The sequence below is a fragment of the Fusarium sambucinum genome, chromosome I (assembly GCF_050947815.1).
Source record: "Fusarium sambucinum isolate potato_lamoka chromosome I, whole genome shotgun sequence".
NCBI lineage: Eukaryota > Fungi > Ascomycota > Sordariomycetes > Hypocreales > Nectriaceae > Fusarium > Fusarium sambucinum.
In genome coordinates, this window is record NC_139294.1 from 4,782,035 (window position 1) to 4,898,551 (window position 116,517).

The window sequence follows — 116,517 nt, forward strand, 5'->3', positions numbered from 1 at the left end:
TAGTAGTACATACATCGCACAACTGCGCGGATCAACGGCACTGCAGCTGGACTTGGCCGAAGCGTCGTCGTCAGCTGTTAATGTCCAACGCTCGCACGGCTATACGGAAAGTGGGAGAAAATGCATGAAAAGACAAGGGTCGAATCCAACCATTCTATGAGCTGGATTATCCATTTGTTTTTGGGAAACTCAATTATTGATCTGCCAGGTACCGCGCTTTTATTCGATGGCGCTGATGATCACTTCTTGGCAGTCTCATCTGAGTTTACGAACCACTTTACCACTGTACAAATCTCGTATCTTGGCAGGTAAGAGGTAGGTACCTGTACGGAGATGTATAAACTAAGAATGATTCTATGCGCTAGAATACATGCCAAATGTGTGTATGATGTGCATTTCTCTCTCTTACCAGGTATACCAACAAGCAGACGTCCGGCGATAACCAGGGAGAAAGGAGCAAGCTTTACAGAGTAACGACGGGCACGATACCCTTTGCTTCCGATCGTGCTTCTGGGCCCATACGAAACAATTAGCACAAGGCTTCGTAAGCCCCAAACGACCAGACCATCTATACCTGGTCAGCCAGTCTAGTCAGTACCCGCCCATTTATTTAGCTGCTAAGATACTGCAAGTACAGTCAAGTATTTGATGGTGATGAGGAACAGAGACAGAAAACGGCTGTCAGCAATGCGCAGGCCCTTCTCTAATGTTTTGTGTCTTGCTTCGGTCGGTTAAGGCAAAGGGGATTTCTCTCTTTCAACCATGCACCCTTTTTTTTCCAGTGCAGGGCAAAGACCAAGTCAAGTACAGCTAAGCCAAGGCAAGGCAAGGGTCAACAACTTGACAAGACATCCGCCTTGGCGCTATTAACTGCTGCCCTACTAACAGACACAGCACCAGCTACTAAGGTACCCGTACCCGTACCAGTACTGGCTGGTACTGACTTACTGACAAGTTGGTAATAGTCGTCGTCCAACAAGGAAAGTCCCGACTCACAGCTTGCGTGGCCCCCCCGTGCCGTTTCTTCCACTTCGACCATCCATTTCTGATTTCTCCTGTCAATCTATACCTTCTAATCAACCAATTGCTCATCCTCATTCGTTTTCTGTTGCATTCCTCACCCTTGTCCTTTTTTATATTCTCCAGAATTCCCCTCATTGTACTTGTCCAAGTCTCCACCTCCCACGTCCTGTCTTTGATACTGTACTGTCTGTACCCTGCGTTTTGCGTTCATTGCGCAACCATTCTTTCATTAGTGCCACTGGACTGGAACTCACTTAACTGGGAAGCGCTCCTGCATCACACGTCGCTTGACCCAATACCCTACAATTCTTCTTTTTGCATCATACATATCTCACTTGGAATTGCAGAACAATACGACATTCTTTCTTATTGTATTTCTTTATACTGGCTGGCTGGCAGGCCTCGCGCCCATTCACCCTATGGAGGAGGGTGGCGTTACCCCGTTGCAACGCCATTCCTAAACTCATCTCTCTCTGGCTTTCAACTGCTCATCCTTGGTGGCTGCAATGAAGTCGTGGCTCTGGGGCGCTTCACTGGTTTCGACATGGGGCCTCGTGTACGCTCAAACTGTCCAGTGGAGCATTGAAGGTCGCCATCCTCAACCACATCTGGCCCGCCGTACCAAAACAACATACGAGGAAGTCATCAGCAATGACAGATCCGAAGGAGGCTACTTTACGGAAGTTACAGTCGGAAGTCCGCCCCAAAAAATCACCCTCCAGCTCGATACTGGGAGTAGCGATGTCTGGGTCCCTTGGAATTGCGCAGACGTATGTACAGACAAGGACGATAGGAAAGGCGGATGTCCTCTTGGAAGTTGTAAGATCATGCACTGCTAGTGTTGGACTTTCCCTATTACTAACTAACAATTCTTACCAGTTGACCCTGACAAATCCAAGTCCTTCAAGCATGTTGCACCCGGCATGTTCGGCATCACCTTTGTGGATGACAGCTACGTCAAGGGCGATTATTTCGAAGATCACTTTGAACTGGACGGTGCAGTTATCAATAACTTGACTATGGGATTGGCCGTAAAGACAAACATCTCATACGGACTCATCGGTGTTGGATACGCCAAGAATGAGGCCTCAGGTAGCACCACAGATGTCATCTATCCCAACCTTCCTGTCGCAATGTACGAAGCAGGCTATGTCAACACAATCGCCTACAGCGTTTGGCTCAACGATTTGGATGCTAAAGCTGGGACGGTTCTCTTTGGAGGCGTAGACACAGCAAAGTATGTCGGCGACATGCATCGAATCGACATTCAACCGCTGGATGGCCATTACTATCACTTTGTAGTGGCACTGACTTCGCTAGTCGCCACCAGCTCCAGCGGGAGTGATATCCTTACCTCAGAATGTTTCCCAATCAAAGCAGTCCTCGACTCTGGAACCACACTGAGCTATCTACCCCACGACTTGGCGACTGAGATTTGGAAAGAGGTCGGTGCTGTTTGGTCACCATACTATGGAATTGCTGTTCTTCCCTGCGCTTACGGTAGGAACGACGGGAATTTCACCTTTGGCTTTGCTGGCCCTGATGGCCCTGTTATCAGTGTAGGAATGGATGAGCTTGTTCTCACCATGACCAGCGATAGGTCCAACATGCCTGTTTTCGAGTCGGGCCCCTACAAGGGCCATACAATGTGCTCTTTTGGCATACAGAACGATACCAGCGACCTTTACCTACTTGGAAACACTTTTCTTCGATCTGCCTACGTTGTGTATGATCTTGTCAACAATGAGGTTGGAATTGCTGCCACCGACTTCAACTCTACGGCAACCAAACGAGTTGCGTTCAAAAGCTATGGAGCAAGCATCCCATCCGCAACGACAGTGCCAAATCAGCACAAAGCGACCGAGAACCCTTCTGTTTCAGGCCATAATTTCACTGCTGCGGATGGGTTCCAGGAGTCAGACTGGGATTCGGATGACGAGGATAACGCAGCATCATCTCTGACACCCTCTGGAACGCCCTTGGTGATGGCTGTCGCCACAATGGGCTTTGTACTTTTAGGTGGAGGGATCCTCCACACTTTCTGACGATGATGTCCTAGGAGTTTTGGCAGCATAGCATAGAGAGATGTCTCTTTTTAGAGGCCATGGATTCATGACGCTGGCGTTATTCAAGGGTTTGTTGATGTGGGCATGAGCTGATTTTGGCGTTTAACGGCGGGATAGAGTCGTGGGTTATGAGGACAAAAGGGCGCAACGGGTGATGGGACGAATACCGCACATGATACCACTATAAGAATGGCATAAATGAGCCTGAATGATATTCACCACTTGGAAATACCAATTGTAACAGAGTTTATTGGAAACGTCAAGTCCTGCTGTTAGAAATAGAAGTTTTAAAGCCAACTGCTGTGCTGCCAGCTTTAGGCTCACCCAAAATTACAGGGAGGTGTAGAACCGTTTTTGGCGGGAATCAAGCGCTGAGCGAATCAGAGGCGTAGACGCACGTGGCACAGCGCCTCCATCCTGTTAATCCCGACTCTAGTTAGAGAAAAAAAAGTTTCTAATGGGCCGTCCTTCATTGGCAACCCTCTCCTCAACTTCTTCACTGAAGTCCAAGTTTGCACAATGAGGGCAACAAGGGCTGCCAGATGGCTCAATAGCCGTCTGATACTGGGCGCCCAGCAGTCAAGCTGCGGTAGCCATTCTTTTACTATATCTGCTGCTGCCCCCGCCTGGGAGAGCCGACGAGCTTTTAGCCAGACCAAGCGTGTCTGCAATGCTGCGCAAGAAGCGTGAGTTCAATTGAAACCCCATTTAATTGTGAAACACCTCACTCATACCGTTGACTAGTCTCAAGAAAGCCCAAGAAGATGCTGCCAGTCTGACGCCTGAATATGTCGCTGCAAACATGTCCACCGAGGAGGCCAAGCGTCTATCTCGAGTGCGCAACATTGGTATTGCTGTATGATCATGACACCCCACCAACTCTTCACATCTGCTAATAAGTACCTAATAGGCACATATCGACAGCGGAAAGACAACCGTCAGTGAACGAGTCCTGTTCTATACCGGCCGAATCAACTCGATCCACGAGGTTCGAGGTAAAGACTCTGTCGGCGCTAAGATGGACTCTATGGAACTCGAAAGGGAAAAAGGCATCACCATCCAGTCTGCGGCTACGTTCGCTGACTGGAAGAAAACGGAAAACGGCAAAGAGGAAACCTACCACTTCAACCTGATTGATACACCTGGTCACATTGATTTCACTATCGAAGTCGAGCGAGCTCTCCGAGTCCTCGACGGTGCTGTCATGATCCTGTGCGCTGTTTCTGGCGTCCAGTCTCAGACTATCACCGTCGATCGTCAAATGAAACGTTACAATGTCCCCCGACTCTCCTTCGTCAACAAGATGGACCGAATGGGTGCCAATCCCTGGAAGGCCGTCGAGCAGATCAACACCAAGCTCAAGATTCCCGCCGCCGCTATTCAGATTCCTATTGGTGCCGAAGATGAGTTCCTGGGCGTTGTCGACTTGATCAACATGCAGGCTATGTACTTTGAAGGTCCCCGTGGTACCAAGGTTCGCGTCACCGATCAGATTCCTGGCCCGCTCCAGGAGTTTGCCAAGGAGAAGCGCCAGGCCTTGATTGAAAAGCTCGCCGATGTCGATGACGAAATTGCCGAATTGTTCCTTGAAGAGCAGGAACCTTCCAATGCTCAGATCAAGGCTGCTATCCGCCGCGCTACTATTGCTCGAACTTTCACTCCTGTCATGATGGGTTCTGCCCTTGCTGACAAGGGTGTCCAGCCCATGCTCGACGCCGTCTGTGACTACCTGCCTAACCCCTCCGAGATTGAAAACACTGGTCTGGACAAGTCTCAAGGAGAGAAGACTGTCAAGTTGGTCCCCTATGACTCTCTTCCTTTTGTCGGTCTTGCCTTCAAGCTCGAGGAGAACAACTACGGTCAGCTCACCTACATCCGAGTCTACCAGGGCAAGCTGAGCAAGGGCACCTACCTCTTCAACTCCCGAACTGATAAGAAGGTTCGAATCCCTCGAATTGTCCGCATGCACTCCAACGAGATGGAGGACGTCTCCGAGGTCGGCGCCGGTGAGATTTGCGCCGTCTTTGGTGTCGACTGTGCTTCTGGTGACACTTTCACTGACGGTGGCCTCCCCTACACTATGTCTTCCATGTTCGTCCCCGATGCTGTCATGTCTCTCTCCATCAAGCCAAAGCGAACTGGAGATGCCGACAACTTCAGCAAGGCCATGAATCGTTTCCAGCGCGAGGATCCTACTTTCCGTGTCCACGTCGACGCCGAGAGCGAGGAGACCATCATTTCTGGTATGGGTGAATTGCATCTCGAAGTTTACGTTGAACGTCTGCGACGTGAGTACAAGACCGACTGTGTCACTGGCCAGCCTCGTGTTGCCTACCGAGAGACCATTGCCCGCCGAGCCGACTATGATTTCCTTTTCAAGCGACAGAGTGGTGGTCCAGGTGACTTTGCTCGTGTTGCTGGATGGATCGAGCCCAACGATGAGCCCGACAAGAACCACTATGAGAGCCAGGTTGTTGGTGGCAACATTCCTGATAAGTTTCTGTCTGCCTGTGCTAAGGGTTTCGATGCTGTTTGCGAAAAGGGTCCTCTTCTGGGCCACAAGGTTATTGGCGCCAAGATGGTTGTCAACGATGGTGCTACTCACGTTACTGATTCCTCCGATCACGCCTTCAACCTGGCCACGCAGATGGCTTTCAAGAAGTCTTTTCCTGAAGCTGGCGGCCAGGTTCTTGAGCCTCTGATGAAGACCACCATCACTGCCCCCAACGAGTTCCAGGGTAATATTCTGATGCTTATGAACAAGCGTAATGCTACCATTCACGATACCGACATTGGTAGCGAGGACTTCACTCTTATCTGCGACTGTAGTTTGAATGCTATGTTTGGCTTCAGCTCTCAACTTCGTGCCGCTACCCAGGGCAAGGGCGAGTTCAGCATGGAATTCAGCCACTACGCTCCCGCCCCCCCTCATCTCCAGTATGTATATTTTTTATGTAAGAGGCTACAATCACTAACAGCTGTTTAGGAAAGAGTTGGTCGCCAAGCACCAGGCTGAGATTGAGGCTAAGCGAACCAAATAAACAAGTCACAGGACTTGGAAGAGAATTGCTAGACACATCAGAGATGTGATGGCCGAGGCGCAATCCATGTTGCGCCAATGTACAATACAAATGAACGGGTCTATGATCTTGTAATATAATGTCACAACGGCTCCTTACCAGGGTTTAGAGGTCCACGACAGATAGATGAGTAGTAGAATCTGGATGAGGGTGCCATTGTCATACAAGGCGTTGGAAAAGATGGACAAATAAAAGGTATAAAATATACAATCCTCTCTAGATCATCCTGTGATTGTTCGTCTCGACGTAACTTTTTGAGCCATTTCTAAATACTAGCTATATTGTGACAATGCCGAATGACATGACAAATTTGAAACAGCTACCAACTTTTGGGATTCATCATTTTCCTCACTTTTTTTTACAGGCGTCGGAGAATGTCGGCAACAACCTCCTCAGTTGTGGCCTTTCCACCCAAGTCAGGGCTGAGCAGCTTGCCATCCTCAAGGTTACCATCAACAGCAGCGTATATCTTGGCAGCAGCTTCCTCCTCGTTGAGGAACTCGAGCATCAGCGCGGTAGATCGGAGAGTAGCAATGGGGTTGGCGATGTTCTGGCCCTGGATATCAGGAGCGCTTCCGTGGCAAGGCTCACCAATAGCAAAGCCCTCACCAACGTTGGCACTAGGGACAAGACCCAAGCTACCGACAAGGGCAGCAGCGCCATCGGAGAGAATATCACCGTACAGGTTGGGGGCGACAATCACATCGTAGTCCTCAGGCTGACGGAAGAGCTTGTAAACCATGGAGTCGACGATCTGCTCCTCAACTGAGATGGAGGAGAACTTGGGGTCGGCAAGGGCCCTCTTGGAGGTGGCACGGAAGAGACCATCAGTCTGGGACAGGACGTTGGACTTGTGGGTAATGGTGACGAGAGGAGACTTGTGGATGCTGGAGGCACCGGCATCTCGGATCTTCTGTCGGCGCAGAGCAATATCACCAGCCATGGTAGCAATTCGGAACGAAGCCTTCTCGGAAATGCGCTTGATAGCCTCAGCGACCTTGCCCTCGGGAGTGTCATGGGTCTGTTCCTGCTTGACGTAGAGATCCTCGGTGTTCTCGCGGACAATGACCATGTCGATAGGCTTGGCGGCGGTCATGACAGTCTTGACAGGTCGGACGTTGGCGTAGAGGTCGAGCTTCTTGCGCAGGGCGACAATGGGTGATGAGTAACCCTTGACGGCCTGGGTAGGAGAGCTCACGGCTCCAAAGAGCGCACCATCACACTCATTCTTGAGGACCTCGACAGTCTTGTCGGGAAGGGCAGCACCGGTCTGCTCAAAGGTCTCGAAGCCAGCCTTGAGGTTGACAAAGTCGAACTTGAGGCCGAGAGACGAGGGCAGGGCTTCGAGAATGCGGCGACCAGCAGGAATGACTTCCTTGCCGATACCGTCACCAGGGATAAGACCTGCAAGCGGGAAAACAATTAGCTACCTAGAGATTCGTCTTGGGTCAGTCATGCTATGCCGTACCGATTCTGAGAGTGCGGAAAGACATAATGGGCGCAATTGGAGTTGAGAACAAGATCAAGTTCTTGTCATCCGAAGACCGGAGACAGTAAAGAAAATGAACCGCTGGATTTTTGATAGTTATCGGGTAAAAAGTGGCCTGGCCGAAAAGCGCCAAGAGGGGACAAGGTTTATGTTGATCGCTCCAACGCTCTCCATTGATGGTCAGAAAGGCTATCTTGTCCGTTAAGTTGGTTCTATAGTCTCATATATCCATTATAAACCAAGAAAATTTCAATTAAATAACTGATGTAACACTTCATTCCTTTGTTACTGCTAGGAAATCTCTTGATACGGTTGAACAATTTAAAGCCGACCATCGGCTCTCTGGTATCAGGCTCATGAGGTACATGCGTAGGTATTTGAATAGACTAGACCAATTCCCTTTTGACTTGATGAACCACATAAATAATCCAACGATAAAAGTCCTTAATAAATGCAAAAATGGTCCACTGGTAATAATTTATCTGGGACAAGAGCTTGATCGGTGGATGTGGGGAGAGAGCAACATGAGACAGAGATATCCCCACACAAGCTCATGCAATCCCACGTCAACATCAAAGCTCGCTTCACCCAACTAAAGTTGATGATAGAGCTTCTAGACGTTTGGGTAGAATAATGTTAAATTATCTTGCTTGAACAATCCTTGCGGGTCACTGAGGAAATCACTGGAGCACAGAGCCGAGGTGAATGAGAGCAGGCGGGAGCTCTCAGTTTGGGCGCTGATGGAAAAGGGGTAACCAGAAGATCGAGGTGCCTCTCTGTCCGGATGCGTATTCGTAGTCTGGACTGTTGACTTAGTGTACGGCCAGTCCGTCCCACGTTGTGAGGTCGGTTTTCGTGTTCTTTCATTAATTCCTCGTGTGCCGAACTGTCTTGCTCAGGAAGCCTGCAGTAGTATCTAGCTTGAGCTTCTGTTCTAAATTCGGTTTCCTCTGATATGTACAGCAATCTTCAGACAGTCGTAGCTCCTTTCTGTTTCACATTCAATTGTCAAAGCGACTGTCCGCGACGGACAAAGAGGCTTGTTGATCAATTGTTTGATTACATAGAGTACTGTCCCTGGGTTGTGATGGGTGGGAAATGCAAACTTTCCTTTAACAATGGTAATTTACTTGGTCCCTGGCTAAGCCTGAATTGAATGAGATCCATTTGGTGCCTCATTTCGACTGGATCCTTGCTCATACCATTTGCACGGCTCCATCAGTCTATTAATGACCCAGTCCAAAGTCACCGGGCAACTAACTATTTATTACCACTCGACATTGAGGACGAAAGCGTCGCATGGGTAATTACACGATATAACTGGCGTCTTGTTGCCAAGCGATCATCAGCGTTATTCACGTGGAATGCATCGGCTGGTTGCTGAGCTTTGTTGGGTTGCCTGGTAGGATAGAACACCAAATCTAGACCGTACGTATGTTCTCAATCCTACATTTTATTCCAGTAGATTCAGAATAACCAAGACCATTTTGTGATCTTAACCCCTATTATCCGCAATAGCCCAGCGCAGCAGAACCGAAGCTTTACTGTACAGTCAGTCCAGTCCAGTGCCTGATCCCTCCATCCTTCTCGCTCGCCTCCACCTCCACCTACCGAACCATCCTGGTCCCCCGAGAGCTACTGTATGTACATCCACTGGAGAGTATCTAGCGAGCCTTGAAACGCCTCCTGCAGTATTTCACTAAGCCAGCTCCAGCAGGCACCCCTGAGCTGTCCGGGCTTAGGTTGTTTGACGGCTCGCCCCTCAATCCACTAACGGCCTGTGCCTGACCTGAGCGAGTCCGTCTGTCTGATGTACCTCAGGGAGTAACCTAAAGTACAACCCTGTCTCCTTGTGCGACGCCGTTCATAACCAGCCAGACGACACCTCGACTCATCCCATCTAATCTAGTCCTTCGTTTGTCCCTACCGCAACCTACACACGTCCAACTCCAGCCTTGCCGAACAGCTCAAATCCTACCCAAAAAGACCTCGAGGTCTCTCGACCAAAACCGCACCCTGCTCGGCTCGTTTCGCTCTGAGAGCCCTCAGCAACCATGAGTCAGGTTAAGAACCTCCGCGCTATGTTCGAGAACAAGGGCGACACGAGCCCCGAAAGAGGTCGATCGTCTGGCGCCTCTACTCCCGTCCAAGGTACGACCGTGATTCACGCCATGGCAAGAATGAGTGTGTACGATATTCCTCACTGGTAGAAGAAGCAGTTTAGAGTTGCTGCGCCGCGCCGCTTTTAAAGTTGGCAAGCTTAAGCTTGATCTACTTGCGGTTCTACCTGCCCTGGAACTGTCCACACTAGCTCCCAGCGTCATTCTTGCCGCGTCCTTACATTCTTCTTTCTTCTCCCTTCAACCCCTTGCTAACTAAAATCTGTTTTATTTCTCAACAGGCACCAGTGTCGTATCTGAATCACCCCGACCTCTGTCAAAAGTCAGGACCAACTTTGTTGCTATTGAGAAGGACGGAAGGATAGGCCTCCAAAGAGATCCCAGCCACGAGTCCAGCGTTTCTCGCCGCCGGTTAAGCATGGATACCGACGCAGAATCCGTTTCAACCGTTCCCGATAAACCCTCTGCATCTCTGGAAGATGCACTACGAGGAAACAAGCCCTTTTTTCAAGAGGACATTCCCGAATCGCCTCGTCTCCCAATTGACCCCCCGAAGACACCCACGGAACAAATGGGAGCTGTTACCGATGAACCCAGTGTCAACCCAGACAAGCAAATTGATAAGGAGGAGGAGTCGCCTTCATTGCTGCCAGCAGAGCCTGCTCTTATAGAGCCCGCTCCAGAAGAGCCCGCTCCAGAAGAACCCGCTCCAGAAGAACCCGCTCCAGAAGAACCCGCTCCAGAAGCGCCAAAGAAGGAGAACAAGGAGAAAAAGCCTGAAGCAGTTTCCACAGCTCCCGCAGCCACTAATGGGAAGCCCAAGGTCGGCACTGTTAAGGAGCTGGCTCCTGCAGCAATTGTAAAGGCCGCTACTCCGAAGAAGATGACTACCGCTCGACCTACTGCCATTTCAACCAAGGCTGCCAGCACCAAGCCTCCAGCAAAATCCCCTTCTGCCACAAAGCCTCCTACCAGCACGACTCATAAACCTGAGAATAAGCCAACATCCAAGACTGTCCCGGCAGCTAAGAAGGAACCCAGACAAGCTTCAGTCGCCACTTCCACAGCCACTCGGCCTGCTGCGACTACAGCCAGCAAGAAGCCGCAGCCATTGAAGCCTACTACTAGCGATACTGGTTTCGTGAAGCCAAAGCCCAAATCTCCCACGAAACCTGTGCAACTTCCCGCATCTCTTATGGCGCCAACTGCGGCATCTGGAGCCAAGACAGGCCGTCAAGCTCAACAAGCAAGCTCGCAAAACCTCAACGTTCCTGCTCGGCCTGGTAGCCGGGCCAGTGCAACAGGAACCAGTGCCAGCACTGGCAAGACAGTCAAACGCCAGCCCTCAAATGTCGGCCGTCCACGACCAAGCCTTGGCCCTCCTCCCAAAAAGCCCTCAGACCCAACCCATGCCAGGAAGGAAGCACCCGTTGACGAAGGCTTTTTGGCTCGTATGATGCGACCAACCCAGGCTTCATCTTCGAAGACAGCCGAGAAGGTGCCCACCACACCGCCAAAGAAGACAGCGAAACGATCTTCATCATCAGGAACCGATCCTACGCGCCGCGAGTTTGGCGTCAAGACCCCAGGAAGTGCTAGGAAACAGACTAGAAAACCCGTCGAGTCGAAGCCTTCCGCAGGATCAGTAGCTTCAGATGACGCGCCAATAATTGAGGTTGTGTCGGAAGAACAGACTCCCGGCCACACCAAGCTAGATCGCACAACGGAGGTCACCAAGGCAGACGACACACGAAAAGACTCGAAGCCCGAGCCGGCTGCCGACGAGGAGGCTCCCCAGGAAGTTGTTGAGTCTGCAGAGAGAGAAAGTCAGGCTCAAGAGGTTGTCAAATCACCAATCGAAGAGAAGCAGGAGCCAGCCCGACCTATCACTCCCCAGCCTACTCAAGAAGAGAAGTCTGTAGAAATTTCTGAGATCACCGCGCCCGAGAAAACAGAGACTTCGCCCCAAAAGTCTCCCGCCGATCAACCTGGCCAGTCTGTTGTCGATTCTGAGAAGCCCACCGAGAACTCTGCCATCGTCCCCTTGACGGACGAGAGCTCTTCTCAAGCCCCTGTTGTAGTAGAGGAGACAGCCGAGACCTCTGGCAACGAGCCAGAACAAGAGACCAAGCGAGAAGTGATCCCTCTGCTGGAGAAGGACTCTGAGCCGAAGGCCGCCAAGAAGCAAACCACTGAGATTGAAACTGCGACCGAGAACGATAACATGGACGACGTCGAGACCACCAACGCCACTGAAGAGAAGGATACCACAGGACAGCAGACAGAGGAAGTGAAGAATTGAGAGTTGGAAAGCGTTGTTACAGCAAATTACAACCAGGGATAGATGGCAGAAGCTATGAGATTGCTGATTTAACCATTGAGGAGAAGAGTTTGTACTTTTGAGCTGTTGTATAGATACCTGTTTTAAGCGAAGGCGAATGGTGATTTTCCCGCATACCAGTAAAGGAGATACGCAAAAGAAAGAAAACAAAACAAAACACAGCGGAATAGCAAGATACTTGTAAAGCGACGGACAGCCGCCCACGTTGAGATTGATTTTTGATACACAAACAGTCCTGGCAAGGACATTTAATCTAGTTGTACAATACAGGCTTATTTATCGCATCATGACAGCACGTATGCTCCCCCGACCACTCAAGCAGATATTTCTCGTCTTTACGCTCATGATGATACCCTGCACATTAACAGACCACCCTGTTTCTTTGCGAGGGCCTCTCGCACCTCCAAAACACCCTGGGACGTCGAAACAAACAGGCATTCTCCGAGATTTAGACCCGAAACAACACCGCCGTCCAGCTTGGTTGGGAACCCCCTCGTAAGTCTGGCCAGCTCTCTGATGTTGGCCGTCATAAGACGCTTCGGCGTACTGATAGGACTGGCATTGCCGAGGACAGGCTTACCATCCCAGTACTTGAGACCCAGCCACAGGCGCATCGTGGCAACGTTTTGGTTTGTGACTTCCATGGGCGGTTTGGAGATCATATGTTCCATTGAAGGAGGGTGGGGGCCGGCGCGGTAGACGGCTGAGAAGAAACCAGATCGGTGCAATGCGAGGGCGAGTTGCAGGTTGTACTTGCAATTTTTGACGGATGTTATACCAAGACGAGCTTTGGAGGCGTTCTGGAGGTGCGAACACATGTGCGCAATGTTGGTGATGGAGGGCATGGTGGGTGGTTTGACCTGTCGAGAGATCTCGACTCAAAGGAAGATGAACTCGGGTGAAAGTCGTCGATTCGGTCTTTGAATCCTGTCGTGAACAATCCTTGTTAGCATGTTCTTCGAGACGCCCTATCATGAGGTTGCCAGGTTGGTGCTTGCCAAACTTACCTCTGCGTATACGCAATCGAGACCAGACAACTTGAGATTGAGATGATCAGTCGACTGATACCAAAACTCTCACCTCTAATAGTCGTGGGCTTGAAGCAACGGTATATTGGCCTACTCGCTGGGGTCCCGTAGCGTTGTTGGACCAAAAATTCAAAGTTCTAAGAGGATGACTAAGAATTTACTCCGGTAAGCGCATATACTCGGGTTGATGCATCGAGAACTATTCAGTGGTGGAGTTTCTGATGAACAGAGCAACATGTAGAAGGACACGATTCTGCAGGTATTGTTTCGTTTTATTTGAGTCACTGGGGTAGTTTATGTACAGAAGAAAGCCCTACTTTTATTGAGCAAGGTCATTGTGATAACGGAAAACTGCAACACCAAGAAAAGAAATGACCCAGTTTGAATACCCAGGTAGGTAAGTACTATGTGGAAGTCTGGCCAAAGTTTCTAGTTACACTTATGTAGGCAAAGTGATATGGAAGGAAAATGGTGGAATGATTTGTCATTTTTAATTATGATTTGTTCTACACAGGTAGTACAACTTGACCTTCAGTAGCCAATATCTTTCTGCAAGTGACATTAAAAAAGAGTTTCCATGAACAGCGGGAGGCAGAGCCTGTGTAGCGACGAATAGAACTCTAATATAGTCTCTGAGTTAGGGTAATTGTCGAATTGCTTTGAACATAGCGGATATCGATCGCCGATAACGGTAGCAAAACATGGCCGTTGAAACAATGAAGGGACTGGCAAGCAATCCTAAGAAGCCTTGCACCAGTATTTTCCCCTGTGTGTCACTCTTATTGATGACATCCAAATAACCTTCATTGCTGAAGCTTACACGGGAGTACTTTGTTTGCCATCCCAGTCGAGGGAAGTATACGCTCATCCACTCCTCAAGGTATTTACGCAACCTGTAGCGCTTTGACAGAACAGATGATCGCATCTCAACATAGTTCTGTAAAGCAAGATCGTTGATTGCATGTGCATCCGGTGGACGGACGGCTGAATACTCTGCCAATGCGAGTGATCGTTGAAAGGCGGGCCCTGATGTGGAGGAGGGTTCACTAGAAGGGTCATTGGATTCATCGATATGACTATGCTTGTCCAGGATGGAGAAAAGAATCCGGACATCCTCCATTCCCGCGTTCATGCCTTGGCCATAGAATGGTACCATGGCGTGGGCGGCATCGCCAACAATGACACAAGAAGAGCCATAGTGATAGGGTTTACACTTGAGACTAATGAGTGGTAGGTGAGGGTTTGTGTTGAAAGATTCAACCAGCTCATCGCCAGGTATTAGATCTGTAACACCTGGGAAGTGGCTGTCGAAAAAGGCTGGCACACTAGCTGGGTTGTTCTCAAGGTCTGAGAAATCCTTGCTGGGCATGAAGAGCGTGCATGTGAAAGAACCGTCCTAGATGAGTGTTAATCAAATGTGGAGAAAAGTTGGGAAATGAGAATAGCGCACATCACTGGGAATGGCAATGAACATAAAATCCTTGCCAGGCCAAATATGCAAGTGATTAGGCGACATCCGAAACTTGGCCATTGGATCGGTTGTGTTGGCTGGTTGAACAGGCTTGAGATGGAACTCACACCACAGAGTGTCAATGTACTCTTGGTGGTAGTTCATCCGGGTAAACTTCATAAGGTGGTAGCGAACAGCAGAATGAGCGCCGTCAGCACCAATCATGAGGTCAAAGGATATATCAATCTCCTTGAAACGAGACTCTTTGGACGCTTTTCCATCAGTGACCTCGAACCAAGCCTTGCAAGTGCGATAGTCTGCGCCTGTTAGCTTGTGGTTGAAGAACAGCTTGACATTAGGCATGTTGTCCAGAATATCGAGCAGTCGCTTATTCAGGCCTGCACGATCAATGGCATGGATTGCCTGCCATGAGAGCGTAAGTTTAATATCTTGAGCGCTGAGGTAATTTCACATACCCGTCCCTTAACATCGTAGTCTTGAGACTGCTCGAAAAGAGCTCCGGTTGGACTCCTGCCATGAATCATGCGTCCTCTCATGGGAATCGTTGTGGACATGACATGATCGAGAAGTCCTGGCTGGCCAGCATGGCGCATAGCATTGATCCCGCGCTCAGAGATGGCGAGGTTGATAGATTTAGTGAAGTTGAGCGGGATAGTGCTGGGATCCCGGAGGTCTAGACCAGTAAGTGAATGCGCCTACGAGTATAATAACCGGACGAGAAGAATTCTCATCGACAAAACTCTAAGAAAATGAGGATAAAACGAGGCAGTTTCAGGGAAGCTGGTTCGGGCTTGCGGAAGTTGATCGGCTCGACAAATAAATAGGATATACTAGGAAAGTCACTTACCAGGTCGCAGCTCATAAACTTCAACCTCATGCCCTCGTTGAGCAGCATATAAAGCTGCCAGAGAACCAACAGGACCAGCCCCAACAACAACAATCTTCTGAGGCTTCTCCATCTTTGCTCGTGAGAAGTTGCCTTTCAAGGACGAACGGAGATGAAAAGAGAGAGAAAAAAGTTCAAGTCCTAGGCCAGCGAGACATTGAGGTCGTCATACCTAGTAAGTACTAAAGAGAAACCGATTTAAGCCCCGATAGGACCGGCTGCTCAGGTTGCATCAAAGCGATAGCGGCCGGCCGGAAGCGGGGATCCACTTTAGCAATTAGAAGATTCGGCATTGTTAAAAGAGCAGTAGTCTACGAAGGTACTATGTACGGAGTAAGTGGACATGTGCATAATTACCGCAAATATGGAATGTTGGAGAGAAAAGGGTCTAGAGTTCTGTGTTGAGTACTATGATCCAATAGAAAGACTGCAGAGAGAAACTGTTGCAAGGAATATCGCTGACCAGACAGTTCAGGCTTTACCAGTGACAAAACAATACACAAGCCTAGCTTAGTATTTACTGCGCGTTACTATAACACTTTGGAACATTATGCATATAACTCTGTATCAATAGCGTAGTATTGGACATCATATGAGGTTTCCATTGACTTATTTTCCTGTTATTGGACCCTTGTCATATGCTATATGCTCTGTTTGATCTCTTTGTATGTTAAACAGGAGAGCTCACTGTCGCAGGACAGAGAAAAATATATCTTTATGCTGAACTTGTAGTGGTTGAGCTCTCCAAAATTACAACAATATTGCACCTTGCCAGACAGTTATACTTCCGTTACACTGTTGTCCGTTTTGTCGGAATCCCCCACCTTCCCAAAACAGTACCGTTTCAAGACAGCGCTGCTAGTGCACCAATCGCATAAAACGCATAAAAGTCCGTTTAAGCTCTGCCCGGTCCTGTAAGTGACTACCCTTATCGAGGCTTATCAAGTCGCCGCAAATGGGGCCGAGTCGATCTTTTGCTCTCCTCTGAAAGTTGCACCACAAGAGACAATTGTGAGACTGCACTACTTAAGCGCTTCGTGGTCGCATATAGTAGTTACATAGAAAAATCACTTCTTGTTTATACCTTAGTACATCAGCAAAATCTCTTTGCACAACCTACTCGAGCATCAACACCAACACGACGATGGCTGCTGATACCCCCGCCAAACAGTGCATGGGCGCCGACTGCTCCAACGATGCCGGATCGCTACAGTGCCCGACTTGCCTGAAGCTCGGAATCAAGGACAGCTTCTTCTGTTCTCAGGAGTGCTTCAAGCGTAACTGGGTACGTCGTCAAACTGGACTGTATGCGACAAGAACACAGCTGACAATATCGCAGGGCATCCACAAAACAATGCACAAATCGCAAAGTAATATCCTCCACCACCTTAAAGCTCCGAAAGCAATCTCACCAGACTCAGCTACCGGTTACTATAACCCATTCCCCAACTTTCCCTACTCTGGCTCTCTGCGACCCGTCTACCCTCTGTCGCCGCACCGAACCCTGCCTCAATCGATCCCTCACCCCGTGTGGTGGCAAGACGGCAACCCTAGGTACAGCCGCTCTCTCACCAACCGTAACAAGATCGAAATTCTCGACAAGGCGGGCCAGGATGCTATGCGAAAGAGCTGCAGACTTGCGCGAGAGGTCCTCGACATTGCCGCTGCCGCTGCCAAGCCTGGCGTAACCACCGACTACATCGACGAGATTGTCCACAAGGCCTGCATTGAAAGAAACGTATGTATTTTAGAATACTTGGCTTTGGTTCCAGCTATCTGTGTCGCCTTGCAAATACTGATCAGTATAGTCTTATCCCTCTCCTTTGAACTACAACAACTTCCCCAAGTCTTGCTGCACATCCGTCAACGAAGTCATCTGCCACGGCATTCCCGATCAACGTGTTCTCCTCGACGGCGATATTCTCAACATTGATGTTTCTTTGTATCATGAGGGATACCACGCCGATTTGAACGAGACCTACTACATTGGTGACAAGGCCAAGGCTGATCCCGATACTGTTCGCGTAGTTGAAACAGCCCGACAATGCCTGGACGAGTCTATCAAGGCTGTGAAGCCCGGCACATTGATCCGAGAGTTCGGCAACATTATCGAGAAGCACGCCAAGAAGCAAAACTGTAGTGTTATCCGAACATACTGTGGCCATGGTGTTGGCAAGCTTTTCCACTGTCCTCCTAACGTTCCTCACTACGCCAAGAACAAGACCGTCGGCGAGTGCAAGCCTGGCATGACTTTCACTATTGAGCCTATGATCGCTCTAGGAAAGTACCGAGACATTACCTGGCCCGATAACTGGACCAGCACCACCATTGACGGCAAGATGACTGCTCAGTTTGGTAAGTTGAGCTTTGGGTGTGTGGAAGCGATGCGAGCTAACATGAATTACAGAGCATACTCTTCTCGTCACGGAAGATGGTGTCGAGATTCTCACAGCGCGACAGGAGAACTCTCCCGGCGGTGCTCTACCGATGCCCAGCACTGAGAATGGTGATGCAAAGGCGTAGAGTATCATAAAAAGCTTCCACTGAAGAAGAAATGTTTTCGCATTGTCAGGTTGACATAGGAGTTTGGAGATGATGAGCGGGTTGAACGAAAATGATGATGACAGTGGTGCATTCAAGGCGAGCGGCGAGGTTTAGAACCAGATTGATATATTTATTATAAATATGAAAGAGTTTGGACATGCATTATTGGCATCCCATTATCCAAGTCTAGTCGTAATACGCATGTGAAGCTGTGATATTAGGTACCTACCTACCATAGGGGAAGAGGGGTTTTTTTTTTTTTTTTTTAAACATATGTAGATGATAAAATAAGGCTGTCGACCGGCTATTAGCAGTACCTATATATTACATTGAATTCTGACATGCTATATGTAGGTACCTTTGATAGCCAGCCGACAGCCTTAAATTGTCATCTAGGCATGTCGAAAAACCCCCCAACCCGCGATGGTAGTCTTGCTTGTTTATCTTATCAAGCCAGCTACATTAGTAGATACTACCTAAAGGTAGATCATCCTTCGTTACATCATCAGGGTCACAGTACAAGTTCTCCGGGCACGGGTTTTGGTAGTTGCTACTAAGGTATCTGTGGAGTGACGCAAATGGCATTTGCTGTCAAGTTTCGAAGCACAGAGATGGATGGCTCTCAGCCACATGCAGGCGTCCATTGGCCACGCCATCCGCCGTCAAGGGCGTTTCCAGTGCAGGGGATCCGGTAGGACTTGCCAGATCAATTTATCTACAGGGGATTTGGAGATTTTTTTTTAGCTGTTCCCAATTCAAAAGTTGTGCCCTGTGAGCTCGTCGCCGCTTCCATCATCGCTGCTAGCTTTAAACCTGCCTAAGCCTAATGCTGTACCTAACCTCTCCAGGTCTCTCCCCACCACCATCTCCACCAGAAGTCACCACCGCTGCCACTACACTACCACCATAATCCCCATCCATTGCCCGCCACCAAGATTTCTCCTCTTCACTACAGTATTCCCCTCACGTTCTGACATCTGAATCCCTTCTCTGCAAGGCACTGTCGATATCAGAAGCTATCCACTCGCGATTCAACTCTTCCCCCGAGGCTTATCATCCCTCGCTTCGCGCTTCGCCAGACTCTCAACTTCCAGCTTGTGACAGAGCTTGCTTGACAAACAGCTAGCTGTCCTTGTCCTCGACTAACATCGTCATTCCCAACTTGACTCGACCACCCACCTACAACAACGTCGTCCGTACAAACTTTAGCCCAAGATGATGTCCGGAGAAGCTTGGTTGTTCCTGCTGTCGGTGCTTATCAACGCCGTCAACCTCTTTTTGCAGGTCTTTTTCACTATTATGTACAGTGACTTGGAATGGTATGTTTGCAGCGGCCCTTTCCCACACTGCCTCGATGGTCAAACTTTGCGCCCCAGATGCGCATATCTGAAGTGCCACATGGGATGAAGGCTGATCGTCCAATTACAGTGACTACATTAACCCCATTGACCTCTGCAACCGACTCAACACCTACATCATCCCAGAGGCTGCCGTACACGGTTTCTTGACATTCCTCTTCCTTATCAACGGATACTGGGTGCCTCTTATTCTCAACCTGCCTCTCCTTGGCTGGAACGTCAAGAAGTAAGTTGCCTGGTCTTAAAACTCGGGACGAAATACTGATAAAAATTAGGATCGTTGACAACACTCACCTCCTCGATGCGACTGAGATCTTCCGCAAGCTTAACGTCCACAAGAAGGTACGAAAACAGCTCTGGACATGCAAAAGCACAGTATTAATCCGAAACAGGAATCTTTCTTCAAGCTGGGCTTCCACTTGATCATGTTCTTCTTCTACCTCTACAGCATGATTGTTGCCCTTATCCGAGACGAGTCTTCCTAAGTGGTTACTCTCTTAACCGAGCCGTGATCCGATTATTCCCGATGTTAGGCATTGTCTACGTCAGATAGAAGAGATCGCAATGTTTATCCAGCTAGTCGAACTCGGCTGACACCCAGGGCCGAGTCGATCAGTCACGCGACGAGAAGATATGAATCTGCCACGGCAGCACATAACGAGTGGAAGATGGTATGGTATAGAATGATGACGGGGTTTTTTTTTTAATAAAGAGACGGGCTTGGCGTATATATCCTGGTATCATGCCAGCTGGCGCTCTGGTTTATTACTTGACGAAGGCGGTGCATGGCATGTTCTGTTGGAGACTGAGGCATCACCCGATTCGGTGGTCTTATCCGTCCTCCTTCAGCGTACAGCCAGTGAGATAATTGATTAATGACCGAATAAAAATAGTCAGTTCTTATGCTTTGAGACAGCTTGTGAATTTTACATACTACCATGTTTCGGCAGCCATTATTAAATGAAAGGATAAGAGTCTGACATAACTTGTATACCGTTTTAAAGTATAAATAAATGTTGGTTAGATATTGTATATAGATTTCCTCGAATCCCGCTTTCAAACTTGGGTAACCTGCGAAGCCGCTCGCTCATGGGCTAGGTATGCGACCATGGTCACGTGACCTTTAATATTTGGAATTCAGTTCCCAGCCGCGCTGCGATAATGTTTAACTTTCAGTTTTAAACAATAAGGCTTAAAGCAACCTTATTCTTACATACCTAATATAAGAACAATACAGCACACTTCTTCTTCCTTCAACACAACCTAAGAAGTAGCAAGACAACAAGCTGTCAGTCGACTTGCCCGGCTTCTCCCTATTGATCTTCTATCCTTGGCTCAGGTCTTGCGTTTTCTTCACTAAATCCATCATGGCGGATTTTGGGGAGTATCCGCCAAATATGGCGCCTCAGGATGCGCTCATTGTTCGGGAGCAAGCTGAACCCGATCACGCTGTGGTGCCTTTTACAGCCGAAGACCTGTCGCGTCCTAAGGCCGGCCCTCTGAACCCGTTCAAGGACGAGAGCAATACTTTGAAGCGCAAGAGCGTCCCAACTGGACATGCAGAGGAGACCTTCTTGAGCGAACACACATTCCGAAGCAAACACCGTGCTATCGAGCGACAAGGCGGACAAGGTGGACCCGAGCGGCAGTATCAGACAAACGCAGAAATGAAAGCGGAAGCGGCGAGAATACGAGCTGGACGTGAAGACAAGGGCAGCGCAATCATTGCGGAAGGCCCCGGTTCCTACGTTGGGCCCTGGGCGCGATACAAGAAGGCCGAGTACGAGATCGTGGCAGAGGATGAGGAACTGGCGAGCGATGAAGAATATGAGATTGTGGAAGAGGAGGAAGAGGTCGTGGAGAGTGGCACAGTTGTCAAGGCACCAACCAAGGCGCTAGAACAACGAAAAGAGGCGGAAAAGATGGGAGACGAGAGAACCGAGTTCCACGGGTCTGCCGAAACCGACTACCAAGGCAGAACTTATATGCACGTTCCTCAGGACCTGGATATCGACCTTCGAAAGGAAGTGGGAAGCGTTACCAATTACATCCCAAAGAAGCAAATTCATTCTTGGAAGAACCACAACAAGGCGGTTACTGCGCTACAGTTCTTCCCTACTTCAGGACATTTGCTTCTATCAGCCAGCGCCGATACCACCGTCAAGATATTCGATTTGTACCACGACCGGGAACTACTACGAACCTACCACGGCCATTCAAAGGCTTTGTCGGATATTTGCTTCAACACATCAGGCACTCAATTCTTATCTTCATCATATGATCGCATGATCAAGCTTTGGGATACAGAGACAGGTGTATGTGTCAACAAGTTCACAACTGGCAAGACTCCCCACGTTATCAAGTTCAACCCTGGCCCCGAACACGCCAACGAGTTTCTGGCTGGTATGTCGGACAAGAAGATTGTCCAGTTCGATATCCGAACCAAGGAAGTTGTGCAAGAGTATGATCATCACTTGGCGGCTATCAACACCATTACCTTTGTCGATGACAACCGACGCTTCATGACAACTTCGGATGACAAGTCTCTCCGAGCCTGGGATTACGGCATTCCCGTCCCAATCAAGTACATCGCTGAGCCAGATATGTATCCCATGACCCGCGCGGCTCCTCACCCAAGTGGTAAATATGTCGCATACCAAAGCTCTGACAACCAGATCTTGGTCTATGGTGCAAACGACAAGTTCCGTCAAAATAGAAAGAAGAGCTACCGCGGCCATAACAATGCCGGTCTGGGTATCGACCTGGACTGCAGTCCCGACGGACAGTTTCTTGCTTCAGGTGACTCTGGCGGTTACGTATGCTTCTGGGACTGGAAGACATGCAAGATGTACCATAAGCTCAAGGCTGGTAACCAGGCTATCACCAGCGTCAAGTGGCACCCTCAAGAGACGAGCAAGGTAGTTACAGCGGGTATGGATGGTGAGATTCGATACTGGGATTAGAGGCTGTCAGGGTTAGAATTAATGGATGTTGGTTGCATGGCATGGCGTTTAGGACAGACATTAGATAAAGATTAATATAATCTGCTAAAATGATACCTATTACTTTCTTTTATATATAGAATAGTCGATATAATGCTTATTTTAACGATAGTGTGTACTGTATTGCCTAAAAACTGAAGTAGTCTTAATATTATAAGACTGTCTGCAATCATTATATTTCACAGTAGTTGTTAATAGTTCAAGGGAATACTAAGTATTACCAGCAATTATAAGACTAAATTAAGAAGGGGCCAGTAGTATCTTGTAGAAGTTAAAAGCGATATAGCTTTCTCTAAGTCTTGAATACTAGCAAATATTACTTCACGGAAGCTAAAGCGCATCTTCGGCCGGTTATCATAGGTCTAACTAGAAAGGTAATTTATAATTCAAGCCAGCGTATTAAGACTGCCCAAAGCAGTAACTCCCCCGTGATACAAAAAGCAGGTTGAGCACCTAGATGTACCACTGATACTCCTCCCTCTCTGCCAATTCCTGGTCCGAGACTCCTTGACATCCGCCGCAACTACACTGGAAACCATATCGGTCGTACAGTGCTACTGGACTCAGTGCGTCGTACGAAATGGTAAGTTCCTGGCCAGCTTGGACACTTTCGGCTTGTACTGTCATCTCGAGAATGTCGTTAATGTCGCTGTAATGCCATTTGACGCTGTTGATCGGCTCGCAGGCGTGATTAAATCGAGATGCAATCGGGAACAGACCTGCGTTGTCGTAGTTACCTGACAAGGGGTTGGGGGTTGAGAAGCTAGTAGTTGGATTAGCATATGTATAACCCGCACTCAATACTCATTACTCAACTCACGCGTTCGTCTTCCAGATCAGTAATTCCACTGGATGACCTTCTTTGAAGTTGCTGTTGGCGTGGAGACTGTAAGCAACATCACGCAGCGGCTTGGTCAAGCTGGCGAATCCGTCAAAGAGTGTAAGGTTGGTAGCTGTGAAGAGTGGCTTTTCCACGAGGATCTGATCTCCCTCCTTGAGCTCTCGAACCGCAAAAGCGCCCCAGCCTGCAAGTGGCGATCGTTTAACTTGAAAGTATTCGTTCTCAAAGATGACGAAAGTTGTTTCGGTGGGCTTTAGGGGTAGCGAAGCTATTTTCGTGTGACTGGACTGATGGGCATCAGGAGTATCCATGTCGCCAGCTCCAAGGTCGCAAGTATCAATACCATTCTTATTAGGGGAGATGCGGCAGTTTATAACTTTGCGAATAAAACTAAGGAAGGCAAGTTAGTTTCTCTATTACCATGCTAATAAGAAGTAATCTTACTCCTCGGTTGTCGCGTGCTCACAGTCCTCATCGTCGGAAGAGAACTCCAGATCGGAAGTAGAGTCAAGGTCAGATCCCGAAGTCCCACCATATTCAACCACAACTGTATCGAGTGAAGCAGAAATTTGATGTCCGAGCAATTCACTTTGTCGGATAGTTGTAACTTCGTGTAAGGCAATCTCGGTTGAAACTTCTAGCTTTTGTTGATTGTTAGAGGACTGTGAGAGTTGGTTAATTGTCGTTGGAGTTGATTAGAATGGAGTTTGCACCTTTGTCTCCTGATTGCCATCAGCAATAATGTGATTACAGTCCTCTTTCGACTGCGCATCTAGCAGGAGATCAAGAGGCAGAATATCGTTGATTGCCACGGTCGCTAAGACCGGAGTAAGAACCGGCTCTTCAGGAGGAGGTTCATCTCTTTCGTCCATCTTGATCAGCTCTAAGATGTTAAGCAATAATGACGACACTAATAGATACCCGAAAGCTTCATGGGATGACTGTAAGAGATGATTGCATGGATGATGGTGCAGAAAAGAAAGGGGGTTATTACCTGGCTGCTGAGTCTTGATCGGCCTTTATAGCACCCTTGACGGCGACTGTGATTCACGATCGTATCGAGCGACTGTACAATAGTTGAGACTAGTTTAACAACAGCGATCTATATATAATATTATAATGGAATATTGATTCTGACAAATGCTACTGTCTAGCAAATAGCTGTAAAACAATTAACAAAGCATGCCAAACCTAGCCTCCCTGATTATCCTTGCTTGCGAAACTTTTGGTCTTTCGCTATACTCTATATGATAACTTGTATCGGCTGGCCTAAACCCTATATGTAAAGGAGAAGAGTGAGACTTGAGCGATATAGTTCCTATCTAAGGTTATGCAAGCTGATATGATGATATATAGCTTCCACTCCTGATGTAACTAACCTCTTGAACAATAGTATATAGCTAAGGAAAAAGATGATACTGATTGTTGAACCGCCGGTTAGAGGTGAGCATACAATCGGCAATATTATACTCATTAAGATTATAGAACTGCACTATTTTATAATCTGAAAATATTCCGAATTACTCTTTATATCTTTATAATGTTATATTTAAATATAAACTTAAGCCCTTATATAATCACTTTACGTCAGTGGGAAAGCAGATTGAATTAAATTTGTTAACTGGTACCTCAATAATTAACCCATTCAATGGTTCCAATACAGATATCATTACTCCTCCATCCATGGCCAAACTAGCACCCGTGCTTCTTCAACAAGCCGCCAGATTCGTCCGGTTCATGGTTGGAGTCTTCATAGACATGCATAACCGTGTCTCCCAAGTGTCTACATCGCCCAGATGCCCTAATGCGATAATGCACAGACAACAACTAGCTGGCCAAGTCACTACCACTTCTTCTTTGGTCGCAACGGACATGTGGAAGAACAGTCGGGGCAACGCAAGCATTCGGGTTTCTGCCACACTCTTGGACAACTACAGACCCAGAGGTTCTGACCCGTCTTTGTTTCAAGACAATCAGAAGGTTGATGAAGTCCTGTCCTGATCCCACATTCAATACAGAATCGACGCAGCTTCGCAGGCTTGTCCTCGGACCTGGGAAACCGACCCGATACAGCTCGGCCTTCTGGGTCGAAATATGCTATTGTAGCTTGGAGAACGTCGAAGTGCTCCGGAGCTCTGACACGGAAGCAATAGTAGCATTCGGAGTTTCCTGGTTGGTGTTTATTTCTTTTCTCGCTAGGCCGATGCTGTGGAAAGTCCTTCGCCGCTCTCATAATGAATGAAAACTTGTCCAGCGGACTTGCTATTCGCTGAGGGATTACTGAGCGATGAAAGTGTCGGTTCGCCATAGAAAGGAAGATCAGAGACTGATAGTCCAAATGGGATAAGATGATATTCCTAACTTCTGTGGGAAGACGCTCTATCATTGAAACGCTGGCGACAGGCGAGGGCCTAAGTTGCCAGATTGGCCGACTCGTGGAACATTCTCGAGTTTGATACGAGAAACGGTCCATTTCAAGACCAAATGCTGGGCCAATTAGGCCAGCATGATGCCTGGGCATTAAAAGCATGATGGATGAAATGATTGTTGATGGGAGTGCGGATAATCTCGATAATTCTGTGAAGCGATGCGGTTTGTATAAGTGACCAGCCAAGAACAGAGAAGGGGCAAAGGAGTGTATGGCATCCTTCCGTTCTTATACCAGTCTAAAGCATGCATGCCTCCAAGAGCAAACAAACTACTACAACACCCGCACATGGCCGACATAAGTTGAGGGGCAAGGATGATCTAGTGTGCCCTTGACCTAGCCAGTATCATTTCAACTATGTAGCTGTTGGTTCCTTCAAGACTGGGACAGGCAAGGCAGTCCGTCCGTCCGTTGGGCACAAGTAACCTTTCCCTTCGCTTCCATTATCATTACCTCCCAACACCGTTGGCCGTCGATCAGTGTTGGAAGGAATATCAACCATTGCCCCAGCCAAGATGGTTTCCACATGGACTGAGATGTCGGATCCGCCTTTATGTTTGCTTGTCTCAAATGCGTGAGCTGAAGCAAGCCACTTTCTGCAAGGAAACTAGGCATGCGGGTTGCAGAAAAGGTGCATGATGCGCATGGCCCAACATATTGTAAACCATATCTCACCCAATTTCGCTGTTGTCTGGCCGAATGAACCCAGTCGACACCTCTATACGTGATTGTCTAACAAGGCGATTCAGTCGTGTTGCAGAAATCGGTTTGGCCCTGATCAAAGAAGAATAGGCGAAGCGACAAGCGAAGCCAAACAACAAAGGAGGGCCGGAGCGACGAGAGATGAGAAAACGATTAGGTTGGGTGGGCGGCCGAATCCTGTCCAAGTCTTTGATTGGCAACCGCCCACATAGCTGCAGCGGAAAGTGTCCCCGTCTGAGCCTCTCTGTCATGTGAATGGAAGGCTCATGTGGGCATTGCAGCACTATCACCACGATACCAAACTGTCGGGTCCAGCTAGTACCATTGAAGCCTTGCTCACCTGCGGGTGCGTCAAACACACGGTGAGAATCACACTCTTCCCTGCAAGTCGTAATTTTGGGAGTCTCGCCTACAATCCTTCAGTCGCTTGCCATAATGACAACCCAAAAACCCGCAGATCATTGCCTTCGCACCGCAAATCCGACTGTCGAATATGTGCTGCATACTGGGATCAAGCATCGACTTTGCTTGTTTGATAGATCACTTTATGCCAGCCACAACTCACTCTGGCCCGAGTTACCTCTCGACTCCTGTTGAAGAGAACTGAAAATAACGGCCTGTGCATACGACAAGTTGTTCTCTCTCTGCCCAGTAATGTGGGTACGAAGCTCATACGAAGGAGGACCTTCAGTGAGCGCCATTCGCCATCTCGCAGTTTGACTGGGTTGGACCACAAAGTAGGCGTGTTGCTTCGCACGAGATAATTCTTGCAAGGTCGTTATCTCTTTTCGCGCCATTCCGTGCCTCAACTATCGCAAATGGTATTTCGAGATAAGATGTAAGCAGGTCAAAGTCAACGACTTTTCAAGAATCTAGGTACTTTCTCCCAGGATACCAGACACTGAAAACAACCAAACATCCCGTCCTTCCCCTTACAAGCGCACCTGTGCCGCTGCGCTCGCCTGTGAGCAAATAGCATGTACGAAAGGGCAAGGCATGTTTGGAAAGATATCCTTTTAGGGCCTGCTTGTCGGAGTCAAATTTTATACGTTGCCAACAGATTGTTAACAGACTGTAGTTCAGTTGTTTTCTTGATCAGCGCCTGGCGCTGAATGGTGTCCCGATTTGAAACCCTGCATAAAGGTCGAGTCCGTTGGTTGCCTTTCCGTTGACTGATGTGACAGGTGTATCTGGTGATTAAAGCCAGGCCTCGTGGGCACGCCTGGTGAGTATAAATACAAATGGGCTGATTCAAAACCGTTCATAGTCAAGCAAAAATGGCCATCATGTTTTTTTAGCCATCGATATCGTGGAAAATGCTTGATGCCATCCATCTCAATTTGATGAGAATGGGTGAGCATCGGGGTATCGTAGAAATTGGTCGCGAGGAGCATAAAAGACGAAATTAGTAGGTTAGCTTATGCTCCTTAGCCTATAGTCTTTAGACTAATTATTTTTGTACCCTATGACTTAGGAGGCCAATTTGTCTGCTATCCACTAGCTAAGTAAGGAATTATGGTATCCCTAAACAGCCATATACAGAAGATGCTTATTTGGCTTTAGCTAGTAGAACAGAATTGATGCTGATCGTCAATTGTTTCATTTCCTAGTGCCACTTTGGTGAACCAAATCTACTCCATGCGGGGCCAAGGAGATTGGACATGTCAATCGATCTGAGAAAATTAGCAAAATCGTGTGTTTCACTGGTAGTTTGATCTGGGATGGACAATTGTGTATTTGAGGTGAAAAGCAATTGCTAAGGCCATCACGTTGGGGACTGTATGATAAGTCTCCCATGTTTGCTGGATAGTGATGACTGAAGCAAAGCCTGCCTATGCGAAACGGCTGGACACTGCTCTTTGTGGCAATCAAGCATCATTGAGCAATGCCAATGCCATGCCACACACGAAGAGGGTGCGTCTGATTATGCGCTGGCAGGATTTGGCCCAAACTTCTTCAACACAGCCTCAATGCCAACTTGGAATGCCATCCAGTGACTCCGCAATCTCACCCGTAGATCCCGACAAAGACCCTGTTTCAGGAACCACCACGGCCAGGGGTTCCGCGCTTAAACGTCATAATACTAATTCCTTTGTGTCCCAGTCATTCTTTGAACCCTTGATTTGACTTCTGCCTTTTGGTGATGCCTTCCGTCCATTCTCTGCATATACCAGACGTTCATTAAATTTGTTTTTGTTTTCATCATGGCGTTGTTTGAAGAGGCCAACTGCGATCGAAACGCGACCGCTCCCATAGCCAGCGACGCGGGCGTCGCAGGTGCTGGTGTATGTTTGAACTTGAGAAACCGGAGAGGTGCAGGAAGCTAACAGAACTCAACAGATCCTATTGTCCTTCATGATTACTGCGTTGCTTGCCGTCATTTTGTCGAGTAGTGTCATCTTCGCGGAGATGCGAGGCAAGGAGTCTGTCATCCGACGGAAGCTACTCAACGGCTACAGCGACTCTCAGATTATGCAGGGAATTGGTATCCAGAGTGTTGGGCTCGCCAAGATGAACAGTCTCGTGCCGTACCATTTCTTTCTCATATGGATGCTGTCGCTTCTTTCCATGGCGACCCACAACACAACACTGCTAGCCCTTAAGCAAGATTACCGCCGCGATTGGGTAATTCGATGGATGCGACAGTTCCTCATGTTCGTCAACTTGGCGCTGTCTTGTGTCTCTGGTGTCTTTGTTCTCGAGGGCGTTTCGAAAGGGTTGGATGATAAGACTCTGCCAGTCTCATGTGTTTGGAAAGTTGATGGTCAAGGAGCTGCGTCGATGGCTGGGCTGTCTTATGTTGGGACAATCGTCGTTATTGCCGGAAATTGCATCGTCTTCGGTCTGGCTACCTGGTATCTACACAGCAAACAGCAGCGATTCTACAAGGCTATACAGATTGCTGGGTTGATATTGATGACAGCCATCGCCATTGGCGCCGCTATTCGAATTATTCTGCTGTCCCAGGCATTTGGCAACCCATCGATCGAGCTGAAAGATCAGGGCGAGACTGACTGGAGCTTCGGGCAGCTTCTCTCCATGCTTCTTCTCATCCTTCCGCTGGTAAACGTCATTGAGATTTACCGAGGAGAAATTCAAATGGCAGGACCTGTCCGAGATGAGCGAGCAAAAGTTTACGACGGTGAACTGCAGGACAACCCACAGGGGTCAAGAACAAATCTTTTCCAAAAATAGAGGGCAAAGATTGATATCTAGAGATGAGTTTTGCACGGAAATATGAGCTAATGTTGTGAAAGGTTGGATGGCACTACTGGAAATATGCTTTATTCTCTATCTTGATCTTTCCTCTATTTAGAAGCCAAACTGTTATTCCCATATTGTGGACATGGAAAGAACCGCCCACGCTGGATGCGGCTACCTAGGTATACTGTACCTACCTGTACGGCCTGCCTTGGCTATTAACTTATCAAGACCTGCCAGTAAAAATGTGAAATGAATTATCAAGCCATGGATAGTACTAACCTACCTTAGTAGGAGGTAGGTATTCCCTAATAAACACTTATCCATATCCCGTCCCCCTTTCGAAAAACTTGGACCTTTAATCACCAGCACACCATAACTTCATATCGCTTCACTGCATCACATTCAATCGCCGCATTACTCACATCATCACGAACGGCGCCATATCTTTGCCATTATTTCCAACTCTTCCAAGAATCCATAACATCATGCCTCGGATACTACGTAGGGATGTTGGCCAATTGTACCACAGCTTGCTCTAGGCATGTATCAAAGTGGTGGTGCTGGTCATCGCCATGTACGCAGTCTCCAGCTTCGAGCAAATGCCAATCAATGATCGTCCGGCCCTGCACGCTGAGGTACCATACCGTACAATACCGCCCGCAATGGCAACCACAGGAAGAAGCTTCACGATGGCTCCGTTGAACATCACGTCTGACTTTGCAAGTATTGCTCGCAAGTATAGGGTTGATGAAACCACCATCAGAAACCACGAATTAGTGTCAAACAGTACATTCAACTCAATCAAGACCCCCCTCTTAGAGTGCTTGAGCTCGGAATGGGCTGCCGTCGGGTAATTGCTTCGTTTCTATGCGCATATGTTTTGTTGGCTAACAAGTAACAATAGACCCCCACAATCAGAAATTTATACATAGCATGGCAAGAATATTTGCCCCAAACGAGCGAACTTTATGCGATCGAGAGCAATTCGATTTGCACAGATTCAGTTGCACGTCCCTAAGGCCGTTTTGATCCGGAAGCCTTCGACAACCTGGTCTACATATGGGAGGCGACGGCTCCTGCTCGCGTTCCACCAGCACGGTTCTTATCATGGTGTCGAGGCAGACAAGTTGGAAGAAGAATTCGAAATTATTATCGACAGTGGCTTCCATACATTGGAGTATCAGATCCAGGTTCTTAAAGCTTTCTAAAAGCAGGTTGCGCCAGGTGGTATCTATGTGTTAATGCCAACGACCCCACCGAATTCGAAGTATTTGCATATTCTTCTCACCAATTTGGTTTCGACTCTGCCAGAGCGAAGTATCAGTTCTGAACTGAAAAGCCTCGATTGTGGAGAGAGGCTTTATATCCTGACAAAGGACACAGTGGACGGGTTGTTCGAGTTTAGTTACTCTGATTTGGTTTGGGAATGATCTTGCAGTCGGATTGATCAGCATCAGCTCGCGGAGTCTAGTCATGTATGATTTGGCACATCAACAGCGCATCACAGTCAGCGTTTTAAATGAATGATTAACATGTTTGTATTGATTCTAAGCATCGCATTGCATTATCGTTGAATTCATCTATTGAACAACACACTTGGCGGGCAGGCCGCAGGGACCCTCTTTGACTTCCTTGAGCTCTTGTGGTCCCTTGTTGTCCGTCTTTGGTGCAACATCTTTCTCAGCCTCAGCAGGCTTGGTGTTCTCGGACACCGGTGGCGCAGCCTTGGCTTGGCTGCTGCCATGCAGTCAACCAGAGAACTTGGCAACGGTCTGGTAGAAGTACTCTCCCTGGACCTGAGCAAGCTCGAGCTCCTTGGCCGAGGGTTGACGGGAACCATCACCACCAGCGAAGGTACCGGCACCCCAAGCGCTACCACCACGAACCTCGGAGAGGTCAGTCAGGGTACCGAAAGCCTTGGCGTAACCGAAGGGAACGTAGATGATGCCGTGGTGGGTGAGGGTAGAGATGGCGTTCTGAGCAGTGGTCTCCTGACCACCACCCTGGGAGGCGGTAGAGACGAAGATACCGGCCATCTTGCCCCAGAAACCACCGGAAGCCCACTGCTTGCCGGTCTTGTCCCAGAAAGCCTTCCACTGGGCGGGGAAGTTTCCGTAGCGGGTGGGGATACCAAGGAGGAAGGCATCGTAGCCCTCAAGGATGGAAGGGTCGTCGAGGGTAGGAACGTCGGTGTATTTGGGAGGAGCGTGCATCTTGGCGAGGACGTCCTCGGGGAGGGTCTCTGGGACCTGGAAGAGGTCGGCGGTACCGCCAGCCTTCTCAATACCGGCCTTCTCAGCCTCGGCCAACTGCTTGATGTGGCCGTACATGGAGTACTGGGGATGATGTTAGTGACTGGTCTTTGGTTGACTGATGGTGATTTGAGTAGGGAACACAACAGAAATTCTTTATGAAAAATATCACTGCAGTGTATGGCAAAGTCCAACGTCTCACATGAGTAACGGAGTATATCATGTATAGACAACGATGGCGGGGCTGGGAACAACAAGTTGGAGGGGTAAACATACGTAGACGATAGCGATCTTGGGAGCCATTGTGAATGATTTAGGTATCTTGAGGGTATCAAAGTAAGGAAGCAAATACAAGTAGTTTGATGAGGATAGAACAGAGAGAAAAGAGATAGGAACACAGACGAGGGGAGCTCGTCTTATAGCTAGAGGGGACCTTGTGAGCTTTTAGCCCGGACCTGGGGATAGAAGCTTCTACATGGAGGACCGTCTTCGATATCCACTGTAGGTACGTATCCGTGTTAGTTTGAATAGGAAGTGAACCGGTCGGTCATGATATCATTGGTGCAACTCTACCATGTTGCCAGTTCCGGAATCTCCATTAAGAAAAGATACATACATTAGCAGATCGAACTGCAAGAGAGAGCTTGGGTGGCAGGTGGGAAAAAGTGGAGGTGAAGCTCAGGTTGTATCATGTCACTGAATCATGATACGGGAATTGTCTTCCTTATGCGCTTAGGTAAATAAGCTCAATTCTTATTTTTAGTTTTAACACAGAAGCTATAATTCCAATTGATATATCATAATTTGTTTGGCTTTATTTCTTTTAATCAAGTACAAAAGCAATTCGATTCTATTGATACATAAATCTCCCCGTCAAACTTAATCGTTGTCGAATGGAACAAAAAAAGAGAAACCAAGTTCCTTGACGCTGCCCCACTTCCATCATCCACGGTACAAATTGCATACAGGTCACCCACCATTTTTTCTGCTGAGTCAAGGCTGATAAGTGCTTACCTAGGAGATGATGCTTAGCTATTATTACACGAGCCTGACAAAACATTGCGGGGACAGTCTTTCACTCGGTTTACTCCGACTGCGCGCGCGGCTATTGACAATCAACAATCCTCCTTCTCGTTCGGTCCCATTTCACCTTAGCTAACGATTTGATAAGCCAATGTCTCAATTTATCCAGTATTTGCTACCTAGACAACGTAAAATAAACTCTTACAGCAGGTGGATGTTTCCTGCATTCGTCATCCTAACTTGATCGATATATCCGTATCATCCGCTTTCGTTCTGCTCTCATCTCGCATTATATCGTACCTAGGCAAACTCGTTCTACCGATAGTCAAGATCTCTCACCGACATCAGTACACGTTTGCATAAATCATTCACCGTTCCTGTGGATCTTACAAGCAACCAACAACAGCTGTTGCACTAAGCTGCTTACTGTGTATTATCTGAGCTTCGCTTAACCATGATTATCCACCCTCTCGTTATCATGGAACGACTTCTCGTGCAAATCTCATACCCAGACCAGCTCTAAAGCTGATACGGCTCTGAAACCTGTCTCGAGACTTACGACTAACTCGCAATGGCCAGACGAGAACACACTATCAAGATCATCGCCACATGATAACCCCAAACGCATGTCAGAATGTAGCTTTCTATCGCTGCAAAGGCGCACGGTGGCTCCTCATCACATGCCAGCACTGGACATCCACTGACAGAAACAACACAGTGCAATGAACGCAATTCATAAAGTATAAAGAGACATGTACTGCCGCTGAAGCTTAAACTCAATCAAGGCTGACGAACCAGACGTCACTGGTAGTAAACAAAATCCAAGCCATACCAAACTCCATGCTCGAAAAGGGATAAAACAAGACGCTGCTAAAAGAGAAAGGCTTCCATATATATATCATCGCTGTGGTGTCCGTTCGCCATCTCGCGGGTGTGCGCTCGAGGGTTCAATAACGATTTCCGGCAATTTCGGTATGCTTAAGCTTGGTAGTTGCGGAGCTTCGCCGTTGCCTTCACCGTTGCGAGAACTGTTGCTGTGGTGTCTGCTAGTGGCTGGTGCGTCAGCCATTTGCCAATCCGATCCCAGATCTTGCTCTGCAGTTTGCTGCGTTCCCTGTGGTGCAGACTGCTCAGGACCAGGATAGTTGGGCGGGGGGCCGTGAATTGAAGATCGGTCGTCGTTAAGCGGTATGTCTTCGTACTCTGGGGGAGGCATGGCTTCGTCACCAAGATCTGCTTCTACCAGTTCAGGGCTTGAGCCAGCTCTACCATCTGCGCTGCCTGATCGGATAGAAGCTCCCTGTGAGCGCGCAGGCGCAAGACTCGAAAAATCGTCGTCGTGGCTAGCGGCAGAACTAAAGCTTCGCCCGCGTTGGTGTCCTGATTGCATACTCGCAGCATCAGATAGCAAACCAACACGTTCGCTCTCTGTACTATTGGCTCTGATCCTCGTTCCATCGTGACGTGCAACGCCCACGTCTGCGTATGACACACTTGATACGGATCTCTGTCGGTTGTCTTTAAGGTGGTCCACAGTCGTTCGTAGTTCACTAATGGTGTTGTCCTCATTCGCAGCCCGGGTTTCGGCTCTGATGGCTTCCAGCTCGCGATAGTCGTTTCGAAGCCGTGCCTCTCTGCGACGTTCTCTTCGCTCCTCTCGCTCCGCAATGGCCTGTCTTCTAGCCAATCTTATCTGGTACATTGTCTCCATCTCTTCATTTCGTGCTTCCTCCTCTGCTTCTGCAGTTGGCAAGTCGATGATAACGTCAACGCCATCTCGCTCGCCCTCTCTCCCCAAGACTTGCTCGTTGTGGTTAGCACTCTGTCGGTATGCGGGTAAAGTAAGCACTGAGCGGACCGAGGTGTTTCTATCGATGGTCGCGCCGGCGTTATTGCTGCTGCCGCCGTTGTTGTTATTGTTGTTATTGCGGGCGTTGTTGCGATTTTGTCGGTTGCTCGTTGACGGGGGATTGGAATCAAGCTGATGTGACTGCCTCGCGCTTTCCCCGCCGTCTTCGCTTGGTGTCTGTGAATAATGCCCTTTCCTTCTATACAGCCACTTAAGAATACCTCCCTTATTTGCCTCTTGTGTGCCCTTGAGCTTCTTCTTGTCTGCACGGGACTTTCTTATGCATATAACCAAGGTCCCTGCCAAGACTATAGCAGCGAGACTACCGAGAATCTATGTATTGGGGAATAGCTGTTAGAGATGTGTTGGGCCAGCGTCGCTCGATCAAACTTACAACGAATACCATATTCTGACCGGCTCCCGGTGATTGCCGGCGTTGTAATAAGCCCCCGGGCTTCCGGCCACGCGGTATTGGAGCGTTCAAGTGCATTTTGATTCGAGCTTTACTTTCAAGCACTGGTAGAAGCGTCTTGCAATAGCAATTTTAGGTTAAAAGACGAGAGGGTGTTGGAGGAAGGAACGGAAACCACGGAAAAGCACGCCCGAGTTGGAGACGTAGTCTGTATGTTGATACGAGACGGGAGTACATACAGGGTTTTGCATACAAGCTTGAGTAACGGGGCAGGATGACGATATTTCTAAATCAACGTTTGATGGAAGAAGCAAAACCACAGGGAAGATAGAAAGAAGAAAAGTCTTGTCTCCAATTCCAGGAAAAGCGCAGCGCAAATGCAGCACAGCACAGCCGCGATATGTCGGGCGCTCCTCCTCCTCGCGCCTCCTCGCGAGGTTGGTCGGATTGGATTGGATTGGATTGGACTGGATTGGGACGGGTGTCCCATCGACTTGGCCCAGGGCTGAGTCTGAGTTGGAGCCAACAGGGATCTTTCGGGGTCCTTTTTCCTTCAGGACTCTTTAATACGCGCCTGTGTGTTTCAAAGATAAAAGAGTGATAAAAAAGAATAATAAACAAAACAAGATGGTTAATACATGTAGCAAATCGTCTTGAGATCAAGAGATGACGAAGGCCAATTCCTCGTGTGCTATCAGATCAAGGGTTACCCTCTACATCAATGACTGTGACTGCTGGGCAATCATGACTTGTCAGGCCGTTAGATGGTGACATCAGCTAAGCGACTACGTGAACTTCCTTCCACTGGTTCCCTCCATTAGGGCCAAGCTCTGACCTCTGGGCTCTGGCATCTTATTAGCCTCTGCTTACTGCCCCATACCTCAGAGACATCTCACGGGTATCTATCGAATCTGAACCAAATGACCTCTTCAAGGGTGATCATTGATAAAACGAGAAGACATTGTGGCTGGTGCAGACCAGGAACCCGTTCTTCTCTTTATCTAACCGTTGTGATAAGTCCCACAACTGACAGCGTAGCTCCATCGCCAACAGAATAAGCATCATGTTGCGCAATCCCTCAGATCTGCGGGGGCACGAGGCATACTCTACTGTCAATCATTGAGGTGTCTTTACATAGAACGGAGAATGCCTCTTTCTAAAACTTGATCTTGGTCTTGGTTCATCCACCAAGTTACGTTTCATGATGCTCGCCGCGTAAAACTTGCGACTACTGAATTTTATGTATCCACTCGATACCAACGACTCTCACTAGACAAGAGATCAACAAAAACAGCTACGTTCCTGAAGCTGACATTTCAAGGTTGTGGCGTGGCTGGTGGCTTGGCTGGGATGATCTCTAACTGACTGTGTCTAACCCCCGGTCGAACTCAGCCTCCCCGCACCTTTTAGCTGGCCTTTCTGGCGCAATCATGATGACACTGGTCCTTGTCCTGGTCCTGGTCCTTATCCTAAGCATTGTGGAATGTCGGATATCCGAGAAAGAATCTGATGCTTTGTTTGATCCATTGATCAATCGTTGGTAGCATTGTTTCATTTGTTGGTCCAGACATTATTCGGAAGCTATGGCCACAATGTGATTGCATTATTCCTCAATGTTTGCTTTAGAGGCTTTGCAGGGGTTGACTAAAGTCTGTGTATTCTCTTAATCGATGCACCTTGTCGGCTATTCCGTGACAACCAACCCTTCCCACAACTGCCTTCGTCTCTCTTCTTTAGTTTTCTCGACTATAACCATAATTCTTAATTCACTCCTAAGTACTTTGTTAGGCTCCTGTTCAGAGAGCTTCAGTATAGGTAGGTATGGCGTTATAATTTCTGAACGGGTGAACCCGTACACTTGAAACAAGCCATACAAAACAAATGATGAAACGGTATCATGAAATTAATTATGATAATTAAGATTAAATGCAATAACCTAAACTCCCTTGCACGGCCATCTATCCAAACTTCTTCTCAAACTTTCTCAACATGCCCGTTACACCACGTTCCAAACGTCCCGCATTCTCCTCGAGTTTACCTCGTGGCTCCGACGTTTTGGGCTGAAAGCCGTGTATTTCTGAGTTTGCCAGTTCTGTTTGCGTAGGGCGATAGAGTTGCTGATGAATGTTGTATTCTGATCCTGCTTGGGTAGATGCCTGCTGCTGTTGCTGAGTGTATGTGTACTGCGCAAAGCCTCCTGGTGGTGGTGGAGGCAGTCCTGGGTTAGTCGCAGGTGGTGTCGGTTGCGCGTGAGGTTGCGCCTGTGCTGGAGGTTGAGTTTGCGGAGGTGGTGGCGGAGATACAAATCCAGGCGAGCCGGGGAAGGTTGCGCCGTATGGACTTCCCAGCGCTTGAGCAGGCATTGTGGCAGCTCTTTGGAGTCCAGGGTGCTGACCGAACTGCGGTGGAGGCAACCCTGGGCTTGTGACGCCTCCAGGAGGGAATTGAGACGGCGGTGGCATACCCGGTGTGAAGGGCTGCTTGTGATAATCGTATGCAACAGCTACCGCAAGCGGGTTAAGAGGGTCCTCGTCCGGAGGGGGTGTCTTTTCTCGATGCTGGATTGTCTCCGGAGCTGCTGGAGCGGCCGGGTTATAAGCCATCGGGATAAAACTGGCCGGGGCCGATGGGGCTTCGGAGGATAGAGCCGGGGCCGGGGCCGGGGCAGGGGCAGTAGGAGGAGGCGCAAAGCTCGGAGCGGCAGATCCGTATTGAGGATCTGAGATGGCAACGCTTTCCAGTTGCTGAACCACGGCGCTCATAGGCGCAGGTTGAGGAGGCGGGCCTGGTTCGTCCAAGACCTCAACGTGTGAGGGTGGAACAACTCTCCGGACGCCATTAACAAACTGGAGCGCATCTTGCTGCGTCCAAAAGTAGATTTCGAGTGAGTGGAGTTGGTAGTGGTATTTGTTTTGATTATGAGGATCATATGTCGGTAAGTGCCATTCGTTTTGGTCAGCAACAGCTTCAGGACCGGTTAAGGTAACGGCGCAGTGTTGCTTATAGGAATATCGAACGTGTGCTTGGTCGAGATCTGCAGATTGTGTTGTCAGAATCCTTCACTTTATATCTTTATTGTCAGTTAAAGCCTTACATCCTTCGAGAGCATCCTGATCTTCAGTACCAGGCTGGTTGGCAATCTCGATGCGACATCGGCGCTCGTTCGCATTCTCAAAGAGATAGACATAAGAGCCCTTGTCGAACCTGTGATGCCTGGGCTTTACGTGCTCTGGACCATAAAAGTAATGAATGTCTGCAAAACTTGATGGAGAATGCGAGTCAGCAATTGTAAGCTCGGCAAGCTTCGGCGTCGCAACTCACAGTGTCGCAACATTCTCCTCTCCTTGTCGCGTTGCCATTTTAATGACTTGTCTCTAAGAGTCTCAATCGTTCAGAAGCAAACAGTCACAGAGTCAAGACACTCGTACGAGGAAAAAGAGACGCACGATAAAAGATCCCACAACTTGCGGGTTTCTTGGGCTTTTGTACCCTCCCTTTCCACCTCCAACCCTCATGCTGGGCGTTATTTGACTCGCCGGCTACAGAGCGACTGATCGACTTTTGTGTTTCCAAGAGACGACATAATGCATGTAAGTTGTCAGTGTCGGCGCTTAACCACCTGTTCTTGGGGAGGGGAAGCACATCGGTTAGCCAATCGAGAGCGGAGGATCCTTGGTGTTGTTGAAGATGCCCCATTTCCAAAATAGCGCCCCCTGCTAGACACAGACAGCTCCTGAAGCGAGTCAAAGCTGTCAGATACGTACCTGTCTGTATCTGTGCCAGTCACATGATCTCGTGCCCCTAGAACGCGTCCTGGTTTTTTGAGGCCCCTCGTCACGTCACTCCTGGGCACTCAGACGCGACGACATCCGTATGGGCCATGATGCCTTCGATAGTCCCTGTCCATGATACAAATACACCACTACTGATTCCTTGATATGGTAGCGACTGATCTTCCGGAGGAGCAGCCTCCATTCCGAACTGTAAAGGAAACCACAGTGACTGAGAAAGAGACCAAAGACGTCAGCGAAGTTGTGTCTGAGAACGTCGAAGACGGTACCCTCAAAACACTCAAGTATTCCCTTCTAGGACCGTCTCTCCTCAAGGCAGGGCAGGATAAGGTTGATCAAACCAAGGTATGGAGACCTCGCATTTGGGTGCTGGACTATTACTAAGACGAATTATGTAGGTTTCTGAAATCATCTATAATGCATCAAAAGGCTCCAAATTCTTCAATCGAGAGGAAGAAAGAGACAAGACCCTAACCCAAAAGATCGAGCAAATCATTGCTCGCAAGACCCAATTGGAGAAAAGAGACCTTACCCGCGACTTGCGCAACGCTGATCGTCTCATTGCCGAACTTGAGCTTACTCGTGACCTAACCCAGCATATAGTACATGTTGATTGCGACGCCTTTTATGCAGCGGTTGAGCAGCTCGATCGCCCTGAGATAAAGGATCTACCGTTTGCTGTTGGAGGTGGTGTCTTGACTACATGCAATTATGTTGCCCGCAAGTTTGGTTGCCGGTCAGGTATGGCTGGCTTCGTAGCCAAGAAGCTATGTCCGAACTTGATCCTCCTCAAACCCAACTTTCAAAAGTACACCGCCAAAGCGCATGAAGTTCGGGAAGTTCTTGTCAACTACGACCCGCGCTTCGAGAGTGCTTCAATCGATGAGGCATACCTGAACATCACAGAGTATTGCCAGGAACATCAAATGGGTCCAGCAGAAGTTGTCGAACAGATGAGGAGAGAAGTTCATCAAAAGACAAACATCACTGTCTCTGCCGGTATTGCGGCCAATGCAAAACTTGCAAAAATTTGCTCAAATATGAACAAGCCCAACGGACAGTACGTTTTACCCAGCGACCGGCCTACTATCTTGGCTTTTATGCGTGACCTTCCAACGCGGAAAGTGAATGGCATAGGCCGAGTGCTTGAAAGAGAACTTTTAGAAATCGGCATCAAGACTTGTGGTAATCTTTACGAGCATCGACAATACTTGAACCCGCTCTTTGGCGAAAAAACTTCCGAATTTCTGTTCACATGCTATCTGGGACTTGGCCGTACCAAAATCCAACCCGCGGAAGAATACGAGCGCAAGAGTGTTGGTACTGAGAGCACGTTCCGCGACATGTCTGATCCAACACAACTTCGAGAAAAGCTACGCTCCACAGCCGAAGATTTAGAACAGGATATGAAGCGTGCTGAATGCAAAGGTCGAACCCTATGCCTCAAGGTGAAACTCCATACTTTTGAAGTTTTCACCCGCCAGGCCGTCCTTCCTAGGGCCATATGGCTCGCTGATGACCTATATAATTATGCCCTCCCTATTCTCACTAAGCTGGAGCAAGATATGCCCGGTATGCGGCTGCGATTAATGGGTCTGCGTTGCACGCATCTCGTCAAAACAAAGAAGCCCGACACTATGGCTTTCTTTGGCTTCAAGCCTCGACGTACAGATTCCGAAGAGCAGAAAGCGGAAGGAACCCTGAAAAGGAAGGCAAGCGACGATGGTGAATGGGAACAATGGCCAGAAGCCGATATTCAACTTGACGACGTAGATGGTCTTCTTGGAGGTTCTTCCAGTAACCAGGACACTCCTGAACAGTCGCCAGGTCGCAGACATGGTAAGGAGATTGCCCCTAATCCCCCCAAAGCGGATGTTGTCGAAGAGCAATGGTGGGATTGCCCTATATGCAGTAGGCCGCAAACCGCCAATGAACGCCAATTCAATGAACACATCGACCATTGCTTGTCGAGGCAGACGATTCGCGAGGCTATCCAGGCGGATGGCCCATCAATAAGGCGTGACCCGACACCAGAAAGCAAAAGGCCAAGGACGATAGATAAGAAGAGGGGAAAGTCAAAGGCGCCGGATCCCAAACAGAAACAGCTATTCTTTGGATAGGAAATTAATTTGACGATTGAACTATGCAAAGACAGTTTTACTGAATCATTATGTATAGATCCTTACATTTTGGGCTTCCAACTCGACTGTCTAGCTCAAATCTATTGTAGTTCAAATCCTTGAACGCCTAGATCATATCCATTCTATGTGTAAACCTAAACCGCCCTGTTTTCTCGACTGGCCATCCTGAACATTGTGTTTGTTCTTCTAATTTTCGAGTCTTCTTCCTCTTCACGAGCCAGCTTCTCTCCTGGTAGCCGGACAGCCTTGTCCAACGCAACAGGTAGACCGCGGTGCCGACCTCGAAGAATGACCAAACAAAGTACGAATTTGCTGCCCGTATGCATGCCTCCTGCCAGGCTGTAGCTTTGACCTGGGGCTCCAACAGACAATCCAACACATCCATAAGCAGAAATAACCTCAAACAGCACGTTGAAGATACTGTAAGCAAGAGGCTGTTCGATAAAGTTGTCGGTTTCGATAATCATAATGATAAGGACCGGGAGAATAAGCCACCACAGATCGTGCGCAAGCTGTCCACGCATCTGCTGGGCAATGAATGAAATACGAGAATTGTCGTCCGGTCCTTTAGGCGGAGGCCGCACACCAACACCATGGAAGGTCATGGATTTCTTTACTGTTTTCTGGGCTGCAGCTGTGACTCTTCGTCGCAGCGCCGGTTTTTCTGGCACTTCTGAGATTGGGGGAAGATGGCCAGTTCCGTTCTCTGCTTCCAAGGCTTGCGGGTCATCCTCGTAGATGCCGAGGGATCGCTCTTCATAAACATTGGAGTGACGCATCGTGATCGAAACGGGATACACGGAGACGTACATCATGATCATGTACAACAGTTGGACAGCAGGGTAAAGACTTCCAATGGAGACAACAGCGAAGCCAGCAGCGCGAACAGCTTGACACGGTTGTTAACAATATCCAGTTATGCAGGGACTTGTCACTTACCGATTGCTTGGAACCATCCAGCAATGATGCGGTCAGACACAGGCATGCTCTCCACGACCTTATTACCGATGTTCAAAACTTCGAAAGCCACCCAGTCAATTGTGTTGATGACAAAAATAACAAGGAACAGCCACCAGGTTGCACCCGATGGGAAAAGGGTCGTGTAAACTCGACGGGGGTACTTAAGAATGAATTCAATGGTCTCCTTCCATGGCCCAAGTGTCTTGGGCTGAGTCGTCAATTGTAACACTCGGAGACTGCACCAGAGGGAAAATCTCAGAAGTAGAGGATAGGCTGTATTGCCAGCCAATATCAGGATACCCACCACAATCAAGACGAAATAACCATCTTGGAAAGCAGACATGCCTGCGTCATTGAGTGACATGCCTGCATTGTTGAACGCCGAAGCAGAAAGGAAGATACCACTCCACCAAGGATTCTGGCCATTCACCGTCGCCGCGGACGGCCGGTTGTTGTTTATCCAAGCACCCAAGGCAATGCCGCATATGGCCTGCCATGCAAAGCCGTAAAGGGGGACAGTGACGGACATAACCTTGAGCGCACGGTACTCGCAGCCACCCAAGGCTTCACGCTCATCGGACGAAAGGTCGTAGAACTGTCCTCTCTTGCTTGTGTTGTGGCTGCCAAGAATCTTCTTCCAGTGTAAGAGAAAGTCTTCTGATTCGTCGCTATCGGCTACAGATGCTGCTGAAGGATGTCGGCCGAGTTCATTATCGTCATTCCGTCGGTAAATAGAGATACTGTCTCTGCCGCCACTTCGAGGTGATAAGTTATCAGCAAACTGTATATGATCACCGGAACTAGAAGTTGGAGGAGGTATGCGCGATGATGCTGCCACGTGTGTTCTGTTGCTATCATTGTCATCGGAGTCGGAGGATATAGAGTCCTCGGGAGCTGTCACTGCTCGGCGTATAGGCTTAGTCGTGGTAAATAGATCGTTTGTGTTTGTGTCGGTTTTCTCGGTCACGCTTTTCTGTTTGGTGCCCAGGCCTGGTAGAATACTAGAGGTTCCTGTAGATGCAGGTGATGTTTTGTACTTGTCGAATGAGAGAAATTTCCCAAGTGGTTTGGAGCGCCTCAATGCAGCGCGTCGCTTCCTCGCCTCTCGTTCTGTCCTGACAATGTCCTCAAACCGTTTCTCAAAGGCATGTTTTCGTGCCATAACAGTCCAAAACGAGACCCAAAGTGCACTTCCGAGGATAAACAGAATATATAGCAGAACCTGCTGCCATGTTGTGAGTTCGGAAAGATTAACTGTGTTTAGGCCTGTGTCACAAAAGGAGGACACGACGAGGAACAGACAATCGATATAGGGAATGCTTTGACTTGGATGACTCGATCCCCAGAAAATGACAGAGAATATGAGTGAGCCGAAAATAAAATAGGCGTAGTGAATGGTGATGAAGTTGATGGGCGGAACTACCATCCAAACCTTTGTAGCTACCGCATCAAGGCGCGGATGCTCCTCACGGAGGTCCTGCCAACGATTCTTAATGAATTCAAACATTAAGATGGATAGATATTGGGTGGTAGAGGTGAGACGCCAAGATACGTAACCCGGCTGGTTAGGTCAGCTCCCAAGAAACAGGCGCAGAGCCTCAGAAAAGCTTATAAGTTTAATTCGACGATGTTATTGAAAGAAATATGACATTGCGTCTGCCAGGCGAGATTGTTTGTGTATCATGAACACGCAATGGTAGGTGAGTAAGAAGGAAGGGAAACAGGTTTAATGGCTGGGTAAGAAAGTCGGGCGCTGAACAGACAGGAAGAAAAGGGTGCAACAAAAGGGAAAAAAGAAGCTTTCTCAGTGGGGAGATGATGAGAAGTGACAACTGTCGGCGCATCAATTGGATTGAAGGGGAACAAGATGGGAGGCAGCTTGAAGATGGGACAAATGGCCCGCCCCTGGAATACGGTGCAAGGGGTCACCGTCAGTCACTGCCACTGCGACGAGCATAGAATAACGGGAGGAAGTTGAATCCTGCCATGGAGCGGGCGCTAAGAAGTTACCGCGTCCCAATCCCAATTGAAACGGTAAGCATAATTTCGAATTGATCCTAGCAGCAGATACATAGCGCAACGTTTTACAAGGTTGAGCATCATGCAGTGAAAGGGGATATCAAGTACGAGAGAACATGTGAGCACACGAATTGAACTGCCTACAAAAATCAACAATCAATCATGCCCATATAACAGCTGCGAATAAGCTGTCAACAGCTAGAGCAACTCTAACGGGCTATCCGTAGTTTCCGTCCCTCTCACCAGAAAAGCTTCTTTTAAATTAGCTCCCGAGCTCATGGGGCTACCGGGTCTTATTCCGCCAGCGGGATATAAGGGTATTATTGGTTCCACCGTAAAACATTTATTATTATCTGTTGAGATGATACGTGTTTCATATCTCTTTATTCGATTTCCAGTAATGATGCTATCCCTTTTCTCCCTAGGCAGGTACTGAAGCCTTTGTTCAAAGGCTCGCGCCATCTCTGTAGTGAACATCAGGTCACGTAATCACAACCTTTAATTTGACCTCTCCTGTAAGATAGTCATTTGTTTAAGTAGAAAACAGTGGCCCAACATGTAAGCCCCTCGAACGGCAGAAAGAACGCCACAAGTTCATCTTCCGATAAGCGTGGCATTGAGTGGCTTTTGCGTGGTCAAAACGTGTCAAATCTTGAATTGCTGGAACATAAATGCCGTTGGTCTCCAAGGCGTGCGCTGTAAAACAGGCGAAAGAATATACATTCAATCTAAGTGCCCACACTCACCGATGACTTCGTATAATGGATGCATCCTCGGGCCTCGAATTACGGCCGTTAAAAAGACACGTATCATCAACACCTAACTCAGTATTCAACATGGTAAAAATATGTTTGGGTGTGTGAAGCGGCAAATCACAGTTGCGACAAGAAATATTACACATGTCACTGTATTTCCTTTGTAGCAGCTGACACTCCGAAAGGAGCCGCACGCTTAACAGTAGATATACACATGTCACTGTATACAGCTTGACATTTACTTCTACGTCAAGAATCACCTCAGAATAATCAGAAAATACAAATGTACTTGTATATATACTCAATCAAATGTAACAAAATTTGACTTCTCGTGTTAAACGCCGTCGATCAACTTGAGATATTCGTTTCAACTCACATACCCTGCACCTCCATCCAGAATGTTCGTGATAGCACCAGAACGATCACCACCAGCCGTAAATATTTGTTGCTTCCTAATTGACACAGTCCTCGTGGCAAAATCCGAGAACTCGACCTGATCGACTACATTTGTAGATCATCAAGGCCCAACAGTGTTACTCTGGCCAACCATAATTAACATGGAGTTTGCAGCAAAATACTGTAACTCCATCTGATACAGACACTCTCGATGGCGAGTATTACGATGCGCTTCAAAATTTCTACAGGACCCATGCTCATCGTTTTTTTCTATCAGCATCCTAGCATGTATTAATGACGCAGTCGGCGGATGCTGCAGACCTTGACCACTGAAGATGAGATGGACCTCCCGTCACCCCACTGTTGATTGGGAAAAAGTAACCATTCAGAAACACAGAGCGATATCATGACCTCTGTAATGGAGATTCTGTGGTAAAAAATCAGATGGTTCCATAATCCACCAGAAAAAACTCCTCTCATGGCTTCGCATCGTACACCGAGACTACTTCTTCATCAGCGGAGGGTCCTACAGGTTCAAGACACAACGTCCCATCTAAACATGACTCGAACAGCATGCATACATGTCCGTCCACTGACCTAAATCATCACATGGATGCGGGGTGAAAAAGGATTCTGACAGAAACCACCATCATGACTGGTACATCTGAGACACTAGAAGCGATTTCTTTCTGCAGAAAAGGATAAGGAAGAATAATAGTATCGATCATGACGTTGAGATCGACTAAACGAACCATTCAATCATATTCCAGGTAGATGGCAAACCCTCCCTACATCTACAGTCATGCATCTACAGCCAACAAGTCACTCAAGGACAACGTGGGGCCCTACTTGATCGAATTGCACACGATATGACATCAACGTCGACGGAATTTGTTATCCAGCCTTCTAGGTTTATGTATAATGGATGATATGATATGTCATGGCGTTTTGCGGTATGCACAAAGTAAATCGTTATACATCATGTCTTTACAGCTCCTCGTGTTCGGGAGCGTCATCGGTATCAGCGATAATGGTCTTGGCAGCCTTAGCAGCATCGATGATGGCCTCAGCAACCTTACCGGCAACCTTCTCAGAAGCTGTCGCGGCAGCCTCGGTAGCCTCGCTGATGGCCTCGGCAGCAGACTCGGCGCCTTCGACGACCTTGGTCTCGATCTTCTCGGGTTTGGGGACACCGTCAATTCCGACGAGCTCTGTCTCAAAAACTGTAGTTTCATGGTGTCAGGCGGTGAAAACAAGGCGAAAAAGGAGAGCTGGAAATAACGTACCTAAGGTTGAGCCCGCGGGGATAGGGCCAATGGCTCGCTGGCCGTAGCCGAACTCAGGGGGAATGGTCAGGATTCTAATTCAAAAGTAAGCAATGCGATATCCTAGTTGTCGCTATGCATCCTTGACGTACCGCTTCTCACCAATACACATGTCAAGAAGACCCTCGTCCCATCTGTTTCTATTGTCAACATCGGGCCCGAATGCATCGCAACGAGGATGCTACATACCCCTTGATAACCTGGCCAGAACCGACCTTGAAGGAAAGGGGAGTACCGCGATCGTAGCCTTGTGTCCCAATTAGCATATGACTTGCTCTGCTGCAAGCAAGCTTGCAGATGCAGGGCGCCGTAATGACCTACTAGCATCGAACTGCTTGCCCGAGTCCTTGAGGGTACCACGGTAGTGCATGTGGACCTTGTCTCCCCTCTGTGTCTTGCGCTCGCAAACAACGGGAAGAGTCACATCGATCTTGAGCTCCTCAGCAACAACGCCAACGGCGGCTGAGGCGAGAGCGGAAAGGAACAGAGCAGCCTTCATGATGGTGGTCGGGACGGAGACAGGGACGTGGAGTATGCTGTAGGTGTCGTAGAATTGGAAGTCACAACGGCTGGGAAGACGTTGAGAAGCTTGGAATTCTGAGGGTGTGACGTCGATAAGTGAGGCAGTGTGATGCGAGATTGTCGATGTATGGTGGATGGGCTGGTCTGTCCCTAGAAATTAGAGCTCTGGGGTTGGTTTCTCAGATGGCGACGTGGCCGTTTAGCGGGGAGCGGTAGTGGTAGGTCAGACAAAACAGCGCGTCATAACTTCCCTTCCTGGTGCATAATGCTATTGGCCAATGGGATGCGGCCCGTTCAATGACTCTTTCCGTTTGGATCTGATACTAGGTTGTCACATCTTGCATCTCCATTTGGAAACTGGGGGCTACCAAATATGGATGAACAGAACCGATGTCAACAGGGTCCATCCATGAAGACGGAATTATTACTTACCAGTCTTGACCCCGGCCACGCGATCACGTTGTCCCTTCAACCCTTACACTGCGGATATCTACGTATGTACTTCATTATTTAGTTAGCATGAGGTATGGATGGGTACTTTGAACCTGTGGATAACATCTGCTCATTACTAAATAAATATGCTATCGCTGTCTGCTAGGGCGAAATGTCACTATGTGACTCATGACGAGATTACACAACGCTTCACTACTATTAGTGAAATCAACTACAGCTACAGCTACAGCTACGCAAGGCGTAACAAGTGAAACGATACGTACGTACATGCAAACAAGGCTATTGGAAGCAGGGTACCACATCACCACAACGTCACTGGACGGTCATGTTTCGCATCGCAGAATCATGAACTAAAGTGACAGACAATCGACCATTGCCGGGTTCACCCGCCTATCCATCCACCCGTATTCAGGAAGCTGCAGCTATGAGTCGTCTGCTGCGGCGGTTGACGCGCCGATATACTCACGCGTGACAGCTCCCAAGCATGAGATGGTGTAGAGCTTCAGTAATTGACATGTTTACAGCCGAATAGGCGCATCAGTTCCTGCAGCTGGAGATGCAGATGTGCAACCCAGATGGGGACATCCTCGCCTAGGTACCTAGGTAGCCTGCAGGTGTCAGATCCACCGAGCCGAAGAGCCCTGGGCCAAGCGTTATAAACGCTAATGCGCTTCACGATCGCTATCGCTTCCTGCTTGTCATGATGGCCTTTCTTTAGAAGTAGCGACATGATGATCACCTTTGAACCCCTTTTCGTCATGGCGGGGCGCATCGAAAGTTTCGTTTGTTTGGATCGGCTGTGATGCATGCCCTGAAAGATTCATATCGTGATTATCGACAGACAGTAGAATCTGTCGTGCAAGGGTCATCATGCCAATCACGACAAACGTAGCCGAAAAGGGGTCGAAGAAGAAAAATAATGTCTGAGACAGAAATAGGAATGTGGGATAGGCAAAGCGAGGCCTCAATCTTGCTTACCTCTTACCCAGCCAGCCAAGACCAGTTTTTGGATATTTTTATCTGGTTACTCATTCGGCTCCACGATCCCAGAGCAATGGTACGTGTTACTGGCGTTGGTGCCTGTTGTGCCTGGGCTCTAGCCTCTATCAGGACGGCTGCTGCGAGTGTTTCATGCATTCACTCAAACACAGTTGCATCGTGAAAGATATCCCTGGCTTAGCGATCAATTCGGTCTCAGACTCTCAGTCAACTCATGCTGTGCGACTGGCTTTCGATAACGCAGCACAGAGCGAGCGCAACAGACCATTCGTGGCCCCCATTTGCAGGCAACAATGTCATTTCTGTTTCGTCTATTTTCTATCAGTCTCTTTTGCTTTGTGGACTGCGCACCTGTATACCATGGCGTCCCTATCAAACCTGGTCTTGGTTCCCTCGCTCACACCGTGGGGCTTGGCTTTTGCCTTGCCCATCCCTGCATTGATGGAAGCTCATTCGCCCTGTATTGCTACGGCTCCGCCCTACCCGGGGCAGCGTCACCATGGCACGGGAGCTTCACTTGATGGTCTTTTCGCCACCGAAGCCCAGCCCAGCGCAGTGCTGTCATTTCGTGGCCTCGTGCCCAGCCCAACTTGATTCTCTACAATTGCAATTGTGAAGCCAGGCCGGGATGTTGAGAGTCTGATCTCTTGCCCCCCCCCTATTGTTCTTGAGCACGATGCCCAATGATCTGGCTACGCCCCACCAAACTACACTGCACCCCGTGCTGCCAATCTATTTACGACCCAGCACGTACACCATCGCTAGCCCTCCCGCGTCGTGCCTTAGATGGCCCGTCTGCCGCGCCGGGCCTGGGGAACCAATGCGCGTGCTCGGTTCTTCGTCTGGTCTCTCCTTGACTCACTCCCCTGAAGTTGATGGAATTCCTTAAGCCCCCCATATCAGAGGCTACCTAGTGTGCCAAGATGCCTTGTGCTGGGGCAGGGTAATCCTGGTTCTCTAGGCAGTCAAGCCTTGGGTTAACCCACACTTGCAATTATAGAGTACGTACTATCGTTTCGCATCACCAAGCTTCGAATACATATAGACCCCCTTCGTCGCTCGAAGCCATTCTCCTTTTCACTCTCACCAAACACTCTCATACAAAGACTTGACAACTCAGACAACTCAGTTTTACTCAACCATTAACACTACCAACAACCCTTTGCACCTCAATTCTTACAAACACACAACTTCCACTCAACCTCCTACAACCGCAACCATGAGCTCCCCTTATACCGTCCAGATTCACCAGAGCACCAAGGAGCCTTCAATCTCCAGCTCATACAGCTACTCTTCTGGTTCGTACAGCTCTTCAACTAGCACAACACCTCGATCTCTTTCCCCTGGCGAGTACCGCGAGTACGGGGCTGGTAAGTCGCCTGCCACCGAGTCTCCGGGCTCTTTAGTTTTTAGATCCATTCTAACAGTTGATGCAGATAAGCACACTACACAAGTCGCCAAATCTGGTCGCAACTTGGTTATCAACCACAACAAAGTCTCCTACGAGAAGGACTCGCCAGCGCCGACATACGCAGGCGCATATACACGAACCTGAGCGACCCTTCAAACTTTTTATATTTTCCTTTGTTTAATGGAATTGAACAGCGATATACAGCGAATGTGGGCTAGAATATGGAATGGCGTTTTTTATTTCGAAGATTCTGAAGCAGAATCATTTTGCCCACCGAGGCGATGTATAATGGACAACTAGAGAGTGGATTTTGCAGCGATCAAGATTGATTGATAGACGTGGCGAGAAGCTGGATGGGGAGACTGATTTCCTTTTTCTTTTACTTGCTGGCTGTCTGTTGTATTTTTATTGAACTTTCAGCGTTGGACACTTCTTGGTCCGCGCTGGCTTTCTAGAAGGGTCAAATTTCCCGTCTTGACCTCTTACAAGACAAAACGGCTGGATGGGATTTGGGACGGCCCGTCGGACTGGTCCGATGATTATTATTAGGTAGTGAACCAAATTTCACATACGTGTTGGAAGAAATTTTCCAACACGCACACACCACTCTGACCTGTTTCATCTCCCCTCCCCTTGCTCAATTTACTTTTTGCCTTGTTCCTTGATTTTTTGGAAACTTGAAAAATAAGGGTCCAAATGAAGTTGATGGTGTGGCGGGTTGGGCTCTCTGGCTCTTAGAGGTATTGTCGGGTTGGACGGGGACTTTGGTTTGGGTTCCCTCCCGCTCGGTACCTGCAGCCCAACTAGTCGCAGGGATCGTTAAGAGCTTCTTCTGCAGGTTTCCTCCACTGCACAGCTTGAAGAGAATCTCCACGTTGCAAGAGGCCATCAAAAACAGGTTTAGACTGCGAAAGCTGAAGTGGAATTCCACCTTGAATGGGTCATTCCCTTACACACTGCCAACCGGTGTATGCCGATGAATTGTACCGTCACACCCCAAAGCTCCGTGTTAGTCAATCCATGGTGCGAGACTCAGAAATATATAGTAGAACTCAATATTTAACGATACATAAATACAAAGACCTGATACAAGGCCTCGTAGCGCCTATTTGTTTGTGGTCTGTTACCAACATGTACCTCTTACCAAAGCCATCAACAGTCAATTCATTTCACAAATTTCAAAAAGAAAACTCCACATTTAGCATCATGAGCACAGTTTCTGTACCGAGGCTCTCATGACCCCGGACCAGATAAGTACCCTGCCCTGTCGCATGACATCATGATCAGGCGCCACCCTCACGCTTGGCATACTCGTCTTCGATGGCCTCGTCGTACTTCTTCGCGGCCTCGTCCTGAGTCACGGCGCGCGGGTCGTCGCGGAGAACACCCTCCTTGATGAGAGACTCGGGGTCTGGGCGGTGCGAGATCTTGTCGTTGAGCTTGTCCTCGAGCATGTGTTTCTCGAGCTGTGAGGTCTTGTCAGCAAGCGTGGATCTCTATATGCCACAGCTATGGGGGGAAAACTCACCTCCTTCTGGTGTGCTAGGAGGCCTGGCGCTGCGGTAGAGGCCGGAAGGATGTTCTCTGTTTTGGGGGCAGGATGGTAAGCAATGTGTACATAGTGATTGGAGTGAGGGGGAGCCGCTCACTCTCAACAAGCTCGGAGCGCTCGGGGCGGTGCTTGAGATGAGCCTCCAACGAGTTTCGTCGTTCGACAGGGGAGATGGGAGAGTCATCAACGACCTTGGGTTGCTGCTGCTCGGTAGTGTCGGCCATTGTGACGTTTGAGAGGTTTATGTGTATAACGGTTTAGAAAGAGCCCAGGTGTAAAGCGCAAATGCGAACCGATTGATTTAGCGCAAGTGTTTTGTTGTGACAAAGTCTGAGGTTATAGAGGAAGGTGAAGAAAGGAAGGGATCTCAGAACGAATGCGGCGATGTTTAGGTTTATATCTATCAACTAACAACTCAAACGGAGCTAAGGTCAGGTCTATGAAATGGGCCGTTGATGCGGCAGCGCAAGACCATGTTTATCATGCGCAGGCATCGCATTGCATGTTTGGACGGGCCCAGGCTTGGTCTGGTTGGCTTGTTCCGTGAGCATGCCATGCCACCTTGGAGAGCTGCTACCCCGCAACCGAGAAGCTGACCTGCGTCAGAAGACAGGGGATTGGTCGATCATTTGTTATTACAGTAGGAAAAGATGAACGTAGCTCACTTGTTGTGCCTGAACGGATGTGGAGGCGTTATCACTCGGTTGACGATAGAACTTGATGAAGTTGATGACCGGCTTGGAGCTTGTTTGGCGGGGAACGGATGGGATGCAAGCCAAGACTCAGGCTGCTCAGATCCGAGGGATGTACGGAGCAGTTCGAATGTGGGCCACTTTATCTGGTTCCTGGTAATCAATTGCATTACATAGTAGATTGCAGTATAAGTTATTCGCATGAGTTTGGTTGTTTCCAAACCATGATGATCCTTCTCATGCTTCAGGCCATGCCTCCTTTGGCCCAAGCTTTATATGGAGAGTAGCGACTTTATATAACAAACCTGAAGCAATGTGTTTACGAATAGGGGGGAAGGGAAGTTTAGCAGCCAAAGCTCGAAGTTTAAACAGCAGTTCTTCTGCACGTCAGCGACCTTGGTTTACCAAACATGATATACTGCTGCTGATGAAACCATTGTCGGCAAGTTATTCAGGCTCTATCAAAGACCAAGCCCTGTAGAAACCAACTCTCACATAGGTAGGTAGAAACCCATTGCTATTAACAGCAATGGTTAAAACTCAAACGGATTGAGTCAAGTTATCGATAGATCTATTTTCAAGGCAACGACAGCTAGTTGAGACGATTTTTTATTCTTGGAATAAATCAACTATTCTAGGTACGCACAATGACGACACATCGTGGGCTTGGGCGAGTAAAAACCAAGGCGCCAGTCTTTAACACAGGCAGGGATACCTACTATTACAGTACCTAAATCAGAATGGGTTAGGATAAATAGTGAACCTACTCTAAGAAATCCTCTTCTTAATCATAAGTATGATAAATTGCGATGCCTAAAGCAAAGCTTTAAAGACGCGCGTATTGATAACAATACCCAAGGTAGCCGGGCAGATATTTGTAGGTCCAGGACTTCCTCCCCGCCACTTTATTGCGTAAGGCTGCCAGTAATCCAGGGGGGCTGTGCTGGGCGGAAAATTGTCGGCGTTTCGTCACTCCCAGTCTCACTCCCGTCAGGCACCACTAGAACTTTACTGAGCATGACCGACCGACCTCAATTCCAGCCACACCACACCAAATCCAAACTAAAGCTTCCAGAGTTTCCTTTGGATTAAACATCGCATTTTTCCTACTTCCTCCGACTCGTGATAACCAAGTACTACAATACTTTCATTCGTTTCCACGGGTTAGAGCTTGATTGACCTTGCTTGGCCTTTAGATGCTCGTTTAAATAAACATCACGTATAGCAGCTACCTACCTATCTACCTATCCACCTTTCCTTCCCCCCTCCCCCTCTTCTACAACAGTCGCACATCATGGTACTGTATAAACTCTCTCACGTTGGTGCATACTTCGCTGACAACTCTCGTCAAATCTGTAGGGAATATCAAGACGCCCGAAGAACAAGGGCGCCGGTGCAGCCGACGACGGCGCAAGCGGAGGCGCGAAGCCCAAGAAGGCCACCTTTGAGACAACCAAGAAGAAGGAGATTGGTGTTTCCGATCTGACTCTGCTGAGCAAAGTATCTAACGAAGCCATCAACGAGAATTTGAAGAAACGATTCGAAGGGCGCGAGATTTATACCTACATCGGCCATGTGTTGGTCTCTGTTAACCCTTTTCGAGACTTGGGCATCTACACCGATGAAGTTCTTCAGAGTTATATGGGCAAGAATCGACTAGAGATGCCTCCCCACGTTTTCGCCATTGCCGAGGCCGCATACTACAACATGAAGGCGTACAGCGACAACCAGTGTGTCATTATTTCAGGAGAGTCCGGTGCCGGCAAGACAGAGGCGGCAAAGCGCATTATGCAGTACATTGCTAGTGTATCCGGTGGAGAATCAGGAGATATCAAGCAGATCAAGGACATGGTGCTGGCAACCAACCCCCTACTCGAATCCTTCGGGAACGCAAAAACGCTACGAAACAATAACTCGTCAAGATTCGGAAAGTACCTGCAAATTTACTTCAACACGCAGGGTGAGCCTGTGGGTGCCGACATCACAAACTACCTCCTCGAAAAGACGCGAGTGGTGGGCCAGATCACAAACGAACGAAACTTCCACATCTTCTACCAATTCACCAAGGGTGCCTCGCAACAATACCGGGAGACATTTGGTGTTCAAAAGCCCGAGACCTACGTCTACACCAGCAGGTCAAAATGCTTGGACGTCGATGGCATCGACGACCTTGCTGAGTACGAAGATACGCTCAATGCAATGAAGGTTATTGGCCTTTCCCAGCCTGAGCAAGATCAGATCTTCCGAATGCTGTCAGCTATCCTGTGGATTGGAAACATTCAGTTCCAAGAGGACCAGGGCGGTTACGCTGAAGTCACAGATAGATCTGTGGTTGATTTCGCTGCTTATCTGATGGAGGTCACTCCCGATCAGCTTATCAAGGGCATCACAATCCGAATTTTGACACCTCGAAACGGTGAGGTTATCGAGTCCCCTGCCAACCCCTCCCAAGCGCAGGCTACTCGAGACGCCCTGGCAAAGGCCATCTACAGCAACCTCTTCGACTGGATCGTCGAACGCATCAACAAGTCTCTCAAGGCTCGGCAACCAACCACCAACACCATTGGTATTCTAGATATCTATGGGTTTGAGATCTTCGAGAAAAATAGTTTCGAACAGCTATGCATCAACTATGTCAACGAGAAGTTGCAGCAAATCTTCATCCAGCTAACTCTCAAGGCCGAGCAGGAGGAGTACGCCAGGGAACAGATTCAATGGACCCCTATCAAGTATTTCGATAACAAGGTTGTTTGTGATCTCATTGAGCAGATTCGACCTGTCGGTATCTTCTCCGCCATGAAGGATGCCACCAAGACTGCGCACGCTGATCCTGCTGCCTGCGATCGTACCTTCATGCAGAGTATCAATGGCATGTCGCACGCTCATCTTACCCCACGACAAGGAAACTTCATTATCAAGCATTACGCCGGTGATGTCACATACACTGTTGAAGGTATCACGGATAAGAACAAGGACCAGCTCCTGAAGGGCCTGTTGGCCCTCTTCCAACACAGTGGAAATGAATTCATCCACACCCTGTTCCCTCGTCCCGTTGACACAGATAACCGAAAGCAGCCTCCCTCTGCAGGCGACCGTATCCGAGCGTCCGCTAATGCTCTTGTCGATACTCTGATGAAATGCCAGCCTTCTTACATCCGTACCATCAAACCAAACGAGAACAAGTCGCCAACAGAATACAACGGCCCCAACGTTCTCCATCAGATCAAGTACCTTGGTCTTCAAGAAAACGTTCGTATCAGACGAGCTGGTTTCGCATACCGTCAGGACTTCGACAAGTTTGTCGACAGGTTCTTCCTTCTATCACCTGCTACTTCTTATGCTGGTGAATTTACCTGGGAGGGTACTACAGAGGCCGCCGTGAAGCAAATCCTCAAGGACACAAGCATTCCCAAGGAAGAATGGCAGATGGGTGTTACAAAGGCGTTTATCAAGGCTCCCGAGACGTTGTTTGCTCTAGAACATATGCGAGACAGGTATTGGCACAACATGGCTACTCGAATCCAGCGAATGTGGAGGGCTTATCTCGCCTACCGAGCCGAATCTGCTACGCGAATTCAGCGACTCTGGCGTAAGAAGCGAACTGGAGCTGAATATCTCCAGCTCCGTGACCATGGCCACCAGGTACTTGGAGGCCGTAAGGAAAGGCGTCGTATGAGTCTGCTGGGCTCTCGACGTTTCCTAGGTGATTACATGGGCGTCAACGCAAGCACTGGCCCTGGCGCTCAGATCCGTAGTGCCGCTGGCATCGGCTCCAACGAGAAGGCGGTATTCTCATGCCGTGGTGAGATTTTGGAGGCGAAGTTTGGTCGTTCCAGTAAAGCCAGCCCTCGCATTATCGTTATATCTAACAGCAAATTCTATATCATTGCCCAGATGCTTGTCAATGGTCAGCCGCAAATCACTGTGGAGAAATCAGTTCCTCTGGGTGCCATCAAGTTTATTGGTGTCTCATCAGCTCGCGATGACTGGTTCTCTCTGGGTATAGGATCACCGCAAGAGGCTGACCCCCTGATGAACTGCATCTTCAAGACCGAGATGTTCACTCAGATGCAGCGAGTGATGCCAGGCGGCTTCAACCTCAAGATCGCCGAGACGATTGAGTACGCCAAGAAGCCTGGCAAGCTACAGCAAGTCAAGGTGCTGAAGGACTCACAAGTCCCAGCTGATTACTACAAGAGTGGTGCTGTGCACACTCAGCCTGGTGAGCCACCAAGCTCGGTCTCGAAGCCCACGCCCAAGGGCAAGCCTGTGCCTCCTCGTCCCATTACTCGCGGTAAGCTTATCAAGCCCGGAGGACCGAATGGTAGACCATCTCGTATTCAGGGCAACCGAGCCGCCAAACCCCGCCCAGGAGGAGGTGCGCGGGCTGTTCCTCAGCCACCAGCTGCTGTTTCTGCCGCTGCTTCTATTCCTGCTGCAGCTCCAGCTCCAGCCCCAGCCCCAGCTCCAGCTCCAGCTGCACACAACCCTCTCCCAAGCCATGCCAAAGCGGCCAGCGCTGCTGGACGAGCACCACCTCCACCCCCGCCTCCTGCTGCCCCAGCACGACCACCAAGTCCACCTAAGGTGATGGCCAAGGTCCTGTACGACTTTGCTGGTCAACGAGAGAATGAGCTCTCGATCGCCGCGGGTCAGATAGTCGAGATTGTGCAGAAGGAGAGCAATGGTGAGTACAGTCAATTTTATTCAGATATATAGCTCAACTGACACGTTTCTAGGATGGTGGTTAGCCAAGAATCCCCAGACCGCACAGCAAGCTTGGGTTCCTGCTGCATATGTCGAGGAAATGGCTCCCCCAGCACCCCGAGCTCCTCCCGCTCCTCCACGATCCAAGCCAACACCACCTGCGCCCCCGGCCAAGCGCCCTGCTGCCGGCCGCAAGCCGGCCGAGCTCCAGCAGCGTGATTCTGGCATGAGTCTTAACACGCCCAATGGATCCGATAGCCGCAGTAGCACCCCTACACCTAGTTTAGGAGGCAGTTTGGCCGACGCTCTGCTAGCCAGGAAGAACGCTATGCAAAAGGAGAAGGAGGACGACGACGACTGGTAGTCGACATAACGAGTTTATGCTTCACGATGTTAACAAGGAGTCGAAAAACAAGAAACTTGATGGTAGGGCACAGGCAAATCGTTTGCACCTGCACGCACTATATACATATACACACAGCGCGCTAGAGCGAGGCGGAAGAGGAGGAGACATGGCATGTTGCTTTTTTTCTGTTGTATACAAACAAGACTGAACTGGGCAACCGAGGCGTAGAAGCCGCAAGGAATTCATGGCCGAGTTGGGTTTTTATTCTTGATGCTTTGGGGCAAGCGTATGCAAAAGCGTCGTTCTGAATGACTGCAGGACGGGGACATTCATATTCATAGCCAGGACATTACAAATTCTTAGAAGGAATAAACGCTTTTTTGATTCAAAATTTTTATGTGCTATTGCTGTGGCATCTCAATCGTCTGAGCCGTCCTTTTTCAGCACTTTTCTTCTCCGTATCAGCTCTGCTAGTGGCACATCGTCATCATCAGCTTCTCCAGCCTCTAACTCTTCCTCATCAACACCGTAATCTCGTAGTCGATCACCATCCGCATTGACCCATCCAAGGCCTTGGTCGAGCTCGCGATCATACTCTTCATCGTCATACATGTCGAAGTCGTCAACCTCTTCCAGCTCCGCCATGAGCTGCCTCTTGCGTCTCTCATCATCGGCCTGGCGCTTGAGAAACCCGGCCTTGTACTCGCTGGAGCTCATGTTTGCTTGGCGTAATTCTTCGGCATAGTCGCGATTTCCAGCTGGCCAGCCTCGTGCGGCTCGACGGAGTTTGTCCGGGTCCGGTGGTGGCCAGAGACCTTCAACACGGTTGAAGCCGTTCTCTTCCCATGCCCAGCCTTGACCGGTGCCATCCTTGGAGATTTTGGGGTTTCCCGCAAGAGGGAAGAACCACCAAAGGATATTGCGTGAGCCCATCGCCTGTGACATGTTGGAAAAGAAGCCGATGTCGTATGGGAACTCGAGTTTCTCGAAACGGACCTTTTCGCCGTCAGGTCCCATTATATCCCACCACTCCTTGGGACCTTTGTCCATCAAAGCCTCATGGCGCTCTTGTTCCCATCCTTCGATCATAGTCTGGTTGAAAACCCACGACTTAACAGTGTTAATGAGCATGATTCCTAACGCAACGGTGGTGACAAAGTTGACGATGGCAATGAGAGACATGCAAATTAGTCCGTAGAAACTAGGGCCCAAGTATGCAGGCAGATGACGGTGTTCCCAAATCTGGGAGAAGCGCTGCCACAGAAAGTAGCCCAGCATCCACAGCGATACGTTGGTGTAGATCAAAAAGCGTAGGAAATGGGGAAATGTGGTCATGGACACGCAATTCCTTGTCCAGGGACAGTGATGATCCATTCTGGGCACACATCTTGCACAGTGACGGCAATGATGCGCCCTAGCGGGCTTGGGAGCCGCACATTTGTTGCACCATCGTTGACCATCAGCCTCAATAACACGGTCTTTGAAGATATAACGGCCCGGATCGGTGGTAACGGCACGATAGTACGTTATCCAAAGGATAAGGAGGAGACTGTTGAAGGTGATGGTTTCGCGACGCGAGGGAGGACCGGGTTCGAGGGTGGTCGAGTAATGGAACAAAAACTGGGAGACGTAGCCGAGAAATATGATGAGGGCGCAGACAGAAGGTACGGCGAGGCCCTTGATGAAGGGCACGTCGTTGAGGCCGGCCATAGTATAGGCAATGAGGCGTCCAAGAAGTTACATCACAAGAAAGCTAAATTTAACCTGTAGCTTGATCGTTATCGAGATAGGGAGGGGACCCCTAGGGGATAGTGGACCGTTTAAGTCTTGGAGGCGCTGTAAGTAAAACAGCCAGCGAATAAACGTCAGCTTAGGTAATTTACAGGGGTGGAAGGAAAGAGTCGTCAGCCTATCCCCTGATATCAGTCAAAATCGACCAGGGGGGGTTTTCAATTCAACTTTAAGCTTCTTTTTCTTTATCACGACTTTAACAAAGAAGACGATGTCATGAACAGTTCATTGATGTGTATATCAATCTGAAGGCTTGTTCTCGGCTTCATACAACGATTATATGATTGCGACGACATGAGTAATTGGAAGGCGTACTTGAGCTTTCATATCTATTGTTTAAGTCTGTCTTGGCTTTGAAAGCCACCATCATCATCATGGCTGGCGATACCGTGGTGCAGTTATTTGCGATATGGTATACTTTCTCATCCCTTATTCATCAGATAATGCTAATACTAATTCGATTGGTAGTGCTGTATCTTCTTTCTTTTACATATCTCAAACTTTCGAACGTCATTCTCTAACTGGTTAGTCTCAACTTTCTGTCTCTTAACTACCTAGGTACCTACCTGTATGACCAGAAACTAAACAATATTACTTAGAGAGCCCGAGACTGTCGTCATTTCTTGTATTTCTTCTTTCTGGCTTAGTTTGCTATGGAGTCAGTTGCATTACCAGGTGGTTTCCTGGCGCAGATGGACGTTTCACATCGCACCGTCGTCAAGGCTCTTTGCTCGATGGTGTACCTGATGCTGCATCCAAAAATGAAAATCCTCATCTACCAGGGCGGCCACGGAGGCTGTCACTTCCTGTACTTATACTGTGCATTGTTCTGAGGCTCGAAATCTTTCACCGTGTAAACTATCAGCAGCAATGCGCAACTCCCGGCCTTGAGGTTAGTCCAAGCTATGCTGATACACAAATCTCTGGAGCCTAACAACTATTCAGTCATTCCTCTGCGTCCTTCTCTTCGCCTATGAAATCTTTACTTCTCGAAAGAAATGGGGATTTCCACCCCCAGAAGATCCAGATGATCCTTGGCGCTCATGTTTTGATGACTTGATCGACTGGTTCAGCGGCCCCAGAGTTGTACTCACTATGGCAGTTTTCAGCATCCTAGTTTTCTCTACAGGCACCTACCATGCTATTAGCCAGATCACACGTTCTACGTATTACTGTTTCGACATGGTTGAGAGTAGGCGAATGACCCTTGCTCTGCAGTGTATGGGACTTATGCTCGATGTCATCGTCGTCGTCCTCCTCTGGCGCCTGCTGGCTTGGTCCCGAACCGCTAAGCTTCGTTTGCGAACTCTGGGGACAGTTTTAACACTCTCATCACTGTCGATGGGTCTCGTATGGGTTGGGAGCCGAATCTTCAGGGGCTCATCCGTGTTACATGCTGGATTTGGCTTCTTGTATGGGTTTGATATCATTGTTGATAGTGTCGCATTCGCGGCTCTCATGATATCGGCCACTTTCTGGGTATGCGAAACATCGCCGCTCACGCCAGCCAGTATTATCACGTTTCTTGTGGGAACGGCGAAGGCCTGCCAGAACATATTCCAGTACGGAGGCTACCTTCATCCCAAGCGGCTTCCCGAGATCATGCCACTTTACATGATTGCGTTTGGAATGATCGCATTCACCTACACTCATGGTATGCGCTCTGTCGTGTTCATTCGACGCTTCTTCCTCCTGGCTCTTCTAGTTGGTCTTGCCATGGGAACTACCGTGTTTATTGTCAAAACAAAACCACAGACATTTGTGCGCCACCCTATCAATGACTTCATCTACAGAGCCAACATCAGACAGGGTCGTTGGATGCAGGAGGCAACAACAAGTAAAAGTCTTCCAATCGCCCACAAGATATATAAGGAGCGTCACGATGACCGTGACCCCCCTCCGGCCTTCGCGGACTGGTATGAGCTTGCCAAGAATACTGCCGTGATTGATCGGTTCGATCAGATTGACCGAGACTTGGCTCCATTCAAAGCTATCACTCCACGAAAGCTCCGGCAACGCACCTCCTTGGTATCTCAGATGCCTGGTGTTCATGTTATTGGAATAAAAAACGGCAACGCATCAAGACTCCCTGAAATCAGTGGGCATGATGCAGAGTTGCTAGATAGCTTGGTGGCTTCTATAAACAAGTTTTCAAAATTCCTGCCTGACATGCTCTTCCCCGTCAACCTGAGCCCTTCTCCAAGAGTTCTCCCATCATGGGAGACTGCCAATGGACAGAGCAGGGCGGATTTGACTCCTATAGTCAACCTCATCTCAAAGAGGTCAGTTGAACAAAATGGTCCTGGTGACGGTGAAGGAGCGAAACCTGCGGAGACCCCCTTCCCCAAGCCATTGCCCGCATTGCCCAAGTCTCCTCAGATGGATCAGCAGTCCATGGTATCTCCAGCCGACTATCGCCAGATGCAAGTCGAAGGATGCCCTCCAGGCTCAAGAACCCGAACCAACCCTCACTGGAATATCGGCGAGTTTTGCGCCGACTGCGTGCGACGACACTCGAAGGCGCAGGTAATGGTCAATTGGGAGAGGTCCCTGGAGTACTGCTCTCAGCCTGATCTCAAATATCTTCATGGAATGTCCCTCTCAAACCCTCACGCAGAGCCCATTAGGGACCTGCTACCCCTCTTTGGACCATACAAGTCAGAGCCCTTCCAGGACATCATAATTCCCCTACCACAGCCTGAGGACGACAAAGCTGACATCAGCTGGAACTTCGATCGCCGGTACGATTCTATGTTCTGGCGAGGTCAAACTGGTGATGGATACATTTCGGACCAAGCTTTGCGGGGCAATCATAAGTTTCGACTTCTTCACATGATGGGTAACAGGAACCCAGAAGACAAGGTCTCGATGATTCTCCCATCGGCAAAGGACCCGTCTATATACCGGCATGAGAAAGTCCCTATTGCAGAAGCGAATCTCGTCGCGCCTACAAGTGTCGGCATGAACGACTACACAGGCTGCAAAGGTCCCAATTGCAAAATTCTCCGCGAAACATATCCCATTGTCGAGGAATCCAAAGATCAAGAGCCTCTTGAATACCGTTACGTTCTTCTCTTAGATCAAGATAATAAACCCTCACCAGACCTCCTTCGCGTGCTCCGCTCAAAGAGTGTACCTCTCATCTCCACCCTCTTCCGGACGTGGTATAGCGATCGCCTGATCCCGTGGCTACACTTTGTGCCCATTGACACGCGTTATCAGGGTCTGCACACCACTTTGACGTACTTTACCGGCACGCACAAGAAAGCGTACATCAACGGGCGCGACACCGACATGAAAGGGCAGACAAAGGATGCAGCGTGGATCGCTCAGCAAGGTGCCAAATGGGCGAAGGAAGCCCTGGGCGAAAAGGACAGGGAAGTGTATCTCTTCAGGTTGATGCTCGAATGGGCGAGATTGGTTGATGACAAGCGTAACGATATTGGGACAATCAAAGATGACAAGGGCGAGTTTCAAAGCTCGCCTTGGACAAAAGACCAGAACTGGCAACTGTAATTATTCAATTTTATGTATGGGTTTCATTATTATATATTTCTATCTCCTTCAGTTTTGTTGTTCTGTATTATTAGGCGATGGATATGAAACACCAGCTGAGTTCTGTCTGTTTTAGGTACATAACCATTGACTGAATAGTTAATTATCTTTTCCAATTTCATGTAAACCATAGTTCACTGATTTTGCAGAGAACTCAGCAGACTCGTTAAAGTAAGAGTGGTGAAAATCACATGAGCGGCATATTGTAAAGAGGCCGATCGACTTATTTGTCTCCGTGTCCATGCCAGGTTGCCTAGCTACCTATATAGTGCATGTATTCCGGCTCAAATGACTGGTTCGATTGCAGGCAAAACTCTGACATCTCTGCATGTGCTGGGATCGGTTAACTGAGATACAAGTGCTGTAATCTATCAAAACAGATACACCGCAATAATCCCAATATGGTCACTCCACAAAACGGCACCGAGACGGTCGACTCGGTCCGTGATAGCCCGACCAATCAAGAAGTAACCCAATCCCGTATGAGTCTTGGCCCCAGTCCGGCAAGTGTCTCTTGAACATCGGAAGCCGACGGCGGAGATGAGTCCGGATTCAAGAACCAACAAATCGATTCATGGTAAGAGAGGTCGGGCACGGGCATGCATTTCCATCTCTCAGGTAACATGCACTCTTCCGGTTGATTTGGATATATCTTGAATTATAAAGCGAGGAAACAGCAGAGCAGGCCCGGTTAGCTAGTCTCGTCTTACTTTGTCGGCTGAAGACGCATTGTGTCGGTGAAAAGTCCAACTTCATCGGTGGAGATTAGAATACCGATTGGCCGACGTTGATACGTACTGAAGTGAGAGTTACGTCGGCTCGATTGTTTAATGAGATGTGCATGTCGTTGAGCTTGGACCAACAAGAGAGAACCGAAGAGTGGATCAGATCTGGTGATGTCTCACGAGAGGATCTCGGTGAAGACCCGGCACCAGGCTCGAATGGGGCAAAGGAAAGTTTGGTGCGTATTCTTACCATTGACACCCTCCTCCACCTAAAAGTTTTATGTGGCATTGCATTGCATTGCAGAAATGCTGAAGCACCAGAGGATTCAACGGCATGAAAGTGGCCTCATGTACGGGTTTTGTGCTTTAGTAATTTCAGACATCAAAGATGATATATTATAACTAGGAGCCAATCGTGACATACGCGACAGTCAGGAGATGCAGTGTTAAAGCTCGCGATATTCATTATGTTGAGAGCTACGGATACTCGGTCCTTGACCGTTGTTGTCCTTAACCTCGGTGAATCCGTTCTTACCTAGGTACGTGCCTGCCACCAGATCGCTCACACGGAAGAAAGAAGAAGAGAAGACAAACGGAGTGGAGAGCCGAACCTGACTTTAACCAGTGAGAATCCCTGAGCATAGGTAACGATGGGTCGCTTGGCATGTAGGTCCCTAGCTGCCCATGCTTTTTTCTCTGTAAAATCTGGGGTGAGGAAGACAAGGTGAGCTGATTGATACGGCATGCCTTATGAAGCCAAAGGTTTTGTGAGCGGAATTTGGCACCCTGGTCTGGTGTAACCAGGCAGAACATTGAGGGGGGGAGAAAAACAGAAGAAGAAAAAAAACAGGGCGACTTAGAACATAACGCGTTTTCTTTTCTGGATTCAAGATACGCAACAGCTCTGTTGTGTATTATCCGCAGATGTTGGAAACAGCGTTGCCGCTGATCAGCCACAATGAATGAAATGGTACGTGCCCAAGTGAGTGTACAACCTTCTTCTCTTCCCGAGGCCAGAGCCGAACAAATTTGTGGCTACGTGACCGTATGTCCTTCTCACCGAGCCGTGGTGGAGTTTGGCGGCAGGGCGGGGAATGTACGGCAATGCTTGTTACGGTTCGACTTGGAGTAGTTTTCATTTCTTCTCGGGATGTCAAGCGCTGCTCAGGCGCGCCTATAACGGCATAGGAAGCACATTGCCAATCTTGGGCGTACGTGATAAATGAAGAAACCAAACTCAGTGCCGCCATAGGACAGTGATAGTAGTCTACGTCGAGCTGGTCTATAGTGTAAGTGTTAACACGAGCGCAGCTTTTATGCCACTCAAATCGTTGCCTTTGCTGAGTGCTCGCCGAATGGGCCATGCCGGTTGATCCTAAATCATTGCGACTTTCCGCCCAAGTAAGAAAAGAATGCTCCGTGAAACCTCTATGCATTGACAAGGTACTGCTGGCCAGACTGACCTTGTCGAAGCAACAACCAATGTTATAAATGACAGCCCATCACTCCCAAGAGAGGAAGCCCAGGCTGCTGGTGCAAGCCTGTGACATTCGAACTGTACTGACTGCACTCGGTGTTGCACTTCCGGTCAAACACCAAAGTAGCAGCATATCAGACGGGCCCTTGCACGGATCTTTTCGCAGGGTGCTATGGACCGCGAACATACCATGCGGCGAACAAGGTTTAGACATCCATCAGCCCGTAGTCCTGGTTGTACACACAAGTGGTACAAATTTGGACTAAGCGGTATCTAAGCGGTTGAGACAGGTTAATGGGAGCAGGCGACTGTGTACGAATTTCACACATATATTGCAGTACGAATCTGCAGATTATCCACTCCCGTAAGTTCCATTGTTCAAGGTTTTTCTTTCATTTTTATTGTTTTTATTTGCTTTTTGTTTGCGGACTCGGAAGTGCAATTGAGAGGCGTAACTAGTGGGCAACATCTTGTCAGGTGTAGTCAGGGCTGGATCAAGATGAACATGAGAGTTCGAAAGTTACGAAGGTGATCTCTAATAAGGACTGAACCATACCGAGAGCATTGTTATCGTTGTCGTTCGGCATGTTATTTGACCTCAATACCGATGGACGATATGTGGTTGAACAGCATACCTTGTATACAACGAAACGAGGAGAAATGGGTCACTTCAGAAAGAGGGATATCCAGTCGCTTGCAAGAAGGTTAAAATTCGAAGTGGAGAGTGAGACCTTCTAAAAAAGAAAGCAATGCCGAGGAAAGTCCTTGTCAGTTTGTCATTAAGAAATTAGAACGGCAGCAGAAGCAACCTGAGCCAGTTGCTGCCGCCGGAGCCGCGCATCATTAACCGGGCATCTAACGTTCCATTTTGGTGTCACCTTGACCTTGACCCGACTAGCGGGATGCAGATTTGATTAATTGGACCATTCAAGGTCCTGACAATTGGTTACAAACTGGAGTTTCTTTTGCTATAACACGCCGGCGGTAATACTAGAGATAGGTGCTGTGGTTTGGGGGGCACCCGAACCGATGGGAGTATGTGCAAAGGTATGGTCCACCTTGGCCAGGTTTTGCGATTGACCCTAACCTATTCTGTCTCACCTGTCTTGTTCCATGAACTTCATCCCACGACAGCTCGTTTATCAAAAGGTACTCTCAAGAATGTGGTTGTACACTTCAAAGCCTCTAACCAAGACAAACCACCTTATCTGAGACTCATGTTCAATGGCCCTCAACAACTTTGTAGACCTTCCTCTTACTAGAACGGCTCTATGGAGCAGACCTCAACAGCTCCATGTTCGTTGTCCATATTTGATATCGCCGATTGTTGTCAACCTCGACTGATCTTGACCCCAGCTCAAGACATTCAAAACCTCCAAATGACTACTGCATCATACAGTAATCTCGTGCCATTTCACCCCATTCTAGATTCCTCGAATGTGTTCCCGGGCCGGTCCCTGATACTGGACTCAGGTACAATTTCTAGGCAATCCCACAGAAAGCTACATGCATGTACAGCAGTAGGTTAGTACTTAACTTACCAACCGGGGAAATCCACTTCCCCTCTGGCGGGCATCTTCACCAACAGCGTTCCTCTCCGCCGTGGAGGACCTGAGGAGCCCCAGGGGTTGCTCCCGCCCACACCCCTCCCTAGGTTCCCATTTTCACGCCCTGAGCGAGGCTTTGGTTGGCTGCAAAACTCGCGACGTCTTTTACCCACGCCCTTGTCCGATTCTTTCTGTCTCTCCACGCCACTCCATTCACCTCAGGTTGGTCTTGGTGAAGACGGAACACCCTCGGTCTCTTTCCACAGCATAAACTCGAGCTTTCTTTTCTTGCTCTTATTTTTTCTCTTGCCTAATTATTTTTCTCTTATTGACGAACACTGATCCGCTCTCGTCCTCTCACCATTACGCTTCTACTCACCTTGACGATCCCATCAAGAGTTACGACCCGTTTTACACGGTGCGTACGTGCCTACATCACAGGCCGGGTCTTCGTATATACGACTCCTGTCTCGCCCTCTAGAGCCTTGATCCGATCAGACCCTTCTTCAACTACCACAAGCTGGAAATTAACTGCGCGTCTCTTGAGTCGTAGCGAATGAAACTGCCCTTCGCCAGTACTATTCAACTACCTATTTTGCGCTGCGCATCCACCCCCAATGCCGCTTAATTGTTCGTTTGATTCAAGCTCTAACTGTTAAACTGTTTCCGGCTTTAATTTCGCCGAATCATTGCTATTTCCGTTCCACATCCCCATAACCTACCTACTGCTCAGTTGCCTCTTTGGACTCGGCTGCAATCAATTGAATTATTTGTTACTCCTAAGGATTGTCCTACACTTTTCCTAGGTTCCCTCGACTCGCCCCAGGGTGTATTATTCTGCCCTGTCAACTCAAAAACGATACCCACTAAGAAACCCCTTGCCGGTAGCCTGTCCCTCACCACATTCTCGGCACACAGCTTACATACTTCGAATCCTCCTCGGAAACCCCAAGGCTGGACCAGAGCACGCCAAAAAGTTGCAGTATTATTTTGCTCTGCCCACAACCTAACCTACTCTTATACTTTGGTCTGAGAACGTCGTGGCAAGGTCAAAATACCACTCACGCGCGCAACACATCAATAAACCCATCGCTCTTGCAGCCTGTCTGTGCTATCTACTTGGGTTTGCGCCTACACAATTAATATACTTGCGCACGGCAGATTGATAAAGACAGCCTATCACGTCGCGTACTTTAAGCTGTTGGATGATTGGCAACCTATTCCAACACCTGCAAACCGTGTTGCCTTCAAAACTTCCTTCCTTCTGATTTGAGATAATGGGTGTTTGATTGTTCCCAGCGTCGATTACATTTCTCGATTTATCAAAATGAACTCTGTCTCCCACAGTATGGCTGAGGCTTCTCCAACTCCCACGACTGCGTCCATTAACCAACACCAACACCAACACCAACTACCACAACCGCCGCCGTCACCGTCACCTTCGCAACCGGCCTCCGTATCCGAAACCGCCCCGACCCCTTCTTTGCCCTCAATTTCATCGCCCTCTGCTCAGTCTGTATCGCTGCCTGCGGTTCTTGCAGCTGCAACCGCGGTCGCATCAGTTTCCGCTCACTCGCTCCCGCAGAATCCAGACGAGCTTCCCCCCCTCCGTCAGCCGTCACCCACTTCGCCGGCGCATTACACATTTGAGCAGCATCAACAGCAGCAGCATCACCACCATCACACTCACCAACACCTTCATCCCGTTACGCCGCCTCTTAGAAAAGACACATGCTCTTCCATCTCTACTCAGGCGACGACCGCCACCTTGGCCTCTACAGAGACCAATAACACATCGTACAGTGCCGATACCTCTCCTAACTTGCACCAGTCTATCTTCTCTATAAAGGATGGTTCCGACGTCTCTAACAGCCGCCGCACGAGCAGGAGACGGACTGGACCCCTTTCTCAACAGTCCAGAGAGCGCGCTGCACTCATTCGAAAGCTCGGCGCATGCATTGATTGCAGGAGGCGAAGAGTTGCTGTAAGTTGTTATATCACCGCCAAGTTCTCGCAAATGAACTCGTACCAACGTTTTACTACTGCAGTGCCACCCCAGTCATCACAACATGACCTGGGAGGATGTCGTCTCCAAATTTCACCGATCGCACAGCCCAACTATCCAGGATATTGCACCTTCGCTCGCTGCGGCTGGTCGGCCATTGAGCCCCGCTGCTATTACCAGTGTTCAGGCCTTGTTCACACACGACACACAGGAGATGGATATTGATTCCAGCACTCCTGGTTCCAATCAGCCAGGTCGACCTCCACTAAGCGACGCTCGAATCCGAACCCCTCTGCCTTCGGGCCCCCGCCTCGAAAAGTCATTGTCGTTGCCCGGCATTGAGAGTTTCAAGAATGATCTCCAAACCAATGTAGGGCGTATGCTTTCAACACCTAGCCGAGACAGATACATCTCTGTACAGGTTATGTTCCTGTTCTGGCAAGACGATGAAGATGTTCCCACGATCCAGTCTGCTGTTCGAGAACTTGCCGAGGTGTTTGATAAGTACTATCGCTACAACTTTCAGGTTCAAGCCATCCCATCATCGTCTGAAGGATGCAAAAGCTCATGGCGGTGGCTCTCGAGGCAATTGAACGAGTTTGTTGAGGATCGTGACGAGCGTGATGTGTTGAAAATAGTATATTATGCGGGACACACTTATCTCGATAGCAACCGTGAGATGGTTTTGGCTAGGTAAATGCCTGTCCCTGTTTCCGCAATGGAAAAAAATCGTCACTGACTATGGCAGCTCTCGGGATCCAGAACAAGCCTCGACAATCCGATGGGGTGGTATCCAACAAACATTGGAGGAAGCATGTGCAGATACACTGATCATTATGGATGCGGCATATTACCCGTCAACTAGGATGATTCGCCAACAGGGTGTCTTGGAGCTTCTTGCGGCATCAGTATCGGAAGAGCATTTCTACGACATCGATCGGTGCGCATTTACACGCGCATTAGCTGAACAATTAAAGATCAGAGCGGCACGCTTGAGTCCCCTATCAGCGGCGGAGCTACATGCGAATCTTTTCTCCCACTACTCCAAGATGGTACAGGACAAGCACCCAGAAAAGGAAATTCTAACCAGCTTCCCGTCGCCGCTGCATATGATGATGTCTGGCAACTCAAGGCTCCCTTCCATCTTTCTCTCGCCTGTATACGAAAACAATCATATGCGGAGTAGCTTCTCGTCATACGAGAACAGCCCGCAGCTACATCTATCAATTCGACTAGATGATGACAACGTGGACATCGAAAGTTGGAACGAGTGGTTGCGTCTGATGCCTGAGGGTATCAAGGATATCAAAGTCGAGGGTCCGTTCCGAGCTACATTTAGATGAGCAGCATCGGACTCCTGAAGGCTTGGTTATGAAGATGCTAAAAAAACATCGATCGCCAGTTTCCCACGCGTACACCTCCAGAAACGGGGGTTGCTGGTCCTCCGAAGCAAGGGGGAATCTGTTGGGTTTTCCTGAAAATGGAAAGCATTAACAGCCTTGATTCTGGACGTTCTAGCAACAATAAGCACTGCTATTTGGTGGACGGGACAATAACTCTCCGACGAAATACCCACAAGACCACAACTCACAACTCCCCTCTCATGACGACAATGACATTATTTGATTATACTATATAAGTTTTTTGACCCGGGACATTGGACGACGGTTCCGTGAAAGACAACAAACGGAGTTTTTAGTGGAGAAAAAAGCAATGGAGGTCCCAGCTTGATTTGCATAAACTCGTGCTACTTAACGGTCAAGCTGATGGACTTACACCCAGCACTAAGATCAGGGAAAGGGATGGGATAGCCTGTACTGGATCAGAACGGTGAAGAGGGTAAAAAAGTGAGTCAGAAATCTACAAGAGCAAGCATGAGACACGTTATATATATCCCATATGCATGAACAGCGAAGCAACCTGCAGGTTGTGTTTCAGCAAAGCCGTTTAACATTTTGTCTCATGAAAAAAAATCTGTTTTCCGATTTTGTTTCAGTCGCATCTACAAGAATGGCGTGCAGGCATGTGACAAGACAGCAGGCAGGGTCTTGGTAAATGCAAGTGATAATGACGACAGCAGTCCAGCATCTGGAAGCAAACAATAAACATCCGTGCAATGTGATGCATGAAAGAAAGAGGTCGGGCCACATGAGTCGGGTGGTAGTCTAGATAGCGCAATTGTTATGGATTAGGTGGTAGATTGGGCGGGACCATAACCATGACCATGTTGAGGACGGACCATCCATATTAGTTGCTCATGAGGGGTTGGGTCTTTGTTTTGACATGGGAAGAGATGAGGGGAGAGGAGGGGGATGGAGGGGGAAAAGAATTGGACTTCAAAAAAAAAAGAGTCAGTACCTAGACAGACATCTGACTGAACAGGGAACTCAGGTACGCTACGCTGCAGTAGGCAGAGTTGCCAGCAAGACAAAAGAAAGCAATGCGACATTTGTTATGCAAATGATAGGCGGTAAAGCATGCCACATCATGAGCGCGTCCAAGTCCACCCACCATGACCATTTTGAGAGAGATGTCGTTGGAAATTTTGGGCTTTGTACGGGTACTGACTGAACTAGACCGGGGTGATATGTCGTTCACAAACCACCCCACCAAACGACAAAAAGCTGCTTTGATATTGGACGACAACAAACAATTCAGACCCGAAAGATCCCATGCTAAAGTGCGGTAAGGCCGTCAATTGTAGTCTACCTTGGCATGTCTGGGTACAAAGAGTACCTACCTAGGTAAATACTAATCTAGTCTAGATAGTAGGTAGATACGTAGTTAGGATGTACAGTGATAATATCCTCTGTGAATGTTCAGTGACCATTATACAGCACGGCCCAGCCATTCATTTTGTCACCGTAGTGACGATCTGAACAACGAATGGGAGGGACGGGGAAAGAAATTTACTTACTAGACCATCCCATCAGAGCCTTGTCTGCTGGAAAGGTTGGTTGGTTAGATTGGGTCGAGTTCTGATTTTGGTAGGTATGGACTATCCCGTGGGTCTGGAGCCTGATACGATTTTTTTTTGTCTCCATCACTCGTCTCCGTAGCCGCTGCCACTACTGCACATGCTTCCTGCACCTGCTCCTCCTGCTCCTACTCTTACCTGCTCCTCCAAGCTCGATCCATTTCATACTTGAACAACGACATCTGCAACCTGGACCTAACATCTTGTCTCTTTTTTTTTTCTTCTAAAAAAAAAGTCTTGAGATTCCCTCAAACTACCCGACTACTACTTTCCTTTTCTCTCTCTTCTCCCCTCTCTTCTCAATTCCCCTCCCAAAACACCCCACATACCCCATTACTGATTCGATATGGGCGGCGTTGTCTCTGCATTCTCTAGTACTAGCGGTGAAGACCCCATCGCCGCGCGACAAGCTCTCGAGAAGCAACTTGCCGACAGAGAAGAAACCATCGCGGTCCTCGAGGAAGACCTTTCCAAGAAAGAGAAGGAGTGCACAACAGTTTCCAAGGATGCTGAGGACTTGAGGGAAAAGATCAAGGAGCTTGAGGCCCAGTCCTCTCTCGCTCTCGACGAGACCCATGCCCGAATTGCCATCCTTCAGGATGAGTTGAAGAAGGGAGGTGACTCGAACTCTGAGGAGCTCCGCTCTACCAAGGAGTCCGCTGAGAAGAACGCCCAGGAGCTTAAGGATGCCAAGGCATCTCTTAATGCTACCGAGGAGAAGCTCAAGGGGCTCGAGCAGGAGAGGCAATCCATTGCCGACGAGCTCGCCACCCTCAAGTCTGAGCTTGCTGAGGCCAAGGAGGCCCGCGAGGCCCTTGAGGCTGCTCTGACAAAGGAGATCGCCACCCTCAAGGACCAGATTTCCGAGGCTGAGCAGAAGCACCAGGCTCTTACCAAGGCCCACAGTACACTTGAGGAAGAGCTGGCTGCCGCTTCCAGCGCTGCCGACGAGGGCAAGCAGGCTCTGACCGGATCCGAGGACAAATTCACAACTCTACAATCCAGCCACGACAAGCTTGAGTCCGAACTCAAGGCCGCAGCTGCTGCCCTTGACGAGCAGAAAAAGGTTTTAGCCGGTTCAGAGGAGAAGTACGCCGCCCTCCAAGTGACTCTCGACAGTGTCAGGGAACAGTCCGACTCCCAGATCGCCGCCGCAAAGAAGGACCTCGCCGAGGCCCAGGAGAAGACCAACACCCTCCAAGAAACACACGACAAGCACCAGGCCGACTCTGAGAATGAGTTGTCTGAGCTCAAGAAGCAGCTGGCTGAACTGTCTGATCTCCAGACCAAGTACGCCGCTCTTGAGGAGACCAACAAGTCTCTTGAGAACGAGCTTGCCGAGCTCAAGGAGAAGTTCGCCGACCTCGAGAAGACCAACGAGTCTCTCAAGAGTGACTCCTCTTCCGAGCTCGTGGCCGCCCAGAAGGATGCTGCCGAGTGGAAGGAGAAGCACGGCTCTCTCCAGACAACCCACGATGGTCTGACCCAGGATCTCGAGGCTGCCAAGAAGGATCTTGCTGCTTCTGAGGAGACCCAGAAGAAGCTTGCCGAGGAGCACACCACTGCCTTGACCAAGGCTCAGGGCGACTCTTCCGCTGAGCTCGAGCAGGTCAAGAAGGAAGCCGCCGAACTTGAGGCTAAGCTCAAGTCCACTGCCGACGAGCATGAGGCTCTCAAGAAGGAGCGTGACGAGCAGGCTGAGAAGCTCAAGACTGTCACTGGCGACCACGAGACATCTCAGAAGAAGCAGGAGGAGACCGAGGCTAAACTCAAGGCCGTCACAGAGGAGCGCGAGTCCATTGAAAAGGAGCTCAACGAGAAGTCAACAAAGCTTGCCGACCTCGAGCAACAGATTGAGGAGGCTCAGTCTAAGGCTGCCAGGGCTGAAGAAGACCTCAACGCTTCCCAAACAGTAAGCAAACAACACAGTTCAATACTTGCTCATGCACTAACACTCGCACAGGAGAAGAAGGAACTTGAGTCCAAGATTGCCGATCTTGAATCCAATGCTGCGAACTCCAAGGAGTCCGAGTCTGGCCTTACCACCAAGCTTCAGGAGGCCGAGGACAAGGTCAAGAACCTCGAGTCTGAGGCCGCAAAGGCCAAGGAGTCCGAGTCCGAGCTGAAGACCAAGGCCGAAGAGGCCGAGGCCAAGGTTGTCGCCCTTGAGGCTGACGCCAAAAAGGCTCAGGGTTCTGAGGCCGAGCTGAAGACCAAGGTCGATGACGCTGAGGCTAAGATCGAGAGCCTTGAGGCCGAGGCTGCTAAGGCTAAGGAGGCCGAGGCCAAGGTTACTACTCTCGAGGCTGACGCCAAGAAGGCCCAAGACTCCGAGGTCGAGCTGAAGAAGCAGCTTGGGGAAGCTCAAGCCGCTGCTGAAGCCGAGAAGAAGGAGTCTGCTGACAAGACAAAGTCTCTCGAGGACGAGCTCAAGGAGCTCAAGGAGAAGTTCGCCAAGGCTGAGGAGGCCGCCCAGAAGGTCGAGTCTCTGGAGTCTGAGAAGAAGGCCGCCGAAGAGAAGGCCTCTGCTCTCGAGAAGGAGAAGACAGATGCTGAGGAGAAGGCTAAGGCGGCACAGTCTGCCTTCAGCAGTGCCCTCGAGAAGGTTAAGGCCATCCAGAGTGAGAAGAAGGATGCCCTTGAGAAGGTCACAGCTCTTGAGGCTGAGGTCAAGGAGCTCAAGGGGAAGAGTGCCACCACCAACGGCACTGCCGAGGCTTAAGCGGAGGATTTTGAATTGGGATAATGCTGCTGATGAAACCAAAAAGTGTTTGTTATACGATCTGTGACGCCGGATGAACTGAAATGTCTGATTCATATCACGGGAAACGAAGGAGTGGACTCATGCGTCTTTGATGAACTCGATACCCAAATAAATAGTTTTTAGAAGAGCGTAATTTAGATGAGCGTCTATGCCACTCTTTTCATGTCATGCTGAGAGTTTATTCTTTGTGAGTGGGCTTTTGCATTCTTCTTTTAATAGTGATGAGTAGTAAGGTAGCCCCTTACGCTGGCATGTCTCAAAATCTGCTCTGGGACGAAATACACAAGGTTAGCCGAGGTGAAAGAAGCCTTGCTAACCATGTCATTTTTTTGTTTTTTTATTCAAAATTTAACTTCAGGAGACAACGTTCTAACTATCCTATACTCAAAAGACTAACGTACTTAACGATAGCTAGCTAGATATTTCTGCTTGTACTGTCTGTCTGCACTCGATCTTAAAATGATTGCTATTGACGGTGGCTGCATCGGCTCCAAGCCACACCCGCAGCTTAAGCATCTCTGATTGGCCCACTTGGTCTCTACAGCTCAACACCAGCAACGTCACAACTTGCCAATATTAACCTCCATCATCACCGTCATCTCCACCTCTCTTCTTCTTCCTCTGCCTTGTCGATCCTAACGTCAATACAACAAGATGCGCTTCACAACTTTCGATACAATCGTCCTCTTCGCCGCGCTTCTCGCCCTCCCTGCCGCTCTCGCCTCCGACTCTCTAACGCTTTACCTCCCTGCAAAGCCCAACCCCTTCACCCTTCCCGCCTCGACTCACGCAACGCTCTCCTCAGCAGGCGTTCATATCTCGGCTCCTCTGTCTGCTGCCAACACATTTGTCTTCCACAATGTCACGCCTGGATCGTACCTCGCTGACATACACTGCCCAACGGACGCGTTCCACCCGGTGAGAATCGATGTGCAGCCTGAGGAGGGTGGCGAGAGCATTGTGCGTGCGTGGGAGACGTTTAGAGGCAATGACTGGAACAACAAAGGAGAGGTCATGCCTGTTAAAGAGGGAACCAAGGGCAGGGGCTTTGAGGTTCGGGCTATTGGAGGGAAGAATTACTTTATGGAGAGGCCTCAATGTAAGTCACCATCACTACGGGATGAGCGGTTGATTTTATGACAAAACTCACATGATTTTAGTTTCCGTCCTTTCCATCCTCAAGAACCCCATGATTCTCATGGCTGTTGTCAGTCTGGGTCTCATGGTTGGTATGCCGAAGCTCATGGACAGCAGTATGTCTTTCCGTCCCCTTTCTGCATCCAATCTAATACTAACAAGAGTCACAGTGGACCCCGAAATGCGTGCCGAATTCGAAGAGCAGAGAAAGAACAGTGCCCTGAGCGGTGTCATGAGTGGTCAGGCTTCTAGTGATAACCCTCTTACCAACTTCGACATGGCTGCGTACCTAGCGGGTTCCAAGCCCAAGGAGGGCGGCAGCCCAGCCGCATCCAACAATGGCGGAAATTCTAAGAACCAGGGCGTGAGACGGTAAAATATTCACAACTGGTAAAGTATATAACAGTGACAAAAGGTGGATGTTCAGTTGTAGGACATATCGGTGGGTAACAGAGAGGCAACATCATAAGACATGGCATCATATGCAGATAAATGGATGTCATTATTCGATTGATTTATGTTGTCTCGAGTCTGAGATTCTAGTCAAGGCCTGACTGATATGATAACTCAATGTAGTGGTACGCTTGTTTATCCAAAACCCAATTCTCTGTCATTCCAAAAGTCATAAAGCGTAGCAAACCTATCCCAATCTAGCACCATACTAAGCATACTACTCAATCAAACGTGTACAGCGCGATTCAGTGTTTACTCATCACCGCCGTCGAAATCAGCACCGTCCTCTGTACAAACGGTTAACACACCACTTTAGACACGAACGGATTTTGGGTCAGAAACTTACCGAAGCCATCTTGATAGGCATCTTGCTCATCGTTGTCGAACGAGTTCATGAGCATGGCACCACCGAGCAGACCGGCACCGGCACCGAGAGCAGCGCCTCCTGCCATGCCCATACCTCCACCTCCCGGTTTGCGACCACCTCCCATACCACCACCGCCGAAACCGCCGCCAGGATGGCCGTAGCCGGGGCCGCCTCCATATCCACCATAGCCACCTGGGGCGCCGTAACCACCACCATAATGGGGCTGAGCGCCATAGCCCATAGGAGGGCCATGTCCTGGGTAGCCACCCTGAGGTTGCTGAGGATAGTACTGCTGCTGAGGGTAACCACCACCCATGCTACCTTGAGCTCCGCCATATCCACCATGAGCACCTTGTTGTTGATGCTTGTCAGCCATCTGCTTGCCCTTACCGAGCAGCTTTCCTAGGAAGCCGCCACTCTTAGCACCCCGGTCCCTAGGGGGTAGTTCTGCGGGGTAACTGCTGCCGCTTTGTTGTTGAGGATAAGGGCTGTTGCTCTGGGGGAACGGGCTATTCGAGCCGCCATATCCTGCAGGAACATCTGGGCCGCCTGGGCCACTGCGCGCACGCGCATCTTCTTCGGCTTGGAGCCGAGCGGCTAACTTGGCGTCTTCGTCTTGGGATGAACCACCGGCGCTGGCTGTGACATCTTCATAGGGGTTCTTCTTGGTGTCTGTAACTACAGGCATGTTGCCTGGCTCGTATCCGGGAGGAGGACCGGCGGGCGCACCGTCATCACTAGGGAAGACGGGGGCAGTAGGTTTCTCCCATTGGGACTGTTTCGTGTATACATTGACGTAGAACCTGGGGCGCAAATGTTAGTGACAAAGATGCGCTAGTAGATAAAGATGCGCGCTCTCTTACCATTCCTTGTACTGGTCGTTCCATCGCACGGCCCATCCGGCAGGGACCTCGGGGGCCTTGGGAGGAGGCGGGCCAGCTGGAGGAGCGAAATCGGCCATGGAAGTAGGATTTGAAAGTGTATGCGACGAGGAGAGAAGTTGTTTCTAGAGTGCAACGATAGGATTGTGCAAGAAGGTCGGTTGAGAAATATCAAGAGTTGGCAGTTGATGATGTAGTAGGTGGGTATAAGTAAGTATGCTAAGGAGGTAGGTACTAAAGTAAAGTAAAGAGGGGAAATGCGATTCAGAGTCGAGAGTTAATAAGGTTGGGATAAAGGCTACTAAGCAGGTCTCTTTTAAGGATGGTCGGGCTATTTAAGTGTAGGTAGGTACATGTTGACCTCTTTGGGTCCCTGACAATCCGGCACCTGCCACTTGTGACCTTAAGTGTTTCGCAGCTTCCTTTCAGTTTTCGTCACTCATGGTTCACGCCACCCGCGGACGTGATGTGATGGTGCTGGAGCTGGAGGGGCAATTACCCAAAACCCCAGTAGCCCCTCTCCCGAATGTGAAGCGCAGGTGACGCCATTGGTGCAGAAGCTGTCATTGTAGATGGCACAGCCACCTTTTCTTTAGACTGATGTTAACTGACAGTTCCTGTCTGTACATAGATAGCAAGCAGTCTATCTTCTATTTTGTTCTGTTCTGTTCTTTTCAACTCATCTTAACCAATATTCATTCTCCAAAAACTAACCATTTCGCTAAAGACTGAAATCATCCAAGACCAAATTATCTTCTCTTCAACGACAGAACGAATCATAGAGAAAGTGAGTGACATGCGCCAAGATTATCCGGGGTAAATTGGACCAGTCCAGAGCTGCAGGTTAATGTTGAAGCTTCTTTGCTTGCGCATGCACTGCTAATCCTGGACTAGTTCATAGTCGCAGTTCAAATAGGTTTCAGAGAGCGGCGTACGGGAATATCCCGTAGTCGGCTGCCTCTCATCTCATTCTTCCAATGCAGAATTACAAATTACCACAACCAAATTCGACAACGGAGATCTGTGGACAACGAGAGCCGCATTCGCATTGACAGCATGCGCCACGCATGACGCACATCCGTGGCGATACATCGATGTGGCGGTGCTTTCCCGAAATATTCCAAAGCTTCCACTCATACACAGGTACGTAATGACAACAACCTACTATCTAGCTAAGCAGCCAAGCCTTCTCTGTCATCCTCCTCGGGCGGCGGGTGTCTGTCCGACCAAGGCTCAAAGAGCTTTGATGTCTTGGACAAACCTCCCAAAGTCTCCCATATCAGGAGAAACGCAAACAAAGCCATAACAACAAACATAAAATCCTCGGCGTTAAGATGATTATGTGACTCGGGTATTATGATGAGAACGATGGCAATGACCAATCTCATACCAATCCGTAGAGTCTGGCCCATGAGCAGCGTGCACTCGCCCTCTACTCGGTACAGCATCCCATACACCCAGAGGCAAAACATGCCGACTCCAAGCCCTCCGCCGAGAAGCCAGCGCTGTCCATCTTCGAACTCCTCTATCGCCGTGCTCGCAGCTGCGACGTGTCCTCCGATTAGGAACGACGCTGCGAGTGGGAGATGCAGGAGGAAAAAGCCAAAGGCTGTCCAAGCTGATCGCCGGATCGGATGTATGGCTTGTACGCTGCCATCGCCGCTTGAGTAGATCCAGTTAAGCACAAACGCTATCACCAGTGTGCAGACGGCCTTGGCATAACCAGAAGTCAAGCCGATGCCCGTCTTGTTGCCAACAATAATGCTGTACACGAATTCACCGAGGATGATGATGAAAAAAGCGCCCATGCGGTCAATCTCGTGCGCAATGTCCACGGCCGTGCTATATGTTAACTTCAGCTTGCCTTTGATCCAGGGGCTCAAAGTAAGCGCCCATGTTGCTTCCTGGTAGAATATCGCCACGGCGACAATGGCAGCCTTTGCGTGAATACTGATATCCTCCAAGAAGAGGGGGATGGTTATGAGCAAACCAACAAACATGAACCCGGCCATGATTCGAGCTTGAGAACGATGTTGATACGCTGCGAACGAGGTGATGAGGAAGACAGCGAGTGTAGTGAAGCGCGCAACAAGATACGCTCCAACAGTCGTGCGCAACGCCGAAATATCCACATCCGCGTCGTTGGCATTGTTGGCATAAAGTACAAGAAGAGCCATGACCCAGAGGATGACCAGACGCTGTAGGATATCATCAGTATAGTACGAGTTCATGATCTCGCGAAGATCGGCCCAGATATGCCAGGCCGGCGCAAAGATGAGAATGTACTTTGCCAAATGAGCTCCGTCAGGGTGTTCAGCGAGCTCATCGCTAAAGTTCGCAACGATGGCAACATCTTGAAACCCAAGTTAACACTTATTCACCCAAAACAAAGAAGGGGGTCGTCTTACATAGAAGGTCAAGGAAGAGCTCAAACCGTCCCGCCTGACGCTCCTCTTCCTTTTCCTTTTGAAGCTCTCCTTTGTAGAACCATTGCAGCGCCCTTGGCTTCTTGACAAGAAAACAATCTGCTCTAGCGTGTTCCTGAAGCTCGTTGCAATTCATCTTGTGCTTCTTGAGGTTGGAAGTGAGGAGTAAAGATAAAGTTGGGGTGGAGGTTTAGGTCCTATTAAGCATTTACCCCTTTCTGTCTTGGGTGAAAATGGAGAGCTGAGCTGAGCTGACTGGACTATTACCAAGCCATATACATGCACATGCAGCTATTTCATGGTGGTTGGCTAAAACTCTACTGGTGTGCTACCTACACTGCTTTGACTGTGAACATTAGAAGCTATCGCGTTCTTACACAACATCCGATTCCTTCTTATATAAAGTGGAATATTCTTCAGAATCCTTCTTCCTTATAATTCACTAATACTGGGCACTCTCTTTCATCTTCTGATAAGTTCTCCTTAAGTGGCTTTAAGCTTGTGCCACTAATATCCAGGGTCGGCCGCTCCGATGTTGATCCCCCGCATTGTTGTGTTCCACCAACCACCAACCCAACTTGCCTCTATCCCATCTAGCCTATACGCAAACAAAAGTATCTGTTTAACCCGCCATCGAGATGGCAAAGCAAATCCGAACTACTATACGGAGCAAGGTGGTTGAACCTCGTGTCATACTCTACAATATATCCTGTACTCTATCTGCTAGAATGCCTCGAGAGGAACGACGTTTTCTGAACCTCTCTTGAACAAGTCCTTTGTAAGACTAACATCTTTTATTCGTATATATACCATGTCGTTCTGATGTTGGATGTAAAATTAATTATAATACTGAATTGTTAGTCTAAAACGTGCGTACATATAGCTGGGATCGTGAGCAGTTACAAACATCACTACCAAGAGACTCTGTATGAGACTTCACATCACGTAAGTTATTGCCCAGTGTCAAGGGTTGAAACAAGCTCTTTATAATACACACAATTTTAACTCACGAGCAATACGAATCAAGAAATTTCAAATCATAGATCGAACTTTCTTTATGTGTCTATATAAACTATAGAAAGCCCCGCATCCCTTTCAGTTTTCTCATCATAAAGATGTTATTCTTTTGACCATCGGGTACAGTGGTTCTACCTTGTATACTCGCAACAAAGTAGAATCCATCAAAGAGGTACAGTGCGTTACCTCTTGGAAAGCGGACTGAAGATCTATAGGTCTTGACGTGAGCAGTCCGACTTTTATCCTTTGGGTGGAGAGGAATCAGAGGTATTTCTCTTCACGTTTGCCACCAGGGGAAGCGAGTGAGATTCCGGGGGGTGGCTGTTGTTAACCGCCAGGACAAACAAAGAAGCGCTTAGCATTTGAAGGTCAATGACGATAGTGCTGAGATTGTTCATGCTTGCCTATGTGCGTTGGCTGGGTAGAATGCTTGATATATCTTACAGTGCTGAGACCTGAAACAACCAAGTGGTTCTTATCCATTGAATGAATTGTGACGTGTGGGATATCGACAACACACGTACGAGTTTTACTATGGTAGTCAAATTCATGGGACGAATGGAAGCATAATGTAGCTTAGTATGTCAGAAAATATGTTCAAACAAACTAGTTGGTAGAATAATCATCCTTTCTTATTTCTCAAAGCCTAAGTGGGTATTTTATTAAAATCATTCCAAAACCACTCCCCCTTGTCTACACATCAAGCCTTCATTCAAGGGGCAAGAGGAGCCTCGGCTTCCTTATCGCCAAGGGGGATCTCCTCCTTCTCACCCTTGGTAGTGGCATCTGAAGCAGCCTTGAAAGATTGCTCAAAGTCGGCAATAATGTCATCAATATGCTCGATACCAACAGAGATTCGAATAAGATCCTGCTTACTGTTAGCCAGATGCATGCGGGTCAGGGTTCAGGCAACATACCTCAGTGACACCAGAGCTTCGCTTCTCATCATCGGAGAGTTGCTCGTGAGTGGTGCTCCAGGGGTGGATGGCCAATGTCTTAGCGTCACCGACATTGGCAAGGTTAGAAATAAGCTTGAAGCCATCAACAACTTCGCTGCCAGCACCACCACCCTTGACGCCAAAGCTAAGAACACCACCAAAGCCTCTCTTCAGGTATTTCTTAGCCGTCTCGTGGTACGGATGACTCTCCAGACCAGGGTACGAAACCCAGCTGACGTAAGGACTCTTCTCGAGGTGCTGTGCCAGAGCCAGAGCGTTCTGGGCGTGGCGCTCGGCTCGCAAGCTGAGAGTCTCGATACCCAGAAGAAGTTGCTGGGCGGCGAAGGGGTTGAGCGCAGAGCCGAGATCACGGAGGGTCTCAACACGGGCACGGATGATGAAAGTAATGTTGCCAAAGGTCTCGTAGAACTTGAGGCCGTGGTAGCCTTCCGAGGGCTCGTGGAATTGAGGGAAACGAGCAGCGTTCTTGCCCCAGTCAAACTTTCCAGAGTCGACGACGACGCCTCCGATGGTAGTTCCGTGGCCGCCAATCCATTTGGTGGCAGAGTGGACAACAATATCAGCGCCATGATCGATAGGACGGATGAAGTAACCTCCAGCACCGAAGGTGTTGTCAACCTAGCAATCATTAATTAGAATATCCTATGTACCAGGCTATACGTTTACCAACTTACAATAACAGGAACGCCCTTCTCGTGAGCAGCCTTGGAAATAGCCTCAAGGTCAGGGATGTTATACTTGGGGTTACCAATACTCTCAACATAGACAGCTTTTGTCTTGTCATCAATAGCAGCAGCGATATCCTCGGGCTTGTCACCGTTGACAAACTTGGTGTTGATGCCGAGGCGAGGGAAGAAGACCTTGAATTGGTTATAAGTACCACCATAGAGGTTAGACGTGGAAACAATGTTGTCGCCAGCCTGAGCAAGGGTACTGATGGCGAGGAATTGGGCTGCCTGACCTGAAGAGGCAGCGAGAGCAGCGACACCACCTTCAAGAGCGGCTATTCTCTTTTCAAAGACGTCAACTGTGGGCTGGAAAGGTGTCAGAGTAATGTTTTTGTATTGGCCTGTCCAGAGGGGGTTGACTGACGTTCATGATACGACTGTAGATATTGCCGAACTCCTTGAGACCAAAGAGTCTGGCGCCATGGGCAGAGTCCTTGAAGGCATAACTCTGTGAGTGTTATTAGCATTCGAGTTTTATGTTAGTGTTGTCAAAACATACAGTTGTGGCGTAGATTGGGACAGCTCGAGAGCGAGTAGTGGGATCAATCTCGGCTCTAGGAGACTCCAGTTAGTTCAATTGTGATCTATACAGTGTAGCATCCGATATTGTATTGCTCAATTGCAGCTGCACTGTTGTGTAGATAGCTTCAATATTGAGCAATACTCCGTGATCGGAGCCGAGGCAAACGTACCCCGCGTGGAGCTGCAATGTCTCAAAATTCTTGCTAAGTTCCTCCGACATGATGAAGACGAGGCAATGAAAGTCGAGGTACCAAGGTAATGAAGTTTAAGATGACCGGTCTATAGTCAAGAAAGAAGAGGGAAGAAACGAGTGTAAGTTTGTGGTAGACTGTGCCTTGCTCTTTATACCTCTTTGCCAATTCTCCTCCTCTCTCTCAGCTCGTAGCCCAGCCTGCTACTACCGCAGTGATGTGATACCATACCATTACCATACCACAGGTAATCTAAGTGGCCTAGCCCACCTTCAACAAACACCTCTTGGACCCTTCTTCAAGCTCTCCCCAAATATCCCAAGCCTTTTTAGGCATGGACTCGTAGTGGCCAGAGACCCCGCGTAGCACGCCATTTCCACTTCCCCACGCTGTTGAGCTGTCATGGCCATTTCTACTTACCGCCATTGGCATTGGATCTTTGATATTGAACTATATCCGAGAACCGCCGAGAACCGTTTATTCCTTGTCTAATATCCATCTCGGTCGGAATTCTTTATGTTTTTATTAGGCAATGCCGTTGTTAGAGTTGACATTAAGTAATTGTAGGTTTCGAGAGAAGCTTTTGACTTGCGGGGCTGATCAGGAACAAGACAAAAATGGCAGAGACTTTATAGCCGTTTACTGTTTACCTATTACATACAAAGGTACCAGATAGATAGATGTAAGAACTATCTTGCACTGCTATGATTTGAACTTGAGTACTTGTCACTTCTCAAGCAGTTCACTAGTCTATAAAAGCATGGACCTGTGGTCGTTAGTATATAGATCCTCCTATGAATGAGAGGGCCCATCCATCATGACTTAAAGCCTAGGTTTAATGATGCAATTCCTGCAAAGTAGCACAAGAAAAGAGACCCAAAGCCATACCAAGAAACAGAAAACCTCCTGCCCTTGAAAGTTGCCAGCCGGCCCGTTCATCCGGCGCCGACTATAAACCCGAGTAGCTTAGATCGAGGATCCAGCTGTTTGTTCATATTCTCACCTGACATATTCTCGTACGACATTAGCGCTTTCTCTTTCGATTCTGGTATGCTACCGGTTCTCAAGTCTTGCCGATTGTCGATTCTACGGTTGTTCAACGCCCCGTGTTATACTTCGCATAAATGGAATTGAGAGAAGTAACAAACATGCTGAATGAACCAAAGCCAGTCCGGCTCAACTTTTCTTCTGATTTAAGTTGAAGTAATTCGATCTAGCCGAAATTCAAGATGACTGACGATGAAATGATAGAGCAGAAAACGCCAGAGTTTCCAATTACCCCCGATGTATAATATAATATGTTCCCATCTCAGGCAGGAGGTTGGGTTGGGTATCCACGCCGATATACTCCTTTGACAGCATGACCAGGCCGTCCAGTCGATAAAGGCACTGCCAGTATCCCTTTCCTGAAAAACAGATGCCCAAACGCCAGTCGTAAAAATGCCTTCCTCTAGTCTTATCCTTTCCTGTATTCGAGATATATTTCATCACTAGGACATGTATAATTTGTGCCGTTTGTCAAGGCGCCCGTCATGCTCATTTATGCCTGTCCCATTTCTCGGCTGTCGATGTCCTTTTTGGGTTCCTGGAAAGTCCTTTGGAACAGCTCTTTGGCTGTGAAGGCCGTTGTCGTAATCCACGCTGTGAACTGGCCAGCAGCAACAACGGCATCGGCGCGTGCGCACGAGCAGACGGTTCCCTCACACATGATGAGCGACCCAATGAAGACAGCAATGGCGATGAAACCGGCGAAGTAAAGAGCAGCATTGACGGCTTCGACGACAACGGCGGCGTATTGGTGATAGAGGCGCGGGACAAACAGAGGAGCGACCGCGAGGTAAACGATGGAAATGATGGAAACGATGGACGAGGTCAAGAGGTAGGAGAACGGTGAAGGCGCTGAGCCTCGGCTTCTGCGGTCGTAATCGTGGACAACTTGAAGATGGTTAGCTTTCCCATCCATTCACCTATCCAGTCCAAGTCGATTGTGGGGACGCACTATATGAGCTCAAGCCGATGCTCGCAATAGATAGAGCCAGCTGCAGAACTCGCAGAGATATAAAAGCGACGCGACCCATCATGATAATATTGTAGGAGAGGGAGAATAAGAGAATGTGAGTTGTATAAGAGTTTTAGCAATAGATACTCCTGTAGCAGATAATCAATATGCAAAAAGTTGAAATTACGAACGAAAAAAGAAAAAAAAAAAGTACCCTAAGGATAAGTCAGATCAAAAAAGAGATAAAAAAGAGAGAAATAAGAGGTCTTCGTGTGAAATAGGCCCGATGGGCAAAGCGTGGGAAACTGGCCATAGACTATATAAATCAAAAGAGGCCTGTGGGGGGGCGTGGACGATCCAGAGGAGATGTCCCCGAGAAAGAGACCGTGGACCGGACCAGGGAAGGGGCCACTAAGAGAAACAGCAAATCAACAGAGACAGAAGGATGATCTTTTTTTAGATGGTCCAAAACATTACTGTGTAGTAGGTTAAAGCAAAGCCTTATTTCTTACCTTCTTTTTTAAACTATAGGCAAGGGAAACACTCTGTTGCACTGTTGCGTCAGGTAACGTTTGGATGACGGGGCCCTGAGACAAGGCGGGCACGTTCAAATATGAAACAGTCGTTGCTTCTCAAACCAGAACCAATTAAGAAACCAGGGGCAGGCTCCTCTTTTTTCATTATGCGTTGGGAGAGTCGATGGTAACATTTTGGTGGCTATATTCAGAGCAAGTCAAGTTATGCGAAGAAGTGCCGCATAGAGGGAACATCTATAAAGGGGTGCTGTAGCTAAAACATCCGCAATTTTAACAACACCACGAATTTACCGTATGTAGATCTCGATAGATCTTCGTTTATGCATTACGTAGAGTATAAAAAGGTTATTCTTGAATGGCTAAATGATGGATGGTACCTTCGAGACAAATACCGTTACAAAGTTTAATAGTTTGTTAACAATTTATATATAACTGCTTGAACCAAAATCAAAGAAACGGCTCAACCAAGGCAAGTCAGTCATTAACCATTCTATCTGCCGAAACGAGTGTTGATTGCGACGCTCTTGATGTGCAGCATACCTAGGCGGTTCAGTTCTGAGACATGACGACTCTTTCTGATGACGACGGTACGTGATGGTGATCGGCATGGCTCAGACTGCCGATAAACGCTGTACGTAGTACTAGGTAGGTATGCATTTGTCTAGGTACCTGGGCCGTTGTACTGTACTGTATAAATGCACGTGTCACTGAAGAAAAAAAAATCATCTGGACAAATTGATATTGATTGCATCCAAGATCTAGACCTTTGTATAGGTACCTAATAAGCAGAAGATGACTCGGTCGGATACGGAATAATGTGTGGGCCATGTATTGCGCTGCCTGTGTAGAGACGAGACTCGATCAAACACAAACACAGAGAAAACATACTACCAAATAGGTAGTCAGCTACCGATATAAACCAGTCATATACAAGAGGTCACAATAACATGTCAGTAGACCATTTTTAAAAAATCAATTATCCTTTATCCCTTTCCTCTCAGCAACCTTTTCTGTACTGTTATAGTTAATATCGGTTGATGCAAATTCACATGTAACCGAAAAACCCGACCCGAGCATACCGGACTTGCTCTCGAAGGGGGGGCAAGACATGTTTTGTTTGGACAGATGGACCCAAGGGAAAGAAAAGATCTCCAGGTCTTCGGGAGGACCTTCTTAGCGTCTTGACCTGTGGCCAGTCATGAAATGAATTGGGGTTAACAAGGTGCTGACGAGTTCAGCGGATGATGAGAAGTATGGGTATATTACTGCATGTGCCCTACGGTATTACCACTCAGCCGTACCCTTTATTCTTGGCTGCTGACAACATTGAACGTATATCACCTTTTGTGCATGTGAATCCCGACCCATGAGGACAAAATGTTGATGAACTGAAAAAAAGGACAACTCTGAATGTCACAAAAGAGAAAACATTTCACATTTCTCCCCCTCCCCGCATATTAAAGTAGAGGAGGTACTATGTAGTACGGATTAGCCTTTTATTAACAAGGATTTAATCCAACGAACTGCATACGGACAACTGCATTTCTCCATACCAAACATCCTCGGCTCACTTGACTGAATAAAGTCCATGTCCCGCAACCAACTACTCCCTAATCAACTATCGCGGGGAATCAGGGATACTAGAAATTCCCCCAGGTGACGCTACTCCCTATTCTGCAGTGCTACTCCACGAAATCTGGGGCTGCCGAGGCACAAGCACTTTACGTGACTCTGTGTCGCGGCGCGCCTCGGTCCCCCATCATCCACTTTCCCTTCCTTCAACCAGTGGGACTCCTTCGTCAAAGCCTATGGCGTCGACAGGCTGGGATAGCTCTACTCTCTACTAGGTACTCTACCTAGTAACTCAATCATTGCCAATCCCTCAAAAGCTAAACCTGTTCCTCTTTGACTTCTCATCATCTTTTCCCTTTTTTACTTTTCCTACTCCTTCGTCTTTTGCGCCTCGTGATATTCATCCGTCCGTCCACCCACCCGTCTGCAAGGGACTCGCTCATCCTTACTTTTGTGCTTGTGTTCCTCCGAATACCTGCATTCCACGTCCCTTTTCCACCTCCTGCTCTCTCGCTTGGCCAACAGCTTCAACCATCTTCCCCGCCTCTCCAAGCGACTCGGCATCTTTCTTGTGCCACTTGTCTCTTTGTCTTGACCTTGTCTTGCCTCGCTTCGCCAGACTGTAACCATTAACAATTATCCAACTTACCAAAAGAAATCAACATCATCCACGATGGCGCTCCAAACACAAAAAGACTACGATATTCAGTACAAAAAACTCACTACAGTTCCTCCTCCTGGTCGTCCCTACGGCGTGCCAGTCGCTGGAACCGAAAGGCCCAACCGAACCGCCGCCTACCGGCACTGGGCAGTTGGCGATGGCCCTCTTGTTACTTCCCTCGAGCCTGATATCAACTCGACACACGACATCTTGAACAGGAGTGCGCGCAAGTGGCCCAATTCCAAATGTCTCGGAACCCGTCATTGGAACCAGGCGACTCAGCAGTGGGAGGACAAGTACGACTGGATCACCTATGCCGATTTTGACGTCCGAAGGAAGAACTTTGGTGCTGGTCTTGTTGAGATTCACAAGGGTATTGGTTATGCGCCCGAGAAGTACGGCGTCGGTCTGTGGTCGCAGAACAGAGCTGAGTGGCAGATCGCTGGTAAGGCTGCCCCTACCCCTCGTGGTCACGGCGTCGCATCATGGATCTAGGATCATACGCCTTGAACCTGCATACAAGAATGTGATTTGAGGTTGCAATTGCTAACATATGCTCTTATATAGATTTCGGCGCTGCTTCTCAATCCCTGTATTCAGTCTCACTCTACGAGACTCTCGGTCCCGACACAACAGAATACATAATCAATCATGCCGAGGTCGCCTGTGTTGTCTGCTCTCTTCCCCATATCCCTGTTCTTCTCAAGATGTCGCCTCGACTTCCAGGCCTGAAACTCATCGTGTCTCTCGATCCCCTTGAGCAGGGTGAGCTGGCTTCTCACACTAAAGCCTCTGTCCTGAATGAGATTGCTTCTCATCATGGAATTCAGATCTTTTCCATGGCCCAGGTTGAGGAGATGGGCGCCAAGTCTGGACGTGCGCCTCAACCCCCTACCCGAGAGGATATCTGCACCATCAACTACACCTCTGGTACTACTGGTAATCCCAAGGGTGTTTTGATCACTCACGGAAACGCCGTTTCTGCTATCGCAGGGGGCCGAACGAACGGCAACGTGAGCCCCAAGGATACTCACATGTCGTATTTGCCTCTTGCCCACATTTACGGCCGACTCATTGATCAGATTGCTGTCGCTGAGGGTGCTGCGATTGGTTTTTTCCGGGGTGACATCCTGGGCTTGGTTGACGATATGAAGATCCTCAAGCCCACTGGTTTCATCTCTGTTCCTCGGCTCTTCAACCGTTTCAATTCAGCCATTCGCACAGCTACTATCGAAGCCGATGGAGTCCGTGGCGCTCTTTCCCGACGTGTTATCGATACCAAGAAAGCCAATATGCGACTACCGCCCGGAAAGGCTTCCAACACCCACTTCTTGTACGACCGAATCTGGACTCCCAAGGTTAAGGCCGCTGTGGGCATGGACAAGGTTCACAGCATGGTCAGTGGTAGCGCCCAACTTGATCCTGATGTTCAGCAGTTCCTGCGTGCCGCCTTTGCCAACCACTTTGCACAGGGTTTTGGCATGACCGAGACATACGCTGTCGGCTCCATCCAGGCCCGAGGTGATTTCACTACTGGAAACATCGGCGGTCCCATGTGTTGTGTGGAACTCTGCCTCGAGTCCGTTCCCGAGTTCGATTACACTGTGGATGACAAGCCCAACCCTCGTGGCGAGCTTCTCCTCCGCGGTCCTGTTATTTTCCGTGAATACTACAAGAACGATGAGGAGACCCGAAAGACTCTGGATGCCGACGGCTGGTTCCACAGCGGTGACATCTGCGAGGTGGACAAGATGGGTCGCTTCAAGATCATTGACCGGAAGAAGAACGTCCTCAAGCTCGCCCAGGGCGAGTACATCTCCCCTGAGCGTATCGAGAATGTTTACATGGGCAGCACCAGCCTCGTCAACGCGGCTTTCGTCCACGGTGACGGCACTCAATCCTCGTTGGTCGCGATTTTTGGCATTGATGTGGAGAGCTTTGCCCCATTCGCTAGCAAGATCCTGCAGGAGACCATCACCCCCAACCAGGTCGCGGATCTGCGTGTTGCAGCCAATAACCCCAAGGTGAAGGCCAAGTTCCTCAAGGTCCTCGACGACATTGGCAAGAAGCACAAATTTAACAGCTTTGAGAAAGTGCGCAATGTCCACCTTGATGTTGATCCTTTCACCATTGACAACGGCATATTTACTCCTACGTAAGTTATCCAACCCGTTTCAACTCCCCTATAAGAATATATCAGCTAACATGATAACTCTCCCAGACTGAAGCTGAAGCGTCCCCAGGCCGCCAAGGCTTACCGAGAACATATTGACCGCATGTACGAGGAGCTTGCAGCCCAGGAGCCTATTGGAAAGAACAAGCTATAAAAGATCTCAGCGTAGCCCGAATATGTGATTTTTGGCGTTTCAGCTGCATTAAATATTTTACGCATGTATTCAAGGGTTACTGAGCGGCTTGAACTTGTATATAATTAGTATAATATAACTATAATGCAAAGTAGACAACTATTTGCAATCGCTATGCCAGAAATACCAATGAGATACTAAGTTTATCCTATATATAGTTAATGAGGAAACATGTTATTTATAGAGATATTTTTTTTATATATAATTACTGTAGGGGTATAGGAGCAAGAGGTTTATACTATTATATTAATGCAAAAAGCAATTTAATTGTTAACTGGTTAACATGTAAGTTTGTTAGCACAGCGACACCTTTCTTAATGTGTTATAACTTCTGTAAGGATATAGAGGCAAGAGGCCCGGAAGACTTACTGTAGCCCGAAGCATAGGGCCTAGGCTCCTTATATTGATGTGAGAGGCAATTCAATCACTTGTGATTGAATTGGTTGACTTCTGGATCTATTGGCTCAGCGGCACCTCTCCCGTTGTTCTTACAACTCCATTTTGTAGGTGCAAGCTATCGCTCTATACTAAACTTGTGTTTGCAAATCAATCTTAGCAATTATATGTCAATTACCTTGAATATTGCAATTGATTTAAAGGTTAAATTCTTATTCTATAGATTTAAAAATAGAAACTGATATTTATTCTTATTATACCTAAATATTATATAAAATTATAATATATATCTTATTATTAACTACTTTTCTTTAAGAATGAAAACTTATAAAGTATTTTAAGGATTTTAAATATAAGGAGTTTAATATAGTTAAAACTTATATTATTATTAATATTTTTACTCTTAGCGATATATAGCACTCTGGATTATCTATTTTCCATCCCTTAGGCCCACTAAGCTCCTTCTTATGCCTCCTGATTCTCTTATCACCGCAACAACGCTAAATGGGGCAATGGGGTAAGTAATATATATCCCCGTCATCTTTGTATACTACGCGTCAAAGGTTATCTTGTTTGATTTGCCCTTTATCTCTTCATGATCTTGGGCTTATTTCCTCATGAGCTTTGGGCTGACTACAACGGTCTCCAGATCGTTGTTTAACCATGGCCAGGTGCCGACAGCGCCCATTCCTTTGCTGGATACCCTCAGGCCAACCGACGAACCGCCATCAAAACGCCAACGCGTTGAGCAGCCCTTACCGCGTAAACGCAGCGTAAAGGAATGTCTCCGTGAACAGGTGTATCCTCTAGTCCAGAATGCAATTTCGGGCCTTAAGCGCGACGATTACCATCTTCATGCGCTCACGATTAAGGTAAATAAAGGAAGTTTCACACTGCAACGTGCTTCAACGCTAATCGCAGGTAATTAAGGCAGTTACAGTGCTCAGCATAAGCAAGTTCTTTCGTAGACGATGGGACGAAACCTGTGGTTATCTGAGCGAGACAGACCTGGGTATTCTCAGGTCTCAGGCGCGCAGTGTCGTTGCAGAGCTTGTAGAGGGCTCAGTGAGTTGTCCGATTCCAAGACCAGGCCGTTTCTTTCTTTCATTAACACGCCATTCAAGGAGTTCCGCGTATCCCCCACACCCTTTTCGACACCTCGGCCGAGGCTGCCTCGGCGAGCAATACAGCCGATCGTTTCACAACGTCGAGAACCTAAAAATTCTGAGGCATCAGACGAATCCAGCGAGACAGAAGGATCAGATGAGTCAGAAGACTCTGACGGGTCGGAAGACTCAGAAGGTTCAGAAGAGTCAGACGACGTACCAGAGCTAGAGGAGGATGAAGAGTCTGAAGGGCTGCCACAATTTCAAGCAGTTAACGTGCCAGAAGAGTCCCCGGAGCTGGAAGTGATTGAACTGTCGGAAGACTCGGAAGATTTGCCGGAGCTGGAAGAAGTGGAAGCTCTAAGAGAGTACTCCGAGCTTATTAAAGAGCCAAGAACGTTTAGGGAGCCGCATTCTTCTCGCACTTTCACCACGCACGAACCACCGCGAGTGCCAGAACCAGAGATTCCTGAATACATCAACCGACAGCCATGCAAGTCTCGAGAACGCCGAGAACCGAACCCCCAAAATCGGTTCTACCAAATTGTCGAGAAGCCTTATCTCACGGCGGAACATCGCAAAGCTATCGAGGCGGGTACAAAATTTCCAGTTGATGCTAGCATTGCCAGTATAGCGTCACAGCCAATTGTATACCATGTCGACTTTACACCCCAAGAGATCGCCGAGATCACAGAAAAGCTTTCGCGATCTAGGAACGAGCGCTTGGAGCCCACTCTCGAAACCCTGATGCAATGGGTCAGGCTAGAAGGCCAATCCCTACCTGCACCAAGCGGACGGTCTCAGCGTGATATGAATGCTTTTGGGGCGGATCTATGGGAAGGACGAGTAGTTGAAGTTCCGCGAGTTCTGTCGTTAACTAGTGAACCTGTGAACCAACAGATTGAGAAACGCCAGGGGCAGTCAAGAAGGGCGAGCAGGTTCTCGTCCTTGCTTATGGCTCGAGAGATGTCAGGAAATCAGGGTTTCCAGCGGACCCGCCAATACCTGAACTTTCAACAAGAATTCAAGACGCTGCGTGAAGATGATCTGGAGGTGGTAGCTGAGTTTACGAACTGCGCTGGAGATGTCACTACAGGCACTTGGGTCTCTGACGAAAGCTTCTTGTGCGGTACGACAACCCACTCTGACACGCACAACCAACAATACAACAAACCGGGAAATTTGCTCCTCTGTTCGACAAGCAAAGGCACGCTGCGTGCATTCCCCGACCATCGAATACCTCGTCCCCGGGTCGAAAAAGGAGAGAATTCGACAGAGGCTATGCGACAGAGCCAAGATCCTTGGCTATACTCTTCAGTCGTCTCGTCTGACTACAATGCGGATGATAATTTAGCGTATACCTCAAGTTTTGATAAGACAGTCAAGATTTGGAAGGTCGACTCTCAGGGGACGCACATGGAGGCCATTGCCACATGGCAACACACTGGCAATGTTAATTTTGTCGCTGCTGCAAAGGACCAGTCTGGCCGGGTGGCGACAGCAGCAGACTCCCCAACTGATGCCGTACGAGTATATACGGTCGAAAGGGGGAATGAGGCAAACAGCACGTATCAGACCTTCTCTTGCTCGAGAACTGATGCTGAAGGATCAAACAAGTGGGCGTACTTCCCAGCAACGATGCAGTGGGGGAGAGCCCCGGGCTGCCAACACTTGCTCTTGGTCGGATACTCTCCTCGAAGCTTCAGTGGGGATGATCTGGAAATCCCAGAAGACAGAAGGACATCAGGGGAGATTATCTTGTGGGATGCGGAACAAGGCATGCGAATTAATGTGTTTACAGCTTCAACGGCCAACGTCTTCGAGGTTGCCTGGCACCCAAAATTACAACGTTTTATTGCTGCAACGACGCCGAACGGCTCAAGTATCAACCCCAACAAAGTTAAGACGCTAGTCCACATCTTCCAGCGTGATAAGGAACGTCTGGGTGGTGGTGGATATGCCCAGTACCAGTCACTTGACTGCTACGCTTCCGACATCAATGAACTTACGTTTGTTCCTAACTCGTGTGGACACGCCTATGTCAGTGCCGCGTGCACTGACGGCAAGGTTTACATCTGGGATACGGCGCAGGGTGATAAGCCCATCCACACGCTCTCGCATGGAAAACCTATCGAAGAATACTATGGAGATCGCGAGAAGGAGGATACAGGCGTCAAGTTCACAGCATGGAACACAAGTCTTGACCGTTTTTACACAGGATCCAGTGATGGTGTAGTCAAGGTGTGGAACGTACGTAGGTTAAAGGAGCCTTTCGTGCGAAACATCCTTACAGCACCAGGGCCTATTGCTTGGGGCGGTTTCTCTCCTGATACTTCGAAATTAGCGATAGGTGACGCCACTGGTCGCTGTTTTATCCTTTCTATAGATGAGCGCGATGCGCCGGAGTCGCACTTTATGACTTTGCCCGGCACTAAACGGCGACTCCGCCGTCCACAACCACTAATTCCGCATCCGGAGCCAGACCCACCCGGCACGGAACACGGAGACGACATGGACATCGACTCGGAGCTTGAGGATGCCACATATGCCCGCCGTACCTATCTCGACACCCAGTACATTAAAATCACTAATAACCCTGTCATCGGTGCCGTTCAAGGCCCTCGGTATTCTGAAACTAAACTCTTTTGCCGCGATGCCCATCTTAACCAGAACCCCACCGCTCCTCTCCTTGCCGAGTTTGAGCGCTTCCAAAAGAACAGCGAGGCTGATAGTATCGGTAAGCGACGGCGTTCTGTACGTCGAGTTAAGATCCCTGCGCCGCCAGACGAGCGTCTCAAAGCCGTGCACGCAGAGAATGAGAAGCGGGACTTTAACCTGGAACAGCTGGAGAGGAGTGATATAGATAGTCTTGTGAAAGCCGGGGCATTGCTAAGCATCGAGGAAGATTGGGGCTTTGTATATAAAGAACTCATAAGTCCAGACATGAATGCTCTATAAAAAAGTTCATCTTGATGTTTAAGGAGTATATAGTATAATGAAAGCAATATAGTATATAATTCTGTAATTCTAATAATACATGCCAGCGTCAGTGAAGACGCTGGAGGCTATTATATACAGGCGCATATACTAGCTTATAGGTCTTAAGCCCTTTAATTTAAGACCTGCTCTTATATTAATTAAAAAATTATCTTCCTTTTTATTATTATAGTTATAGTTATTACTTATAATTTATAATATATAGTAATAGTTATAGCTATAAGAGGTATTAAAAGCTATTAATTTTTATTTATATTTAACTATTTATATTAATATACTTTATTTTTAATAATTTTTAAGAAAAAATTAAAAAACTAATTTTAAGGAATTAAATACTAGCTTTATAAATTTAAGCCTTATTTTAATTAAGCAATTAATTATTATATATTCTTATATATTAATATAAATTTACTTTAATATAATCCTTTTATATTACTATAATATACCTTTAATTACTAAGAATTTTATCTTATAATTAACCCTTTATATATAATTAATAAAAAAAAAGGCCCTTTAACCTAGCTTTACTTTTTAAAGGTAAATAGTAATATAGCCTTAGTTTTAATTTTAAAGAATTAAAATATTTAATATTATCTTATAATCTAAGTATAAGCTTATATATTAATTAATAGAGATAGCTAAATATTATTAATATTAAAGAAAAAGTTATTTATAGAGTAATTATAACTAATAGTAATATTTCTACTCTTTAAATATATAAACTAGGGAGCTATAGCCTTTAATCTCTTAGCTATATTAAGAAACTATAAGTACTTATTTTAATAGAAATACTAAATATAATTACTACCTATAAGGCTTTAATAAGGCTTAACTTTTAAAAATAATAAAATTATATAATAAGGACTTTTTATATTTAATTTCTACTTAAAGAAAAAAGACTACTATTTAACTTAAAGAGTATAGCTTTTCTTTATAATTTAATTACTTAAGCCTTTATTTTTTAATTAAAGAAGCTAGCTATAAGAATTAATAAGACTCTTATTATTTTAATAAGGATATATTTAATATACTTACTATATTTTAATAAGTTATAACTATTAACTTACTCCTAGGATTTTACCTTTAACTATTAAACTTATTAAATTTCCTAGTTAATAATAATATCTTTATTAAAAAAAGAAACTTTAAAATTCCTTAAAGTAATATATACTAGAATTAGTATTATAATATTTTTACTTTATTATTATTATATCTAATAGTATAATTTTTAGATAATTCCTTAATAAATAAAACCTAATTAATATAACCTAGGTTAATATACTTTAAAGGAAAAGATATTATTTTTTCTATATATAATTATTAATAAGTTAATTAATAATAATCTTCTTTATATAATTTAAATAAGAATCCTAAGGTTATTAAATTTATTTTATAAGAAAAATAAGAAATAATAAGCTAAGGAATTTAATTTTATTATTTAATAAATAAATATTATAATAATATAGTTATAAAAATTATAACTATATAGAATTATAATATTATAGTATATATTTAATAAATAATTTTATAAAATATTAGCTTAAGCTTATTAGCCCTTTTACTAATATTACTTAAATAGGCCTAATTATTTTATTTAAAGTATTTATTATAATAGCGCAAGGAAATTATAAAATCTTTTAAGCTATATTTTATAATATAAAGTAATTAAGCTATATTAAAGACTATATATTATTTTAACCTTAAATTTAATCTTAGAATTATTTAATAGCCTATTTAATTTAAATAACTTAATTTTCCTAGTTTAAATAAGTTAAATTCTTATAAATTGCAAATAATATAAGAAATAAGCTATAAATTAAGCTTTAATTAAAATATCTAGCTATTCTAAGAGTAAAGTTATATTTTTAAAATATATTAAAATAATTATTCCTCTATATACTAAGGTATTTATAAGATAATTATAGTAAATAATTTATATCTTTAAGACTTTTAATTATTTTATAAAGAAATAAGATAGCTTAAATAATAAATATCTAATAATTTAATAATATTATAAGGCTATAAGGCTATACTTTTAAATAAGCTTTTAATAAAACTCTATATTAAAATAAAGCTATATAAAATAATAAGATAATAGTAAATACTTTCTTTTTTCTTATATAATAAAACTACTAGTAAAAAAAGGTAAAAATAATAGTAAAAAAGCAAGTTATTTTACCCTTAACTATTTATTTAATATATTAAGCTAACCTAGATTATAGTTATAATATTAATACTATATTATTATACTATTTAATCCTATAACTATAGCCTTATAGCTAGGCAATATATAAGGCAATTTTACTATATATATAGTAAAATTATTAAGGTATTATATATTAGCTTAGCCTTATTTTAAAATTTATATAACCTTATAATAATAAAGTTAAAATATATCTCTATAGGCTAAAAACTTTTAATTAAAAATAGTATAATATTAGCTATATTTAGCTATAAGGTCTTATAATTCCCTGGTATTTCTATTCCTTAGAGGGATTTATAGTAGATTTAATAAGAAAGGTAATAGCTTTATATACTATATTATAAGATTAGAAAAAGAAATACCCTTATAATAAGAGAGATTATATTTTATAATATAATAAGTTAATATAAGCTATAGTTAATAAAACTAGGGAATACTTATTTAAACTATTAAAGATAAATATAAGTATTCTAAGTAATAGCTTTCTTATATATCTAGCTATAATAGTATAAATAGGAAATTCTATTTAAGTTAAAGTCTATAGAAAAAGAAATTTATATATATAATTAAGAGTTTAATATAAAGTTAAAATACTAAAGTAAAACTTAATACTATAGTTAATTAAACTAAGTTATATAATTAAACTTCTTACTATATTATATAATTATCTTAATCCTTATATAATTATACTATTAATAATTTTAATAAAGATTATAGTAAATAATATAACTATAAGTAATATCTTTAAGAAGATTAAAAAGGAGAACTTATTAGTCTTTAACTTAAATTACTTTAATAATTACTATAACTAAGGTTTTATTATTATATTAAGAGGTAAATATATTTATATAAATAATTTTATATTTAAAGAATACCTATTAATATTTAAATGCTATAGAGAAGACTATCTTATTAATTATTACCTTTTAATCTTTACTAATAAAGCCTATACCTAGTTAATATTTAAAATAAATAGTATTAAAAGGGAATAATTCTTAAATATACTTATTATTAAATTTATTTAAATAATTATATATTAGTTTAAATAACTTAATAATAAGTTATAAAATACTTTATATTTTAACTTATATTTTCTATAACTTATTTATAAGAAAATTATATTACTATAATAAGCTTAATATAAAGTAAACTTAGTAAAATAACTAGAATATATTAATAAGACTTTTATTCTCTTTATAATCTTTTCTATAATTAATCTTAAAGTTATATGCTTTTTTCCCTACTTAAATAAGAATATTAAATTAATAGATTTTATTTATTTCCTTTATAATAGCTAATACTTTAAAAGGAGCTATATATTTAATAGTAAATATAAAGTAATAGTAGTTTAATAATGGTAATATAGTAGCGCTATAGGGCTTAATATTAAATTAAACTTTATATTAAAATATAAGCTTTAAATAGATAATAAACAATCCTCCCTTTTTTATAATATAATAATAAAAATAAGGAAATTATTAATATTAATATTCTAAGCAGTATAATATATAAGTTATTTTATTTTACTGCTTATATAATAAGGGAAGCTAATTAATAATAATCTATATAATAATATATTATATTAGGCAGGCCTTAACCCTATAGATACTAGCCCTAGGGCCCTAGCCTATAATAATAGTAACTAGTATAATAATAAGGAGAAGTTAATAACTATATTAAATAGTAATAATAAATATATTAAATATTTATATTAATTAACCTTTAAGTAAAATATACTTTATAATACTAAGGTTAATAGTATATATAAAGAAAAATCTATATATAGTAATTAGCTTAATATTATATTAATATAATTTAATTATTTAATCTTAGTCTTTTTATACCTTATTAAATTAGATTATATTAAATAGGTCCTTAAGGAAGAAAAATATCTTAATGCCTTATATTAAAAGCTAAATTAAAGTATTATACTATTAATAGAGGAGAAGGTATTCCTAGAGGAAATATAGTTAAATAGGTATAGGCTCTAGATTATAAACCTTAAAGTAATAATATATTTAATTAAGATATTTAAATAATTTAATAATATATAAAGAATAATTAGCTTTTTAATTAACTATAGCAATTAAGATAAACTTAAATAGGATAAGTTAATATTTATTATATAGCTATACTAATTTTAATAGAAAGCTTTAAGTTAAAGCAAAGGCTTTCTTATAAATTAATAAATATTATAGAAAAATAAATTATATAATAATTATCTAAGTAAATATAAAATAAAAAAAATGCCTTATAATAAGCAGTAATCTTAATAGTAGTTTTAACAGTGGATTTAGTCTTCCTATAATAAGAAGATATAAATTTTATTTATAACTATAAAAACTAAAGAGAAGCTATTAAAAAGACTATTAATTAAAATGCCTTAAAGTCTAGCTTTAATTATAATTAATAGTAAGAAAATAATTCCTATAGGAATAAATAATATAATAATAAATAAAGCAGAGATAATTATTAAAAAGACTTTTATTATTTTAATAAATATTATAATAGCTAATAATAAGATAATAAGAATAAAGATTAAAACTATAATAGCTAATATAGCTATAAAAGCTTTTAAAAAGACTAAAATATAAATAACTATATATAAGATAATTATAATAATTAACTATAGGAAAAAGACTATATTTAAAAGAAAAAAATATATTTTTTAAGAAAATATATTTAATATTAATTAATATTATACTTAGTCTAGATAATAATACCTCTATAGATAATAGCTATTCTATAGATAATAGCTATTCTATAGATAATAGCCTTTTTACTAGCTTTAAAGCCTCTTAAGAAGCCTATTTAAGTTTTATAATTATAAAAGGCCTACTATTAAATAATACTTATAATAATACCTTTCTTATAATTAATATTATAAAAGTATATAACTATAAGACTTATAAATAAACCTTTATAATATAGAGCTTACTCTAGGAATATTTATAATCTAAGGGATATATCTTAAAGAAATAGCTATTAAGTAAGAATATACCTATAAAGATTAAATAATATATTTATTATTATTAAGATTTTCTATTTTATAATAAGCTTTATTAATATATATATTAAGGATATAATTTTACTACTATAGAATAATAATAGAATAGTATAACTTTAATAAATAATTAAGTATATACTGCCTTAATTACTGCTTATATACCTATTCTATATAAAATAAATAGAAATTATATTTACTTATAATTCCTAGCTTAAAGATCTCTCTTTAAACCCTTAGTAATTATTTATATAAATATAAAGTATAATAAACCTATAATTAGCTATAATTAGCTTTAAATATTAAATTACTTAATTAAAAAGAAAAAGCTAGTATATATATATAGAATTAATAATAAGGTTAATAAACCTTATAATAAATAGGCTATTTTTACTTTTTATATAAATAGAGTTTAATATAATAAAAGTAATACTAGGCCTATAAAGTTTAAATATAAAGCCTAGGTTTAAGATAAAATACTCTTATCCTTATTAGCTATTTTACTAGGTAATAAATAAATAGTTCTTTATAGGGTTAATATAATAAATACTATTTACTATCTAGATTATATTATACTTAAGGACTTTTATATTCTTTTCTAAGTAATTTAATTAGCTTAAAAAGTAATTTAATAAATATAAGCTATATAAGCTATAACTATTTTAATTAGTTAATTATAATTTATTCCTACTTTATAAAAAGAAATTCCTAAAGGATAACTATATATATTCTATAGATTTCTTTTTATTATTATTAATAGTTTAATAAATATTAATAGCTCTCCTAGTATTATAATTACTAATAATATTAATAAAGATATTTATATTTTCTAGAAATAGAAATTAAATAACCTAGAAGAATATAAGTCTTAATAGTTATATTTAATAATTAATTAGAAAGCAGTATTTATAGCCTTTACTATAGTTAATATAGCTAGGTATTTAAATAGCTTTAATAAAGAACTTATTTAAGGATTATAAATAGGTATATAAATAAGCCTATTAAGTAACTTTATTTTTACCTTAGCCCTAGAAGCTATAGCTATTAAAGCTATTATTCCTAGGACCCTTAAGTATATAATACTAAAGCCTACTAAGTATATAGTATTAAAGTCTATTAAATATATAATATTAAAGTCTATTAAATACTTTAAAATTATTACCTTAAGTATTTTAAATATTATAATAGCAGATATTATTAAAGCTTATTATTAATAGGATAAATAGAAATAATAGCTATTTATAGCCTTTATAGACTTATTAAGCAGTAAGCTATAAATACCTAGGGAAAATAATAATAAAACCCTTTGCCTAATAAAAAAAGTAATAAGGTATTATAAATTCCTTTATAAAGTTTAAATATAATAATAATTAAACCTTCTAGAGATTATAACTATAAATAGAGTATATATTTATAATAACTTAATATTATTTATAGTAAATATTATTAAATTAATTAAAGACTTTATTAATATTTAAGAAAATATTAAATTAATTAAAGTTAATAAGGGAAATAAAATAATAATACTATTAATAGAGAATTAATATAAATATAAAATCTCTTAATATCCTTATATTTATAAAATAAAAGATAAGGAGTTTATTAATAAAACTTTTAATAAATTATATTAATAAGGATAAATAAAATAAGTCTATTAACTTATACTTTTTTTAGCTTTTATCTTTATAGTCTAGAGAACTATAAATAGAAAATAGAAAAGATATATAATTATAGACCTTTATACTTTAAATAAAATTACTATACTTAATTGCTATTTATTACTTAAATAAGAAGATATTATAAGTATTTTATAAAAAGCTATTTATATTTTAACTATTAATATATTAGCTTTTTTTTATTAATTTAAAGTTAAGGTAAAATATAGAGATTACTTTATTATTATTAGTTATTATAGACTTAAATAATTAATAATAGCCTTAATAGGTTTCTATAATTTACTAGCCTATATATAATAATATATAGATTGTTTACTTTATTTATATTAATCCTTTTACTATATATTTATTAATAATATTATTATTTATTCTTACTTTACTAATAAATACTTAAAATACTTAAAAATACTATTTTCTTTATTTAAAATTAAAAATCTTATTATCTTTCTTAAAAAGAACTAATTAAAATACTTAAGTATATAAATATTTAAATTTAAAGTTAATATATTAAGATTATTAACTATATTAAAAAAAGTAATTATATTTATAGCCTTAAAGTTCTTTAAGTAGCTTATTACCTTTAAATAATATATTAATATTACTAGTTATATATAATATTTAATTCTTTACTATATTTAACTTATTAAATTACTTTAATAATATAAAGTTATTTTTCTTACTTAAGGAAAATAGGATAATAAAGTAATTAATAATAATAAAGGTAAATATATTATTTATATTAAGATAACTTTCTATAAACCTATAGCTAAAGAATTAATATTATTTAAAGCTATATAAGACTAAATTATATCTAGTAAAAGGCTATTTTATTTTAACTTAAAGAAATATTTATTCTTATAAATTAATATAAGCTTATAATAAGGGTTTAAAGCTATTTTTTATTATATTAAAAATAAGTATATATAGAAGGAGGGAATATATATTCCCTTTAATATTATTTTCCTAATTTATTTCCTAAGTAAAATACTATCCTTAGTAGAACTTTAATATAAATTAATTAAGTTAAAAATAGCCTACTTAATATAGGCTATATATTACTTTAAGCCTTAGATTAAATTAATAAAAGGTTTTTTAATAGTTTTTATTAATTACTTTTACTATTAAGCCTATTATTAAGAAAATAATATTAAAAACCTTTAATTTTAATTAAGCTAATTAATACTTAGTTAATATATTAATTTACCTTTTAAAATATAATTTATATATATTTTATATCCTAGGAAAGAAAAACTTTATTTTTAATATATTAAGTTATTTAAAAGCTATAGAGATTAATATTAATATTAATTAGCTTTATCTTAATTATATAGCCTTAAATAATATCTTAATAGGAATTAAAGCCCTTATAGCCTTAGAGACTAAGATTAAGTTTCTAGTAGAATATATTAAAGATATAAAGTATAAAGTAATTATTAAAATAATTCTACTAGATATTAAGCTAATTATTATTAATAAATTAAATAGTAAAGATATTATAAATACTTTAAAGCCTAGTATTCTATTTATTATATAGTAAGGCTTATTATATAACTATAATAATAAAGGAATTTACTACTTTTATATTCTATATAATATAATTCTAAATATTCTAAGTATAGCTTATAATAATAAATACTACTTTAGAATTAAATAAATAATATAAGAGCTATTAAGAATATCTATATATAATCTATTTAAATATATTAAAAAGTATATCTATAGATATAAAACCTATTATCTTAGATAAATAAACTAATAAAAGAAAATTAGAAATTATATACCTATTTAATTACTTATACTCTTAATATATATTATTATAATAGACTTTATTATTAAACTGCCCCTTATAATATTAATTAAATTACTATAGGCTATAGAAAGCTTTAAGTTATTTAATTAGCTTATAATAATAATCTGCACTATTAATAAAAAAAGCTTATTAATACTTAGCTATATTATATATATAGTTAAAGACTAAGTAATTATATTATTAAAAATATTTCTATTAGCTAATTAAGGATTATTAAAAGTAATTATTTTAAATTAAAATAAAAAGTTTATAAGTCTTTTTTAATAAATACTTTAAAAATATTTTAACTATAAATTAGCTATAATTACTATTTATTACCTTAAAGTAAATAGTCTTTTTAAATAAAAAAATTAAATAGTTAAGATTATATTATACTTTTATTATATTAAAAACTTAAAAGTTAATTAGAATTATTTACTCTTAAGTCTATAGTTTAACCTTAATAGTATATTTAACTCTAGGACTAAAATATCTATATAGAAATATATCTATAGATTTAAACCTAATAATACCCTTTAGCTTTTAAATAATAAAGGTAATACTTTTTATTTCTTATTTCTCTAAGAAATTATTTATAAAAATACTTAACTAATATTTAACTTTATTATAATAAAAGGAAAGAAGAATTATAATAAGAAATGTTACTTTATTACCTTAAAAGAAAATAATTATATTTATTTATAACTATATAATAAATATTATCTCCTAGGAAATCCTTTTTATAAATAGTTATAATAAAGAATTAGCCTATTTTAAATTAAATAAATAGTTAATAAGCTAATATATAAGCTTAAGCTGCCTTTTAATTAGTATATATATCTTATTATATTAGTTAAATACCTTATTCTTACTTATACTTATAATTATATTAAAGCTAAACCTAGCCTTATTAAATAGGATTTTAATAAAGAAAATTAATATAAAATTAAATTCTTAATAAAATAGGAAATATATAACCTTAAGTAAAATAATAAGCTATTTAAAGGATTTATAATATAATAAAAGGGATAAGGACTTAAATATAACTTATAAGTAAAGATAGTAGATATTAATAAGGAAGTTATTATAAAATATTATACTTTATATTTAGCTAAGTTTAAGAATAATAGAAAATACTATAATAGGTAATAAAAGAAAATTCCTAAGAAGAAGTAATATAAGATTTTAAATTAAAAAGAATAAGAAAAGATTATAATTATATATAATAAATATATAAATAGTATTAAGGACTATATTACCTCCTTTTAAGGCTAGTATATAATATATACTAGTATTAATAAAGATACTAAAGGCTATTATATATAAGTATATATTTCCTTATAGTAGCTAATACTCTGAAAAGAGCTATATACTTAACAGTAAGTATAGGGTAATAATAAGTTAACAGTAATAGCACAGTAGTGCTATAGGGCTTAATATTAAACTAAAACCTATATAAGTATATATACTAGCTTATAGGTTTTAAGCCTTTTAATTTAAGACCTGCTTTTATATTAATTAAAAGATTATTCTCCTTTTTATTATTATAGTTATAGTTACTACTTATAATTTATAATATCTAAGGAATATTATAATATAAATATAATATATATAATAAGAGAAAAAATTATATTATATTTTATAATAATTTTAAATAAATTATAAAATATTATTTTCTACTTAATAAAAAGCTAATAATAATATTAAAATAGTATATTTATAGTGGCTTATTAATAATCTAAAAAGAGATGCAAGCTTCATAGAAATTCTCCAATAGTGCAACAGTAATCTAGGTATAATAGGAATATACTATCTAGACTAGGATGTGTTTTAACTTGTAGTGGCTAACTATCATATTGGGGTTTTAGCGATTGACTCTGTCACTAATTGGAATAGGCCATAATAGATTGCGCAATTATTTTTATCTATTTCAATTCAAACAACTGTCAACTTATTGGTCGTCTCAAATACGTGACATGCGCGACCCTTAACACAAGCCATTTTACAAACTCATGTTATCATATCAGAAGATTTTTGAACCAAAGACAATCCATGCATCGAGCTCACCACGAGCAAATTTTTAAAACCAAATTTCCCAAAACGCCTTCTAATGCTTAGCGGTAACGGCCTCGCCGGTCACCTTCTCAACATAAGCCTTGGCCCTGTAGTGGACGCGGTTAGTATCGGTAGAAAAGTGAGCGATGTGGGCGGCACTTACATATCGCCAAATGCAACCATACAGACGGTCTGCCAAACTCCCAGAGAAATACGGGGAGCAATACCACGGTACAGACCTTTGATACCGTTGCTCTCGTAGATGTACTTGAAGGTGTTGCCAACAGTCATCTTCTTGGGACGGTTGGGGTCCTCCTTCTTACTCTGCATCTCGACACGGATAACCTCAATGGGTTGGTTCCAGGCACTGAGACCACCACCGAGAGCACTGGCAATGATCTTCTCACCGGGGGTGAGCTTCTCGTGCTCCTTCTTACCAGTGAGGGACTTAATCCAACCCTCGGCAAGACGGCTGAGACCGAAACGGCTACCCCAGTTGGTCATCTGGCGGATAGCGACGGCGTTGACACCCTTGTTGATACCACGAATACCCTCCTTGCGGTAGATCTCCGCGAAGGTCTGGAAGGTGGTCTGAGGCTTGACACCGGAGGCAGCGAGCTTGTGCTTAGTGATCTCGACTGTCTTCATGCAGGTGCAGAAACCCATAGTGGCATAGGCCTGGGCGACACCACCAGTGACACCACCAAGAATACCACCACCAAACTCAGAGGCACCGGCGGCACGGGCGTAGTATTCGGCCTCGGAAGCGACGAAAAGGAGGACAGCACCCTTCGTAGAGGCTTCAATCCAAGCCCAGGGGATGAGACCTTGGAAGACTGCAGGCTGTGTGTTAGCAGGATGACAGGTAGGTGTTGGTCTGGGGACTACCACTTACAGCCCAGAGGACCACCACGAGCCCATACGCGTCCCAAAGCCGTAGCCATGCTGTCGCCTCTGTTCGCTGCCATAGTGGTCTTGACTACTTCCAAAGGCTATCGAGGCGTAAGCAAATAACCTCTTCATTCTGTATTAAGACGAGCCTACCTGACCGAGTGTGGTAACCTCGAAAAGGTTGAGACCAGCGCCCAGAAGCAAGTTGGAGAACTTGATGGGCTTCTTCTCCAGCTTCTTATCCCCGATGGGGCCTGGAAGATCGGTACGAATGGTAGCCATAACTTTGGGAGTGTCGTAAAATAAGGGGCCCTGACCAAGGGATTAGGGTGCTTCTTCGCTGAGGGGATTGAAAGTTGATGGATGCTTCGCAAGAGGTTGTAGAAGGGAAGAAAGGGGAAGAGAAGGGGAGGGGAGATAAAGCTATAGGCGTGTGCTGAGAAGGCTGTGTGGGGGAGGTACGTACTGTAGATTCGATGGATGCTGAGTCAGATCCAATAAAAATAGTTGAATGGGCAGGGAAAAGTGCTGAGCTAAAAGCTGAGCAGAGGAAAATAAGCTTGGGGAGGGGGAAGAAGCCGCCTGGAGAAGTACCCGATAAACGGAAGGGAAATATGTACGAACAATGGGGATGGATGGATTTGCGGAGGTCGATGGCCGAGGTTCAAATGGGTATGGACATGCGCATGCGCGAGAAGACCCGAATCAAGAATCGAGTTATTCTCAGTAAGTTTTAGGCACATGGTCAGTCACATATTGTTTTGCATGTGTTTCGGCTGCCATTCCGTTGCTGATGAGGGGAAGGGAACCTAAGCTATGGACAGCACGTTTATAAGGCTGACGACGGTATTCAACCGCTGGAAACCAGTACAGCTTACACCGCACTACCTGTTCTTGATACAATGGAGAAAACACCAATAGAAAACAAATTCTGTAATGCTGACCTTTGTCTCACATATAACTCGAATGACGCTTCACGGAACTTTTCGCCTGTTGTGCACCATTATTCCAAGCCGACAGCTCGTAAAACCGAGATAAGATCGGGTTTGAGCTGGATCACTGTGAAATCGAAATCAAAATCCGGGGGTGGGTGTCCTGGGGTTCAATGACCGGCAAAAAGAAGACCGACAGAAGTAGAAGACGGAGAGAGAGAAAAATTGCTTGTGATTATGGATATATCTAGAGTGTAACGAACATGTTTTTTACTCTGTGCTCAAAAGACTTATTACAGCTATCACGCCACTCTCACTGCAGAAGCTCTCCATGGACGTCTGTAGTGGCAAAGCTCAGTTGTGCTGAGGCTATAAGCATATTTCGAGCTCAAAACATCTCCTCAACAGCTTTTATTCACCATATCTTCAAAGAAGCACACAAACAACCGGCGTCCATTCTCACCTTGAAAAATGCAGTTCCAACAAAGAATTCCATCCAGCCTCACCCGAATCCTTCTAGCTCCTCATTCGACAATATCAGCCACCCCCCGAAGATCGCAGCTCTCACCTCCATTTCTATTCGAGTTATCCCCTGTGGCGCCAAATCAGAGGAGCTCTCAACGCCCCTCCTCCACTCAACTGTTGAGAGCTCGCGTCCCTATCTGCATGGAGATTTTGTCGGCGTAATCTCTCACCGAGACTTTACCTACGTAACTTGACGTACTATGAGTGAACAACTCTCCTCGTATTTTGTGATGCAAGGTTTCTGTCCTACTACTGGTCAAAACAGAGTTTATTCTTGGATATTCGATAAGGAGCAAGGATATCCTGTTGGTGAGTTATATACTATAGAGGCTGAGACAGGTACAGCACTCTTTTTTTTTTTTTTTTTTTTCGTGGGGGGGGGGGGTCAACCAAGCCGGTTCAAAGAGGCATTAGAACAAACCATCACAATTCGAGGAAAGGCTGGCCACCAGCGATGACAACAAGGCCAGTTAACAGTTACAAAAATCTCAATTCCAACACGCAATACAGACATTAGATTCATAGAGAAAATAGATATTGCAGATTAACTGTCAAATCATTTCATTTCAATCGGCGCTCCAGCGACGATTTGCTCATTACTAAACTAAAACAGTCCCATTGTGTTGTACAAATGCCATTGACTCGGCAATCCATTCTGTCCATTTCTTGGGCAGAACCCTCCCATCACCTTCTTTTTCCCTTTTGCTTTTGAATCGGTTACAGCTTCTTGACGAGCTCAGCCCACTTGTCGGTGGAGAAAGACTTGGGTCGCTCGATGGGGGCACCGAGAGCGCGGTCAATGATGAGCTGGGGAAGAACACCAATGGCACGAGAGACACCGAAGAGGACGGTGTAGTAGTTAGCCTCGGTGAGACCGTAGTACTGGAGGAGGACACCGGAGTGGGCGTCAACGTTGGGGTAGGGGTTCTTGGTCTTGCCGTGCTCAGTAAGGACACCAGGGGCAATCTTGTAGACCTGAGAGACGAGCTTGAACATGGGGTCGTTGGGCATCTTCTCTTGAGCGAAAGTGCGCTGAGCCATGTAACGGGGGTCAGTCTTTCGGAGAACGGCGTGACCGTAACCGGGGACGACACGGCCGGCGTTGAGGGTGGACCAGAGGTAGTCAGTGATGGCCTTGTCGCTAAGGTCATCGCCGACAGACTTCTTGAACTCGGTGAGCCAGTTGAGGACCTCCTGGTTGGCAAGACCGTGGAGGGGACCGGCAAGACCGTTAAGACCAGCGGCGAGAGAGAGGAAGGGGGAGCTGAGAGCAGAGCCGACAAGGTGAGTGGTGTGGGCAGAGACGTTGCCACCCTCGTGGTCGGTGTGGATGGTCAGGTAAAGACGCATAAGCTCGACGAAGTCGGCGTTGTCGGCGAAGCCAAGCTGGTTGGCGAAGTTGAAGGAGTAATCCTTGTCCTTCTGGATGGGAGCGACCTTTCCGCCCTTGAAGACGTTCTGGTAGATGCGAGAAGCGATGTTGGGGAGCTTAGCAATGAGGTCCATGGAGTCCTCAAAGGTGTAGCCCCAGTACTCCTTCTTGTTGATACCCTTGGCGTATGCCTTGGCGAAGCTGGAGGTATGCTCGAGAGCAGTAACGGCCAGGGAGAACTGAGCCATGGGGTGGAGGTCGGTAGGGCAGTGGTCGATGAGCTCCTCGACGAACTTGGGGAGATCGGAGCGGGCAGCCCACTCAGCGGAGAGGTCGCGGACCTGCTGCTCAGTAGGGACCTCACCGGTCAGGAGAAGCCAGAAGAGACCTGCGCAGTTCGTGTTAGCATTGATAGCGTATATTTCGGCGAACAAATTCTACTTACCCTCAGGAAGGGGCTCCTTGCCACCGGGGGCCTTGGGGAGAAGCTCCTGGCACTCGGGGATGGTCTTGCCACGGAATCGGATACCCTCCTCGGAGTCGAGGACGGAACCCTCCCAAACGAGGGCCTTGATGCCACGGGCACCACCGTAGACCTGGTCAAGAGTGACCTTGTCAATAACCTTGGAACCATGCTCCCTGCGAGAACGTTAGCTTAAAAGTTCAATTGATTGTAGGTTTGCCCTCGATTCGCAAAAGTAGGCATGAGGCTCAGGGTGGATCCAAGCTTCGGCCAACATTGAACCGAGGGAAAAGAATGCGACTGACTTTCGGAGGGCCTTGACCTGCTCAATCTTCTCGGGCAGAAGCTCGGCGAATCGCTCCTTCAGGGTCTATGAGGTTGACAATGGTTAGCATGCTGTTCTTGTATCGTGTCCTGGCTGCCTTTGTGTTTGCCAATGGGTCGTGACGTTCGTGGGTAGCAGGATTTTGGGACTCGACTTTATCCGAGGTTAAACAAAACATACCTGGGTCTTGGCGGAGTAGCATCGAATGGCGTTGAAGGCAGAGCCATTGACGGGAGAAGAACGGAGGGAAGCCCGGAGGGCAGCGTTGCTGAGACGAGCGACTGAAGCCATTGTGAAGGGAGGATAGATATACAGACGAAGAGACAAGAAACAGGCGGGTGTGCCGGAGGGAAGGAGAGAGGTATATGAAGGATGTGGAGGGGAGAAAAGTTATGGGGAGGAAGAAGAAGTTCAGGCAAGGTAAGCCAAGACAGGACAAGACAAGACAATAGGTCAAAAAAAGGCGCAGGCAGGCACCTCAGAACGGGACTTGATTGAGGGATGCACAAAAATTACCTTACTGTGACATTGCCTCTCACCTTGACTCTACCTTAGCTGCGAGTACCTTTACCTCTTTGCCTTAACCGTCCAGGCCCAGGCTAGGTCTTATTCTGAACTTCGGGGACCGGGGGTACGGGGGTCATGGATGGATGAAGCATCAAGCCGAGCGGGACTTATGGGGCAGATAGCCCGGTTTTCCCTCTACATTGACGGATTTACAGGGGGTCACCTAACACATTTTTTCCTCTCTTATGTGCCTCTGCCTCACTTGTCAGGGGTGTTGTGTCGTTTCTGGGGACAACCGTTGTTGTTTTCTTTTCTTTGGCTTCTGTCATGAAGACGACATTTCGACAGCTACCTATAGCTTGTATGGTGTACCCCTGCGGGGCAGGTTCAGAGCTCCAGGCCATTCTTAGCTGAGGTCACTGTGTGTTTGAGAGCTGACTTTTGGTTCCATCAGTGCAGTGCAAACTAATCTGAGCAATGATACGGTACTAAGGTTAGTTGTCTCGATCACATTACATCACATCAGAGCTCGCTACAGCAAAGCACAGCACCCTTTTTTTTTTTTTTTTTTGACGTGCCCAGCTATCATTCCGTCATCAACTATTTGCTGGGTAGTATTTGCCAATGCCTTTTGTTGTTATCAAAACTATCACTTGTAGGCTCTCCCAAGTAACTCGGAGTGCCTCATCGGATATGCATATGTCCAACAAAGCTACTAAGGTTACCTACATAAGAGTACTATCGGATGGATCCATCCATTGCCATGCTGTCCTCTTCTTTTGATGAGGTTGCACAGGCCAGGAAAAAAATAACTGAGCTACTGCTGAAGAGGAGCATCTACCGCGGGGCCACCCCAACCTACGAGCCCCAAAATTTCAGTCCAATCCTTGTCCCTCCTCTCCCATTGCCTGCCTCCTCCAATTCGATACACTTCAAGTTCAAGCCCCCAAATGACCGAACAAAGAAATAAAAAGGATGGGGCCCCAACCAACCATTTTACAGGTCTGGTTCTCCGTAGCTTCGATCTGATTCAAACCAAAAGAGAGATGGCTTACGGCTGCATCTCGGCACCAGATTCACTGTTTCTTTACCATGGATGTCTACAAGTGACTACCAGAACCTAACTTAAAGTAGCGCAAATGTCAATTCGACATCTATCCAACAAGGTTTTATTCTTATTGTCCGTTGTTTTTACATTTTCTGTCCAGTCCAGGTCCATCATGACAACTCCGGAGCTATTGGGCTGCTGTTCTCTTAGTCACTTGTTTTCCAGTTATCCCATCCATGATAACGCACCGTAGAGATATTGTTTGGCTCCACTGAAGTGGGGATAGCATCCCAATGGATCCCTCTCTTTGGCTCATCCTTCGGGGGACCTCGGTCATGCTGGCAGTTGTCAAATTTTGACGTCAGACCCTGAGATGGGTTGTTAAACATAGGTTGACACTTTGATGCAACGGATAGGGCCAGATAGAGCCTGTTACCTTAGGGTGTGACAGAGAATATTCAGGGTGCAGAAGACTAACAGATCACAAACTACCTATGCTCATTCGTGTTTAGTCTCACTTCAGCGGTCAGTAAGTTAGCATAACCAACTTCTTAGCAAAGCCGCCTGGCAACTACGATGCCCCATCGCCGGGCCTCCGAGTTGAGCGCCGCAGAACTTCGGAGTCCCGAAGCTCCCATTTCACCGGATAACTGATGGTTTCATTTACCGTACTGATCATCCGAAAGTTTTTGATAGCCACCCGAGTTTGAGAGGAGGACAATGGTTTCCATAATTGGACTGTGAGGCCTTGTTTGTGCCCTGTTTCTTTCAAGCACTCAACTCGAATCGGTATTTCCGATCGCCCGGTCACCTCGGCTGGTGAACCACCAACATCGGTTACTTCTGACTTATGATCTCCTTTGTGATACCGTCTTTTGGGAATAAAGTAGCTTGGCATTTCTTGTCAGTTTCTGTCATGTGTTTTGAAATCATGGCGTATGTACCGTGGGCCCTTGGGATTCTATTATTAATATTTAGCTATCTGTTTCACCAACCGCTTCTAAAGTCTCGGCGCCTACGATGTGCATGGTGGGTGCATTTGTTACCAGAAAGTCCTCTTTATTGCAGCGGTGTTTAGACCAGGCGTGTGCCCTTGACTACTTTTTTACGTACATGATGTGTAAACTGAACTTGAAATCGAGCTGTTACGGGATTGCCTTCCCTTTGAGAATGGTCTTTGACCATGTTTGTTTCTGTTGGTCAAGGCTGTATCACGCACTAACACGGAACTTGAAGCGGATTCAGCACGGATATAATACATTAGACAAGGGAAGGCAACAGCTACCACCTTGAGTAGGGGCTATAAGAGCTAAACAAAGACGCACTTAAAATCTGAAGAATGTTAGCAAGCCAACAACACTGACTGTCTTTTGAGAAGTGAAGTCCACGTCCTGCAACGAATGACTGAGGCTATCGATTTACCTACTACTTGGTGGTCTACTAATTTCACGTGACTTTGATGTTCTCAGTATTTTTTTCCCTGGCACCGGATAAACTAATAGCGGAACGGAGAGGGTTTTGGCAAGGAAGTGTTAAAAAGGCTGCCCCACCTGTCACGGTCACTCGCCTTAGCTTTTCTCCTCCCACTTCATCATTCACTCCATCTCGTCCTCCGTTCACAACATTCATCACATCACCTCATCGGAGTGAACTATCGACGACAACAACGACAACGACTTCTCTGTGCTGCTAGTCCAGAAATTGTTTCCCGTGCTTTTATTCATTTATTTCTCGACTTTTTGTCTCCTAAGACTGACAACCCTCTTTGCTCTGACCACAGGACAGTCTTATCTCTCTGCCTATTAGGTCTGGCTTGGCTCTTTTTGCCGCTGCACAATCTTGTGACTCGCTCGTCGCGCTTCTGACGCAAACAAACAAACAGTAGAAGAGCTTTTTATCGCACAAGTCGTACCGTATCGTACTCTTGAGGCCTGCCTCCGCTTGTATTATTTTGCGCCGCAGATCTTCAGCTGATAACCTACGTACCTACCTTATTTGTTGGGCTGCTCTCGTACTACTTCTCCGCCGGTCGCGACTGCGTAAAAAAAATTCTCTGCCCGCCCACCTAAGGAAGGACCCGCTTAAGCTTTTTCTTTGTACCTGAACATCAGCAAAGAAATTTCGCGCTGGGGGATATATTCTTCTTCTACTATCTCGCTTTGCTCCTCTTCCGTGCTGCAAGCATTTTATCGCAAGTGGTGACGCCCACTTCTGGATTTTCGCTCTCTCGGACCTTGCTGGAGTGCATCTTGAGGCATCGCGCGCGTAGTTCGTGGACTAGTCTACCGCAAACAACATACCTACACTGCGTCACCGCAATCCAAATCAAACCAAATTATCATGGCTTCCGCTGTCGCGGACTTAGAGGCTGGCCTTCAGGCCATGCTCAACCTTAAACCACCAGGCGTATCTGGATCTCGCATCACCAGTTTGACTTCGCTTTGCGTTTCCAACATTCAGGTAAGATTCCACCAAGCACGCGTTGCATTGTTGCATTTGCTAGTTTACTCGCCAAGCCAATCAAATCAAATACTAACTATTTGTCTTGTAGTCTGAATCAGTCCTTATTCAAAAAATCTTCACACATTTCAAGAAGGCACCTGGAACACACAAGTTGGGGGTACTCTACGTCGTAGACTCTGTAACCCGAAAATGGCTCGAACAAGCCAAGGCGCAGGCGCAGGCAATAGACAGCTCTGCTCCGGATGGAACCTATGCCGCTGGCGTCAACCGAGTGACAGAACTCATGCCTGTTTTGATGAATGACATTCTGCAATCCGCCCCCAAAGAGCAAAAGGTACGCATATTTGACAATTACCCTTGTAGCCGGGAATTCGCGAGTGCTGTGCATATACCAAGCATCGTGGAGCACCTTGCAACCCGCCCTCACTAGAATCCGTCTCGCTTCTTGACATATTTGACCCGTACTATTATTTTGGATCGTAACTCACATATAGTCCACTGTGTAGGACAAGATTAAGAAACTCCTTGATATCTGGGAGAAGGGTCAAACATTCCCTACACCAATGCTCGAGTCTTTCAAAGAAAAGCTCAACGCACCACCCCAAAGTACGTTTTCCACAAAAGTAGTATCCTGCTAGCGTTTTACGCTCATGCGGCAATGCTCCGTTGTCTGGTATAAGCATGTAGTCTAACACATGTGATTTTATAGATGAGTCGACAACTCCTCCTGGTAGCCCACCTGCAAATGCTCTCGGTTCAGCTCAAGGCAGCGCTTCTGCTACTCCTGCTCCTTCAGCACCCGCTGCTCCTCCAGCCGCTAGTGGTACATCTATTCTCGAGGCTTTAGCTAACATCGCTCGTCAAAACACGAGTGCTCCCCCGGCTAACCCCCCTATGCCAGCTCCTACAGCATCGTATAATATGCCTGCTTCTGGGACACCTCAGCCAGTTTCATCTTCTATGCCGCCTGTATCGTATCCCTCGGCATCTCAGCCTGTGAGCATGCCTTCTATGCCATACGGTATCCCGCATATGGCGGCCCAAAATGGATATGGAGGCTCCCCTATAAACAATTCGAGTAACCCGCCCCCTAACCCTCTCAACGGGGCCTTGGCTGGAGCCGCTTCTGCAGCCCCTGGTCTTGGCCTTGATCCAAAAGCCCAGCAGCAGATCATGTTGATCAAGGCGCTGGCTGACCAAGGTGTTCCATTTGATAAAATTCCTGCTCTAATCCAGAGCATGACTGGCGTTGCCGTAGGCGGTGCCGCTCCCCCGGCTCAGCAATCTATGCCATATGCTCAGAACCCTCCCGTTCCTGCTCAGCCTGCATGGGGTGCTCTTGTAGGCAAGCCAGACGATTCGCGCGTACCAGGGTACGGCCATACAAGGTCTCCTCCTAGATATAATGGACGCTCTCGCTCGCGATCCCCCGATCGTGGCTGGGGCGCTCGCGGCTCGCCTCGAAATGGACGTGATCGCCTAGACTATGGTCGTGACTCTCCTAACCGCGGCCGCCAGGATGATCGCCATGGAGCTGATTATCGCCAGCGTAGCCCTCACGGTCACCGAGGCCGAAGTGAAACTCCCCTTCACGACCAAGGCCCTGCTGAGAAGTGGGTTGAGTACGATACAAACCTCCCATCCGGGCACATCAAAGTTTTTAGCCGAACACTCTTTGTCGGCGGTGTCACGTAGGTGTTTCTCGGCTCTGCAATATGTGAAGTACACTAACCATAAAAACTAGTTGCTCTGAGAGCGAACTGCGTGGCATCTTTGGTCGTTTTGGTACTGTGCAAACATGCATCGTAAACAAGGACAAGCGGCATGCATTCGTCAAGATGCTAAGCCGACAGGACGCTGTCGCCGCTAAGCAGGGCACTGAAGATTCCCGTAACTTGGAAGTGCCTCTTCGTGTAAGTGCTTCTTCTTTGTCTTGTCTTGTAACATGAGCTAATTTTGTCAGACTCGTTGGGGTGTTGGTTTTGGTCCTCGGGATTGTAGCGACTATTCGACGGGCGTTAGTATTATACCTATCCATAAGTTGACGGAAGCCGATCGCAAATGGATGTTGACCGCGCCCTATGGTGGTAGCGGTGGACGACCGATTGAAAGTGGTTTGTCGGTGGAGGAGCCCGATATTGAGATCGGAGCAGGAGTGTCATCCAAGGCCATCAGCCGGCGCATGCAGACAGACAAGGGTGGTAGCAACGGGCCCAAGTCAACTCGCAACCGTGACGAGGACCTCTCTCGATGGCGCCGAAGCCGAGATAACGGCAGCAACAACGGCAGCAACAACGGCAGCAACAATGGCAGCCACCATCGTAGAGACGATCACCGTGACCTTCCTCAAGAAGGACAGGGCTTGAATTCTTCGTTCCCCTTTGGTATTGGCACATTACCCAACGGCATGCCCAACTTTCCTGCTGGCTTCTCATTCCCCGACCCAACCAACTAAACACGCCTTTTCATGGGAGGGATACGCACAGTTAGTTAAATGATACCCCGGGCACGGAAAATGGGAGGGTGGTTCTCGATTTATTACTTGTTTATATGTTTGCTCTCGTCCATGGGGAAATGGCGTTGGCAATTTGTTTCCAAGGTGCCGTCCAAGGAATGGGCTTTGCGGTACGGTTTCTTGCATTGCATTAAGCAGGCAACCAACCGGCTTTGCATAGGCGCAGTGTTGATCAAACGTGTTTTATTAGTTAATGAGGGTCAGACGATCGCGTAGCTTCGGCAGCTCCGCAAATGAAAAGTTATTTGATGTTTCACACAGATTCTCCCAATGTTGAATATATGCTGCCCCAATAACTCGTGGTGTCTGTCGCTAAAGCTCGACACTTGTATGCTTGATCACTTGTTGAAAAAGTGAGCGTCGTGAATCTAATCCTAAGCCTTTGCGGGCATGGAGATGCTTTTGG

General features: G+C 45.9%; 34 protein-coding genes across 34 annotated transcripts; 17 read left to right on the top strand and 17 right to left on the bottom strand.

Annotated features, from left to right (window-relative positions):
* Nucleotides 1-1,529: 1,529 nt before the first annotated feature.
* FSST1_004258 (aspartic peptidase domain-containing protein) lies at nucleotides 1,530-3,068 on the top strand (the record flags this gene model as incomplete). The annotated part of the gene is made up of 2 exons (XM_083230414.1): nucleotides 1,530-1,842; nucleotides 1,903-3,068. The coding sequence occupies 2 exons, from the start codon at nucleotides 1,530-1,532 to the stop codon at nucleotides 3,066-3,068; spliced, it is 1,479 nt and encodes a 492-aa protein (XP_083087688.1).
* A 540-nt stretch (nucleotides 3,069-3,608) lies between these two features.
* Nucleotides 3,609-6,130, top strand: FSST1_004259 (elongation factor G; the record flags this gene model as incomplete). Its single annotated transcript, XM_083230415.1, has 4 exons — nucleotides 3,609-3,775; nucleotides 3,834-3,945; nucleotides 4,000-6,026; nucleotides 6,076-6,130. The coding sequence occupies 4 exons, from the start codon at nucleotides 3,609-3,611 to the stop codon at nucleotides 6,128-6,130; spliced, it is 2,361 nt and encodes a 786-aa protein (XP_083087689.1).
* Nucleotides 6,131-6,527: 397 nt separating this feature from the next.
* FSST1_004260 (homoisocitrate dehydrogenase) lies at nucleotides 6,528-7,662 on the bottom strand (the record flags this gene model as incomplete). Its single annotated transcript, XM_083230416.1, has 2 exons — nucleotides 6,528-7,573; nucleotides 7,638-7,662. The coding sequence occupies 2 exons, from the start codon at nucleotides 7,660-7,662 to the stop codon at nucleotides 6,528-6,530; spliced, it is 1,071 nt and encodes a 356-aa protein (XP_083087690.1).
* Nucleotides 7,663-9,712: 2,050 nt separating this feature from the next.
* Nucleotides 9,713-12,080, top strand: FSST1_004261 (uncharacterized protein; the record flags this gene model as incomplete). The annotated part of the gene is made up of 2 exons (XM_083230418.1): nucleotides 9,713-9,809; nucleotides 10,060-12,080. The coding sequence occupies 2 exons, from the start codon at nucleotides 9,713-9,715 to the stop codon at nucleotides 12,078-12,080; spliced, it is 2,118 nt and encodes a 705-aa protein (XP_083087691.1).
* Nucleotides 12,081-12,460: 380 nt separating this feature from the next.
* Nucleotides 12,461-12,964, bottom strand: FSST1_004262 (ribosomal protein S8; the record flags this gene model as incomplete). The annotated part of the gene is made up of 1 exon (XM_083230419.1): nucleotides 12,461-12,964. The coding sequence occupies one exon, from the start codon at nucleotides 12,962-12,964 to the stop codon at nucleotides 12,461-12,463; it is 504 nt and encodes a 167-aa protein (XP_083087692.1).
* Nucleotides 12,965-13,784: 820 nt separating this feature from the next.
* FSST1_004263 (kynurenine 3-monooxygenase) lies at nucleotides 13,785-15,577 on the bottom strand (the record flags this gene model as incomplete). The annotated part of the gene is made up of 4 exons (XM_083230420.1): nucleotides 13,785-14,543; nucleotides 14,598-15,020; nucleotides 15,074-15,291; nucleotides 15,466-15,577. The coding sequence occupies 4 exons, from the start codon at nucleotides 15,575-15,577 to the stop codon at nucleotides 13,785-13,787; spliced, it is 1,512 nt and encodes a 503-aa protein (XP_083087693.1).
* A 1,071-nt stretch (nucleotides 15,578-16,648) lies between these two features.
* On the top strand, nucleotides 16,649-18,027 carry FSST1_004264 (methionine aminopeptidase MAP1; the record flags this gene model as incomplete). The annotated part of the gene is made up of 4 exons (XM_083230421.1): nucleotides 16,649-16,789; nucleotides 16,844-17,242; nucleotides 17,313-17,859; nucleotides 17,912-18,027. 4 exons carry the CDS (start codon nucleotides 16,649-16,651, stop codon nucleotides 18,025-18,027), a joined length of 1,203 nt encoding a protein of 400 aa, XP_083087694.1.
* A 1,236-nt stretch (nucleotides 18,028-19,263) lies between these two features.
* On the top strand, nucleotides 19,264-19,891 carry FSST1_004265 (cornichon family protein; the record flags this gene model as incomplete). The annotated part of the gene is made up of 4 exons (XM_083230422.1): nucleotides 19,264-19,367; nucleotides 19,477-19,632; nucleotides 19,682-19,748; nucleotides 19,799-19,891. The coding sequence occupies 4 exons, from the start codon at nucleotides 19,264-19,266 to the stop codon at nucleotides 19,889-19,891; spliced, it is 420 nt and encodes a 139-aa protein (XP_083087695.1).
* An 882-nt stretch (nucleotides 19,892-20,773) lies between these two features.
* Nucleotides 20,774-22,369, top strand: FSST1_004266 (WD40-repeat-containing domain protein; the record flags this gene model as incomplete). Its single annotated transcript, XM_083230423.1, has 1 exon — nucleotides 20,774-22,369. One exon carries the CDS (start codon nucleotides 20,774-20,776, stop codon nucleotides 22,367-22,369), a length of 1,596 nt encoding a protein of 531 aa, XP_083087696.1.
* Nucleotides 22,370-22,861: 492 nt separating this feature from the next.
* On the bottom strand, nucleotides 22,862-24,121 carry FSST1_004267 (SET domain-containing protein; the record flags this gene model as incomplete). The annotated part of the gene is made up of 4 exons (XM_083230424.1): nucleotides 22,862-23,171; nucleotides 23,229-23,639; nucleotides 23,694-23,911; nucleotides 23,963-24,121. 4 exons carry the CDS (start codon nucleotides 24,119-24,121, stop codon nucleotides 22,862-22,864), a joined length of 1,098 nt encoding a protein of 365 aa, XP_083087697.1.
* A 4,462-nt stretch (nucleotides 24,122-28,583) lies between these two features.
* Nucleotides 28,584-29,574, top strand: FSST1_004268 (uncharacterized protein; the record flags this gene model as incomplete). Its single annotated transcript, XM_083230425.1, has 2 exons — nucleotides 28,584-28,664; nucleotides 28,720-29,574. The coding sequence occupies 2 exons, from the start codon at nucleotides 28,584-28,586 to the stop codon at nucleotides 29,572-29,574; spliced, it is 936 nt and encodes a 311-aa protein (XP_083087698.1).
* Nucleotides 29,575-31,163: 1,589 nt separating this feature from the next.
* FSST1_004269 (flavo protein-like protein) lies at nucleotides 31,164-32,138 on the bottom strand (the record flags this gene model as incomplete). Its single annotated transcript, XM_083230426.1, has 3 exons — nucleotides 31,164-31,320; nucleotides 31,369-31,919; nucleotides 32,112-32,138. 3 exons carry the CDS (start codon nucleotides 32,136-32,138, stop codon nucleotides 31,164-31,166), a joined length of 735 nt encoding a protein of 244 aa, XP_083087699.1.
* Nucleotides 32,139-33,756: 1,618 nt separating this feature from the next.
* Nucleotides 33,757-35,197, bottom strand: FSST1_004270 (uncharacterized protein; the record flags this gene model as incomplete). Its single annotated transcript, XM_083230427.1, has 2 exons — nucleotides 33,757-35,040; nucleotides 35,102-35,197. The coding sequence occupies 2 exons, from the start codon at nucleotides 35,195-35,197 to the stop codon at nucleotides 33,757-33,759; spliced, it is 1,380 nt and encodes a 459-aa protein (XP_083087700.1).
* A 1,880-nt stretch (nucleotides 35,198-37,077) lies between these two features.
* Nucleotides 37,078-38,478, bottom strand: FSST1_004271 (uncharacterized protein; the record flags this gene model as incomplete). Its single annotated transcript, XM_083230429.1, has 3 exons — nucleotides 37,078-38,153; nucleotides 38,214-38,380; nucleotides 38,441-38,478. 3 exons carry the CDS (start codon nucleotides 38,476-38,478, stop codon nucleotides 37,078-37,080), a joined length of 1,281 nt encoding a protein of 426 aa, XP_083087701.1.
* A 579-nt stretch (nucleotides 38,479-39,057) lies between these two features.
* FSST1_004272 (uncharacterized protein) lies at nucleotides 39,058-41,030 on the top strand (the record flags this gene model as incomplete). Its single annotated transcript, XM_083230430.1, has 2 exons — nucleotides 39,058-39,255; nucleotides 39,309-41,030. 2 exons carry the CDS (start codon nucleotides 39,058-39,060, stop codon nucleotides 41,028-41,030), a joined length of 1,920 nt encoding a protein of 639 aa, XP_083087702.1.
* A 155-nt stretch (nucleotides 41,031-41,185) lies between these two features.
* FSST1_004273 (cation transport protein-domain-containing protein) lies at nucleotides 41,186-43,518 on the bottom strand (the record flags this gene model as incomplete). The annotated part of the gene is made up of 2 exons (XM_083230431.1): nucleotides 41,186-41,940; nucleotides 41,991-43,518. 2 exons carry the CDS (start codon nucleotides 43,516-43,518, stop codon nucleotides 41,186-41,188), a joined length of 2,283 nt encoding a protein of 760 aa, XP_083087703.1.
* Nucleotides 43,519-46,168: 2,650 nt separating this feature from the next.
* FSST1_004274 (peptidylprolyl isomerase family protein FPR2) lies at nucleotides 46,169-47,005 on the bottom strand (the record flags this gene model as incomplete). Its single annotated transcript, XM_083230432.1, has 5 exons — nucleotides 46,169-46,404; nucleotides 46,468-46,541; nucleotides 46,599-46,646; nucleotides 46,696-46,753; nucleotides 46,828-47,005. 5 exons carry the CDS (start codon nucleotides 47,003-47,005, stop codon nucleotides 46,169-46,171), a joined length of 594 nt encoding a protein of 197 aa, XP_083087704.1.
* A 2,694-nt stretch (nucleotides 47,006-49,699) lies between these two features.
* On the top strand, nucleotides 49,700-50,035 carry FSST1_004275 (uncharacterized protein; the record flags this gene model as incomplete). The annotated part of the gene is made up of 2 exons (XM_083230433.1): nucleotides 49,700-49,850; nucleotides 49,917-50,035. The coding sequence occupies 2 exons, from the start codon at nucleotides 49,700-49,702 to the stop codon at nucleotides 50,033-50,035; spliced, it is 270 nt and encodes an 89-aa protein (XP_083087705.1).
* A 1,139-nt stretch (nucleotides 50,036-51,174) lies between these two features.
* On the bottom strand, nucleotides 51,175-51,667 carry FSST1_004276 (RPEL repeat-containing protein; the record flags this gene model as incomplete). The annotated part of the gene is made up of 3 exons (XM_083230434.1): nucleotides 51,175-51,357; nucleotides 51,420-51,475; nucleotides 51,541-51,667. 3 exons carry the CDS (start codon nucleotides 51,665-51,667, stop codon nucleotides 51,175-51,177), a joined length of 366 nt encoding a protein of 121 aa, XP_083087706.1.
* A 1,762-nt stretch (nucleotides 51,668-53,429) lies between these two features.
* FSST1_004277 (myosin 5) lies at nucleotides 53,430-57,206 on the top strand (the record flags this gene model as incomplete). Its single annotated transcript, XM_083230435.1, has 3 exons — nucleotides 53,430-53,453; nucleotides 53,495-56,822; nucleotides 56,875-57,206. 3 exons carry the CDS (start codon nucleotides 53,430-53,432, stop codon nucleotides 57,204-57,206), a joined length of 3,684 nt encoding a protein of 1,227 aa, XP_083087707.1.
* A 399-nt stretch (nucleotides 57,207-57,605) lies between these two features.
* FSST1_004278 (palmitoyltransferase PFA4) lies at nucleotides 57,606-58,898 on the bottom strand (the record flags this gene model as incomplete). The annotated part of the gene is made up of 1 exon (XM_083230436.1): nucleotides 57,606-58,898. One exon carries the CDS (start codon nucleotides 58,896-58,898, stop codon nucleotides 57,606-57,608), a length of 1,293 nt encoding a protein of 430 aa, XP_083087708.1.
* A 455-nt stretch (nucleotides 58,899-59,353) lies between these two features.
* FSST1_004279 (uncharacterized protein) lies at nucleotides 59,354-62,495 on the top strand (the record flags this gene model as incomplete). Its single annotated transcript, XM_083230437.1, has 4 exons — nucleotides 59,354-59,391; nucleotides 59,448-59,503; nucleotides 59,579-59,871; nucleotides 59,925-62,495. The coding sequence occupies 4 exons, from the start codon at nucleotides 59,354-59,356 to the stop codon at nucleotides 62,493-62,495; spliced, it is 2,958 nt and encodes a 985-aa protein (XP_083087709.1).
* Nucleotides 62,496-67,610: 5,115 nt separating this feature from the next.
* Nucleotides 67,611-69,631, top strand: FSST1_004280 (uncharacterized protein; the record flags this gene model as incomplete). The annotated part of the gene is made up of 3 exons (XM_083230438.1): nucleotides 67,611-68,267; nucleotides 68,332-68,981; nucleotides 69,037-69,631. The coding sequence occupies 3 exons, from the start codon at nucleotides 67,611-67,613 to the stop codon at nucleotides 69,629-69,631; spliced, it is 1,902 nt and encodes a 633-aa protein (XP_083087710.1).
* A 1,980-nt stretch (nucleotides 69,632-71,611) lies between these two features.
* On the top strand, nucleotides 71,612-73,987 carry FSST1_004281 (uncharacterized protein; the record flags this gene model as incomplete). The annotated part of the gene is made up of 2 exons (XM_083230440.1): nucleotides 71,612-73,177; nucleotides 73,229-73,987. 2 exons carry the CDS (start codon nucleotides 71,612-71,614, stop codon nucleotides 73,985-73,987), a joined length of 2,325 nt encoding a protein of 774 aa, XP_083087711.1.
* A 696-nt stretch (nucleotides 73,988-74,683) lies between these two features.
* On the top strand, nucleotides 74,684-75,542 carry FSST1_004282 (uncharacterized protein; the record flags this gene model as incomplete). The annotated part of the gene is made up of 3 exons (XM_083230441.1): nucleotides 74,684-75,128; nucleotides 75,190-75,282; nucleotides 75,337-75,542. The coding sequence occupies 3 exons, from the start codon at nucleotides 74,684-74,686 to the stop codon at nucleotides 75,540-75,542; spliced, it is 744 nt and encodes a 247-aa protein (XP_083087712.1).
* A 329-nt stretch (nucleotides 75,543-75,871) lies between these two features.
* On the bottom strand, nucleotides 75,872-76,947 carry FSST1_004283 (uncharacterized protein; the record flags this gene model as incomplete). The annotated part of the gene is made up of 3 exons (XM_083230442.1): nucleotides 75,872-75,906; nucleotides 75,966-76,789; nucleotides 76,850-76,947. 3 exons carry the CDS (start codon nucleotides 76,945-76,947, stop codon nucleotides 75,872-75,874), a joined length of 957 nt encoding a protein of 318 aa, XP_083087713.1.
* Nucleotides 76,948-78,039: 1,092 nt separating this feature from the next.
* On the bottom strand, nucleotides 78,040-79,429 carry FSST1_004284 (bacterial low temperature requirement A protein-domain-containing protein; the record flags this gene model as incomplete). The annotated part of the gene is made up of 2 exons (XM_083230443.1): nucleotides 78,040-79,220; nucleotides 79,276-79,429. The coding sequence occupies 2 exons, from the start codon at nucleotides 79,427-79,429 to the stop codon at nucleotides 78,040-78,042; spliced, it is 1,335 nt and encodes a 444-aa protein (XP_083087714.1).
* A 1,593-nt stretch (nucleotides 79,430-81,022) lies between these two features.
* On the bottom strand, nucleotides 81,023-82,739 carry FSST1_004285 (bifunctional cysteine synthase/O-acetylhomoserine aminocarboxypropyltransferase MET17; the record flags this gene model as incomplete). Its single annotated transcript, XM_083230444.1, has 6 exons — nucleotides 81,023-81,178; nucleotides 81,228-81,887; nucleotides 81,944-82,303; nucleotides 82,362-82,445; nucleotides 82,497-82,551; nucleotides 82,690-82,739. The coding sequence occupies 6 exons, from the start codon at nucleotides 82,737-82,739 to the stop codon at nucleotides 81,023-81,025; spliced, it is 1,365 nt and encodes a 454-aa protein (XP_083087715.1).
* Nucleotides 82,740-84,250: 1,511 nt separating this feature from the next.
* Nucleotides 84,251-84,791, bottom strand: FSST1_004286 (uncharacterized protein; the record flags this gene model as incomplete). The annotated part of the gene is made up of 2 exons (XM_083230445.1): nucleotides 84,251-84,645; nucleotides 84,710-84,791. The coding sequence occupies 2 exons, from the start codon at nucleotides 84,789-84,791 to the stop codon at nucleotides 84,251-84,253; spliced, it is 477 nt and encodes a 158-aa protein (XP_083087716.1).
* Nucleotides 84,792-87,490: 2,699 nt separating this feature from the next.
* On the top strand, nucleotides 87,491-89,805 carry FSST1_004287 (medium-chain fatty acid-CoA ligase FAA2; the record flags this gene model as incomplete). The annotated part of the gene is made up of 3 exons (XM_083230446.1): nucleotides 87,491-87,923; nucleotides 88,046-89,633; nucleotides 89,700-89,805. The coding sequence occupies 3 exons, from the start codon at nucleotides 87,491-87,493 to the stop codon at nucleotides 89,803-89,805; spliced, it is 2,127 nt and encodes a 708-aa protein (XP_083087717.1).
* A 1,052-nt stretch (nucleotides 89,806-90,857) lies between these two features.
* Nucleotides 90,858-94,304, top strand: FSST1_004288 (WD40 repeat domain-containing protein; the record flags this gene model as incomplete). Its single annotated transcript, XM_083230447.1, has 3 exons — nucleotides 90,858-91,112; nucleotides 91,162-91,305; nucleotides 91,365-94,304. The coding sequence occupies 3 exons, from the start codon at nucleotides 90,858-90,860 to the stop codon at nucleotides 94,302-94,304; spliced, it is 3,339 nt and encodes a 1,112-aa protein (XP_083087718.1).
* A 10,818-nt stretch (nucleotides 94,305-105,122) lies between these two features.
* FSST1_004289 (mitochondrial FOW-1 like protein) lies at nucleotides 105,123-106,243 on the bottom strand (the record flags this gene model as incomplete). Its single annotated transcript, XM_083230448.1, has 4 exons — nucleotides 105,123-105,177; nucleotides 105,234-105,906; nucleotides 105,966-106,062; nucleotides 106,115-106,243. 4 exons carry the CDS (start codon nucleotides 106,241-106,243, stop codon nucleotides 105,123-105,125), a joined length of 954 nt encoding a protein of 317 aa, XP_083087719.1.
* Nucleotides 106,244-108,135: 1,892 nt separating this feature from the next.
* Nucleotides 108,136-109,869, bottom strand: FSST1_004290 (citrate (Si)-synthase CIT1; the record flags this gene model as incomplete). The annotated part of the gene is made up of 4 exons (XM_083230449.1): nucleotides 108,136-109,178; nucleotides 109,236-109,429; nucleotides 109,559-109,623; nucleotides 109,759-109,869. The coding sequence occupies 4 exons, from the start codon at nucleotides 109,867-109,869 to the stop codon at nucleotides 108,136-108,138; spliced, it is 1,413 nt and encodes a 470-aa protein (XP_083087720.1).
* A 3,604-nt stretch (nucleotides 109,870-113,473) lies between these two features.
* On the top strand, nucleotides 113,474-116,051 carry FSST1_004291 (Nrd1 complex RNA-binding subunit; the record flags this gene model as incomplete). Its single annotated transcript, XM_083230451.1, has 6 exons — nucleotides 113,474-113,593; nucleotides 113,685-113,930; nucleotides 114,103-114,202; nucleotides 114,306-115,287; nucleotides 115,341-115,509; nucleotides 115,560-116,051. 6 exons carry the CDS (start codon nucleotides 113,474-113,476, stop codon nucleotides 116,049-116,051), a joined length of 2,109 nt encoding a protein of 702 aa, XP_083087721.1.
* Between the last annotated feature and the right edge of the window lie 466 nt (nucleotides 116,052-116,517).